This window comes from Leiobunum rupestre, chromosome 7 (assembly GCF_980474605.1).
Source record: "Leiobunum rupestre chromosome 7, qqLeiRupe1.1.hap1, whole genome shotgun sequence".
Classification (NCBI taxonomy): domain Eukaryota; kingdom Metazoa; phylum Arthropoda; class Arachnida; order Opiliones; family Sclerosomatidae; genus Leiobunum; species Leiobunum rupestre.
In genome coordinates, this window is record NC_143390.1 from 11,588,062 (window position 1) to 11,732,240 (window position 144,179).

Here is a 144,179-nt window from a genome sequence, read left to right on the forward strand (position 1 = left end):
AGAACTATATTTGGGTGATACGGGTAATGGCGTTATGCGAAAATGCGCGTTTTATAACATCAATTAAAACATTTTACTAACGATTTTAGCATATTTTTTAAAGCGTGTTCGAATGTTTTGTATTAACAAAGGTGTATATACGACATTTATTTATTAATTTTGAACTGTCAATAGGTATTGAATTCGTAAATATAAGTATAAATATTCGAGTTTAATAACAGTATGAGTAGGCCTTGGAGAATTCATACACGGGATCAGTTTGAAAGTTTTAAAGGTATGTAGGAAATTTATTATTATCTTCACATTAGAACAAGCCCAGATTGTTCTAATTTCATAGACTAGTAGCTTCAGCATTTTGTATAATGTATAATGTATTTTAAATAATTTTATTTGGTATATTAGTGAATCGCTCCATGCTTGAAATTTTGAAGTATATTGGAGAGTAGTCTACTCTTGATCCATAGAATAAGGTGTGCGGATGCTTAAAACAAAAGTTAAAATTTGAAGTTGGTGATGGAAAACACAGCATTGAAAGTGTCCATTGTTCATGCAATAGTGGGTAAAAATATTTTTTATTAAAACCCAATTCTTTAATGTAACCTGTTTTACTTATTATTCTAGAAATTCAGGCTTTTGCAAACATGCAGTAAATTGCTGGTCTATTTTATATATAAAGATACTGAGAGCTATCCCAACTTTCTGACTTTAGAAGTGAGGTAAAATGAAGGAAAAGAACTAACTGTGCCTTTGGTATTGTACGGTAATAAAATGGTTAGAGTTGCGAGGGTTAAATTTGGCTGGCTCAAAAAGGTTTATGTACTCTTATTTGGTCACTTAGCTAGTCTCAAAAATTTATTTCTAGCTTTTAGTCGGGATGAAATATTTGTGGAGAGTCCATTTGTAGCGAAGATAATATCAATTGAAGAGGCAGTGGCACAAAATAACTAAGTTGGAACGGAAGAAATCTACTGGCTAACGACTGTAGAGGCTACTATGGAAAAATTCAGCTAGGCCTTTTCATTTTTTTGTCTATTCTCTCAAGGGCTATTTTTAATTGATATTAAGAGAGACTGACAATATTTGAAGAAAACGTTGTCCAAATATATAATTTTTATTTTAGATTTTAGTTAAAGAAAAGTTATAATTAAATTTACACTTCTAGTCAAGGAAAGTTATATTTTTAATATGTTAAATTAGTTCCTATTTTAAATTTTGGCGAATTAGTATTTGTAGATAACGAATGAACTGAACTATTTATGTTATGAATTTTCTACTCAAAGCCATGTTAATTAAAAAGGCAAAAACAAATGTATTATAGAATTAATTCAAAGTTAAAAGCAATTAAATTCATTGAAGAAACCACTTAATTAGAAATTACAATAGAAGTGAATAAAATATTAACATATGCAAATAAGTATTAAAAATAAAAACCATTTGAATTTACAGTATTATTTTTAATCATATTGGGATCTGCGGCAATAGCTCGAAATGTTATTAATCAACTCGAAAACTCATACCGAACCATCAGGGTGGCAAAGATAGGAAAATTGGGGTCCAATACAAAATAGAAAAATATGCCCTTTTAACGCATAATTTTGTGGGCCTCAATGTAATAGTTTCCAGCGATAATGACAATCGAACGGCTTGACCTAAAATTAATTTAATTCATTAGCATTTCCTTATTTTGCAGTATATAATAAAACAGATCACCTTTAAAACGATTCACAAAACGTAGGGTCCTCTCTTTTTATTTAGTTACATTGGATTTGTAATAAGTCTACATGGTAAATTATTGCTTGGAATGGCACTGCATTTCATGCGTCTCTTGAATTCTCTTCATCTAAATGACAGTTATTATGATATATTTTTAATAATATTAACTTTAAAATCAGTAATAACAAGTAAAATTTGTGTCTCAACCTTTCTTTCTAAAAAGTCTTTATCTTTAAAATGGGCGCTGCAAATCTGTGCCCACTAACTAGGCATCTTCCCTGATTTTATATTAGTTAACCACACATTAAAAAGATTTTTGCATTTCGGAAAATTGTGAAACGATAACTCCAACGTTCTTTTCTCACCATTTACTCGAATTGTAATATTTTTAAAGGCAGTAATACTACAAAAAGGCAATTTATGCCACCTCGGCGCCTACAATCCGCCATATTAATCGTTTGTTTTGATCAACAAAGTACGCAGACAAACCAAGCTGCAGGGGTAGCGACTGTGGCGCCGCCTATACCCGTTTCGCTAGCGAATAGAGAACTTTCAGGTTTGTAGTCGTGTAAAATATTTCGTACGACAAGTCGACAATCAACATTGAGAAAAGTTGATTGAACATAATTCCTAAGGTCAAGTTCGTTCTCAAGGTTTTCTATTTTATAATTTAAAAGTAGGATATCTTCCTAATGGTTACAGTTTAATTTGCTTAGTAGCCTCTTTAAGCTCATAGGTTAACTGTTCAATTTTTTGTAAAGATTCTACAGATTTAACTTAGTCGCTTACAATAGTTGATTTTATAAAAATATACAGTGGTCTTGCCCAACTTCGTAAAATGTTTCTCTTGCGTCACAAGACACGGCTTTATTACTATAATTCTCCGCACCAGCCATTTGCTGCATATCTTATAGCTTTGTCAGTGTTTTAAGATCCTAAATTACCGAAAAAACTACGAAGAAATATCATAAAACACCGTCAACCAGGGGCGTAGGAACGTTCTAGAAGTTGGAGGGGGCAAAGAGGAACCAAAAGGGGTCTGGAGAATGGTTTTGAATATTTAATGGACTGTAGCTTCTCCGAATGCATTTGTAAATTTTACTACTATATACATTGGCGGGAAAAGACTAAAATTTAAACACAGTTGAGGTTCTATAAGCTTTATATGCTTTTAAAATGATAGTTTGAGCCTGGCGAAGATTTCAACTGACCAAAAAGTTGGAGGGGGCAATAACATTAGTTGCCCCTCCCAGTAAAATCCTAGGGAGGGGCATTGCCCCCCTTGCCCCCCCTTCAACAACTCAAAATAGTCGTTTACCGCGGCGTCGGCCAATTCCTCGCTGCCAACTAAAGCTGACTTAAATTTTAAATTAATTTCGATTAGGCTTAAAAAGCTCGATTTTTGGTTATGGTTTTTCTTCAATATTATCGGAACCACATGTCCCATTTTGAAGCCGGATCCGGTTTTGGAAAGGAAACAATTCCGTGCGTCGATCGGTGTTCGTCACGTGCAAGAGTGTCACAAATTTCTATTGGTTGAAAAGGCGATGTTTCGGTTTATTAGGCCTCGGTCGAATACTTATTCAATATTTAAAAATTTAAAATAGCAGAAGGTTTCTCCGTTTTTTAAACTTTCCAAAAAGGTATTAATAGACTTTCTACTGTGAACGGTTTTTGAAACATTTGAAAAACAAAGTGTCCAGAAACTTTTGTCCGGGACTGTACCTCGCGGGCGTGGCGCGCGCTCGTAGACTTGTAAAAGTAAGAGCCTGTGACGTAAGAGCATCATTAAAACAAGAATGGCGCGTTACTTTATAAAGATAACTATTCAAACAGAGATGTTTCACCCGGAAGAGGGTTGGGCCCGTTTGGGTTTCTTATTCAGTAACGTTTATTGCATCGTTTTGAGTCATAGCTAACACTCTTTTTACAATGGAAATCTGAACACTAAAAGTTTTCTTTCTAAGTAAATTTTGAAAGCGGGTGTTACAAAATCAGAAGATTTCTTAACAAGGGACGTTAATATTTGATACAATTGTTTATGTACATTTTCATTAACAGTGCTATTTAAAGGAGTATCATGTACTTCAAGAGTGTTTTGACTGGACGAGAAAATACAGCTATCTAATAATAATCAGCTAGGCTAATACCCAAGGCACCACCTTAGGCCTAATTCATCAAGCGACTTTTAAAGCCATTAATTCAGGTGGCCGGGTTACAATGCGTTGGAGGGTGGTGGCCAGGGGTAGATTTAGGCATGGTCTTTATGGGCTGCAGCCCGGGGCCCCGTTCAATCAAAGGGCCCCCATCGTGGTCAAAAAATAAAAGCATTTTTAATTTAAAACTTAAGAAAAAAATATTTCCATTGACCCTGCAAAATGCATCTGATACACCCAAACTTGGGCTTATTGGATAGGCCGCAAACAGTGTTGTAGTCCATGGCCCCCAAATTTAACGGTCCGCCCCTGGTGGTGGCAAGCTTTTCATGCCACGCGAGCCAACACTAACTATTACCGTTAACCTCAACAAGTGTTTATGGAAGGGGAAACAGAAAGACTCGGGGGGGAACCCTTAAACCAGTGGGGAGAGAACTTGCAAACTCAACGCGGAAGGAGTTGCTCCGACTTTTCACTCAGTGCCACAAGCTGGGATCGAACCCGGCTCCTCCTGCGAAAGTGCTAACCACTCGAAGGTCGATCACGAAAACAATAACAGAACGCTTAGAAACCAGGTCGCGAGATAGAAACCGTTTCTACAGCCTTCCCTTATACAAACCCAGATACACGGGGTCCATGAAATATATTCCGCTTGTGATCCAAAGACCAGAGAGAAAAGAGGGACTACAAAGCCCGATAGAGAGTCTTTTCCACCTCGAATGACTCGAGATCATCAACAACGAATCACGAACTTGGTTTTAGTTTCACGTCACCCAAACCGAAACCACAACTAACTAACGCACCTAAGCTTTTACTTCCGGAACACGACTTTACACGCTACCCAAACCAGGTGACCACTGACCGAGGGGTCGGACACTTACCAAAATTGTGTACGAGATTTCGAATTCGCGGAGATTTCGTGATTTTGAACTGATTTCGGAATTCTTGAAATCGCTAGAGTTCTTGAAAGTGATTTCACGATTTCGGGCGTGACAAAAATTTACTACAGTGTATTATCAGGAATGTATTTATTTATACTCAGGGAGAATGAATATGTCGAGATTATTTTTAGCGTTTCTCCAATTCCAAAAAATAAGACCGCCTTCTTCCCCCCTCTCCCCCTCCCCCCTTAGCGTGATGGGGTTAGGGCCTCAACGTGTCCGTCGATAGGCTCGACATATTCATTCTCCCTTCAGAAGTATAAATAAATACATTCTTGGTATTATATTGCTATTTTTTAAATAATGCGTTTTGTAATATAGAACGCTAAGCAAAGCTAGGCCCCGCGACCACATACGGAAACTATTACAAAGAGATATCGCTGAACGGGTCTAGGTTCCAAGGGGCTATAACAATGACATACGCTACAACTCGCCCTATATGGAAGGCTAATTGATACAAAGATATAGGTGGGGTGGCGGAGCAGTGGCGCCGATCGATTTTTTTACCAATGGGGGCCGAAGCTCACTAATAAACTTGGAATGGGGCTGCTGGCAACACTTTCTTGCTACGGATGCTTAAAAGTAAACGGCCTTTCCATTGATTTTTCCCAATGGGGACTTCGGCCCCGCCGACCTCTGGGATCGGCGCCACTGTGGCGGAGTGGTTAGCACTTACCGAGGGGCTAACCACTCTTAGAAAGTCTGTACACCGGATTACGCTTAGATTAGCACTGCCAAAGGCAGGGACTTCAAAGATTAAGCGTAATCCCATTAGTACAGTCAAAGGTACGGCTCTGTACACCGATTACGCGGAGGTATGATCAGTGATCAGCCCCTCGGCACTTACGCCTCGCAGCAAGAGGAGACGGGTTCAATCCCAGCTTGTGGCACTGGGTGAAAACTAGTAACAACTCCTTCTGCGTTGAGTTTGCAAGTTCTCACCCCACTGATTCCCCCCCTGAGCTCTTCAGTTTCCCTTTCCGTAAAAACTTGTTGAGATTAACGGTAATAGTGAGTGTAGGGAGCTGTTGACTCGCGTGGCATGAAGGGCTTGCCACCACCCTCCTACGAATTGTAACCCGGCCACCTTAATTAATGGCTTTAAAAGTCGCTTGATGACTTAGGCCTAAGGTGGTGCCTTGGGTATTAGCCTAGCTAATTATTATTAAATGACTTTATAGCCGACATAAGCTTGGAGTGAGTGACAACTTGTTTTGCCACATCCCAATCTACCCTTTTAGTTACCTTGACCCGAAGAGGAAATTCATAATAGTCATTTATATTAATGACTTTAGAGTCTGGAAAGTGAAACTCTGGCATATGCGATAGTGTCCTATTTCCAGAACTGGAGTAACTACCATTCTTCAACTTATTAGTATCCAGATGTTTCGTATTGCCATGTGCTATAATTTTCATTCGTTTTGTCCGTACTGGGAATATCAGAGATACTCTCACAGAAATCCCTACAGGAAGCCTGTTTGTCTTCCCGGATGGCCTTATGATCGGCAGTAAGGATCTGTTAAAAGTCTGACCAATCACCCGACCTCTTAGCTCTATTACAAATCTTGCTCAGTCTACCAATCTCATTATTCCAACAACGAACTATCCTTGGTCTTGGTGGTAGTAGTCGATTATGGCCTGTTGCATGTATTCAACAGTCATTTCGAGGTCGAGCACCGGGGAGAGTTGAGAAGCACATCCTCGTAAATGAAGATCAAGTTCTTCCCTATACCTAGAGTACTAGACCAGTTAGTTGTTCTTGGATTGAGAATTTTGGTAATTACTTGAGCAGGTTTAACCAAAACATAAAAGCATGTGTGTCTATGATTTGAGAGTGACGGTTCATTAGACACATGTATGCCATTGTGGGACTGTGTCACATAGGGTATTGTTAAATGAATAACCTCATTCCTGTTACTTGAAACAAAATTTGGTATATTATGTTTGTTAGGAATATGCAGTTTAGTACTGACCAAATATTCCATTAAGTCATCTCCACGTTGGTTGCAGTCACTGCTGCCCCGTGCCAGATATGGTGTGCATTGTCCTCACATCCAATAACCAGATTCTGGCCTAGACTTTCGCAATGGTTCCCCAGATTGGCAACCCCCTGACGGGGACAAGGCATCATAATGAAAGTAACCCGAAGCCAGCGTTAATTCCTCTTCTCCATCAGCAGACGAGATGATTTTTACAGTGGTGGTGTAACTACATTGGACCGACTGCATTTTTGGGCCCTAGGATTCTACCATTGTGGATCCAAGGCTCCGGAATGAGGGCCACATCTAGTTTCTGCATAGCATACCTTCTACAGAGAACTGCCGAGGCCGCCTTACAGTGATGCAGATAATTCTAAATCACCATCATAACCAGCCACAGTTGCCGCTGTTGATGCCCCGTTACTCGATAAGGAGGTAGATACAATGAGATCTCGCAACCCCTGAAAAACTTGCTGGGGTAGCTTCTGGTACAGAGCTAACCCTACCCCTAAAGGGACGTTTTGGCTCCCCAAAAACTCAGAAACGCTAATTCCCGTCCCTCTACGGGATAAAAAAGCATTTGTTTTAAATTGAAATAGTAATATCGTTGAATGTTGGGTCATAGAGGCACGATCAAGACTAGAGAGCAAAAGTGTTGCCGACCTATGCGCGATTAAAATACGGTTTCAGCCGATCTACCGATATGATGCCAGTTTTCTTGCCAGGAGAGTCGGAAACGTCGAAGTCATTGGGAGCTGTCTACGGTTCTGAAAATTGACGCGGAAGTTTTCCCAATCGACCACGGACACGGCGGGGGGCGCTTATAATCCTCCCCTGCTTGAGAGACCCCCTCGAGGGGACTCTTTAATAAGGGTCCACTCTCCGAAGGCGGACCAGAGAAACTTTAAATCGTCAACGGGTAAAGACCCAAAAATAAAGAAACCAATTTGAGGTAGAAATCTAGAAAAAAATTTTGTAGTCAATAATAGAAATAGTAGTTATAGTTATAGATAGAACGCGACCTGATATTCAACTTAAGTCTCATTAAATATAGCGGGTCTTGTTAGATACCCTGGAAAAAACCCCTAAAATTCTTCAAACCCTAACTCCGACTTTCGTTCAGTCGCGCACTGTGACACGCGCTCTTTTTAAAAACCAATTTTAAACCAAACCAAACAAATAATTACCAACAATCCATCTAAGCCTAACGGAAAATGGCCTTCCTAACGCCCACCTTCCCAGCATTTTCTATCCAGGAAAATCGAGAAAACGTCGCAACTCGATGGGAGAAGTGGCTACGCCGTTTCACTACTTTCTTGGAAGCTTTCGGAGTCTTTAATGATCCGACAAGAAAAAAATCCATGCTGTTACACTATGCAGGAGACGAGGTCCAGGACGTATTCAACACTCTAACCATTATACCTCCACAGGCGCCAGCCGGTGTACAAGCCCCAGACGTGTGTGATCTTACTATTCAAGCACTTACCACACATTTCCTACGACATCGACACACCACCTACGAAGTTTTCAACTTTCATCAAGCCAAACAAGGTGCGTCTGAAACTATTGACGAATTTCAAACCCACCTACGCACTCTATCAGAAACGTGTGATTTCCACGTGGAAATAATATGGAAGCACTCATTGATACTGGTGCTTCAGTTAATATTATAAATTATCCGACATACCTAAAACTGAATCTACCACCAACTCTTGAAGAACCAACTTTAAACGTTTACCCTTTCGCATCAATGGAACCCTTACCACTACTTGGGTCTTTCAAGTCCATCATCACGTACAACAATCAACCAACTAAAGCTATCTTCCATGTTTTGGATCCTTCGAAAACCGCCTTCAACATAATTGGAGCTTCTACTCTTCGACTCCTTAACCTTTTGCGGTACAATACCCTGACGACCTGTCTGTCGTGAAGGAGTATCACCATTTGTTGTCGGGGCTTGGAAAAATGAAACACTACAAAGCTCACTTTCACATCGACCCTACCATACCACCGACCGCTATCCGACAGCAACGCATCCCGTTCAGAGGCAGGCGCGCTCTAAGCTCCAAAGAGTCCAAGAGCTATTTTTGAGCGCGAGCTGCACTATCAGTGATAATCAGTCAAAAAAGAGAAGAGAAGAGCGCGAGCTCCCCCTACGGCAAAAAAAAAGAGAGGAGCGCCATGCAGCGCAATATTAAAGAGCTTGAGCTCGAAAAATTCGGTTTTTGCCCATCTCTGATCCCGTTTCACCTACGAGAACTCAGCAAAAAAAGATCGACGACCTACATCAATCTGACATTATCGAACCCGCTAGTGGCACTACTTCATGGCTGTCTCCAATTGCTCTAGTGCCAAAGAAAACAACGCCGAATTTAGGATTTGTGTTGACACGCGTTTGCCGAATCACGCCATCATTCGGGAACGACATATACCTCCGAAGATGGATGACATCATACTCGCTATGAATGGCATGACAATCTTTACCCACATAGATCGCAATAAGGGCTATTACCAAATTGAGCTCGATGACGCATCCCGTGATTTAACCACTTTTTCTACACACATGGGACCATTTCGTTACAATTTTTGGAGCAAACTCCGTGGCAGCAATCTTCCAAAAAGCCATTGAAGAAACTATTACCGGAATAAGCAATACAATCAACACAAGTGATGACATCCTAATTGGAGGCAGTAGTTCAGCCGACCATGTTACCAAATTACAACCGGTCTTAAAGCGACTTTTAGACGCGGGGCTAACTCTTAAAAAGGTCAAATGCGAATTCTCCAAAACTAATTTAGATTTCTTTGGGCACGTATTTGGAAGTGGCGGTATCAAACCCGACCCAAGAAAAATTGAAGCCCTAGCGTGTCTTCCAGCTCCCCGAAATACTAGCGAACTTCGAAGTTTCTTTTGCCTAGTCAACTACTGTGCCAGATTTCTACCCAACTATGCGACTTTAACTGAACCACTGAGAAAAAAGATTCGGATTGGATATGGACCTCCACACATCAAACAACACTGGACAACATCAAGACGAATCTTAAGAACTGTACCACACTCAAATACTTCGATCCAGCAAAACGCACATCTGCCATTGTTAATGGCAGCCCGGTTGTCCTAGGGGAAATCTTGGTCCAACATGACCACGAGGGTCACGAGTACATTGTAGCATTCGCGAGCCACTCCCTCATCACTGAAACGGAAAAACTTTACCCTCAAATCGAACGCGAAGCTCTCGCCTTTGATTTCGGATGCGAGCATTTCGACCTTTATCTTAACGGATCAGATTTCCACGTACTTACTGACCACAACCCCCTAGTTTCAACCCAAGAACCCTTACCTCGTCCCGCATTCAACGATGGATTCTACGGCTACAACACTATACATTCGCAACTTCGTACCAAACATGCAAAGCAAACCCAGCAGAATACTTATCGTGCCACCCACAACCTTCAACCACGAACGACAAACATTCTTCACTAATTGCGTCAGCTCAAATAAATTCGCTTGGTGCTATCAATCTCCATATAGTACAAGAAGAAACCTCGCGCGATGTGGTATTGCCAAAAATCATTGAAGCTCTGCGTAATAACAAGTTATGGCACACAATAACAATACAACTTAATTACGGGAGATAACCTAAAAATTTGGAACGCGTACAAAACGATTCGCCAGGAACTAACCGAAGAAGACGGACTGATTTTTCAAAGTGACCTTGTTATCTTACCACGTAGCTTAATCGAGCAAGTCATAACAATTGCTCATGAAGGTCACCCAGGAATCGTACGAACGAAACAGACACTTCGAGACAAATTGTGGTTTCCTAACATGAATGACAGAGTAGAAACACGTCTGTACGCTTGTATCGCTTGTCAAGCCACAGTTCCCCATCACCAACATCAGCCTGTATCTATGATACCGCTTCCGGAACATCCATGGTACTCTGTAGCAATCGATGACTTAGGCCTAGGGTGGTGCCTTGGGTATTAGCCTTGCTGATTATTATTATTATTATTGTTATTTATTTGGGCCATCACCCTTCGGTAATACAAATACAGTAGATATCCGGTTCCAATAAGCCTTTCGACCACATCCTTAGCGCCCACTATTAAATCGCTACGAAACATATCCTCAATGTTTGGCATTCCAAAGCAAGTCAAAAGTGACAATGGACCACTTTTAACGGAGATGATTTCAAACGCTTTTCCGAGGAACTAGGATTCACCCACCAGCGAATAACACCACGCTGGCCTCAGGCGAACCGGCTCATTGGATGGCATATGCCTATGTTGGCAAAAGGTATCCGGACTGCCATCATCGATCAAACTAATTGGCAAAACATACTCCCAGATTTCCTAATGAATTTTAGAGCTACAACACACCCGACGACCAGGAAAGCACCGGCTACTCTTTTCTTCAACCGCGACATCAATACCAAGTTACCTGGTGTAAGAAAGGCCTCGCCAACGTTCGATAAAATCGTCAGAGTCAACGATGAGATTAACAAAAGCCCAATGAAGGAGAAAACGAATACAAAACGGCATGCATCTAAACATTCATTAAATCTCGGAGATCAAGTCCTTCCGAAACTAATTCAAAGAAACAAATTCGACCCGTTTTATGATACGAAACCATGGATAATCGTAAAAATCAAGGGCTCGAGCGTAACAATTGACAACGAAAGAAAACGTCTAATTAGAAATTGTTCCCTATTAAAACCTTTCAAGTCCCTTCCTATCGTACAAACTGAGACGCTGTTCGACGACATATATCAAAATGCTTTCAATCAAAGTATTACTGCGAGATTACGCCACAGACCTCCAGTGCCTCATCCAATTCAAAACCGACACGTTCGAGGTGCATATATATATATATTATTATTATTATTATTATTCGCCCAATGGTAAATTGGTAAATGAACTTACACTATATAAATTGGATTTAGTGAAAATTAATAGACTGCAAACAAAATTATGTTAATTGCACAATATTATTGGAATTTTCTCAATATATTCAAATATACACAATATTATTTAAATTTACCAATGTTATATAAATATACACAATACTATTATTTCAATTAACCAAATATTATTGGAATTTACTCAAAATTGTTCCAATGTTATCAAAATTATTTGAAGTTACTCAATATTATTAAAAACACCAAATATAGATTGTATTTCTCCCAATTTATATGAATGTCGAAAATGTAATTTGAACTAATTTAATGTAATTCCATTTTACCCAAATAATAAGTATATACCTAAATGTATTCCTTTCCAAATTTAATGTAAAATTAACCTTAATTATTTCAGTTAACTAAGTGGCTTATTTATTCGGTCAGATAATGTAATGAAGAAAATTTTACGTAAATCGACAAATTATTTCGGCAGTTATCGCATCATAAGTTATATTTATATCCACCATATTTCAAAATGGCGTCGTATTATTATTGGAAAACCCATAGGTCTAATTAGCTCGGGCAGATAATGAAACGTAGAAAATTGATGATTAATCGACGAATATTTACGGAACTTATCGCACGATGAGTTTTATTGATATCCGCCATTTTACGAAATGGTGTCGGATTTCTATTAAAATCTATAGTACGAATTCATTCGGACAGATAATGTAACGTAGAAAATCTCAGGTTAATCGGATACAAATTACCTAACTTATTGCACCATGATTTATATTTGTATCCGCCATTTTATAAAATGGCGTCGTTTTTCTATCGAATTCTAAAAATCTGTTTACCTCGTTCAGATTATGTAACGTAGAAAATCTCAGGTTAATCGGATACAAATTACCTAACTTATTGCACCATGATTTATATTTGTATCCGCCATTTTATAAAATGGCGTAGTTTTTCTATTGAAATCTAAAAATCTGTTTACATCGTTCAGATAATGTAATGTAGAAATTTTAAGATTTATCGGCGAAAATATATGGCAGTTATCACGACATAAGTTTTACAAATATTTTGTATTATACCTAAAATTTCGACCTATTTATTCAAATTAGCTCGAGTTCACCCAAAATGGTTTTTATTCCCCCTATTTGTTTAAAGTAATCCAAAAATGTAAAATTTACTATTTTTTAAATGTTTTTAAAATAATTGTTTTTTTGATTTATTGAAATTTTGCACAGGGGGGACCTTTAGAATTTATCATTTTATGTTGTCAAAAACATTTTTGGTTGCCATGGCAAAACGGAAGCCCAGCGTAACTTTTCCCTTTAACTGGTTTCATGTTACATCTAGGTCTAACTATCCCCCAACTTTGAACAAAATCGGTGAGAACCACCTCGGGTCGTCTCCTCGTTAGTCGTTCGGGAACTCGGAGATGTAAAAAACCGCGATAAAAATTCAGTCTCTCTAACTTGTGTACTAGTTACTCAACGCCACACTCAACTCAACTTCCAAAGACATCAAAGGGGGGAGGTTTCACGGCAACGAGGTCTCCTTCCTTAAACAATATTCCCCCGGCGAAGAAGGTCGAAGTGGGCTTTATTTTGAGCATGGCTAATAGCCTGACGTCTAGCGGCCAGTCTGCTTTATACCCGTGCATTAAAGTCAAGGTTCACCCTCTATTGTAGCGACGGTCGACCCGTTCCTCGGACTTCACGGTTTGAAAGGATTATCTCCAGGGTTTTATTTATTGCCTTGAGAAGAAGAGAAAATGGTCACTTTCACGCGTAACCTGGCAACCAATTCCCGTTTCTTCGCGTACTGCTGTATTGTGGCGACTAGGAGCCACAAACACAACACCCCACACAAGGAGAACGCAACTCGTCAAAAGTCGTGGATTTTCTTGCGTACGTTTTTCATTGGCTAGACGCTTTAGCGCCTGCTGCCGTCGGAAGGGGAAAATTCGGATATTGTCTTCCCCCCGCCCGTAAAACGTTCAGCGTAAAGGCTTGTGACGCTCGTCCAATGAAATTCGTACACAACCCTTCGTTAGCGTGTTTAAAGGCTAGGTGCGTTCTCCTTGTGTTTGTTGGTCCTAGGCGGCGAAAACACAATGGGTTAAGAAACGGTCCCAATCACGGTGATCTTGGAACATACTGCGCGAGTATGTCCGCGAGTGTCTTGTTGAAGCGTTCCGTGAGGCCATTGGTCCGGGGATGGTACGCCGATGGGTGACGCTGTAGAGGATGGTTATTTCAGCGACCAGCTTATTCGGAAACTCAGATCCTCTATCACTTACGCGTTCTTTCGGAGCTCCAAACCGAAGGATAATTTGATTCGGAATAAATCTGTCCACCTCGTCAGCTGTGCCACGGGCAACGAACGTCTTCGTACCTTGGAGTAGAGAAGTTGACTGGAGGGGAAAAGAGGATGGGAAGTCTGTCAGGGTCAACGTTACCCAGAATCCTTTGCTCCGCAGTAGGGGCGCCTTAAGTATCTCCCTCAATCGGGTTTTTATTGAAACTAAATTTTACACATTCGGTCGTCTTGAATTTGATTTCCGTTTGTATTAGTTTTTTTTATAATGGATTGTTTAAAACATATTGGATATCAACATGATATTAAAAAATTATTCAAAAAAAGAAGGTAAGTCTGGTTACATTATCTAATATTGGACCTAAAAACCAAGTTCTAACAAGTTATTTTTCTCTTTTATAAATAAAAATTATTAATAGAAGGTTACAATGTTGAGATAAAATCTGTAACAAAAAGGAAATCATCAAACACAACGGTTCCCATTGCTAAGAAATATTTAAATAAAGCCATGCAATTAACTCTCTTTTTCGTTGCTAGAGTTCAGGTAAAACGTTGGCCCCTACCAAAAACGCAGTGCATGCCGGGATGGCTTAGGCAGCGTTGATGGGGGAAGAGGCTCAATGCTACAGATATGGGCATTTCCACTCCAGGCAACTTCTCTACTCCAAGTTCGTAAAGTAATCGGTGTAGACGATAACATGATTATTACCGTCATGGGATTGCGGGAACGGGCCTAGTTTATCATGCCCACTCATTGAAACGGCTTGGTTATCGGACCACGCATCAAAGAATGTAAAATCGTTAACCTCAGAATTTACCACGAGTCCTCTATACGTGGTGTAGTTTCCACGGGAGCGCGAGAAAGTGCATCAGCATCCAAATGTGTCTTGCCGTTTTTGTATTTGATCATTTAGTCAAATTCTTGAAGCGTTAACGACCAACGCGCGAGCCTACCATTTGGATTTTTCACGCTAGTCAGCCTTGTTGATCGGTAACAATCGTAACTCGCTGACCGTAGATTTAGGGTCTAAATTTCTGGACGGAGAAGAAGATTGCTAAACACTCTCTCAGTAGGGCTAGGTAGTGCTAAGCCCTAGGGCGCCGCGCTTAGGAGGTGCACCATCTGGAAAATTATTTATATTTTTTTATAATTTAATGGTAAAGTATTCAAAAAAGAAAAGGTGCCTGATATTATTAGCCCAGAGGCGCCTGAAAGTTAAAGACGGCCCTGGGGCTGTAGTTTGCTTTCGTGCGAATTCAGAAAACGACTGAAATACATCGCTATCACGTGATAATGACCATCGATGCGATTGCTTAAAAATTCCAGCGATACCATAAGATGACCCGTCCGTAAAAATTTCAAACGGTTGATCCCATTGATGTGAAGGGTTCTAAAAGCACTGTCCGCTTTGGTTGACCACTGAAATGGAGCGTGTCTTTTGTTAAATCGGTCAGGGATTTAACAATTTTAGCAAACCCTTTAACAAAACAGCGGTAGTAGTCCAGTGCGAGGAATTGTTGGTCCGGACGTTGATTCGTCGGAGTTAGATTGCTACAAGATTTTTCGGATCCGCAGTTAAGCCATGACCGTCGATAACGTGTCCCAAGTAACGAATAGAATGCGCATTTGCTTGGTTTGGTTTTCAAGTTGGCATTCCATAAACATGTAAGTGCGAGGTTTAGATGACGAAAGTGGCTGTCAAACTTCGAAGTCGGTTGAAAAGATAATAATGTCCTCGAGATAAGCAATGACGACTTGCCACATGAAACCAACATCAAACATTGAAATGTACTGGGTGAATTGCGAAAGTCCATCCCATATACCACAGACAGACAATATAATTTTAATGTATTTGCAAATACATTAAAATTATATTGTCTGTCTGTGGTATACACAGTTAGAAAAAAGGGTTTCCATGGGTTTTATTAGGGTTTGCTTTGGGTTTAAAAAAGGTTTAGGAAAAAATTATAAATCCTTAAGGTTTGTTTTGGCAACTTGCAGGGTTTGAAAAGGGTTTAAATGTTTAAAGGAAACCCCTATAGGTCAATGGAAAACCCTTAGGATTCCCATTTAAGAACCTATAGCAAAAAAAATAATAATTTATCACTTTTTAAAACCCTTTTCAAACCCTGCACGTTTTAAACTATCTCACGCGATCTACGCCGAAATTTGATATAAAGCCGTATAATAATTTCATAAAACGTAAAGGAAGACGGACTTTCCCCAAAATGGTTTCTCTATAAACATCGTTGCAATTATCCATCTTTCGGTGGTTCTGTGGTAAAACACCCGCCTGTCGTGCTAGCGGGCTTGGTTCGAAACGCGCCCGTTGCAATCGCCGAAATTTGTTATAAAGTCGTAAATTAAATTAATTAATTTTAATTTAATCTATAAATACAAACCCTAGGAAGTGTTTAAAGGGTTTGAAGAGAGTTTAAATATAAAACGTGTTGTGTCGATTGTCTGTATATACGGGGTTTTGTTGCAAACCCTAGGAAGTTTTTAAAGGGTTTCTAATGGTTCAATTTATAATCATAAAAGTGCTCATTTTTAAGCCTAGTGGGTTTGAAAATTTCCGTTAAAGGGTTTTGGAGGGTTTGAATTTGTGGAATTATTTTTAAGAACCTTGGGGGTTTATAATCAAACCCTTTTTTCTAACAGTGTACATAAAACCATTTTCTCCTTATCGCTTTCCACGATTTTGACTTGGAAATAACCAGAAGGCATGTCCAATGTAGTGCGAGGTTAGAGTCGGCAAGGACGTGGTCAAGCATCGTCATCAATGCGAAGTATAAGGTACGCGTCTTTCTTGGTAAGCTCATTCAACTTTCACCAGTCTACGAAGAAGCGCCATGAGACATCTTTCTTTTTCATCACAGGGGCTACAAGGCTCTCGTATGAAGTTAGCCTCTAAAAGTTTGTTGACCTCGTGCTTTTGGATTTCGCGTTCCTTCAACGATTTGCCATACGGATACGAACGTGCGCGAGCGGCGTCACCGATGTTAATTTGGTGCGTTATCAGTGAAGTATGGCCCAGGTGGGTCTCGTGCCTTATCCGATTCTTCCTTCGAAAGTTGTTGTCCGGCGACTAACCCAGGAGGTAAGTCCGCACAAGGACAGTAGATACAGGGACGAGAAAGCAGGGGAAAAAAATTCGATTTTAAACGTCTTCATATTCACGGGGAGTTAGATGTAAACAAATTATTTAAGACGTGGTTCACCATGGACAGTATTATTGTAGTTAGTTTTTACCATTTTGATGTTAAATTAAAAATAAAACTACGAGCGTAAATAATAAAATGCCCATTTGTTTTGAGCACTTAAACCTCGTTAAGAACCGCTAAAATTAGGTGACCGCCATTTTTTTTGTTTACAACTAACTCTCCTCGCGTTTAGGTCGTTTTAGGTGATATATTCCATCAGAGGCCGCCAATACACTTTCTCGTCCCTGTATCTACTGTCCTTGGTCCGTAGGAGTGTCATCCGCGGTCGGAATATCCAAAAGGTGAAGCTCAACTCTTCGTGGGCTGTGACAACGTGCGTATTGCGGGACAGTGCAATAGGAGAATGAGAGTGATAGTCCAAGAGCCCATGACAAAATAAGCTAGTGATAAGGTACACGATGGGTCAAAGTATTTTTTAATTAGGTTAGTGATTTGTAACAAAGAACTGTTTGTCTTACGGGTCAAAGTGGGGGCTTTCCGGAAATACGAGCCACGTGACGTCACTTCCGGTAACCTTGAAAATTGATATGACCTGATATTGGTATCATTCGATTGGTCTCAACGCGCTCTTACCAAATATCGCTAATTTAACGATCAAATCTGAACCAAGAGGCGTATAAGACTATAAAACTAATTTCGAGCCCCTCCCAAATTTACATGTATAAGACAAAATTACTTTTTTAGTCTTATACGCCGTTTGGTTCAGATTTGAAGGTTAATTTTGCGATATTTGGTAAGAGCGCGTTGAGACCAATCGAATGATACCAATATCAGGTCATATCAATTTTCAAGGTTACCGGAAGTGACGTCACGTGGCTCGTATTTCCGGAAAGCCCCCACTTTGACCCGTAAGACAAACAGTTCTTTGTTACAAATCACTAACCTAATTAAAAAATACTTTGACCCATCGTGTACCTTATCACATGCTTATTTTGTCATGGGCTCTTGGACTATGAGGAGAGTGGTGAGAGCGAAAGACAGCGTGGCCGTTTGAAAATGCGACGATTGTCCAAACCCGTAAAGCGGCAAAACCAGCCCCAAACCAGCGATACCATTGACGGAACAATTGGCGGCGGTAAGTAGATTCTCTTTCCCGTCAAATCGGTTTGAAATAATTCCTTGCCATCCACAGTTGCTAATAATCGACAGATTCCTCCAAACGAAAACCACGTGGCAAATGAAGATTAGCGTGACTAAGGACATCGATGGCCTAAAAGAAACGGAAATGCGTGAAAGGAAAACGGGTGAGATGATGGGAGCTATAGAGTGCTTTCGTTTGCTACGTTTTTGAAAACGTGTGACGTCACAGCTGTAGTGTTCACCGTGGTCGCCATGACAGTTACCGGTTTTTCTCAATAGGCCAATTACATTTGTGACGTCATGAGTTTCAAATTGAAAGCACTATCTAGCCGAATCACTCGCGAATGATCGAGTTCTTCGGTTTCCCCTTCCCATAAAAACTGTTGGCTCGCGTGGCACGAAGGGCTTTCCACCACCCTCCGACGCATTGTAACCAGCCACCTGATTGAAGACATTAAAAGTCACTGATTGACTTGGGCCTAAGGTGGTGCCTTGGGTATTAGCCTAGCTGATTATTTTTATTATTATTAATATAATGTTGGCTGTTAGAAAACGGCTAGAAATTAATACTGAATCTTTATTCAGTCGAAAAGCAGAGGTCCGGCGCCCTAGTCCACCAGGGCCAAAGAGAGGATGGACAAAGCCTTCAAGAAGTCCATCGCCAATTGTCGTTCGTCGCCGAAGACATTGAAAAGACACGGTTAAGTGGTACGAGGGAGGAGCGAACAGTGGCATAACTAGGGACCCGCGAGGGGGGGGGGCATGACATTTCACCCAAAATAGGGGGCCCTTTCGTCTTAAGAATAATTTTTTGCTACGAAAATTGTACTAATGCTTGATAACCAATAAAAAAGTTTTTTTTTATCCTGCGGGGGGCCCAAACCTTGCCGTTACGCCACTGGAAGCGAACTCGTTTTCTTTCAAAACGGACAAGAGGTGTTGTAAGTCGGAAAATTTTCCGGAAAATTACCGAGGCCTTTTTTCCGGAAAATTTTCCGTATTTTTCCGAAAAATATTAAAACCGTTTTCATTCCCTGATTTGTCTAATATATTGTTTGCAAATTTAAATAAAGCGGCAATTTCACCTCATTTTTTCTAATCTAAAAGTAAAACTAAACCAATAGACTAGTTTAAACTGGTTGAAATGTAACACTATTAATGTTTTGTAGTATGTTTACTGATATTAGTCATTTTAAATCGATAAAAAGTTTAAAACATTAAGAACCCTTGAAAAGTAATTTATGTTTAAATTTTTTATTTTTCCGATTTGCGGAAAATTTTCCGGAAAATTTTCTGGAAATTTTTCTGCATTTTATTTTTCCGGAAAATTAACAACCCTAGACCGTCATTGTTAATACTTTCACAGCGATAAAACTGGCTCCCGAAACCGCGGAACCTGAAGACGCCGGGGATAGTGGCGACAAGCCAAAGGATAATATTGTAGGGCTGTGCGAGTACTCGAACATCATCGAGTACTCGGCCTTTTCTGTGGTCGAGCACTCGAACTCGACCTCGAATAAGTAATTAAAGAATACTCGTCAATTACCGAGGACCAAAAAATTGCATATTCGGGTACCCGATTACTCGAATAAGCTGCTCTCTGAACTCGTCGAGTATTAGTTTTTTCTATCCTAGTTGCTTCAAAGTTCAAAGAGGGATTTTTACAACTTTTTGGGGGGTAATAAACGGTACCTACCAAGTTGTGGAAATTGTGGTTCATTTAAATTAAAGGAATATTTTTCAGCATTGAAAGTTATTTTATACTCCTTTTAAATTTAATTTAATAATTTCTTGAATAAAACCAGCTTCTAATCAAGTATACTCGATAATCCAACTCGTTAAAACTATTACTCGAGGCTTTTTTTAGTTACTCGACTCGAATAAGAGAAAGTTTCCCGAAGTTTCCCCATAATCAAGTACTCGATTACTCGACTCGATTTCAATATTACCAAAAGTAAATAGGGGGAGAAAGTCTGGCACTTGGGTCCAACCGCACGACGTCTTATTTGAGGGGTAAAATTTTTGGGCTTCGGAAATGACTTCCCCCTCGCCTCTTTACAGGGACACAAAGGTATCGGTTGTACTCCGCCACGATGAAAAATAGTTCTCTATAAAACACGTGAATATTAAACTTTTGCTTTCGGTAATTTGGTTAATTTAGTTCCTAAATAAAGTAAATATATCATAGAAACTAAAATGCGACATTTTAAAAATAATAATATGACTTTTGAAAAGAAATAAACCGTAACTAGAATAACACTCGCTTAAATCGTGGAGAGCGTGGCGCCATCTAAGAGCAGAGATCCGGACTAATTGGTAAATCTACGATGTTAAGGCCTAACAATTTGCAAGTTTAACTGAAATAATAGCTATAGCTACGAGCTTTTTTTGTTTATTTTACAATTGATATAGTAATTATTAATTAAAATCAACCGTTTTCGAAGGAAATAATAGTCAGCATTTGACAGAGAGACTATTTGAAATCGCGAGGCGGTGACATGGTTGCCAGGGAATAAAATTAAAAATTTTCATCTTGAGCGCGGACCGGAATACCACAAATGCACGGGAGAGTTTCGTTTGGCCGACTTCTCATTTGGCCGACCACAAAATACACGTTACGCCGACTGTCCATTTGACCGACTGCACATTTGTCCGACTCAGAAGTCGGTCATATGGACAGTCGGCCAAATGGACTGCTCATTTGTCCGACTGTCCATTTGGCCGACTGAGAATTCGGACAAATGGGCAGTGCATTAGACCGACTGCTCATTTTTCCGACTACTCATTTGACCGACTGCTCATTTGGCTGACTGCTCATTTGAACGACTGCTCATTTGAACGACTGCTCATTTGTCCGACTACTCATTTGACCGACTGCTCGTTTGGCCGACTGCTCATTTGAACGACTACTCATTTCGCCGACTGTTTTAAAATTTCGCGGTTAAAAAGGAAATAAATTACAAATTTCGAAATAAATTCAAACTTGGCGACTCTATCTACCGACAAAAACAGAAGCGCAAAAGGCTTATCAGAAGGTATTAATTAATTGATAATCAGGAGGAACTGATAATAGTTATACGCGGTAAGAGGTTTCCTGATTTTTCCTCAGCAAGGGGTTTGAGAACGGGAGGTTCCATTTGGAGGGCAGGTCGAAAAGAAGCGTTTGAAAAAAGAAGCGGTTCTCTTTGATCTTATCCGGGGAAGGGGGGGGGGCGGCCTTTCGTTGTTTCGATAACCCTAAAACGGCAAAATTAGGATAACATTCGAGTCGATCGTGGGATCTAGGAGCAACAAACACAGCACCCCCACAAGGACCACGCAACCCGTCAAAAGTACATTTTTCGTAGGTTAGACTCTTTAGCGCTGGTACCGTCGGAAGGGGAAAATTCGGAAATTGTCTTCCCCCTTTTCGTAAAACATTCAGCGTAAAGGTTCGTACAATGAAATTTGTACACAACACTGCCTTACAGCGTTGAAATACGTACTATAATTATGGTACAAATACAATAATTTTGCATCATATTATAAATGGTACTATTATTTGGAGAGCGTACTCTATAGTACCAAAATGCACCATATTTACAATCAATTGTACTATAATGGTACTATTTTTATATTTACATTATTTACATTATTTCTACTACTAAAATAATAAGAATTTCTTATTAACTATACATAAAATCGTCGCCTGAAAGCAAAAACCACGTATCTTTATACTAATTAAAAGTATAGTTAAAGTTATGTAGTTTTTGCTTTCAGGCGACGAAATATTAAGCCCACGTTCAAGTGTTGCCAGATCACTCGATAGTTAATAGAATAGAAATCGGAATTTCTAATCGGCGAGCGCCGCAAAATTTCAAAAATCGTTCTAGTTATTTATTCCGTTTTCTATGGTCGATACTGACTACATCCACTCCGTATAAAGAAACACACGAGAACAGTTATCTGCATGTTTGGAAACAAACACTATTTATGTTGGTACCATAATTTATATCAGGAAACTATATAGATATACACTTGGAATGTCTAAGGAAGATTTTTACGGCCGTGATGAAGCTCGTAGAAACAGGCGTGTCTTAAAGCGGGAAAACTCACGACAAAAACTCTCGCGCCTCGCTACCCTCATTCGACGAAAACTCGCCATTAAGCCTAGTCATGGTTATTATATTATTAGCTTACCTGATTATCTCTTTTAAAATACCTGAAATTAGGTATCACTACACTTCTTTCGCGATGAACATTATAATTACTTCAAAATATTAAGTACGATAACAAATTGAGGTTTTTAAATCCATTGTTTTATAAGCCTTTTTTTGCGCGGGAAGATCGCCCATATGTTACCATGACGACGCATTCTTTTCGCGTCAAACCTCGAGCCAATGAATTTGAAATGTCGCGTTACGTCTTACAGTTGACGTGGTTTAGCCCCGCCTTTTTCTTGACGCGCTTTCGTATCACCGTCCCAATTTAACCTTAGACATTCCAAGTGTATACCTCTATAGTTTCCTGTTTATATTGTTGTACTGTAATGTTTTGCCCTTTGTACAATAATTCGGTCAGAAAAATCTGGCAACGCTGCTGCGTTAGTGTGTTTAAAGGGTAGCTGCGTTCTCCTTGTGTTTGTTTCTCCTAGGTGGGATAGACCACAGCCAACTTTGATATCTCGCGCTACAGCGGCCATCTCATTCGTTGACGTTTCTGTGTTAACCTATGAGCAAAAGATGTGTATGACAGTATGACGTGAGTGCCCCTAGCGGATGATTATTTTTAGAATAGCTTTTACATTGAAGCCAATATAAAAACCGAGCGTGGTGCTGAACTCCTACACGTTATAGTACAGTCTATAGGGGAAAAATCTTTGCTAGCGGAATTTCGACGAAGGTGTTAGTCGCTGTAGCGCGAACAGCGCGTGATCAAAGTTGGCCGTGGATAGACCAAGAAAATCAACGATGAATTTTCAATCATTTCGCGTCCCGAAAACAACCGGCGCCAAGGCTTAATATTTAGAGTTGAGACGCGTGTCTGGATGGGGTGTTTTGTTCCAATTTCCGCGCCAGTTAATTTGCATACGTTACTAAGCCTAACGCGCTTCAATGCATGGGGGCGAAAAGGACGCGATAATTCGGAGGCAAACGTTGATTGAAGCCTATAAAAAGGAGGCTCAAGCAAAAACATTTCGTAAGCACTGAGAGATAAGACGATGTCTAATGTTTATCAGCTGAACTGGCTACCGAAACATTTTCAAGAGCTTCCAAGCACTCGAGAGTGGGGTATATTATAGTAACAGACGTGGAAACTCAATTTTTGAAAAAGTAAGGGCCTTGGAACTACGCAGTTCGAATTAAAGGGAGTGTAAAGTCGCCATAATGAGTATGTTGATACACGGCCACGGGAGGGGAGCCAGAACGTCACCCACTTGTCGCGAGACGTGAGCTATAGGGAACCAATGAGATACCGTGCCGTTTTGATTAAAATCCCCTAAATTAATCATTCTCACTAAGTATAAATATGTTCATTCTTGGTTTGAAGTTAATAAAAATTCGTAGGGTGTGTTAGCTTCTCTCTGTTTATTTATTGCGCACGCAAGCTCACAAAGAAAAATTTACTTAGAAATCTCCAAATGTTAAGTCTAGTGTGATTGATGTATATTTTTGACGTGGAATAAATATTTTCCAATGAAAACCGCTTGGCAGCTCTGTTAAATTAGGCTCAATAGCGTCTGCTTTACCAATGTGAGCTTCAAAACCACTGAAATAGAGCTTTTCAGTTACCACAGAGCTGCCAAGTGGCCAACTCTAGATGTTCGTTTAGCTAAACGTGTATAATTAGTTCGATTTCATTCTTAATTTAGTTCGTGCATATTTCATAAAGGCCGAATTTAACGTTTTCTTGAAATTATTTAATCAAAAGTCACCGTCAGATGGCGTTTCGGTTAGTACAGTCAAAGCTATAGGTTTGTACGTCGATTGCGTCCAGTTATCAGCGCCATCTACGGCTGTGTAACCAAATCGTCTCGTATTTAAGATAAGGAAATAAAATATTTGATAGTAGATAGCTGAAGTAGCTTTCTGAATAGCTTTCCTCCAGCGCTTAAATTAAATTATTTTAAATTATTAACGAAATATTAAAATTTCAAATAATTTCGGAAAAACTTCCATTAAATTTTTCACTATTTTATTCCAATTTTAGATTTGTTTCGCAGGCGACAAGTATTTCGGTGGACGGGGAAAAAGGTCGTTGTAGGCAAGAATGGTTTTCGCTAGGGTCAAAACGTCACGACGATGAGTGCCAACCCCAAAAAATGTAGTTGCGACCGAAAACTATCGCTACGCCCCCTTTGGTTCGCCATTGAAACCTAAAGCAGACGCTATTAGTTTTTCCTCCTATCCTAATTTATTTTAGTAGTCACTGACTAGTGGGGGTAGAAATGGGGGTATAAAAACCAGAAGGACAGCCAACTTTAGCTTTATCCGTTAGAATTAAAATTGGAATTTATTATCAGTCGAGTTACATGACTTTGGCCGATCACAATTTTGTTTAAATAAAATGGGATTGATGAATGCTGAATTTATGATACGCCATATTCGACATTATTCATGAATATTTAGGTAAATTTTTCAATAGTTAAATTAAATATTTAGCCCCCAGATTTCGATTTATTTTAGTAGTCAAATGCCGTGACCAGTGACCATCGCGCCGTTTTGGGCCTAACGGAGATTTTGGGCGCCAACGCTCGCTTTGGAATTGTAGCCCAAATGAAAACTAAACTTTAAACTCCCTTTAACCAAGTGTAATTTCTCTGGCAATTTATTAAGTCGAAGACGGGATAAATGCACTTATTTTTCACACATTTTTGTTGTTATCGAAATATCCGTATTGGTAGAAAATGCCGCGGTGGATCTGAGATGGGAACTCGACGATATAGAAGTTTTTTTTTCGGCGTTTGGGGGGGAGGAATTTGATTCGGAGGTGGGGGGGTCTCTTGGTTTGGAGAAAATTGATAAGAGCCGTTATAGCAAACGTTCCGAGGGTAGACTTTTGACTGCGCGCTTTCTCGGCTCGGCTGAGGTTTGACATCGCTTGTAGGAGGGCCGGCAGACACTGGATTAAAAGCGATTTCGTCCGCAATCGTGAAGCTCTCGCGACGGAAAGATCATAAAACTGTCGAGGTAAGTGCCATAAAAAGAAGGGAAAGGCGGTTTCCCTTTTCCCCGCCTCCATTAATCGAGGGTAATTTGGCAGTCACCACCGCCAATATAGTTTCAATGGCCCGAGGATAATGTTGATTTATTGTTTTCAACACTCCTTCATTCGCAGCCCCGTTCGTGCTCAAAGCTTTGCTACAAACGAAAGGCGACGTACACGAACAATAGATTTTATTAGCCGCGATAAATTGAGCCGCCAAGATTGGGCCCGGGCCCCGGTAATGTAAAATCGGACTACAAGTGAGACGTTATTGTACAAGAACAATAATTTTATTAGCCGCCATACTTACAATGAAAATGATTAAGTATCAAACAAAAAGCCGGCAAGATTGGGCCCGGGCCCCGGTAATGTAAAATCGGACTACAAGTGAGGCGTTATTACTTAAAATTAGTATACCTTTTCAGGTAAAAACCTAGAAAAATTATTCCGGGCAGTGGCGTAGCTAGCATGAGCGGCACCCGGTCAGGGGCGGATTAACCCTTTCGGCGCCTTTAGGCACAGAAAAATTTGGCGCCCCTTGGCATTGGTCAGCTAAGGAGGGGCGTATCGGTTTTTAATAAATAAATAAATATATTTTAGTTTCCCCAAACCTTTTCAGCGTTATGTTAAGTAGGGGAAAGCCAAGTACATGCACCGTAGGGCTTTATCAGAGTTTTAGCGCCCCTAGAAAAATGGCGCCCTAGGCACGTGCCTACTTTGCCTTATGGTTAATACGCCCCTGCACCCGGTGCGGATATCATGGTGTGCTACTTACTAGTCAAAATGTGTAAAAACGTTTTTTCGAATTTCTCTAGTTTAAGTTTTTATTTTTTTTTACGGTCGGGTGTCACCCCCAAAACGGCCCCAAACGGGTGAAATACGGTGCGTCCCCTCCCTCAACCCCCAGCTACACCACTGAATTCCGGGTCACAATAGAGGCGTTATTACTTTAAACAGGTATAGCGCGGTATAGCGTCAAAACCCAGGCCCAGGTAAAACAATAATTTGGGCGCTAACGGAGCTAGTGTTATAACCGGAAATAGCTTTACTTCTTCGGTAAGAAACTAGGCGAGATGGGCCCCAGTTAAACAATAATTCCAGGGCCCCCAATAGAAACGTCATAACTGGAAGTAACTATACGTTTTCAAGAAGAAACGCGCGATAAGTTTAAAACCCGGGCTTCACAAAGTGCTTGTGTGCCAGTTAAACAATTCGGGCCTTAAGAAATCCGTTATTACTGGAAATATGGGTTCCTTAGACTTCATGGGCCACAGTTAATCAGTAATTCCGGGCCAAATGACAGGCTTTATTACCGGAAATAGCCATAATACGTTTCCCATGAGAAAGCATCAAACCTGGGCCACGCAGGCGGCACGAGCCTTTTATAGAAGCAAATCGTACAATAATACAACTTATCAACAAGAAGATAAAACAGAAAAAGTTTCCATTTATGAATGATTTATATTTTATTTGAATCAAATGATTTGTGAAATTATGGGCTTGAAAATTAGCTATCTTCATAATAAAATCCTGCGCGGTGATTATTAATCCGGTGAATATGTTTCAAATAATGAGCTTCAAATCTACGGTGTAAATTTACGAATTAATTCCTAATTAAATTAAATTTTATCCGGAAGTGATTCGATAACAGAGTTTCTAATCGTTCAAAAGGGCGGAAGTGATTTGCTACTCTCGGTAATATATAATAAGTATATAATGTTTCACTTCGCGGCTAACGCTATCAAGACGTGTACAATCAAATTTAAACAAATTACACACCTTTCGCTAACCCAGGGTACACGAATTATTAGCTGAAAACTATTCGTGAGTTCTGAACTGTTAAGAGAACGGCTTAGGACTAAGCTGTTACGTCATGCAAAAGTTCTGGATAGTTCAGAACTTTTGGACGAATAGTTGTGATTCGTACGATTTGACGTACGCAGCCCGATGTGCAGACGAATTTTAGAGATTTCAACCTTGAGTTCCGGCCAGTACTTGATCTTGAGCAGGTACCATTTAGAACGGTTCCGAACGGTTCAACAAGAGGTTCTTGTCTGCGAATAGTTTGCATTTGGGTCGTTCTAGAATTTTTTTTTGCCGAATAGTGCGCATGGGGACTGGTTGAACGGTTCAGAACTCACGAATAGTTTTCAGCTATTAAAAACGTCGTTTGAACTAGGAGCAACAAATACAACATCCCACACAACTAGAACGCAACCCGTCAAAAGTCGTGCATTTTCTTGCGTACGTTTTTCATTGGCTAGACGCTTTAGCGCCAGCTGCCGTCGGAAGGGGAAAATTCGGAAATTGTAAAACGTTCAGCGTAAAGGCTCGTGACGCTCGTCCAATGAAATTCGTACACAACCCTTCGTTAGCGTGTTTAAAGGCTAGCTGCGTTCTCCTTGTGTTTGTTGCTCCTAGGTTTGAACAATACTAAAATAGTCGTTAAGTATGGGTATGAGCAAAGATAATTTAAACTCGTACCCTAGATTCGAATACTGAGAGCTTTCCTATTGACGGTTTTGTTACGAAGCGTTTACCCTTTTCCGGCACGTGACCTCAGAAAAATCGGGCTCCATCGGTTGTGGCACGGCCAACTTCGATCACGGGCTGCCGCGATATAGCGCGGTAGCGCGTGATCGAAGTTGGCCGTGGTTGCGGTAAGGCGCAAACCATGGAGCGAATTTTTTCTGAGTTCCGGCGGGAAGTGGGTAAACGCTATCGGCAACGCGCGAGAGAGTGATTTCGAATCTAGGGTACGAGTTTAAATTATCTTTGGTATGAGTGTAGTCGAAATGCAATTATTTGTTTCTTCGTATGCCCGGGTGTACCGCAAATGTTTCTCTTGGTAAACTCGAACTTATTTCGCCAAATTCGTCTTAATTGTACAAGGCCTAGGCGTATTTAAATTCAAACCAGTTTTTACGCTTTTATGCTGCTTTATAAATAATAAGTTGTCATAACTCTGTCTCGATTTGTTGAGTTGGGAAATTATAATGATCAGTATTTGTATTTAAACACTAGGAATATATTACAGAAATATGGCGTCGTCTTGAAGTTGTTAAATATTCGACTCCGAAGTTACCAACGAGAAAAGTAAACCGTATTAAATGTTCACGTTATTCCCGACGTTGTTGCTCAGCTTAACCTCTCTCCTATACAGGGCCGTGCAGAGGTATCCTGGGGCCCGGGGTCAAACTTACCCGCGGACTCTCCCCCCCCCAACGTTTCCCAAGTTATCTTGATTTGCACCCCTCCCTTGAACTTCTTCGATGGGCCCTACACCTACGGGCCCCGGGGATTTTGGCCCCCTCTGCACGGCCATGCTCCTATACTAAGTATCTAAAAATTAAATTTTAAGGAGCTGTTGGCTCGCGTGGCATGCAGGGCTTGCCACCACGCTCCTACGCGTTGAAACCGGCCACCTGAATTCATGGCTTCAAAAGTCGCTTGATGACTTGGGCCTAAGGTGGTACCTTGGGTATTAGCCTAGCTGATTATTATTATTATTATTATTTATTATTATATTTAATTATTTATATTTTTCAGGTGTAATAATTTTGGAAACTTCGGCATTTTTGTTTTTGAAAAATTAGCGGGAGCCAGTGAAATTACATATTTCAAACGAATAGAGATACGCGTCATTCTCTCTAAGAAATATATAATATACTTCTGATATCACTTAAAATAACTGCGATTGCTTATATCGTAAAATAGACGATGGATAATCGTACTGCAATTCATTGATCCGGTAAGTTAGTGGGTCAAAATGTCGTTCGTCCTATCTCGTGAAGACTCACTTCCCCTACGTCATAACGTCTTTAAGCTGGCGAGACTAGGGAAGAGACGACGTTATGACGTAGCGGAAATGACACTTTATAAAATTGGCAAACGAAATTTTCAACTATTGACTTTAATAATAATAATAATAATCAGCTAGGCTAATACCCAAGGCACCACCCTCGGCCCAAGTCATCTTGAGACTTTTAATGCAAACGACCTTTCCAAGGTACACCGTGTACTTCAAACATTGTGCGCTTAATGGCGTTGTGCGCTTAATGGCGTTGTGCGCTCAATGGCGTTGTGCGGTTAATGGCGTTGTGCGCTCAATGGCGTTGTGCGCTTAATGGCGTTGTGCGCTTAATGGCGTTGTGCGCTTAATGGCGTTGTGCGCTTAATGACGTTGTGCGGTTAATGGCGTTGTGCGCTTAATGGCGTTGTGCGCTCAATGGCGTTGTGCGGTTAATGGCGTTGTGCGCTCAATGGCGTTGTGCGCTTAATGGCGTTGTGCGCTTAATGGCGTTGTGCGCTTAATGGCGTTGTGCGCTTAATGGCGTTGTGCGCTTAATGGCGTTGTGCGGTTAATGGCGTTGTGCGGTTAATGGCGTTGTGCGCTTAATGGCGTTGTGCGCTTAATGGCGTTGTGCGCTTAATGGCGTTGTGCGCTTAATGGCGTTGTGCGCTTAATGGCGTTGTGCGCTTAATGGCGTTGTGCGGTTAATGGCGTTGTGCGCTTAATGACGTTGTGCGCTTAATGGCGTTGTGCGGTTAATGGCGTTGTGCGCTTAATGGCGTTGTGCGCTTAATGGCGTTGTGCGCTTAATGGCGTTGTGCGCTTAATGGCGTTGTGCGCTTAATGGCGTTGTGCGCTTAATGACGTTGTGCGCTTAATGGCGTTGTGCGCTTAATGGCGTTGTGCGCTTAATGGCGTTGTGCGCTTAATGGCGTTGTGCGCTTAATGGCGTTGTGCGCTTAATGGCGTTGTGCGGTTAATGGCGTTGTGCGGTTAATGGCGTTGTGCGCTTAATGGCGTTGTGCGCTTAATGGCGTTGTGCGGTTAATGGCGTTGTGCGGTTAATGGCGTTGTGCGCTTAATGGCGTTGTGCGGTTAATGGCGTTGTGCGGTTAATGGCGTTGTGCGCTTAATGGCGTTGTGCGCTTAATGGCGTTGTGCGGTTAATGGCGTTGTGCGGTTAATGGCGTTGTGCGGTTAATGGCGTTGTGCGCTTAATGGCGTTGTGCGCTTAATGGCGTTGTGCGCTTAATGACGTTGTGCGCTTAATGACGTTGTGCGGTTAATGGCGTTGTGCGCTTAATGACGTTGTGCGGTTAATGGCGTTGTGCGCTTAATGGCGTTGTGCGCTTAATGGCGTTGTGCGCTTAATGGCGTTGTGCGCTTAATGGCGTTGTGCGGTTAATGGCGTTGTGCGCTTAATGGCGTTGTGCGCTTAATGGCGTTGTGCGCTTAATGGCGTTGTGCGCTTAATGGCGTTGTGCGCTTAATGGCGTTGTGCGCTTACTGGCGTTGTGCGCTTAATGGCGTTGTGCGCTTAATGGCGTTGTGCGCTTAATGGCGTTGTGCGCTTAATGGCGTTGTGCGCTTACTGGCGTTGTGCGCTTAATGGCGTTGTGCGCTTAATGGCGTTGTGCGGTTAATGGCGTTGTGCGCTTAATGGCGTTGTGCGCTTAATGGCGTTGTGCGCTTAATGGCGTTGTGCGCTTAATGGCGTTGTGCGCTTAATGGCGTTGTGCGGTTAATGGCATTGTGCGGTTAATGGCATTGTGCGCTTAATGGCGTTGTGCGCTTAATGGCGTTGTGCGCTTAATGGCGTTGTGCGCTTAATGGCGTTGTGCGCTTAATGGCGTTGTGCGCTTAATGGCGTTGTGCGCTTACTGGCGTTGTGCGCTTAATGGCGTTGTGCGCTTAATGGCGTTGTGCGGTTAATGGCGTTGTGCGCTTAATGGCGTTGTGCGCTTAATGGCGTTGTGCGCTTAATGGCGTTGTGCGCTTAATGGCGTTGTGCGCTTAATGGCGTTGTGCGGTTAATGGCGTTGTGCGGTTAATGGCGTTGTGCGCTTAATGGCGTTGTGCGCTTAATGACGTTGTGCGGTTAATGGCGTTGTGCGCTTAATGGCGTTGTGCGCTTAATGGCGTTGTGCGCTTAATGGCGTTGTGCGGTTAATGGCGTTGTGCGCTTAATGGCGTTGTGCGCTTAATGGCGTTGTGCGCTTAATGGCGTTGTGCGCTTAATGGCGTTGTGCGCTTAGTGGCGTTGTGCGGTTAATGGCGTTGTGCGGTTAATGGCGTTGTGCGCTTAATGGCGTTGTGCGCTTAATGGCGTTGTGCGGTTAATGGCGTTGTGCGCTTAATGGCGTTGTGCGCTTAATGGCGTTGTGCGCTTAATGGCGTTGTGCGCTTAATGGCGTTGGGCGGTTAATGGCGTTGGGCGGTTAATGGCGTTGTGCGCTTAATGGCGTTGTGCGCTTAATGGCGTTGTGCGGTTAATGGCGTTGTGCGGTTAATGGCGTTGTGCGCTTAATGGCGTTGTGCGCTTAATGGCGTTGTGCGCTTAATGGCGTTGTGCGCTTAATGGCGTTGTGCGCTTAATGACGTTGTGCGGTTAATGGCGTTGTGCGCTTAATGGCGTTGTGCGCTTAATGGCGTTGTGCGCTTAATGGCGTTGTGCGCTTAATGGCGTTGTGCGCTTAATGGCGTTGTGCGCTTAATGGCGTTGTGCGCTTAATGGCGTTGTGCGCTTAATGGCGTTGTGCGGTTAATGGCGTTGTGCGCTTAATGGCGTTGTGCGCTTAATGGCGTTGTGCGCTTAATGGCGTTGTGCGCTTAATGGCGTTGTGCGCTTAATGGCGTTGTGCGCTTAATGGCGTTGTGCGCTTAATGGCGTTGTGCGCTTAATGGCGTTGTGCGCTTAATGGCGTTGTGCGCTTAATGACGTTGTGCGCTTAATGACGTTGTGCGCTTAATGGCGTTGTGCGCTTAATGGCGTTGTGCGCTTAATGGCGTTGTGCGCTTAATGGCGTTGTGCGCTTAATGGCGTTGTGCGCTTAATGGCGTTGTGCGCTTAATGGCGTTGTGCGCTTAATGGCGTTGTGCGCTTAATGGCGTTGTGCGCTTAATGGCGTTGTGCGGTTAATGGCGTTGTGCGCTTAATGGCGTTGTGCGCTTAATGGCGTTGTGCGCTTAATGGCGTTGTGCGGTTAATGGCGTTGTGCGGTTAATGGCGTTGTGCGCTTAATGGCGTTGTGCGCTTAATGGCGTTGTGCGGTTAATGGCGTTGTGCGCTTAATGGCGTTGTGCGCTTAATGGCGTTGTGCGCTTAATGGCGTTGTGCGCTTAATGACGTTGTGCGGTTAATGGCGTTGTGCGGTTAATGGCGTTGTGCGCTTAATGGCGTTGTGCGCTTAATGGCGTTGTGCGGTTAATGGCGTTGTGCGGTTAATGGCGTTGTGCGGTTAATGGCGTTGTGCGCTTAATGGCGTTGTGCGCTTAATGGCGTTGTGCGCTTAATGGCGTTGTGCGCTTAATGGCGTTGTGCGCTTAATGGCGTTGTGCGCTTAATGGCGTTGTGCGCTTAATGGCGTTGTGCGCTTAATGGCGTTGTGCGGTTAATGGCGTTGTGCGGTTAATGGCGTTGTGCGCTTAATGGCGTTGTGCGCTTAATGGCGTTGTGCGGTTAATGGCGTTGTGCGGTTAATGGCGTTGTGCGCTTAATGGCGTTGTGCGGTTAATGGCGTTGTGCGGTTAATGGCGTTGTGCGGTTAATGGCGTTGTGCGCTTAATGGCGTTGTGCGGTTAATGGCGTTGTGCGGTTAATGGCGTTGTGCGGTTAATGGCGTTGTGCGCTTAATGGCGTTGTGCGCTTAATGGCGTTGTGCGCTTAATGACGTTGTGCGCTTAATGACGTTGTGCGGTTAATGGCGTTGTGCGCTTAATGACGTTGTGCGCTTAATGGCGTTGTGCGCTTAATGGCGTTGTGCGCTTAATGGCGTTGTGCGCTTAATGGCGTTGTGCGGTTAATGGCATTGTGCGGTTAATGGCATTGTGCGCTTAATGGCGTTGTGCGCTTAATGGCGTTGTGCGCTTAATGGCGTTGTGCGCTTAATGGCGTTGTGCGCTTAATGGCGTTGTGCGCTTACTGGCGTTGTGCGCTTAATGGCGTTGTGCGCTTAATGGCGTTGTGCGGTTAATGGCGTTGTGCGCTTAATGGCGTTGTGCGCTTAATGGCGTTGTGCGCTTAATGGCGTTGTGCGCTTAATGGCGTTGTGCGCTTAATGGCGTTGTGCGGTTAATGGCGTTGTGCGGTTAATGGCGTTGTGCGCTTAATGGCGTTGTGCGCTTAATGACGTTGTGCGGTTAATGGCGTTGTGCGCTTAATGGCGTTGTGCGCTTAATGGCGTTGTGCGCTTAATGGCGTTGTGCGGTTAATGGCGTTGTGCGCTTAATGGCGTTGTGCGCTTAATGGCGTTGTGCGCTTAATGGCGTTGTGCGCTTAATGGCGTTGTGCGCTTAGTGGCGTTGTGCGGTTAATGGCGTTGTGCGGTTAATGGCGTTGTGCGCTTAATGGCGTTGTGCGCTTAATGGCGTTGTGCGGTTAATGGCGTTGTGCGCTTAATGGCGTTGTGCGCTTAATGGCGTTGTGCGCTTAATGGCGTTGTGCGCTTAATGGCGTTGGGCGGTTAATGGCGTTGGGCGGTTAATGGCGTTGTGCGCTTAATGGCGTTGTGCGCTTAATGGCGTTGTGCGGTTAATGGCGTTGTGCGGTTAATGGCGTTGTGCGCTTAATGGCGTTGTGCGCTTAATGGCGTTGTGCGCTTAATGGCGTTGTGCGCTTAATGGCGTTGTGCGCTTAATGACGTTGTGCGGTTAATGGCGTTGTGCGCTTAATGGCGTTGTGCGCTTAATGGCGTTGTGCGCTTAATGGCGTTGTGCGCTTAATGGCGTTGTGCGCTTAATGGCGTTGTGCGCTTAATGGCGTTGTGCGCTTAATGGCGTTGTGCGCTTAATGGCGTTGTGCGGTTAATGGCGTTGTGCGCTTAATGGCGTTGTGCGCTTAATGGCGTTGTGCGCTTAATGGCGTTGTGCGCTTAATGGCGTTGTGCGCTTAATGGCGTTGTGCGCTTAATGGCGTTGTGCGCTTAATGGCGTTGTGCGCTTAATGGCGTTGTGCGCTTAATGGCGTTGTGCGCTTAATGACGTTGTGCGCTTAATGACGTTGTGCGCTTAATGGCGTTGTGCGCTTAATGGCGTTGTGCGCTTAATGGCGTTGTGCGCTTAATGGCGTTGTGCGCTTAATGGCGTTGTGCGCTTAATGGCGTTGTGCGCTTAATGGCGTTGTGCGCTTAATGGCGTTGTGCGCTTAATGGCGTTGTGCGCTTAATGGCGTTGTGCGGTTAATGGCGTTGTGCGCTTAATGGCGTTGTGCGCTTAATGGCGTTGTGCGCTTAATGGCGTTGTGCGGTTAATGGCGTTGTGCGGTTAATGGCGTTGTGCGCTTAATGGCGTTGTGCGCTTAATGGCGTTGTGCGGTTAATGGCGTTGTGCGCTTAATGGCGTTGTGCGCTTAATGGCGTTGTGCGCTTAATGGCGTTGTGCGCTTAATGACGTTGTGCGGTTAATGGCGTTGTGCGGTTAATGGCGTTGTGCGCTTAATGGCGTTGTGCGCTTAATGGCGTTGTGCGGTTAATGGCGTTGTGCGGTTAATGGCGTTGTGCGGTTAATGGCGTTGTGCGCTTAATGGCGTTGTGCGCTTAATGGCGTTGTGCGCTTAATGGCGTTGTGCGCTTAATGGCGTTGTGCGCTTAATGGCGTTGTGCGCTTAATGGCGTTGTGCGCTTAATGGCGTTGTGCGCTTAATGGCGTTGTGCGCTTAATGGCGTTGTGCGCTTAATGGCGTTGTGCGCTTAATGGCGTTGTGCGCTTAATGGCGTTGTGCGCTTAATGGCGTTGTGCGCTTAATGACGTTGTGCTCTTCGCGACGTTGTGCTCGTTGTGCGCTCCTGACATTAAGCTCTTCTGACGGTATGCGCGTTTGGTATTATCGAAGTAAGAATATATATTACTATAATCCCGCATTTATCCTTAAACGCAATTCGAACGACAAAAAGGGCAGATTAGCGACGTTGTCGAGTGGGCCAATAATTCTAGCAACACTTAAATTTCTCGAATATAAATCAATCTTTATCGGGCCATTTTAGAGGCGACTCCGATTTCGCCTGGAAACTGTACGGACAAAAATTGTCGTCCGCGATAATACAAGAAACATGTCCGTTTTTTATCTCCGCTTATCAGGCGGCAGAGGGCGCTGTTGAGGAAATATTTACGCGGGTTTTATTTGACGTTCTTCTTTATTCCCTAAATTAGTCGTTCTAATTGTACGCTAAAACCACTTTAATACACTCTTTTAAAAATAGAGATCTAACTCCACATACGTTATATAATACTCGTTTTTATGGATACACCGATATATCGGCCTATTTTTCCAATATCGGTATCGGCCAATATCGGCTTAAGGGAAACCGCTATTGGCCGGTACCGGTATTAGAAAAATGTTTTCAGAAAATCATTTAAAAATAAGAAAATTCTCGATTAACTAACTAATGATAATATTTGATTTGATTGGCCACGCCACGTACGCCAGACTTGTGAAGCTAGATCATGCCTTTTTTTAGACAGCGGGTTAAAAGTGTGAACAAATAAAAAACAACGATATTGGATTTGCGATAGAAAATATGTATAATGAAAAGAAACATATTCGGATATGCTCTTGCAAACTTTTTTTCATAAAAAAATTAGAATAAAATGGTATGACAGTGTACTCATAGAGGAACTATCTACATGTATGGTGTACTGAACCGTCTTTTACAATGATTTTATCATATACACTACTGTTATGATGGATAACTTTGTTAATATCGGCCAATATTATCGGCCACGAATAGCCGATACATCGGCTGTACCCATGTCGGTGCATCATCATTAGTTCACTACTCGTTTTATCACCGAGTAAAATCTGATAACCGAAAAAATGTTTAAAACAATAGGTCAAAAGCATTGTTTATTCATTATCCACCAAATTTCCGATTTATTTAACAAAAGCAGGGTTGTTTTGATTAAAATTAAGTTGATTTAAATCAGCGATTTAAATCGCGATTTTAATCAAATGATTTTTTTTAAATCGTTGATTTAAATCTGTTCCTATAAAAGATTGTTTAAAAGGTATTAACTTTCCATAAATGAGAGATTTACTATTGAATTATTATATTTTAGACCGGTTTTGTCATTATATTACACTATTACCTATCACTACCACGTTCCCTTCCCCACCCCATTTTTTGTTTTTTGAAAATAATGGACTCTCCCAGGCTGAGAAATAAGGAATTGTTTTAAACTGGACCTGTGGCCAGTAGAGCCTAGGTAGTTTAATTAAAAAACTGGCCACTGGCCACTTACCATTTTTAACCTTCAAAATCAGGCTTTCATCATTTATGGTCAAATTATCTACTCTTGACAATATGTGCTAGGGCATAGGCTTAATAGGTTAGTTATTATGGGTATTTTAAAATTTTGGAGTGTTAAATAAAGAACTATAAATCTTGAAGGGAAAAACTTTGAATTAATTAAGTGGTCACCAGTGCCACTAACACCCCAGGCATTTAATTTTTAAACTGGCGATTGGCCTGTGATAGTGCCTTATTTCTCACACTGTTTAGTTTTACTTCAAGGTTACTCCTGTGATACAAATATACTTATTTCTTGGAATACATATTTTTTGACATGATAAAACTGTCTACTATTGAATATTATTTATACAAAAATAATAATTATATCAATAAGCTTATATATTGCTTTTAATAAGTGACAAAAACCAAAAATTAATAAAAAAATAAAAAAATCGATTAAAATAAAAAAATCTGATTCAAATAAAAAAATCGATGTTTTTGATTTTTTTTAATAAATCCAAAAAATCAACAATCCTGAACAAAAGTTGGTAAAAAGAATATCATTTTAACTTATTTAATTATGTTTTTTACGCAACCAAGCATTTTTTTGAATTAAAATGGCATTTATTTAAATAATTGTTTGTTTTGTTTAAATAATAGGCTTATCCACTTTCGATTTTTTAAACATTTTACAATTATTATTCAAATATTGGTTTTTTAAATAAATATTATTTAAATATCGCCGAACTTATTTTACTCATGGATAAAAGTTAATCGAACCCCGACCTCTAATTCTAAGTGTCGATGTGGATAAATGTTCAATTATTTAAAAAAAAATTAAAAATAGTTATTGAATTATGGTTTAGAAAACTACTTTTTGTAATTAACGCATGCTCTACATTGAAAATAATGTTTAATTGATAAGAAAATTAACAATTCATTAGATAATACTGTCTCTTGGAATTAAAGTGACTTAATTATATCCGCACCACGCGCAAAATTATTTTTAACTTATGTGGATTGGGGAGGTGTAGTATAGCTTATTTATATCGGTAAAACCTAGAAAATGCACCAATAAACGAATAAGTAATTGGAGAATACTCGTCGATTAATAAACGGAACCTACAAAGTTGTGGAAACTGTGGTTCATTTAAAATAATGGAATATTTTTCAGCATTGAAAGTTACTTTATACTCCTTTTTAAATTTAATTTCATAATTTCTTGAATAAAACCAGCTCCTAATCAAGTACTCGATAACCCGACTCGTTAAAAATATTACTCGAGGTTTTTTTTAGTTACTCGACTCGAATAAGAGAAAGTTTCCCCTTAATCAAGTACTCGATTACTCGACTCGACTTCAATATTACTCGACTCGAATACTCGATGAAAAAATCCTTAGAATCTTGATCCAAATATTGAAAATCTCAGGTGACTGTTCCTAACAGGGAAACCAAAGCTTAGCTTAGCAGTTTTACCTAACTTGTTCATTTTCGTCCTTGTAATGTTATTTAAACCATCCAACGTTCTGAATCAGACGCTAGTAATCAGAGCTAACAATATGCCAAATTTTTGTAGTTGAACAACTCGTTTAAATTTAGACTCCACCTACATCGAGGCCCACCATCTAACGGTGTAAATAGGCCCTAAAGGGAACAGATAACGTTGCTTTTGGAGCTATTAAGAGAGCCATTTTAGAGTGTTTACAAGGAAGAGGGAAGTCGTAGTAAAGAACGTATTTAGGTTACTGAGAACGTACGAGTCTTAACTTGCAAGATCGACTACCTAATTTTATCTCACGAAACCCTCCATTTTAACAATTATATGCGCCATCTTGAATTGATTTTAGGAACGTTTTCTTCCAAGAAAATGCTTATAATTAGGTACGAAAAATTTAGATTTAAGCTTTTTATCACTTCGTGCATTTTTAAGAAAATTGGAATTTAACAATTTAATTAATTTAATATGGCATTCTAACATGATCTTCTCGTTTTAAGGTAGCACTGACGTCACTGTCCCTTACGTTGACAAATTTACGAGCGCGTGCTAAAGTCGACAGAATACATTTGGGCTTTCCGGCGCGCTTTCGAATCGGGCTAATCTTGTTGCATCTTGTGACGTAAGAGCAACATTTTACATTACTACGTTTATTCGTAATATTGTACTGAAACGTCTAATAAATTTCATTAATTAAAATTAATTATTTTTAATTAAATATTAATTAAAATATTTGGTGTCAAGAATAACGTGTCAAAACAAATCCCCGATAGATGGCGTTATTGTTTCAATTTGGATTGCTATTTTCATTTACGTATCTTGCTTTCTGTAAACGGTCGACTCGTACGTTCTCAGTCACCTAAATAGGTTCTTGTTCGTAGCTCGAAGAAAGTCCGTTTATGTATTTAACGGCAAATGGCCGCCTTATAAACAAACCGAGGGTGATTTATTTTTCCAAACACACACTTGGCCGCGAACATAAAGAGTCAATGACGACTGAAACGAAACACCAATTCCTTTTTTTTTGCGTCACTTCCGCTTTTCGCGCGATTTCCTTTCCAACTTCCGACAAGATAAACACCTCAATAACGCCATTATAAAAGGGGTTTTAAAATCGACAATTTAGATACGGTTGGGACAAAATTGAGGTTACTAAAAGGTGTCGCCAATAGGCGAAACTATAAAGTCCAGGGGGGCTGAAAGGATGGTAGTCATGTGACTTTTTGAAGAACTGCAGCGCCATTTATCCTAAGAAATACGAATTATTATTCATTTTATTTTGCTAATGGCGGTTTAAATTTTAATCGTTTCAGCTAAATTAGCTAATTATTATTATTATTTAAAACACTTTGTAAAAAGAAAGGTGTAAGTTAATTAGCTGTCTGCAGCATCTGGAAGGAATAAATTTTTCTTTACCGTCGCACGGCCAACTATGAGCACAAGTTACCGAATCGAAGTTGGCTGTGAAATGGTAGTCACGTGATTTTGTTTTCCCATTTTAACAACTTAGTTAAGACCATATTTTCTTTATAGTTTCGCCAATTATACCAAATACTGGCGTAGACAACAACGACATTCATGTTCGTAGCTAGCTTGCATCCTCAAAAATAATTTGTAAGTAATAATAATAATAATAATAATCAGCTAGGCTAATACCCTTGGCACCACCTTAGGTCTAAGTCATCGAGCGACTTATTATGCCTTTAAACAAGTGGCCGGGTTACAACGCGTAGGAGGGTGGTGGCAAGCCCTTCATGCCACACGAGCCAACAGCTCCCTACACTAACTATTACCGTTAACCTCTACAAGTTTTTATGGAACAAAATCAATACAAAATATCCTATTCACATATTATATTATATTAAATTAAGTCAAACAGTCCAAACTATTGTTATTTACTTTTGTGTACCTTGCTTTATTATATTAGTAAAATATGCGAATAAGTAGATTAGTCCATAATGAAAAAGGATAAAAATGCTAAACCCTAAACAAATTTGAAGAAATTTAAAAACTTGCAAATAGTTCGTACCAAGAGGTCTTCGAGCAAACATAAAGACGCGAAACTCGGACCAAATAGATCTTCGAGTGAAAAACTACATAAAAACTAAATAAAATAGCCAGCATTTCCAACGGTAGACCGGTTTCGTCCTTCTTGGGACTCGTCAGTACCGTGCGGGAAATCTGGCTCGCGACTAAGACACCGAAACGAGAAACTAAGCCTAAACATTAAAAATTTCAAAACGCGTTGCGTAGCAACGGAAAGCCGAATAGGGTAAGAGTGGTGGAGAATAGTATATGCGAAATGTTAAGTTTAAAGGAGCCACCTATGGACTGCATATTAGTATAACTTCCACCATTTTAAGTTGAAAGTTTTAGCTGTAGCAGAAACAGTAATATGGCACTTAATCAGGTAGAAATATTGATTGGACTATACTAACTAAGGTTAATTTCCCATAGTACTGTAGTCTTTATGCTATTATGCGGTGTCGTCATTTATTCAGCTTTACCCAAGTATACTAACTGTGGCTTATTTAACTTTATTCCCTCTGTGTAGTGACGCAACATTAGAACGTTCTCAATTTGTTCTCAGCATTTTAGTTTCGCTATTAGCTCGCGTGAGATTAATCAAGTCATTGTAAGTCAAAATATGGATAAATGCGTGGTAAAAAACTTATCGGATTGGAAATTCAACTTACCTTTTATATAAATTTAATTTATATCTATTTAAATCACGTGTTCCAATGTCAAACGCCAATGTGGCCTGTGTAGACCTATAAGCTCATTTTAAAGTAGTCATCATCAACGCAAAATTTAACCATGGTTAATTTAAACTAGTAAATAGTAAGTAATGTACTATAGAGACAGATACTTCATGGTTTAAAATAAACTTTTATTAAAAATAATATTGGGGAAGCTTTTCGAGCCCACTCGCTCCTTTTCAACCCAGATAGTACATTACTTACTATTTACTAGTTTAAAGTAGTCATAGCCTTATAGGTCTTAGGAGGGAAATTGATTTTTAATGGTGCCCACTTCGGAATTTGCAGGGCTCCCTCAACTGAAAAATCCGGTATCTTCCCATTGCGCCGAATCCCATTTGACCGAATTCCCATTAGACCGATTTCCGCCAATGTTTTTGATGAAATTAGCCCAAAGGCGGGTTTTGTATTTTTATAATCGACCGACGCAATATTCACAATTGGTTAGGTTAGGCGAGGTTAGGTGAGGTTAGGTTAGGTGAGGTTAGTTAACACTGCATGCTGTTCTGACAGATGCTGAAACGGATAAAACCGAATCCTAAACCCGGAGAAGTGCGGGTTTTCCGGTCGAATGGGATTGGGTTCGGTCGAATGGGATTCGGCGCAATGGAACAGATTCAAAAATCCTGGTTACGGGCCTGACGAAATTACTGGTCTATATGGCAAATAGTGGACAATATATTTTTACTCAAAGAATTTAATTAAATATTCGTAACTTACTTGTTAGTCTTAGCTTTCTCCCGTATTGTTGGAATGTTTTTTTTTTTAATTCTTTGGGTTTCATATCCCTAGAATAGGAATGACCAAGTTTGCAATCTTAAAGATCGCCTTTTTGAAGGTTGATATCGACGTTATAATAAAATTATTATTATAATATTTTAGTATAATTTGCGAGTTAAACATTTGGAAAGTCAAGATCACAATTTTCAAGGTTGCCAATAAATAAAGATTGCCTATTATTTGGGCATCTTCTTTGAGAAAAGTGTACGTGTTAATTTTGGATTTAGAATTTTCCAACTTAAATGGCGTTTATCATTTTATAAATTAATTTTAAGAAAATACAATTAAATTTTATTTTAGCCTTTTTAAATGCTAAATTACTTAAGTTGATATATCAGCGGGGAAAATAAGGGAAATATCATCGGAGGAAATGTGGGAAATATTAGCGGGGGAAATGTGGGAAATATTAGCGGGAGTAATGTGGGAAATATTAGCGGGGGAAATGAGGGAAATATTAGCGGGATAAATGTGGGGGAAATGTGGGAAATATCAGTGGAAAAACCGTTTGCCAATAAATTGCCACCACCCTCCTATACATTGTAACCCGGCTTCCTGTTTAAAGGCCGACTAAATATTTATTCGGTTTACTTTGTTTTTCACTGGTAGTTGGCTGCATATATGTGTCTTGCAGCGAGCCCGCTTTCAGTGAAAGACAGAGTAAACCGAATAACTATGTGGTCGGCCTTTAAGGCATTAAAAGTCGCTAGATGACCTGGGCCTAAGGGGGGTGCCTTGGGTATTAGCCTAGCTGATTATTCTTACATTAGTTGTATGAACTCTGTTTAAAAATTTATAGTTTCAACCAATATTTAAAGAAACACTGAAAAGTTACCTCTACTCTCAGGAGTAAAGTTATGTTAGTGGGGCCCACGTGCTGGTCGTTTCGAATTACCGACCAAGTTTTTGGAAAAGATAATACGGTTGATTGATGGTAGTAACCGAATCACAATTTTCAACAGGTAACCAGATAGGAGAGCTAGTATCAAGCGTAACCCAATCCTCCTAGATTTCATTTCATATTAGCTTTTATAAAGTTAGATTTTTTTTTGAGGGAATCGAAGAATCAAATTCGTCATAAACAACGTTATACCGTCGTTACGAGCCAATAGTCGATATTTTATTTAAAAACACTAGACTTAGAACGACACCTGGCGAGGAAAGTGGAAACCTTTTAAGTGGACATTGGATCTCGACGCCTCTTCGATCTCGATAACGTCTGTCAAAATCAGTTTACGTCGAACGTTAAATTACCTGTTGAAGCGAAAATATTCCGTAGGTTTATCGTCTTTACTGACGCCATAAGTATATAATGCCTTTAGAAGTTTCTTCTTCGTATACGTTTATTGTTATTCGCCTGAATTTTTCCGCAATTCGATTTTGAAATTGATATTTATTACTTCACAGTTCATAATTCTATATCGGAAACTAAACTATCATTTTTTTTAATAACCGCACCGCCATCTATCGGCTTTAAACTTAACTATGATGGTACCTTTTCATAACAAAGGGATGCCTAAACTGACGTCATAGGTCACCGTGGGGTCGCTGAGGCATGACTTTTTGCCTTACAGCGCATGCGTCAGATATTATTAATACCAAAAGTAAATAGGGGGAGAAAGTCTGGCACTTGGGTCCAACCGCACGACGTCTTATTTGAGGGGTAAAATTTTTGGGCTTCGGAAATGACTTCCCCCTCGCCTCTTTACAGGGACACAAAGGTATCGGTTGTACTCCGCCACGATGAAAAATAGTTCTCTATAAAATACGTGAATATTAAACTTTTGCTTTCGATAATTTTGTTAATTTAGTTCCTTAATAAAGTAGATATATGATATAAACTAAAATGCCACATTTTAAAAATAATAACACGACTTTTGAAAAGTAATAAACCGTAACTAGAATAACGCTCACTTAAATCGTGGAGAGCGTGGCGCCATCTAAGAGCGGAGATCGGGACTAATTGGCAAATCTACGATGTTTAGGCCTAACAATTTGCAAGTTTAACTGAAATAATAGCTATAGCTACGAGCTTTTTTTGTTTATTTTACAATTGATATAGTAATTATTAATTAAAATCAACCGTTTTCGAAGGAAATAATGGTCAGCATTGGTCAGAGAGACTATTTGAAATCGCGAGGCGGTGACATGGTTGCCAGGGAATAAAATTCAAAATTTTCATCTTTAGCGCGGACCGGAATACCAAAAATGCACTACTTCGCGCGTAATGCGCTATCCTTATTGGTTAGAAATATCACGTGATCACTAGCTCTTCAAAAAGGGTGTCAAGCATGGTGGAAAGTAAAATCTGAAGGCAGTGATAGACTTTCTCCCCTATTTACTTTTGTTGATACTCGCTTATTTAGTACTGATTTTTCTAGAGTCGTTAATTATCCGGAAAAATTCCGCAAATTGGAAAAATAAAAAATTGAAACATATATTACTTTTTAAGGGATTTTATTCTAGACTAGTCGAGATGCTTAGTTTTTTTTTATTCGAAAAAATGAGGTGAAAATGCCCCGAAATTTATAATTGGAGAACAATATTATGCTAATCATGGAATAGGCGATATTATAAAGTCAGATATGCTTGCTCAACTTGTTAAAATGGGATAACGAAATAGTACAGTTAAAGCCTACGGATGAATTCATAGGCTCTTTGGTGGGAAAGCTAATGGAAGCATAGTGGAAGGTGGCCTTTCCCATCAAAACAAGGAGGCCACGTTACTTTATTATATCGCCTATTAAAACCTTTTTTTGTTTTCGGAAAAATCCGAAATTTTCCGGAAAAAAGGGCCTCGTTTTTTTTCCGGAAAATTTTCCAACTTACAAATCTAGATTTTTCTAAATAAAAAAATAATAATAAAAAAGAGTTGGTTAAATTTTCATTTTTATAGATAATTTGCGGCGCTTTCGATTGGGGGCTACCATTTGTATTATTTTCCCCGTTACGACCCCCACCTTCACTATGGGTAACCCCCCCAATATCACCTTTAGTAGGATCTTTCAGTATGATGAAAAAAGAATATTTCTTCTTTCCAGGGTAATCCCAGCTGATTACATTGTAGTAGAGACAGAGACCACGTGAGCGATTGTAGATTTTAAGCCTTGCCATTTTAGCCCGTGTACTTTTCCTAATTTTGATCCTTTTAACTCATAAAACAAGAAATAAATAGGCTTAATTTCGAAAGAAATATAATAATTTTGAGGTTTATCGCATTTGAGGGTGTGTTTGACTATTTGTTGAGTAATTTAGTAGGTTGAGGGCACCATGGTAGATGTTTAATTTTTATGTCTTAGATGGATACTTATTTCGTAAGAATAGTTTAATATACTTCTAATCGTATGTATAGATAATAAATACGTTTTAGACTGTCAGTCTGTCACTAAGTCCGAAGAGCCCAATTTTAGAATACATCCCCTAAAGAAAATGTTACGGAATGCATAAAGATAAAAAGGATATTAATTTATTTCGTTTTATACATTTTGTAACATTCCGTACTAAACTATGTGCTCGCTGGAACATAATGTCCATTTCGGGACCTTCGTATCTTCACGACGGTTTTCTCGCGATTTCACGCGGTACGTATTGGAAAAATCATGCCCTCGCCGGCATTGGTAACTTTTGGGACATTGGAGCCCCGGAAGTGGGGCATTTGCCCATTTTAGTGATTTTGGGCGATTTTCGACTTAAAATCTACATCCGTTTTTTAAATTAAGAGCGATTTGATTGAATATTATACTTTTAGTTTGTACTGATTATTTCTGAACTTCATTTTCGGTTGCATTAAGGAATTTTAATTTTAAGTGAGATTTCGTACCAATTGATACAGGCGCTATCTTATTTCCAAAACCAGGTAACTCGAAAAATTCGGTTTGTCTAAAAATTAATTTATATTAACGTTTTCGCGTTTCGCTACCTTATTTCCAAAACCAGTTAACTCAAAAAATGCAATTGGTCTAAAAGTTTATTTATATTAACGTGTTCACTACTTTGATAAAATTACTCTTGGGTTTATTAAGTCAATGATTATTGGATATTTGTTCAAATTTATATTTAATATTTAATATTTAAATAGTTAATACATCGGGGGGAGTGTGTGACATCTTGTTACCTTTAACTTGTTGAGGGTAACGGTAATAATGAGTGTAGGGAGCTGTTGACTCGCGTGGCACCAAGGGCTTACCATCACCTTGCGTAATGTAACCCTGCCTGCCGCCTTTAATACTGCCTAGCTGACTTTGGCCTAGGATGATGTCTTGGGTATTAGACTAAAGAAATATTTCTGAGTTATTAAAAATCTCTATACATTGCTTATTTACTTTTGTAATTATATTTGGAAAAAGTTGCTACACAATAAATATAATTATTTACAAATTAAATGGAAATTACCGAAATTAATATAAGAAAATCGCAGAAAGAAATCAAAACATCAATGAGAATCGAATCACAAAACAATTGCTTGGAAATGTTGGTTAGGCCTAACACAATTTTTGCGTCAACGAAATCTAGCTCTTATGTCTGGCGCCGTTTTAAGCCTACGCGGCAAGGACTATATAAAGAGTACCTTGCACGTCCAGCATCTGCATATTAATACTTACTAGCGAATTGAACAGCCTATAGGCGCTTAAATAAAACATCTTCCCAGAAATTGCCAAGAAGTAATATTTCCGACAGCCAGGACTCTTTTATATAGTGCTTGTTGAAATATTAGAAAGCTGGAAACTTTTCTCGAACATAACATCGGTTTTTTTTATAAGCCTTAACATGCCAACAAAAGTTACCTGGTTAAAAGGAAACACTTGTTGCATACCGTACTGCAAAAGTAATACGTTTAGTTCTAAAGGAATTAGTTTTCATCTTTTTTCGAAAGATAATTTTATACGAAATGAATTAACTCTGCCTCCACGAGAAGCCTTAAAATTGCCCGGTAATATAAAAATATTCCGTATAATTTTAATTATTTATACCATAAGAGGATGATAATAATAATAATATTATCTTCTTATACTTAGTTTTAGTAACATAATATATTTTACCTTAAAATATATTATCGAAAATTAACATTAGTATGTTCCTTATACACGTGAGCCGACGCGTTTCTTATCTGACGCAAAATTCTCATGAGGGCAAAAACGCGGCTCCAGCGTTGCCAGATCGAAAATCTGAAATTATCGTATCTAGGCCAAAAAATTATCGATTTTCCTGGAAAATTATCGTACATTTCTTTTTGGCGATAAATTTTAATTCATACATAAATGCGTTGAATTTAGATGATTTTTAAAGCACTACAGGAATTTTAATTCAGGGAAATAAACAAAATGTCTATTATCATTATTAACTGAACTTAATATGTTTAAAAATGTTTTAAAAAATGCGGTAATAGCTAGGAGTAATAAACTCACACTCTGGACTACGCGTACAGAAAATGTATATCATTCATTTTAAGTAGAAAAGTTATATAAATTTATAATAAAATATAAATCGTTCGTAGGTTTTTAAAAAAATCTAAAGATTATCGTACATTATAGTACGTTGAGGCAGAATTATCGAAATAATGGTACGATATCGTACGCCATGAAAATTATAGTACGCCCTAAAATTTTTTATTAAATTATCGCACTGTGCGATAATTATCGTACGTCTGGCAACGCTGCGCGGCTCCAATTGGCTTAAATTTGACTTTTTAACCGCGTAAATCATAACGTAGCTAAATGATTGACCGACAACCCTTTACTAGCCTTTGCTAACGACGACTGGAAAATCTCTGCCACAACAAAGGACGTTATTCCTATTTCCCTCAAGCGGTGGTTTTCGGAAGTTTGCGTGTCGAAATGGTGAAGATGACGCTATTTTAACCGGGTTGCCATACATTGTTTCGCCCTAAATTATTTATTTCACATCGAAAATGTATGGCAACCCTGTTTTCCAGTGACTGATTAACAGGGTTGCCATACATTTGGGATATGAAATAAATAGTTTAGAACAAAAAATGCGTCTTATTCACCATTTATTTGGACCATAAATTATGTAATCACTCAAAGGTATGCCATTAATTGCATTGCATTTTTTTAATGTAATCTTGTTCACGGGATATGACGTAAATTACGTCACTTCCAAATTCGAGCTGAAAAACGCGTCATCAACTTTATAGAAGGAAAACGGAACTTAAATGGAGATTTGGAAAAACGCGCCGAATTCCTTGGACGTTTCCCGGCTTTGACAATCTATAGCTCGTGATTTTGTTTCCATGATAACCTATTCAATAGCTCAAGGATTATAAGAATTTTCCATTACGTTTTTGCGCGTGATAGTAACTTTACATTCTGAGATATAGCAGGTTAATTTACCTGCTTTTATACCCTAACATGGCGTCGTATTTTCACTGCAAAATGAATTTTAAGATCTACCAATTGTATATTCCGTGTGAAACGAGATCTCGTTGAATTTTTTTCTACAGAAATGTTATTCAGAAGTATACGAGTGAATAGATTACATATATTTGAAGGACAAATTACCAAGGCTTAGCGAAAATTCAAATGCTTTGAGACCTGAACGTAATTTGGCTCGAAATTATTATTTATCGCCATGAAACTAACTTGACAGTCAAATTTAGGGAGCAGGAAATAACGAAGCGAGTAGGATGAAACGAACTTCCTGCTCCGGAACTTCCGGTTACGTAATCGCTCGGCGACAGACTATCGCTAAAGAAACTATAACAATGTCGTACTTTATTGGGGTGGCGGAGTGGTTAGCACTTTCGTCTCGCAGCAAGAGGAACCGGGTTCAATCCCAGTTTGTGGCACCGGGTGAAAACTCTGAAAGTCTACTAATCCTGCGTAGAGTTTGCAAGTTATCTCCCCACTGGTTAAAAGGGTTTTCCCCCGAGCTCTTCGGTTTCCCCGTCCATAAAAACTTGTTAAAGGCCGACTACATAAATCTTCGGTTTACTCTGTCTTTTACTGGAAGTAGGCTTACTGCAAGACACGTGTGCGATGCAGTCAGCCTACTTCCAGTAAAAATCAGAGTAAACCGAAGATTTATGTAGTCGGCCTTTAAGGTTCACGGTAATAGTTAGTGTGGCATGAAGGGCTTGCCACCACCTTCCTACGCATTGTAACCCGGCCACCTGAATTAATGGCTTTAAAAGTCACTAATTGACTTGGGCCATAAGTAAATAATATTTTTACATAAGTGTGACACTTCCTATTCGTCACATGCAAAAGTTTTACTGAGAGCTATTCACAAGACAGACTGCATTACGGGCTTCGTCGCCGTTTTGCGTCCGCTCTTGCGATGACTACTAGCTCCCAGTAAAATATTTCGCAGAGTGACAAACTTATGGAACAATATTATAGACTTATGCTTAGGCCTAAGGTGGTGCCTTGGGTATTAGCCTAGCTGATTATTTTTATTATTATTATTACTTATGTTAATATAAAACATATCCAACTATTTGTTGGTTCCGATGAACCACCCATGAGTCAAAGGCGCGAATTTTCCAAAGGGATATTTTCGGAAGCGAAAAGCCGATAATTGATGTCGATGTGAACCACTTTGAACGCGCGAAGATTTAGTTTAAGAGCGTCCCAAAAGGCCACGTCGAAAGGAGTGGGTCGTGGAAGACTAACTGTCTGTCGTCGCACCACCGCCGCCGCGTATTAAAAACATACATACGGTTTGGGGTGAAGGTACACCCGAGCGTTTTGTTTCTCTCAAAAAGTGACGAGTTGCGAGGAACAGACGCCGCGCGAATTCCAAAAGAGAGGAACAGAAGAGATACCGCCGTTTAGTTTACTCCTAAATCAAAGCTTCCAAACAAAAATAGAGACCGTTTTTCTCAGAGAAATGGTTTAAATCCTCGGATTTTCAACGCGCGGCCCACTTGTACTTGTACCAGATAGAGCCAACGCGGCTCCATCTGTCTCGGTTTTCATTTCGCGGCAATCTTCGTTCGGCGTGGACGCGATTTTCTCACACTAGAGGAATGACTCTGAAATCGCGGGATACTCACTATAACGATGGGAATGGATGGGCTCACCGGTTTCATACTTAACGCAAGTACGTAGTCGAGTTTTGCTCTCTGAGACTGCTTATCTTATTGTCCTTAGTGGAAGGGGTAGGATGACCAAAATCCGGTCCCTGAGATAATAGAGTATCCAATGAGGATAAGTATTTGAAATAATTAAACTTCCGGCCACTCCAAAAACCGACTTAAGATCTAAATTACTTGGATACTTGTTAACCTCCAAAAGCCGACTTAAGATCTAAAATAATTAGATACTTGTTAACCTCCAAAAACCGACTTAAGATCTAAATTACTTAGATACTTGTTAACCCCCAAAAGCCGACTTAAGATCTAAATTACTTAGATACTTGTTAACCCCCAAAAGCCGACTTAAGATCTAAATTACTTAGATACTTGTTAACCCCCAAAAGCCGACTTAAGATCTAAATTACTTAGATACTTGTTAACCTCCAAAAGCCGACTTAAGATCTAAAATAATTAGATACTTGTTAACCTCCAAAAGCCGACTTAAGATCTAAATTACTTAGATACTTGTTAACCCCCAAAAGCCGACTTAAGATCTAAATTACTTAGATACTTGTTAACCTCCAAAAGCCGACTTAAGATCTAAAATAATTAGATACTTGTTAACCTCCAAAAGCCGACTTAAGATCTAAATTACTTAGATACTTGTTAACCCCCAAAAGCCGACTTAAGATCTAATTTACTTAGATACTTGTTAACCTCCAAAAGCCGACTTAAGATCTAAAATAATTAGATACTTGTTAACCTCCAAAAGCCGACTTAAGATCTAAAATAATTAGATACTTGTTAACCCCCAAAAGCCGACTTAAGATCTAAATTACTTAGATACTTGTTAACCTCCAAAAGCCGACTTAAGATCTAAATTACTGAGATACTTGTTAACCTCCAAAAGCCGACTTAAGATCTAAAATAATTAGATACTTGTTAACCTCCAAAAGCCGACTTAAGATCTAAATTACTTAGATACTTGTTAACCCCCAAAAGCCGACTTAAGATCTAATTTACTTAGATACTTGTTAACCTCCAAAAGCCAACTTAAGATCTAAAATAATTAGATACTTGTTAACCTCCAAAAGCCAACTTAAGATCTAAAATAATTAGATACTTGTTAACCTCCAAAAGCCGACTTAAGATCTAAATTACTTAGATACTTGTTAACCTCCAAAAGCCGACTTAAGATCCAAAATAATTAGATACTTGTTAACCTCCAAAAGCCGACTTAAGATCTAAAATAATTAGATACTTGTTAACCTCCAAAAGCCGACTTAAGATCTAAATTACTGAGATACTTGTTAACCCCAAAAGCCGACTTAAGATCTAAATTACTTGGATACTTGTTAACCTCCAAAAGCCGACTTAAGATCTAAAATAATTAGATACTTGTTAACCTCCAAAAACCGACTTAAGATCTAAATTACTTAGATACTTGTTAACCTCCAAAAGCCGACTTAAGATCTAAATTACTGAGATACTTGTTAACCTCCAAAAGCCGACTTAAGATCTAAATTACTTAGATACTAGTTAACCCCCAAAAGCCGACTTAAGATCTAAATTACTTAGATACTTGTTAACCTCCAAAAGCCGACTTAAGATCTAAATTACTGAGATACTTGTTAACCTCCAAAAGCCGACTTAAGATCTAAAATAATTAGATACTTGTTAACCTCCAAAAGCCGACTTAAGATCTAAATTACTTAGATACTTGTTAACCCCCAAAAGCCGACTTAAGATCTAAATTACTGAGATACTTGTTAACCTCCAAAAGCCGACTTAAGATCTAAATTACTTAGTAAACTTTCTAACCCCCCAAAAAAACTGGTAGAATTTGAAATAATTAAACCTACACCCACCCAAAGCCGGCTTAAAATCTAAAATAGTTGCACACCTATCCACAACAAAAGTTATCGTAGAATTTTAAATAAATGAACCTTCGCCCATAACAAATAGTTAGAACTTCGTCCACCCCAAAATAGCTGGATCCAAAGCCGGCGTAAAATAGGGAATAATTGAACCACTCCAATACGTTGTTGTAAAAAAATTAATTAGCCTAGCTGGTACTCAGCCCACCAAAAAAAAGTCGTAGAATTTTAAATAAGCATTTGGGCCCTCCCGAAGTTACCTTAAAATTTTAAATTAATAGAGTTGTAAGTTGGAAAATTTTCCGTATTTTGACGAAAAAAATTAAAAACGTTTTCATTCCATGATTAGTGTAATATTGTTTGCAAATTTAAATAAAGCGGAATTTTCGCCTTATTAACAATGTAACACTATTAATGTTTTGTAGTTATATTTACTGTTATTAGACATTTTATATCGATAAAAACCCTTATAAAGTAATTTATTTCAATTTTTTTATTTTTCCGATTTGTGGAAAATGTTCTGGAAATTTTTCCGGAAAATTAACAACTATAAATTAATTGGTCGTTGTAGAATCTGAAATAGTCTTTGATGCGTGGTTCGTGTACGCGTCAGGTTTGTGTAAAACGGATGAAAATACGAAAACACCTTTGGACGCTCTAGTAAACATTCCCACTGAATTAAACTCAATATTATGATTATATAAATATATACACTAATGACGTTAGACCCACCGGAAATGAGATGTTTCCAAACCTTGGATATAAATGAAAATAGCGTGGGATAATTCCACGATCTAGGGATTCCTACTTCAACTATAGACGAATTGTTTTGAAAACAATTACTTTTTTAGTAAACACTGGAAACTGTCACACGGAGAAAATTCCAAACGGAAATCAAAAGGCGAGAGATAGTGGGCTCGGAAAACTTGTATTCCAGATTGAGCAATATATCACATGGTCTCCGGAATAGCGGGGATGTCTTTTCCTCTATCACGCGACTTCTCGCGTGGGTCTACAACGCTTCCCTCGCCGTCACTGTACGCGCGACTTGAGCTATTAAGAGCCGCTAACTTAGCACCCCTGCTATAAAGGCACCTTAGTCGACGGGGAGGACCGCGGCGCTCCAGTTGGGGAGTGTTAAATAACACCTTTATCGACTCAAAGTTCATCGGCGATTTTCCAGGTTGAATTTTAGTTTGGGATAGTTTCTTCCTAAATTTGTCTCGACATCTAGACTCGCGCGTATAGAATCCGTGGTATTATGAATGTATGACAATCGCGGTTGAAATGTGGTGGGATGGAGACTAAACCTTGTATTTGTCCTTGCAGGAGTCTGACAGATCCATCGCTGCTCCATCATGTCCTGGATCGTGTTCCTCATTACCGCCAATTTGGCTTTCGCTGCCCGTAAGTTTCTCATTTCGTAATAAACATTTCTAAGGAAAACACGCTTACGAGGAGACTACCCGAAGTGATAATCACCGATTTTGTTGAAACTAGGTGGGTATGTAGACCTTATGGTAACATGAAATTTCACCAAGGGAAAAATTGCAATGGGCATTAGTTTTACCATGGCAACCGAAAATGTTTTTGACAACACAGTATGTATATTTTCCCATTGGAAATAACATGGGAATCTGAGCACTTCTAAGGGCCCCCTGTGAAAAATTTCAAAACCAAAAAAAAAATAGATCAAAATTGACAAATGAAATTAATTTTATGATATTTTGATGAATTTTAGTCAATTTGATCAAAATATGTAAAATTGATCAGGTTGTTATTTTCAATGGGAAAATATACATACTGTGTTGTCAAAAACATTTTCGGTTGCCATGGCAAAACTAATGCCCATTGCAACTTTTCCCTTGGTGAAATTTCATGTTACCATAAGGTCTACATAACCACATAGTTTCAACAAAATCGGTGATAATCACCTCGGGTAGTCTCCTCGTTAGTGGTTTCTATAGGAAATCTCTATCATTATTCTATACACGAATAACCATAGAATACCTAAGATCAGATTGTTTTTATCTAAACCTGTTTGCTTAATAATTAAGGAATTTTAGGGTTTAAAAATAATTGGGCATTATCAAAAGCATAAACAACTTAAATATAATACTTCCGATTGTTTTAACTGAAAGTAAAAATTTTCGGTAAAAATAATTAGCGTTAAGGGGGAGGACTACTGTGGCCATTGTCTACTTTCGCGCTATTTCAAGCTGAACTCTTTTAATTTCGTATTTTAACTTATAATATTAATATTTAAGAGTAGAACAGCGTCTTAAAATAATTAAAATAATTTTGACAATTTTAAATTTAAAAGTAATTAAGTTATTACGTTTTAATTCGGACCCTCGGAGGTAAACAAGTTGGGCAAGCACCAAAACTACCCTTTAGTTAGGATCTTATATCTCGTTAACTATTCATATTAGAATTATCAAAATTATTTTAAGCACTAGAGGAAGGTTCAGCCTAATAAGAAAAATATAATTCAATTATGTTATTGTTAAAACAGAAACGTTCAGCTTGAACGAAAAAGAGGCTTTCACTGTATTCTTCCCCCTTAAAACAATAATTAAAAATTTTAAAACTACTTATTGTATAATAAATAGTTCTTTATTGTTCAAAAACTAGTCATTAAACAATAAAAACCATTTATTGTATAATAAGTAGTTTTTAATTTTTAATTGTTCTATTTAAAATTTTCTCACCATCGTGCTTCAACTTGGACTCGCAACTGAGTTGTATATTATCGTCTTTGGTAATAGTATATTTCCTATATTTCGTCTTAGGAATATTTAGACACCAGGGGGCTTTGTGCTGAACTAAACCCTAATTACTCAATCACTCTTAAAATCAGATCGACGATTATAATTGCAATCCTTATTGTTATTAATTATCATGTTACTTATGATAATACCAAATAAGAAAATATTGTATTTCGATTAGTTTAAATTAAAATTGAAATACCTGCTGCATTAAAAAATATAGTATGTAATTTTCTGAACATTTACAAGTTTAATTATAAATAGGGACTTGGCAGTGCTACGTCACAGTTTTTTCAATAGTTTTTATCGTGGGGAGAAAAATATGACAACAATGGCGGCCATGGTCAAAGCTACGGAGTGCCAAGTCTCTATAATTAATATATATATTAATTTCCATACAGTAGCAGAACGTTTATCAAATTTTCACCTCAATTTACAAGTTTGGTTTTGCTTTATTAAAGCCTTAAAAGGAATATGAACTTCCATATTTAAGATGGATCCACTTAGTTAACATTTTCACCACCAGGATTCACAGAGGGTAGGGTTTATTAGCGCTAGTTACTTTAAAAATAAATTGTAGTGTGTGTTCTTTTTATAAGAAGCAAAACTACTTTTCACCGCGATGGAAAAAGCCCTACCAACATTTTACAGAGCTAGCAGGCAAATTTCGGTTGAGTTGGCCTAACCAATCCAAGTTTAAGACTTCTTATTTCTATTTACTTTCGCCTCGCAGCAAGATTAGGCGAAGGGTTCGAGCCCAGCTTTTGGCATTGAGTTTACAAGCTCTCTCCTCCCTGGTTAAAGAGGTTTTTCCCCGAGTTCTTCGGTTTTCCCTTTCAATAAAAGCTTGTTGAGGTGGACGGTTATAGTTAATGTAGGGAGCTGTTGGCACTCGTGGCATGAAGGGATTGCCACCACCCTCCTACGCAATGTAACCCGGTCACCTGAATTAATGGCTTTAAAAGTCGCTAGATGACTCGGGTCTAAGCTGGTGCATTGGGTAATATCCTAGCTGATTGTTATTGTCATTACTATCACCCTAAGTAACATATCACCGAACTGATTTTCACAGTTATTGCGCAATCCAGGTTTCGTTCAGCACAGAGCCCTTTAGTATCTAAAATATACCTAAACATAAATATACTAATGTCAAGGACGATAATATACTACTCATTTCAGTCGCTAGTCCAAGTCGGCAAATCCCCCCCCCCCCCCAAAATGCTGATGACTGAGGGGGGGGGGGGGGGTGCCTAATAAAAATCAATGAAACTTCCGTCAGCACCCCCCCTTGAAATTTTGCAAGTCGGAACTGGGAAAATAGCTTCGCTTAGAAAATTAGCATAGAAACTTATGATTCTTAAAGGTTTTCCTATACAGGGTGTTTCAAAAGGTTATGCAAAATTTTAAGGAGTTGTAAGGGGTGAGTTGAGAAGTATGCCTGTTTTTTCCCCATTTTCCTACGATGAGTTAAAAGAGCGCCAGAGAGCTTCAAAGTGTGGCCTACTAGCCGCAGGAAGCAGGCTGCAACAAGCTCAAAACTAAGCAGCAGGGAAATGCGATTTCAGGGGTACGATGAATTTGCGAATGCCTGGGAATAGTTGATTTTATAAAATAAAAAGTGGTCTTGCCCAACTTGTTAACATGTTGCTCTTACGTCACAAGACACAGCTTTATTAGTATATTTTGCGCACGAGCGATTTGCACGCGCGCTAAAGAAACCTATATTCCTCGCGACTGTAGCGCGTGCTAGTAGGCTTGTCAAAGTAAGAGACTGTGACGTAAGAGCAACATTTCAACAAGAAGGCCACGTTAGTTTATAAAAAGAACTATTGAGATAAATAACAAAAAACAAATGAACATCCGCCAATTCTTCCGAAGTGAACTCCATTGTTGCAGTTTGAAAGTGATGAGAAATCGCGGTCCATCCCGACTTTAAATACTGTTTCAGTTTACTTTTTTACGCTGGTTACCTCGATTTGTTTACAAAGTCCGTTTTCACCTATCACACGAACCCCAACCTTAATGTTCGCATTTCCCTGCTGCTTGGTTTTGCGCTTGTTGCAGCCTACTTCCAGGGGCTAGTAGGCCACACTTTGAAGCTCTCTGGCGCTCTTTTAAAGGGGAACGGTCAAGCTTTAACCAGTTAGATAGCCCTATAGCCCGTTAAAAAATAATAAACCGCATCAAAAAATATTGAGTGGTTAATTTTTAATAAAATAAAGAAATTTGAAATTGAAAAGCGCGCGTCCGCCGCGACACCTGGTGAGAAATCGGTGAGACAGAAAAACAACGTAAAAGCGCGCACTGCTGAAGACGTGAAAGATTGGTTTTGGTTTTAGTTAGGATAGTTCGCAAATCGCTCACTATGGTGGTGCTGGCGCTGGCGATACACCTTAAAGGCCGACTACATAAATCTTCGGTTTACTCTGTATTTAACTGGAAGTAGGCTTACTGCATGGCAAACGTGTATTGCAGTAAGCCTACTTCCAGTGAAAGACAGAGTAAACCGAAGATTTATGTAGTCGGCATTTAAGATGGCGGCGAAAATTCAAACCCAAATACTTGGGGTTATTTTGCGTTTCAACTTTTTCGGCCGAAAACTATTTTTTCAAGACAAAATAAGTAATTCCAAATCATGTTGTCAAAAACGTTTTCGGTTGCCATGGCAAAACGAAAGCCCGTCGCAACTTTTCCCTTGCAGGTTTTTCAAGTTACATGGCGATGTACATTATACCCGACTTTGGACAAAATCGGTGATTATCACCTCGGGTCGTCTCCTTGTAAGTTAATTTAAAGGGAGACAGGCAGAAAAAAATCTAGCCCTTTAAGAACATTTAGTGACGTTACCAGAGGAGTTTTTCTATAGAACCTTTCCTTTGATAATCCTCAGAGCCTCCCGATCTCCGCAAAGGAACGGGCGAGCCCCGCATCCACGCCATAGCGGGGGAAAACACGTCCTTGTATTGCCCCGTCCGAGAAAACGTCGACTTCGTGCGTTGGTCCAAAGGAGACAAGAACCTGGAAGAGACTAATTCGAGGTTAAAGTTCACCAACAAGGGTACCCTGAAGATTCAGAAGGTCACGGAAAGAGACGCTGGTCGTTACAGATGCACCGCCATCAACGGTTTCGGCAAAGCGTCGGCCAATATCACCCTCATCGTACTTGGTAAACTTTATTGTAAGGAACTTTTCACGGAGAGGTCCGCGAACTACCCAATCTCTCAACTTTTCAAAACTTAGTCACTACAAGTCACTTTTTCAAAACTTAGTCACTACAAGTCACTGTTTCAAAACTTAGTCACTGAAAGTCACTTTTTCAAAACTTAGTCCCTAAAAGTCACTTTCAAAACTTAGTCACTACAAGTCACTGTTTCAAAACTTAGTCACTACAAGTCACTGTTTCAAAACTTAGTCACTGAAAGTCACTTTTTCAAAACTTAGTCCCTAAAAGTCACTTTCAAAACTTAGTCACTACAAGTCACTGTTTCAAAACTTAGTCACTACAAGTCACTGTTTCAAAACTTAGTCACTGAAAGTCACTTTTTCAAAACTTAGTCCCTAAAAGCAAAAGTAAATATGGGGAGAAAGTCTATCACTGCCTTCAGATTTTACCTTCCACCATGCTTGACACCCTTTTTGAAGAACTAGTGATCACGTGATATTTCTAACCAATAAGGATAGCACATTACGCGCGAAGTAGTGCATTTGTGGTATTCCGGTCCGCGCTCAAGATGAAAATTTTGAATTTTATTCCCTGGCAACCATGTCACCGCCTCGCGATTTCAAATAGTCTCTCTGACAAATGCTGACCATTATTTCCCTCGAGAACGGTTGATTTTAATTAATAATTACTATATCAATTGTAAAATAAACAAAAAAAGCTCGTAGCTATAGCTATTATTTCAGTTAAACTTGCCAATTGTTAGGCCTTAACATCGTAGATTTACCAATTAGTCCCGATCTCTGCTCTTAGATGGCGCCACGCTCTCCACGATTTAAGCGAGTGTTATTCTAGTTACGGTTTATTTCTTTTCAAAAGTCATGTTATTATTTTTTAAATGTCGCATTTTAGTTTCTATGATATATTTACTTTATTTAGGAACTAAATTAACCAAATTATCGAAAGCAAAAGTTTAATATTCACATATTTTATAGAGAACTATTTTTCATCGTGGCGGAGTACAACCGATACCTTTGTGTCCCTGTAAAGAGGCGAGGGGGGAAGTCATTTCCGAAGCCCAAAACTTTTACCCCTCAAATAAGACGTCGTGCGGCTGGACCCAAGTGCCAGACTATCTCCCCCTATTTATTTTTGCTAAAAGTCACTTTTTCAAAACTTAGTCACTACAAGTCACTTTTTCAAAACTTAGTCACTGAAAGTCACTTTTTCAAAACTTAGTCCCTAAATGTCACTTTCAAAACTTAGTCACTACAAGTCACTTTTTCCAAACTTAGTCACTACAAGTCACTTTTTCAAAACTTAGTCACTACAAGTCACTTTTTCAAAACTTAGTCACTACAAGTCACTTTTTCAAAACTTAGTCACTGAAAGTTACTTTTTCATAAATTAGTCACTACAAGTCACTTTGTCAAAACGTAGTCACTAAAAGTCACTTTTTCATAAATTAGTCACTATTTATCACTTGTTTACGGTTTGTTGCGTTTTTAATATAATTGGTCTTTAAAAAAATATCCTCTAAACTATTTAAAAACCAAACTGAAATGAACTCCATGCGATTTTGCGGGAAAAATATTTTTTAAAAATCCCTCCAATTACTAATTCTGTAGTGTATTCATTTTGGCGCTGCAGCTGCGCTTGGAAGGAACATCAACATTTGAATTCGTCTACTTGTGTGTTTTCGAGCGCCAAAGCATTTTTTAAACTTTTAAAACCTTGGTTTTTCTTGTTTTTTAGTCACTTTTTTTTTTTAATTGTTAGTCACTTAAATCACTAAATTTTGCCGTGTAATTTGGCAACAGGCGTGGTTTTTCCACCGGGGGTCTATTGAAATTTACAAAATAAACTGCTAGATCTAGTTTTTCGAAGTCTTTCGCTTGGAAAAATTGTTATATTATTTGAACAATAGCTGCTACGTTTAATACCTAGTGAGAAAATATCCCCGTATCTTACCACGCCATCTATCGGCAGCTAGTTGAAATAACATTATTTTTGGCTCTACAATTATAGCAGGGTTATTTAACTTTAAATAGGAGGCTAAAATTACGAATGCTTTTGGATGGCACCCATAAGTCAGATATGCATTCATCAAATTTATCTTCTTTTATCGTTATTGCACGGGAACGCCATCTACGTTAATTACATTGAGTAAAAATAGCCACAATTCTAAATAAATAAAATATTTATTTCCTATATTATAAAAGTAAGTATATTTTATTAAATTATTTTCGTAATTAATCCACTTATTTTTTCATGAGCTTCAATTTATCCGAAATTAAGGACGCTGTTGATTAATCAACATAAAATCACAAGTATCGCCGCCTACCGACCGCGTTTTAAATTGAATATATGAAAGCTGTCTGCTCGTTCAAAATTATCTATGCACAACAGCTAAAAGTTTCAACCAAAAACATTGAAATTCAAAAGTCGTCTATTTCTTCACATATTTAGTTGACGGATGTTCAGGCAGATGGCGCTATATTTCCTAAGCTAGAAGGCTATATTTGCTGCTTTAATATTAGGATATTACCACAACTAATACTTATATTGGTGTCATTAAATAATTCCTTTTGCATATTTTCTTGTATGTAATTTTCGGTACCAATATAGATTGCGCCAAACAGCACAGTAAAATATTTTCCCGACCCAAAACTGACCAACGCTATACGCAAAAAACCCGGTAATTCGTGAACCTCTCTATGAAAAGACCTTGCTTATACCATAATCTTTCTGTATATCAGATTTTTTAATTGCCGTAATTATTAACTAACACAAAATTCGTAATACGAACAGGGCCTCTTTTGGAATACGACAACGGCGTGGAACGACACAACGATTTTCCCGATTCTGGTAACCTACCGGCCACTTCCGTTTCCGGTGAGTCGTCATTTGGTAGTTGTTTGTATTGCGCGTTTAACGTGAAAATCGAACGAGACGCGAAAAATTGAGAACGACCCAAATGCCGCCTTTTATTGTTAACAATCGTTAACGATTACATTATGCCCTTTGGTTGCTATAGCTACCGAATACCGTTGTCACGTGTAATGGTTTGTACAAACAATTACCACCTCCCCCACCCTGAAAAAATCAATGTAGTTGACCAAAGTCTGGGTTTTTATTTAGACCGACTGGATTATTAGGAAAATCGAAATACGTTAACCTTAAGTATGGAATCGGGGAGCTTAAATTTTTGGAGAATTAATCTTTAAAACGACCACTCTCATTAAACCAGTGTTTCTCAAACTGCGGAACTATTTGTGGGTAAAAAATATAAATTTGTAGCACGTAAAACTTGTGCTGTTTATTTAGGCCATATTTCAATGCTATTTATTTGATGTAGATAAAAGTAGCTTGATAACTTAGGCCTAAGGTGGTGCCTTGGGTATTAGCCTAGCTGACTATTTTGATTATTAAACATACTATCTTGGGTATAAATTCCGTTTTCGTGGGAGCTTATGCATTTTTAGTTTAGTCTCAAATTTTATTACATTTTTTGCGAGTCCTGTTGTACAAGACAGATTGCTTTACGAGCTTCGTCACCGTTTTGGGGGACATGTAGCCTTTGACAGCGCCTCGCTAGGGGGAGATTTTCATATCGTTACTAGTTCTCAGTAAAATATTTCCCAAAGTGACAAACTTATGGAACAATGTTATAGACTTATGCGCCTACGTATATAAAATATAGCAAATTCACTATATAGGCGTATTTAATTATTTATAACCCTTATTGATCCGATTTAATAGCTTTAGTAGCAAGTAAATTTAATGATATATTTTCGTGCATCATTTTTACATACAATCCTAAGGGCTCACATACAGTGTGGCCGATGCCGTCGGTTTCTACATATATCTCCAAGAATTAGGCTTAGAAGGGCCTGGGATATCTTAATCGAAAGGAAATATCATGCCCTCGGTAGCCCGTTATAAATGTTTGAATCGGAGCCCAAAAAGTTTCATTTAAGTGGTTTTTCGCGATTTTCGACTTTAAGTCTACTTACTTTTTTTTATTAATTAAGACCGACTCGGTTGAAAATTACATTTTTAGTTAGTACTGATCATTTCTGAACTGCGTTTTCGGTCGCATTAAGAAATTTTAATTTTAAGTGAAATTTCTGGCCAGTTCGCGGGACCTCATAACCCGCGTACGCGCTATTGTGATATTTGAATTTCGTACCAATTGATACACGGCTACTTTATTTCCAAAACCAGGTAACTCGAAAAATTCGGTTTGTCTAAAAATTAATTTAAGTTAACGCGTTCGTTTTTGGCTACCTTATTTCCAAAACCAGGTAACTCTAAAAATTCGCTTTATCTAAAAATTAATTTAAATTACAATATTTGTGTTTCGCTACCTAATTTCCAAAACCAGGTAACTCGAAAAATTCGCTTTATCTAAAAATTAATTTAAATTACAATATTTGTGTTTCGCTACCTAATTTCCAAAACCAGGTAACTCGAAAAATTCGCTTTATCTAAAAATTAATTTAAATTACAATATTTGTGTTTCGCTACCTAATTTCCAAAACCAGGTAACTCGAAAAATTCAATTTCGATCAAATTCCTCTTTGGTTTATTAAAGGGAATATAACCTCAAATATGTTTTAAAGTTTTTTTATGATTTTTATGTTAAACGTTTTGCCGGGAAATCACTAACCAGCGCCAAAAATATCTGAAGCCATAGGAGGGAGCGGGAAATGGTCGAAGTGTTGATGTTCCACACCGAAAAAACTGAGGTTATATACCCTTTAAGTACAAGATGATTGAAAATTGGTTCAAATTTAAATTTAATATTTAAAATATATTTAATACATCGGGGGATTGTGTGTATTTAAATGTCTGTTGAGTACTGCTTCCCCAATGTTGAGTTTTTAACATTTCCGGTTTTGAGTTGCTCATGTGTTACTCAACGAAATTATCATTTCTGGCACCAGGACTAATTGGCGCTAGTTATGTTATGAAGGGCTTGCCACCACCCTCCAACGCATTGTAACCCGGCCACCTGAATTAATGGCTTTAAAAGTCGCTTGATGACTTAGGCCTAAGGTGGTGTCTTGGGTATTAGCCTAGCTAATTATTATTATTATTATTATAGTGAGGTCACCACAAGTTATGAATTGCGCGGACACTAACAATTGAATTGTTATACCCCAAAACGAACCGTTGTTGGGTACATCACTTGATAGAAGGCAGTGGTCAAACACAACACTAAATACTAGGCCTGGTGATACAAAAATAGATAGATTAAAAAAAATCCCTAGATGTTGGTCAAACGAACCCTTGAATTTCGAATTTTTTAATAAAGAGATATGGTAGTGTACAGCAAAATAGAATTAGATCTATATCATCTATGGCCGACCATTGTGTCTAGACTACAATTCTTAAGGAATCTTCGGTTGATTGCCAATAATGAGTAATGCTGCTGTTACAAGTATTTAGCTTTCACATTATTCCCCAAATTTATACTAAATTATTTTGAAATATAATTCTTAAAGGGAATATAACCCGCAAAGCAATCTTTATGGAAGACCCCTTCAATTTTTCAAATTTCCCTGTACAGTGGCGCCAAACATTTTTAAAGCCAAAGGCAAAAGCGGCCAGAGCTGCAAACGTTGGTGTTCCACATCAAATACTCCAGGTTATATTTCCTTTAAATTCCTGATAATTTATTAGGCAATAATTTCGTGCCCCAACTCCGCCATATAGGAGATTCTATGTTAGTGTTATCAAGGATCCTATATGTTAGAAGGATAGGTAGCCCTCCGGCCAGCCCGTGTTTTCAAAACGCCGGCAGCGCCGTCGATATTAAGAGAGCTTCTAAACGTGGGACGTCTTGTTTCTATTCCCTCAAGGACCAATTTTGGCGGTGCTTCCTCCATGTTTTGTCCTTGACGGAATCTAAAGACGGATTCTCTATCGCGCATGACCCACCGACGGCGCTGCCATTTTTCGTCCCTCGCCTCAAATCCTTCTAACATATAGGATCCTTGGTTTTATGGTACTGTTGTTAAAGATAAGAGCGCGTGATATTTTTTTATTTAAGAGATCGCGTGCGAGGTTGAGCGAGTCAGTTTATATTAAAGAATTGAACAGCGCGTGCCAACAAAAATACCACTGCGCGATATTATTTTAACCACGTGATCGCTAAAAAACCGCGAGAGACAGACACTAACCTTATTGTAAGTGCAATTGATAATTTTACTGTTTACTTAGTTATGCTATGGACCAAGAATTTAAGATGACTCACTGTTCTCGATATTTTGACACGGTAAGCACGGCCGAAATCGGAAGGCTTACTGGGGTACATCAGTCGCTTTGAAGCGCCTCAAGAATTCTGTTCAACTATCACTGTGAGTTGGGGCTTAGGAGACAGTAATGTACGTGCGAGAAAGTGAGGTTAGGCTTAGTTCATTAAATTTTTTAAGTTTAGAAAGGAAATGGATTCCAGTGAATTTGATTAAAAAACCTCAGCCATATGCGGCTTACTGGTTATTTTTACTTAACACAATGGTTAATTACCATTACTTAAACTTTTAAAGGCCCAATTTCATAAATAAATAAATCTTACTAAGCCTAATCCGACAACGGCGCCATTTGGTCAAAATTGAACGTGAACGCTCCAGGGTTGGCAAGAGCCAGCTAGACTAGTTTAAACCACTCTGGTTTAAGCCAGATTTAACCACCAAATAAAACCCATGGTTAAAACCACTTTTTTTTATTAAAAAAATATTGAGAAATTAATTAGAAACATTGACAAAACTTAACCTTCACTTTTTGTCGCGAGTAATGAGAGCTAACATATAAGCAATTAGGGTATCTTAAAATTAATTTTGCGCGTGAAAATACGCTGCCATGTTAGGGTAAAAAAGCGGGTAAATAAGTCTGCTATACCTCACAATGTAAAGGTACTGTCACGCGCAAAAACGTAATTTTTAAATCGGGAAATTTGAGCAATGAGGGCTTGATATAAGCAATTTGATCATTTTTTATTAATAGTTTTAACCGGCTTAAACCACCGGTTACAGCCGGATTTAACCATACTGGATTTTTCAATTTAAAAAAAAGCCGGTTTTTTGGTAACCCTGGAACGCTCCAGCTTCTCTACGAAACTACGCCGGAAATCGACTTCAGCGACGCCAAGTTTGTCCACATTGAACTAAAATTAACCGTGATTTTCCTATTTCCAGTATTAATGCGTGCTTTTTAAAGCCTAAACAATGAGTCCCTTTAGAATCTTGGTCCATGGTTATGCCTTTGCACACACGAGGTAGGCGCCATTTCCCATTATCCCAAGCAGACGATTGGTTATCATAAAACACAAGTCGTCCGCTTAGCAGAAAAAAAGTTTGAGCTAGGAGCCACAAACACAGCACTCCACACAAGGAGAACGCAACCCGTCAAAAGTCGTGGATTTTCTCGCGTACAGTTTTCATTGGTTAGACGCTTTAGCGCCTGCTGCCGTCGGAAGGGGGAAATTCGGAAATTGTCTTACCCCTTTCCGTAAAATGTTCATAGTAAGGCTCGTCCGATGAAATTTGTACACAACACTGCGTTAGCGTGTTTAAAGGCTAGCTGCGTTCTCCTTGTGTTTGTTGCTCTTAGGTTTGAGCATCTTGCGTTGACCATCGAAACCGTTCAGCAAGAATTTTTCTTGTCCATTGAGTATTACTGGAATCAGCAATTATATCGTATTTAGAAGGTTTATTCGCGATCGAAGACTATCACAACGCCCCCTGCGGTTCGCCATTGAAACCTAGGTAGGTAGTGGCTAACGCAGACACTATTAGTTTTTCCTCATCGTTATTCGGAAATTTGACTAAATGTTTTGCATCGTTTGCTTATATTTTGATAAGTTTATTTAAGAAAAAACGTTCTTTTAGTATGCTAGATCATATGCGCTACCTCGGAGAAGCTAGCACCGTTATAATAAATAATGATACTGGCATTTTAATATAATTTTTTGCATCGTTTGCTTATATTTTGATAAGTTTTGTTTAAGATAAGATGGGACAGCCTCAATAGTAGCCTCTTCCTCCTAGCACTCTTGATTTTGCCACTTTGATTAAAAACCGCGGCTCAGCACTGGCATTAGTAGATAGAAAGAACTAATACCAATCGAATGACGCCTGAATTAAATGCCTATCGTGTGTCGTTGAAGAGCATTCGTCGACTCCCGGGGACCTATACGGATCTATAGACTATTCGGACCTATAGCTTGCACTGTATTATTCACCTTCACCACCGCATACATCAGGAGCGAAAATAACAGCTTATCTCCTCTATATTTGAGGATGAGGCAAAAAAATCGTTCTTATGACGTTTGAATTTGACTGTAGCAGACGCTAGATCATAGAGGCTCTTTCCATGAGCGCACCCAGAGCGACCTTTCGGTGTCGACGCATCTGAACGGTCATGGAAACGGGTTAGAGCGATAAAAGTGGTCGACCTTCTTGGCACGACAAAAGAGGTGTTCCGGGGAGAAAATATCGCTCCTTTTTGTTTCTTGGAAACGGTCATCGCATCGTTCTCACTACATTTTGGGTGTTTCTCTCCTTATTCCTTCTATACTCGGTGTGCCTCTTAGCCAATTTCCGAATTGAAAAACAACTGGTAAATCTAGCGCTTCTAATTTCTATCTGAACATATCAATCCGTTATCTTTTTCTCACATGATCAGGTACAATCTGAATTATATATCCAAACTGCTTCACTAATTTCACCGTCAAATTTACATTTATATGAACGTATAAATTTGTGGCGTAAGCGTAAGTCAAATTAGTTTGGGTGAAAGTCGAGTTTGACTTAATCCACCGCATTGGGCTAGAAAGAAAATATTAGGATAAATGCTTCAAAGTGCCAGTTAGTAGCACTACAAATGGAGCGATCTACTCATCAGCGGGGGTTCGATTCGACAATGGAAACAGGCGGCGATATCGCGTCGCGTAATTTTCATGACCGTTCAGATGCGTCGACACCGAAAGGTCGCTCTGGGTGCGCTCATGGAAAGAGCCTCATTGTCACTACCTCCGTTACGCCTTCAGTCGCGTTAGAACCAATGAAATACATTATCGATAAAACATTTAAGGTTTCAGAGGTACATCCAGCAATAAAGGATAATTTTTGTCTGACTTAGGAAAACCGAAGTTCAAGGACGGTAATCCCAAAGATTCTAGTCGTCAAATCGGACAGACCACCGAGAGGAGTGTGGTCTTCCGTTGTCACCCTCAGGGTGTCCCTGTCCCCATCGTGGACTGGTTCAAGGACGGAGTTCCGCTGAGGGAAGCGGAAGATCGGAGGATCAAAATCTTCCGCTGGAAGATCGAACTCAACTATCTCAAATTGACCGATTCCGGGATCTACAGCTGCGTGGCCCGAAACGAACACGGTTCAGCCACCCTCAACTACACCCTGAAAGTCACCAGTAAGTTCCTTCTCATACTGAAACCGGTAAACAATATATGTACGCTTGGAATGTCGAAGGAACCCTTAGCACGGATTTAGATGGTTGGAAATGAGGGCGAAAGGTTCGAGACAAGGCTTAAGGTCGACCAGGAGCTGAGTCTATCTTAGCACGTTGCGAGCGAAAATCTCAGCCGTAAACCACGCCCTTTTCTATGATAATCATCAGCGCCATCATAGTTTTCCTTAGACATTTTAAGCAGGGTTAGCTGATTTAAATCACCTTGATTTTAATCACGATTTAAATGGGGATTACACCGAATTTTTTTGTAAAGTACCAAAATAGATTTAAAAAAATAAAAACTTCTATATGATTATTAGCTTAAATTTAATAAATTCATTATACATTTTAGTCTTTAAAAATTAAAACATATTTGTTTTAGGTAAAATTATGATATTAAATTATATAAAACTTTGAAATTTTAATTAAAATAAAAAAAATCAATATAAATCCGATTTAAATAAAAAAAAGGCAAGTGTCGGCTCCTATTTTAAGGTTAGTATCATTGGCGAGCGAGAGATGTCACTAACGTAGAGTTTAGTCGAAATTGAAACAAGTTGAGCAAGCAAATTATTCCCTCAAAAGTAGGTGCCTCGACGTACCCCTTACTTTGATTGGCTTTGCGTAATCACGTGCGCAGTCAACTTAGCTTGGATTGGCTTTTCCGCAATCACGTGTTTCAATCACGTAATCGTCGACTTTCAAATAAATGACAATACGTTTTTGAAAGTTGATAATAGATGGAAGCACCTTCTCGGCGATCTAAGCAACCATAGCCATCTTCGTTGCATAGACCCAATCAAAAATACAGAGGGCAACGATAGAGCCGACACTTTCTTTAAAGGCCGACTACATAGATCTTCGGTTTACTCTGTTTTTCGCTGGAAGTAGGCTTACTGCAATACAAGTGTGCCATGCAGTCAGCCTACTTCCACTGAAAGACAGAGTAAACCGAAGATTTATGTAGTCGGCCTTTAAGGCACTTAGGGACAAATCAGCTAGCTAATATTAATGCGCATTCCAAGTGCATATATAGTTTCCTGCTGAAACCTCAAACCAACCAATAAGGAACGACTCAATATTAAAAACCCGCAAATCGTCGCGTGTAGTCCCTGGTGGCGGAAGTTGGAAATATATCTACTCTTAAAGGAGACTACCCAAGGTGGTTATCTCCGATTTGGTTCAAACTCGGGTGGTAAGTACCAAATCGGACCTTCATGTAACTTGAAAATCCCTAAAAGGGTGGACAAGAATGGGCTTTCGTTTTGAAATGGCAACCAAAAATGTTTTTCACAACTTAAAAACTGATTTTCTCTATGGAAATTAACATGGGAAAATCGAATAACAATATTTTTCAAAAAATTAAAAAAGGTTCATCAATTAGATACATATATCAATGATATTGGAAAATTAAATCTGGATGATGGAAATCTAACAGCGAAACTATGGGGGCGTTTGATAAAAAACTGTTGTATCCAGTAAAAAAGACTACTTGATTGTGTCGTGGTTCCTTTTTTATTTACTCTGTATTGTGAATGTATATAACTCTAGATAAGGGATGTTTTCCTTTAGTTTGACAAAGACCCACGGGTCGAAAGCTCACCTGTTAATTATTTAATTATTTTTAATTTTTGAATTAAAATAATTATGATTTTAGTTATATCCATGTGTTTTCTCCGTTAATAAAAAAGTTTTATTTATATTTTTCGCCATGGATCCAAATAAAGTTTTTAATATTTAATTAGATACATAATTCAGATCATGGCTAAATCAAAGATAATTTAAACTCGTACCCTAGATTCGAATACTGAGAGCTTTCCCATTGACGGTTTTGTTACGAAGCGTTTACCCTTTTCCGGCACGTGACCTCAGAAAAATCGGGCTCCATCGGTTGTGGCACGGCCAACTTCGATCACTCGCTGCCGCCCTATATACCGCGTGATCGAAGTTGGCCGTGGTTGCGGTAAGGCGCAAACCATGGAGCGAATTTTTTCTGAGTTCCGGCGGGAAGTGGGTAAACGCTATCGGCAACGCGCGAGAGAGTGATTTCGAATCTAGGGTACGAGTTTAAATTATCTTTGGCTAAATCTGGTACATTTGGACCAATATAATATGAGAAAATATACATATATTGGGTAAATACGAGTAATCAGTTTTTAAGTTGTTAAAAACATTTGTGGTTGCCATGGCAAAACTAAAGCCCATTCTTGTCCACCCTTTTAGCGATTTTCAAGTTACATGAAGGTCTACTTACCACCCGAGTTTGAACCAAATCGGAGATAAACACCTCGGGTAGTCTCCTTGTTAGTGATGTATCAGAAGTAAATGAACCGAAGCTATCTAAATAGCGCTCAGAATACGAGGGCGTTTTCCTTATGAAAATGATGAGAAAATCAAGTCAAATAAAAGTTAATTTCCATCCCCGTCTTTTGACGCGATAAATTGCACTTGGGAATTGTGGGTATAGCTATTTCTATGTATAAAAAATGGCTTCATAAAAGCAAAAAGGTTTTTTTTTTTCGAATTCAAATTCGAGGTCAAAATGTAACTTCATAAGGAAAACGCCTCCAACATGGGGAGTATAGCAGTCTGATAACTTCGGTTCATTTACTTTTGATGTAATTGTACAAATTGAATTAGATGTCCATGGTCAAAATGATAACAATATTTAAAAAACACTACTGTTGTTTTCAAAACCATGAAGTATCAGTCGTGTTATTTAAATATTGTTTTAGTAATTCATATTTAAAATTTTGATTTCTGTGCTTCCTGTAAAATTTTTTTTTGTAGAGGTTTAAAGAATTTTAAAACTTAACCTTCAAAAGTGTTTGCAAATTTTTAAATTTTTGGGCCACCATGGTAGAATTATTGATGGCTTGCTTACCACCTGGCGCCGCCACGGTCCTATCTTGCGTCATATGATCATCTATAAGCTCTTGGAAGATTTATCACGTAGTTTTGTTTGAGTAGACAAGTTGCAAAAAGTCCCCACCACAGCGCTGGCGTTGCTCTAAGCTTACATTACTACTTATTGAGTGTACCGTCCCTTATTCGTTGGTCTAAATTGAAATTAGTACGTAAAAAAATAACCGTAAGCCCCTTAATGCGTAGGACCAATATTGAGCAAACCAGAGTTCGTAGGTCACGATCCAGTGAACACCACGGTTGTTGAAGGTGGAATGGCCAACTTTCAATGTAGAGTCAGAAGTACAGTCAAACCCCATATTCACGTAAGCGTATCTCAATGGCAGAAGTAAATTAACTGAAGTAAACCGAACATTTTAAAATCGATAAGAGTGTAGCCTTCTAGGCCTACTTTCGAAGAATCGCGGTGTTTATTTCTTGACATATCCTACCGCAAGATGTCGCCAGAGACCCGAAAACATTCCTTTTTCCCAGTATTCAACTCTATCAAAGCGCCGCTATAGATCCTAATAGATGGCAGTGGCGTGAAAATACCCATAATTCGACTTATTTATAGTGTAATGAAGGGCTTGCCACCACCCTCCTACGCATTGTAACCCGGTCACCTGTTTAAGGCATTAAAAGTCGCTAGATGACTTGAGCCTAGGGTGGTGACTTGGGTATTAGCCTAGTTGATTATTATGATTATTAATCCCAAATGCTTCCACATATTTAAGTCCCATTACAATAGATGTTTAAGGTTTCGATTTCGCGTCAAAATAATTGACGAATTTTTAATAGTATAAAATTATGAAATATTTTCTCCGATTTGGGTACATTTGTTCGAATTTCATTCGTCCGAACGGTGGTACAAATGTCCGAATGATCATTTGTCCGAATGCCGGAAAACAGGATCGTATGTCCGAAAACGTATTTCATTTGCCCGAAATATTTATCACAACTTTTGTTGGTGATTTAGTCGTTCAATTTATGTTAACTTTACTGGCGAATTTCATTTGTTCGAATAATCGTTTGTCCGTTTTTTCGAACATTAGGAATTGTTTTTTTTTTAATATTGTTAATATAATAAAATAGTAACATTAACGTGAACCTAACCTAACCTAACCTAAAATATCCACAACATTCAACGCAATTCTCACAAAAAACAGCAATAAGAAATACTAATTTAGCGACAGAATTCGGACAAGTGATGCTACCGATTCGGACGAATGAAACAAACAAGTTGTCCAATTCGAACAATTGAAACATTTGTTATTTCGGCGGTTCGGACGAATAAAATTCGAACATTTGTTCCACCGTTCGGACGATTGAAACTTGGACCAAAAGATTGAAATTCGAACAAATGTACCTACCCCTTTCCTCCATCTACTGGTTTTTTTACGAAATAATTTAAGATAATATCAACAATAATTAAAAATAATTTCCGATTTCCAAAACGTCACTAACTTGATGTTAATTTACTTCTGGACATTGTTAAATCGATTTGAGTAACGCGTATTCTTACGATTGATTTTAATCGTCACAGTGGTTGAAGTTAGTTCCAGAGTACGCCGAACTAGATGGACCAACTCGGCTAATCCGCTTCGATGAGCATTTCTACCAAGTACTCAATTCCAGCGAAGTCTTGGACCACCCCGACGGCTCATTCTTGAGCAAGCTGAACATCGCCAGGACCTTTTTGGCGGACACGGGCAAATACGTGTGTTGGGCCGGCAACACCCAGGGCTTCATACACAGCGTCGCCCACTTGCAAGTTTTAACAAGTACGATCATTATAGATGGAACTCGCTTATATCTTAAAGTACAATACTTATATCAGAAGTATACACAGTCTTTCAATAGGATGAGAAGTATGCCTGTTTATTCCCCATTTTCCTTCGTTGAATTAAAAGAGCGCCAGAGAGCTTTTCAAAGTGTGGCCTACTAGCCAATGGAAGTAGGCTGCAACAAGCGCAAAACCAAGCAGCGGGGAAACGCGAACATTCAGGTTTGGGTTCGTGTGATAGCTAAAAAAGGACTTTGTAAACAAATCGAGGTAAACCGCGTGAAAAGGTAACTTAAACAGTATTTAAAGTCTTGATGGACCGCGATTTGTCGCAAATTCATCGTACCCCTGAAATCGCATTTCCCTGCTGCTTTAGTTGGCGCTTGTTGCAGCCTACTTCCAGGGGCTAGTAGGCCACACTTTGAAGCTCTCTGGCGCTCTTTTCACTCATCGTAGGAAAATGGGGGAAAACAGGCATACTTCTCCACTCGCCCCCTACAACTCCTTAACCTTTTGAAACACCACGTATAATAACTATTATTGTTTGTCAGAACCCTTGACCGAATCGGCGTCCGGCATAGTATCGGGCAATCCTATAACGGTGGTCATCGCGAGTAGCTTGACCGTGCTGATGCTGCTAGCGTGCGCCATCGGGATGCTGCGATGCATCCGCAACCCGGTCACCGAAGACGCGGCCGTCACAGTGCCCAAGCACCTGGGACAAAGTCCAAGAAGGAAGTTGATCCGCGGCGCCGACCAACATTCGTCCAACACGAACAGTTCGCGGGTCAAAGTTCATCACCATCCCAAAACTCAACATCATCATTATCACGAACATTCGCATCGATTGGGTGAAATTCAATATTGAAATTCACCCCCTCTTATTAACAATAACCCATCATCATCATCATAAGTCACGAAACTGTGCCTTTCAATATACATTATCACCGCCAGTCGCGTATGACCATATAAAAGAGATTATTATTTGTGCCAAAGTTTCATTTTATATTTTTCAGTTTCTGTGATCTGCCCCACCAAATCCCCCAAAAAATGCCTTATTGTGTTCAAAATCGCGCGTAGAGTCGCAGCCTTTGACTCTACTGACAACAGAGAACGCTTTTACGTTCATATTTACCTTCTTAAGAAAGATAAATTTACGTTTTATAGTGTAAATAATATTTCATACATAAATGTAAATACAAGTGTAAATAAAAAAAAGGTTTTTTGTATGTTAAGATTTATTAAATTTATTATCGAAAAATTCGATAGGAAAAATAATCTTGTTTTTTAATTTTATTTAAAATAGTTTTGCCTTTTTTAAGTCGTGAACCCCGTGCCAAACATTTTTTCAGGAACAATTGATAAGGGGCAAGTAAAAAATAAATAATATTTTTTGGGAGGTCCAGGACCCACCCTATCACCGTTTTATAAACAATAAATGTCCGGGGGTCGAGAAAGACTTTTACAATTTCGATGACCCCCACAAACCGTTACCTTCATAGGAAGTTTTTAAAATGTTCAAAGCCCTGAGCAAGGTCACGCGAGTGTTTTTTAAGTCATGGGTTTCTTTTTAATGGTCAGATGGTTCAGTGGGCTTATATCGACGTAGTATAATTGGACCATTTCTCCGATAAAGGGGCACGGGTGATATCAACAGAAACTTTCGCCACTGAATTCAACTTGCGTCGATTTCTTGGCGGTAGTGGTAGGGGTCACAACGGGCATTTCAATCTGGCAAGGTGACCCTTGTCCGGAGCAGTCGGACGGTGGTGAGTTCTTCTTCTCGGGACATTTGCCGGCTTCCAGGAGGTCTGCGTGATTTTCAGACGGTATTTCCTTCCGGGAAAAGGTAGAATGTCCGCACAGACCAACCCTGGGCGAGAACGGGCTGAAAACGCACGAGAAGGTCAACACCAGATGGCTGCCGATGTCGATGTACGCCGCGCCGCTGCTGCCTTCTGTGGGCGAACCCCATTGCAAGTACAGGGCGTGAAGAACGGCCAGTGGTCTCAACGCCAACAACCATATCAGGTTGTAGTACAAGGTCATGTCCACCAGAGTGTCTCGAGTGCAGCTACGAGAACAGGTGTTCGTGTTGAGATCGGAGTTGCTGGATTTCACGTACGGATAGCCTGTTTTAAACACGTTAAAATTAAATTAAATACATTTATTTGGTAAATTTTTATACTCAGTTGAATCTTTTTAAAGGCAAAAATAATTAGAAGTGTATAATAAACTTTAAAACGATCCAGTGCTTACAAGTCAAAATTTAATTTATATACGGATTTGAAATATTCAAGTAACGTAGCTGACATTTGAAACGGAAAATTTTCAAAGTCATTTAAAATTTACACAGAGAACCATTAGAGATACAAAGGTGGTTTCAATTAGAAAAGTGTTTCCCGTCAAATTTTAGGTCTAAATAGCTTTCATCATACAAGTCGAGGGATTTTAGACAGAAAAAGAAGGTTGTGATGAAATTTAACTCGAAATGTACACATTCTAGAGTATCAAAATTTGCTAGTCATTCTCATCTGGCAGGGGTCTTTAGAATTAGCAAACTCGGATGACCTTGAACTCATCGTTCAAGGTCTTTCAAAGCCTTTCTCGAGAACGAATGATTTAGAGAAATGGTTCCAATTTAAAAAGGGTGTAAATTAATTTTTTAAGTCTAAATGTCTTTAAGCCGATGCAAACCACTATGGACCCATTTCTTAATCTATTGGATAACGAGAATGACCTTGAACCGTGAGTTGAAAGTCATCGGAGCTTGCAAATTCTAAAGACACTAAACCAAATTTTGATATTCTAGCATCTTCAACCGGGTCTCTGGTAACATTATTTAATCACAGCCTTTTTCGTTTGTCTAAAATCCCTTATTATTGGTCAAATTAGGTATGATGAAAGCTATTTAGACCTAAAATTTGACGGGGAACACTTTTCTAAATGAAACCAACTTTGTTTCCTTAATGGTTCTGGGTATAAATAAAGAATGACCTTGAAGACATGGTTCAAGGTCATGTAAGTTCTATATGTCTTGAAAATTTAAAATTGCTAGCTAAAACACATTTTGATTTATTAGCACTAGATCGTTTTTTTGTCTACACCCTTTATATACATTAAAAAATAGTTCATATATCTATCTATCTATCTTGTAGGCTCCCCTTGATCAAAAATGTATTTATTTATACAAAAAGTGACATAATGACCAAAAGTGTGTCAATCGGACCTATTTCGTAATGAATGTTACGAGCGAAATACAAGTTGGGAGGGGAGAAGGGAAAGTATGCCTTGGGGAGGGAAGGAAGTTAAAACCAACAAATAATGCCTCGTAGTGATTAACGGAGGAACTAAGTAGCACTGGTCAGAGTTAGTGTATTTTTTATTTTTCTGTGGAGATGCTATCTACCTACGATATAATACTAAAAAAAGATCCAGAAAGGCGACAATAAATAGTCTTTTATGTGGTCGATCTCGAGTCGAGCATTCATTAAACCTTTAGCATACGAAAGTACAGGGATTGTCACACTTTTGGTAATTATGTCACTTTTGTTTATACTCAGGGAGAATGAATAAGCGTAGCCTCCGTTATTAATAACGGAGGCTACGGAATAAGTCGAGACTATCGACGGCCACGTTGAGGCCCTAACCCCGTCACGTTAAGGGGGGGGGGGGGAGAAAAAAGGAGGCGGTCTTATTTTTTGCGTAACTCGCGCCCGCGTTAATCGCGTCAAAAAACGCAATCCGAGTATATTTTAATAAATTCTTAGAGTATAAGCCTGAATAAACTAGTTTAATTCAACAAACAAACAAAATTTTAAAACCGATAAAAAACTAAAAAAAAATATTTGGGTTCAAAAATGATTCAGCAGATGGCGCCAGTGTCTCCACGAACGAAGTTTTTATCTCCTTGTCAGAACAGGATTCCAAAGCTCTTGTAACGGCTTTACGGGCAACTCGAGAGGGATTTATTTTGTAAATACGATATTTGGCAGCATCCTCATTTCCCAGGATTTATTTTTCTTTCGGTTCTCTACTCTAAATATTTGATATTCTCGAAAATAAACAAATTTCTTGGCCAAAATGGAAACTAACAAAAAATATCTAATTTCCGGCTTCTATTCATAGAATATGCATATTATGAAAGTGTTCGAAATTTTGCCGAAGAAAAGGAAACGAAATTCGATTATTTTGAATAACAAAATTACCACCTGGGACCTCGGCTATATAGAAATTTTTCACGCATCCGCTATTTCTCATTACCAAGATAAATTGGCTGCCATCTCGTGGGATAAATGTTTACTATAACAACATTTTAACAAGCATACAGTTATTTAAATTTTTAAAAATTATTGTAAACAAATTTCGCCTTATTTCTACACTATTTTCCAATTTGAAAAGGCGCATTTGGTATTTCTAGAAGTAAATAACAATTATGACTAAAATAAGTGTTCATCTTCCTAAACTGTAGAAACCATCAGATTTTCGGGGGGGGGGGGGGTACTTTGTAGAAATACTGAATAGATTAATAAGTAAATATTCTTCCTCAGTGTAATTTTTCATATTTTACAACATTATACACGCGGTATATTTTGAGTCGTGATACGGTGTACACTTCAGCGGAAAATTAGCGCCTATTGAAAACAGTAAAGGTTTAATTTCTACCGCTTACGTGGATACTTGTCTCATACATTCTTCTGTTAGTAAATGTTAAAAGATCGAGGGCTCAATTTGTGACGTAATTAAGGGGGCGAAGGGGTTCATCGACGGTTCATTTTGTGACGTAATTAAGGGGGCGAGGGGGTTCATCGACGGTTCATTTTGTGACGTAATAAAGGGGGCGAGGGGGTTCATCGACGGTTCAATTTGTGACGTAATTAAGGGGGCGAGGGGGTCATCGACGGTTCATTTTGTGACGTAATTAAGGGGGTGAGGGGGGTCATCGACGGTTCATTTTGTGACGTAATTAAGGGGCGAGGGGGGGTCATCGACGGTTCATTTTGTGACGTAATTAAGGGGGTGAGGGGGGGTTCATCGATGGTTCAATTTATGACGTAATTAAGGGGGCGAGGCAGTTGATCGAGGGTTCAATTTGTGCCGTAATTAAGGGGCGAGGGGGGGGTCATCGACGGTTCATTTTGTGACGTAATTAAGAATGTGAGAGGTCATCAAGGGTTCAATATGTGACGTTATTAATTCCAAACGTTATTCTTTGTTACAAGGGAGTGTTAAAAAAATTCTTCGCGTTACGCAATTAGCGAACGACCCCTTCAAATTCCAATCCTTCCATCACGGAAAACTACTCAAGGAAGTTTTAGTTTTGGACGCTCGCGTGTACCGTGTACGATCATTTTTGAAAGCCCTCAATTATGTAGAAAATCCTAGTGTTGACGTAAACAGGGTATTTTCTAAGACGACAACAATAACCCTATTGGACCAGTTACCAGAAAACCGGGTCACGAAATAATACCAACAAGAAAATTATCTCGGGTGTATACGATCCAGTTTCATCGATAATTTTAAGTGCTAAAAATACCGCTGTATTCAAAAAGGCGACAAACTGTACCCTAACGTAAGATAATGAATGTTAAAAGGCATTCAGTTCCGTCGTCCGCCAACAGGAAGTAGTTGGACCGGTTTCTCTAGCCATTTCTAACGGGCATAATAAAAAATATATAACCAAGACCCTGACCTGACACAATCAAAACAGAACTTTTTTTTTAAAGTTAAAATATTCCTCCTTACTAACGCGCTCTCTGGCGACGGACTGGGGCACTACTTCGCCATTTCCGGATGCACGTTTAAAAGGTAAAGAATATAATATTTTTTATTAGGCGTTTGTACGGAGACTTAGAAAGGGGGGTAAGTCCTGTAACGGTTCACCTTTTAAGAGACCAAAAAAATCTACGCTGAGTACTGAACCGAATGGTTCGATGACCGCTATTTCGTTTATGCCACAAAATGGAGAAAAAAAGCTTTTTTTTGCGTCTTCTTTTTGAGAAATAAAAGTCGATTTCTTAAATAGATTATTACTTAGCTGCAATCTTAGAAAGGTGCTAAAATTCTAATAGAGAAATAGCTTTAAATTCATTGCCCTACGTTTCAGAAACGCATTATTGCAAAATAACAATACTACAGTATTTAGATAACTGAAAACTAGTTGTTATGTGTTTCTTTTAGTCCAAAATCTAAATATGACACCGACTATCGCCAAAATTAAGTAAATCTCAGAGTAATTTGACATAATGCGTTTTGTACGTTTATATTTGGCTAAAACTCTTGGCAGGAACGCATTTTACGGTATAATAATACTGAGTAACGGCAATTGTGACTGTTAACCTGGGAATTCGGTTGAAGAAATTAGAGCAGACGAAATTATACGAATTGAAGACTCTTAATGGGTAATAACGACATAATGCATTTCTGCAAATTTCCAACGGTCGTTAATGCGTTTTTGCCGAGTTTTTTCGAAACTTTTCGATTTTAATGCGTTTTTGCATTTTCGCATCTCGGAAACTTGACCAGATAGAAAAAAAAACTCAAAAATGGTCGATAATGCGTTTCTGAAACGTAGGCCAGTTCAGTCGGACTTAAATTCAGTGGACTTTTATTTAGTATTTATTATTTAGAAATTAAAATCTTGAACCTTAGATCGACAAATTTGGTTAATCTTGGATTCAATCAGCTAAATTTAAAATTCTTCTTGATGTCTTGGCCTAAATAGTACCAGAATCATTTCCTTTCTAAGATAGCAAACGGGTATTACACGTAAAAACTAGATATACCGGTAAACGGATTTATTTGTCCTATTGAACTGGATGGAAATTTAGAGAGTAAAAAGACTCGTATGGCTTACCGGACATGTCGGTGAAAAGGACAACCTCGGGTTGACCAGCGCTCTTGGAGGGCAGTAGTGATTGGCGGGAGACGGCGCCGTTTCCGCCTCCGCGCTTGGAACCGACCAGCAGATGTCCGCCGCAAAACAGGATGAGGACGCTGAGGGGTAGAACCACCACCGCGTATTGCCAACCGAAGGAACTAAGCACGTTAGGGTTGAGACATTGCAGACACACCATGAACCCCACTCGGTAACCCCGGGTGTAATTGGCGCTCCTGCTGGGAAGTTCCATCACGTCGTCCAGAAATCTACAAAACGGAAGATGCTTAAATAAAGCGTTCCATACTAAAAAACCTATCATTAGGGGCTGTTCACAAATTACGTAACGCAGAAAAACCACTTTTTAGACTCCCCCATCCCCCTCGTAACAAAGAGTAACAAATGAAAAGACCCCTCTTCTCAAATTACGTAACAAATATCGACCCCCCCCCTTAAATTATAGTACGTAACAACTAATATGCTGGTAATAAAGTACAATAAGATCAGGTACTAAATTTTATTGTTTGTAATTTAAACTTGAAATGACAACTGTATTTTTATGCAACACTTTATCGGGGAACGCTTTTCCGTAAGCAGATATGAGGGACGTAAATAGAGCGCTTTTGTCCATTTTTAACAATGAAAAATCAATCTAAACTGAGGAAAAAATTTTAAACTTTAAAATTCACGTGGTAGATCCAGACTAATCGTTCTCGTACTTTTGTCCATCCCGAGCGGGGGAAAATAGGCGAAACTGTAGATCAAGGTCATATGAAATTCTTTTAAACGTGAGTAAACCAATGAAAATGCTTATGTTTTGAATAATTACGACTGTTTCTGAAAGTTACGAAAATTTTATTCTACGATATTAAAAATAATGTGTTACGTAACATTTTAGTGAACCCCTCCCCGTAACAATTAGTAACGCTTTCACAAACCCCCTCTCCCCTCCTACCGCGTTACGTAATTTGTGAACAGCCCCTTAAAAAGATGTAAATAATTAAATTCATAAATCACTCGATTTTTAGGGAAATCGAGAGTTTGAAGTTACCTATAGGGAACTAACACTCCGTAGCTTTGGCTGTGGTCGCCATATTGGGTAAAAATAAATTATTCAATAGGAAAAAGCATGGGTGACGTAGAACTGTTTGCTCCCTATACTTATCAAAAAGCGATGTCAAACTTTTTAATCTACTGGTAAATTGTCAATATAAATTGAAATTACAGAATGTTTTGGCTAAAACATGAAGGATACCCAAATGAATAATCTTTTGTAAATGTTGACCTTGAAAATGGCGAAAAATATTAACTACTAAAACGGGACGATTTCGACCTTGAACAAGGTGATGTTGACCTTATAAATTGGTAATTTGGGCACTGATGGTTAGAAAATAATAAAAGAAACGATTTTAGGATAAGACAATGGGCTAACAACTTCTGTAAATTCTGTACAGCCTTTGGTAGAACAGAGCCGACAGTTGCTTTAAATAGAAATTATTTTAGAATTATCAAGAATTTAATAATTTATACTGTAGGGAGAATGACCGTCAGTTTCAGGGAACCAATGAGAATGAGGAGGGGGGATTGGGAGCAACTAAAACTCGTTTAACATTGTCATTCTCCCAAAGTGTAAATAAATTAATTCTTGGAATTATAAACGAAACAAAAATGATTAAAGTTTTGGGGAAGAAATTTATGAAAAAAAATCCAAACCAAACTGACCGGTAGGAAGACTCTTTGGGTGGGCCCATACCACCGGCTTGACCATCGATGGCCACTGTCATGGCATCGTAGACCAGCTGCGGTCCCAGCCACGCTAAACAGACGGCTAAGCTAGCCGCTCTGGCTGTAGGTGCTGGTTTTTTCAATACTTTCACCAGATAACTGTAACAAAGATAATTTATATTAATTAAGATTTTTAGGTGATTTTTGTGGTACGAACTCTCGAAAATCTCAATTCCACTAACAAGGACACTACCCGAGGTGTAACATACCGATTTTGTTCAAACTCGGGGGTTAATTAGGTCTTAATGAATCAAGAAAATTCCCAACAGGAAAAGTTTCAACGGGCATTAGTTTTGCCATGGCAACCGAAAATGTTTTTGACAACACAAAATGGAAAATTCCTTACCGAAAATACACTGGGATTACGCAAATATTACAACGACTACGTTGAGAATTCGTGGAGTACACCAAGATTAAAAAACGTTATGCGGAGTACGCCGGGGTTACCCAAAGATAATCAAAGGGTTTCGAGGAGTACGCTTAGATTATCAAAGGGTTTCGAGGAGTACGCGTAGATTATCAAAGGGTTTCAAGGAGCACGCCTAGATTATCAAAGGGTTTCGAGGAGTACTCCGATATTACCCAAGGGTTTCAAGGAGTACGCGAATATTACCCCCGAGTTTGAACAAAATCGGTGTATTACACCTCGGGTAGTCTCCTTGTAAGTATTTAATAAATCTCTTAAAGTATTCAGCATGAAATTAGCCAAAGAAAATTACTTTTAATACGATCTTGTAATTGGTTGATTTGAAGAGCTATTTAAAGTTTATTTCACACCCACGGAAATATTAGAATTTGTGTGGTACTTGTCAGAAAGTCAAATGGGAAAGTTCAACAACCTTTCGCTTCATGCCCGAATATGTGTCAGAAAAACCGTAACAGCTGTCGAATAATTTTTGTTACTTCCGGTTATTGCGTCACAATATCTATCGGAAGGGTATCAAACGGCATCAAATTACCCCGTGCAACGTGAATGTTTTTCGGATAAGTTTAATAAACGTATGGTTGCGAAGGGCGCACGTATGACATTTTAGTTAGCCGCCATTTTAATTAATTTCAAACGGTTTTTGAATAACATCGTTTACATCACGATAAGCAATCGAAACGAATGGTAAATCAGAACTATCTGGTTATTTTACGATTTTGGTTGTTGAGCTATTTAACTGAATCAGCTCGGCTAGTTGACCATCGAAGTTGCCATTAACAAAAATTGAACGACGAGTGGCACAACGAAAGTTGAGTTGTGTTAATGTGCATTACGTTTGAGGGGATGATCACTTAGATTTTTTACACCGATTATGTAATCTGGGAATACGCCAAGAGTACGCGGAGTATACCACGAGTAAGATAAGATTATGCCAATATTACAATGAGTACGTCGAAACAACACTGGGATTACGCAAAGATTACAACGACTACGTTGAGAATTCGTGGAGTAGACCAAGATTAAAAAACGTTATGCGGATTTTCAAAGGGTTTCGAGGAGCACGCCTAGATTATCAAAGGGTTTCGAGGAGCACGCCTAGATTATCAAAGGGTTTCGAGGAGTACGCGAATATTACCCAAGAGTTTCGAGGAGTACTCCGATATTACCCAATAGTTTCAAGGAGTACGCGAATATTACCCAAGAGTTTCGAGGAGTACTCCGATATTACCCAAGGGTTTCAAGGAGTACGCCAATATTACCCAAGCTAGGGTTTCAAGGAGTACTCCGATATTACCCAAGGGTTTCAAGCAGTACGCCAATATTACCCAAGAGTTTCGAGGAGTACTCCGATATTACCCAATGGTTTCAAGGAGTACGCGAATATTACCCAAGAGTTTCGAGGAGTACTCCGATATTACCCAAGGGTTTCAAGGAGTACGCGAATATTACCAAAGAGTTTCGAGGAGTACTCCGATATTACCCAATGGTTTCAAGGAGTACGCGAATATTACCCAAGAGTTTCGAGGAGTACTCCGATATTACCCAAGGGTTTCAAGGAGTACGCCAATATTACCCAAGCTAGGGTTTCAAGGAGTACTCCGATATTACCCAATGGTTTCAAGGAGTACGCGAATATTACCCAAGAGTTTCGAGGAGTACTCCGATATTACCCAAGGGTTTCAAGGAGTACGCCAATATTACCCAAGCTAGGGTTTCAAGGAGTACTCCGATATTACCCAAGGGTTTCAAGGAGTACGCCAATATTACCCAAGCTAGGGTTTCAAGGAGTACTCCGATATTACCCAAGGGTTTCAAGCAGTACGCCAATATTACCCAAGAGTTTCGAGGAGTACTCCGATATTACCCAAGGGTTTCAAGGAGTACTCCGATATTACCCAAGGGTTTCAAGGAGTACGCGAATATTACCCAAGAGTTTCGAGGAGTACTCCGATATTACCCAAGGGTTTCAAGGAGTACTCCGATATTACCCAAGGGTTTCAAGGAGTACTCCGATATTACCCAAGGGTTTCAAGGAGTACTCCGATATTACCCAATGGTTTCAAGGAGTACGCGAATATTACCCAAGAGTTTCGAGGAGTACTCCGATATTACCCAAGGGTTTCAAGGAGTACGCCAATATTACCCAAGCTAGGGTTTCAAGGAGTACTCCGATATTACCCAAGGGTTTCAAGCAGTACGCCAATATTACCCAAGAGTTTCGAGGAGTACTCCGATATTACCCAAGGGTTTCAAGGAGTACTCCGATATTACCCAAGGGTTTCAAGGAGTACTCCGATATTACCCAATGGTTTCAAGGAGTACGCGAATATTACCCAAGAGTTTCGAGGAGTACTCCGATATTACCCAAGGGTTTCAAGGAGTACTCCGATATTACCCAAGGGATTCAAGGAGTACTCCGATATTACCCAATGGTTTCAAGGAGTACGCGAATATTACCCAAGAGTTTCGAGGAGTACTCCGATATTACCCAAGGGTTTCAAGGAGTACGCCAATATTACCCAAGCTAGGGTTTCAAGGAGTACGCGAATATTACCCAAGAGTTTCGAGGAGTACTCCGATATTACCCAAGGGTTTCAAGGAGTACGCCAATATTACCCAAGCTAGGGTTTCAAGGAGTACTCCGATATTACCCAAGGGTTTCAAGGAGTACTCCGATATTACCCAATGGTTTCAAGGAGTACGCGAATATTACCCAAGAGTTTCGAGGAGTACTCCGATATTACCCAAGGGTTTCAAGGAGTACTCCGATATTACCCAAGGGTTTCAAGGAGTACTCCGATATTACCCAAGGAATATGTAAGATTAGGTCGAGAGTACGCGGATTACGCTGAAATGACGTACAGCGATGACGTGTTTAGTGATCAGCCCGTCGCTTAAAATACCCCCTTACCTGTAAAGTATTCGAACGGCGAGCAGGGCGAGTAGCACCGCGCTAATTTCGGACGTGACGAAATGTTGCAAGAGGCAATGGCGATTGGCGCCTAACAAGAGCCACTTGCCGTCGGTCAAGCTGTAGACCAAATACGGGGCCCAACTGCTCAAGTAGAGAAGGCCGGTCAGTAAGACGGTGGCCGAAGTCAGGACGTGGACGCAAGCGCCAGTCGACGGCGTCTTGGACACGAGCTTGACCAGGGCGGTGGCGTTCAAACAATACACGGCGGCCACCAGCAACAGTCGGAGAGTACTGGTCAGAACCACGACGGGCTCCATCGTCGCTATTTCAATTTCACCGGACTTGACTAAATAGCGGATTTATTTCCAATAGAATTTATTCGCTGTAGAGATTGAACAATTCTGTAATAAATAAAAACTTGTTTGGAAATTTAACTATGTTAAAATAACACCGGATGTAAGTATGGATCGTTCGTTCATTTCTTAAAATATATTTTAATTTATTTCTTAAAATTTATTTTAATTTATTTCTCAAAATTTATTTTAATTTATTTCTTAAAATTTATTTTAATTTACTTCTTAAAATTTATTTCAATTTATTTCTTAAAATTTATTTTAATTTACTTCTTAAAATTTATTTCAATTTATTTATTAAATTATTTTTTAAATTTATTTTATAATTTTATAAAATTAAATTAATGTAAGTTTCTCGAGGTTGATTTTCAGTTGTAAATTATTTATTAAAATTTATTTCAATTTATTTCTTAAAATATACTTTAATCTATTTCTTAAAATTTATTTTAATCTATTTTAAATTATTTTTTAAATTTATTTTAATCTATTTTAAATTATTTTTTTAATTTATTTTAATATATTTTAATTTTTTTTAAATTTATTTTAAATTATTTTTTTTAATTTATTTTCTAATTTTATAAAATTAATATTATTAAATTAAAGTAAGTTTCTGTAGGTTAAGTTTCAGATGTAATGCCGTTTTATACCCTAAATACTCATCCTGTAAGACATGTTATATACTGCTGATAATAATGAAAAATCGAAAGCTTTAGAGGAAAAATAATACAACTTAAATTAAAGCAACAATCCAAATATTGTTTTATTCAGGATTACTTTAAGTTTCAACAAACAAATGGTTCTAACTTTACATCTACGAACTACAAGCGCAACCTCTACAGATTTCTCCCTCACCTCCGCATAGAAGTCCAAAATAATCACCTTCATTAATAATAACAAGAATGTATTTATTTATACTCAGGGAGAATGAATATGTCGAGACTATCGACGGACACGTTGAGCCCCTAACCCCGTCACGCTAAGGGGGGGGGGGGAGGAAAAAAGGAGGCGGTCTTATTTTTTGCGTCCTCGCAGCAGCGTTAATCGCGTCGAAAAACGTAATTTTTAAGAACCACTGAGATTGCAGTATTATTTGATTTTATTAAAGCGGAGGAGCATACCGGGGGCCCAACGGGTGGAATTGGAGAAACGCTAAAAATAATCTCGACATATTCATTCTCCCTGAGTATAAATAAATACATTCTTGATAATAATCAGCTAGGCTAATACCCAAGGCACCACCCTAGGCCTAAGTCATCGAGCGACTTTTAAAGCCTTTTAATTCAAGTGGCCGGGTTACAATGCGTAGGAGGGTGGTGGCAAGCCCTGCAAGCCACGCGAGCCAACAGCTCCCTACACTAACTATTACCGTTAACCTCAACAAGTTTTTAAGGGAGGGGAAACCGAAGATCTCGGGGGAAAACCCCTACAATAGTATATAGAAAGTCTATAGAAGGACCTAGAATAGTACATAGAAAGTCTATAGAAGGACCTAGAAGAGTTTATAAAAAGTCTTTAGAAGGACCTAAAAGAGTTTTTAAAAAGTCTATAGAAGGACCTAGAAGAGTTTATAAAAAGTCTATAGAAGGACCTAGAAGAGTTTATAAAAAGTGTATAGAAGGACCTAGAAGAGTTTATAAAAAGTCTATAGAAGGTCCTAGAATAGTATATAGAAAGTCTATAGAGGGCTCTAGAAGAGTTTATAAAAAGTCTATAGAAGGACCTAGAAGAGTTTATAAAAAGTCTATAGAATATTTTGAATTTGAATACAAAAATTATATTCAGAAATTCTAAAAAGATCTTAATAGGGCTCTATAGGCCTTTAAACAGATATTATCTATAGATACCTAAAATATACAATACTTTTCTTACAAAAGAAGTATTCATCATAGCTATATAAAACCAAACACAAAAAACATGTTTAATTATGTTTAAATGTTTTTTTTTAAATGCAGGTTTTACGATGTTTGCTTAAAATGTATTTTAAAATTTTGTTTCAAACATTGTTTAAAATTTGTCTGCTACATTAGATATCCAAAGCGAATAATATGAGTATAAGATGTATATACTTCTTCCTAAGAGTCGTATTATTTACTTCTGTTAATACCTACGTTATTCTAAAAACTATTTGTAATTCTTAGAATTAATGTAAAAGAATTCCATATATTATAAAAACGTAAACACCAGGTATACAAAAAAGAGAAACTTACCGGGAAAATATAAAGTTGATTTATTCATAAGCGTTCGTATTCCTAATCAAATCATAAAATGTTATTTGTTGTCTTCTACGTAACACATAACTAAATCGAATACAATTTTCGCTTCACCGTAGTAGTTGTCTTTTCCGTTAGAACTCTTATTCGCGAATTCGCGAGACGCAAAAATTTCAACCTGGAAAAAAATCACTAGCTTTCAGCTTCCCATCCAACGGTCGACTGAATTATGGGGATCACGGATCACCTCAAACCCGGCTATGCCCGCGTTATTAAAAACCGATGCACTCACAGCGCCGCGCGGTGGCCATATCGCGAAACACGCAATCTGAATGCTTCGACACATGCAAGTTGAATGCGTAGAAAAATTCGTTTGATAGAATGATAGATAACCAGGTGGGTATTAGCCTAGCTGATTTATTTATTTTAACTACATATAATATATAACACATAAATTACTGTTCATTCAATTTAATTCTAACTAAATTACAAGCATTAATTAAATTTAATTACCAATAATTTATGTTTGATGAAAACTATTAAATATTTTGTCATGGAAAAGAGATACCATAAAATATTTAAAAATCAAAAAGATAAAAAAAAAATAAATAAAACGGAAAATTAAAATAAAACAAAAATTAAAATAAAAAAAAATTAAAATTAAACAAAAATTAAAATTAAATCAAAAATTAAGATAAAACAAAAAATTAAAATTAAACAAAGATTAAAATAAAACGAAAAATTAAAATAAAACCCAAAATTAAAATAAAACCCAAAATTAAAATAAAACCCAAAATTAAAAATACACCCAAAATTAAAATAAAACAAAAAATTAAAATAAACAAAAATTAAAATTAAAACAAAATTAAAATAAAACAAAAAATTAAAATTAAACGAAAATTAAAATAAACCAAAAAATTAAAATTAAATAAAAATTAAAATAAACCCAAAATTTAAATAAAACAAAAATTAAAATTAAATCAAAAATTAAAATAAATCAAAAAATTAAAATTAAACGAATAATTAAAATAAAACCAAAAATAATTAAAATAAAACCAATAAATTATTAAAATAAAAACACATTTAAATCAAATAAACCAATTTAAAAAAAAATAACTAAATAAGCAAATATATATAACATATATAAGTAAAAAATCAACAACTCTGGCACCAATTTATTAAGAAGCACTTTCCAAATTGTTTTCCTCCCTCGGTGAAATTCTAGTAGGCGGCAACTTAAAATTTTAAACTTTAATTTCGGGCATTAGGTGCAGGGCTAACAATAGGGCGATCTCACGAAAATAGCCACGCTTGGAAATCCGCTATAATTACGAGCGGGGTGGGGCCAACACTTTTGGGGACCGAACGCGGGCGAATTTTAAGCAGATTGAATCAGGGAGCGCTTATCACGCTCGGCTAATTTTAATAACGCGTCGCCGTTTTAATGTAATTAAACTTTATAACGGTCTGCGTGTGAAAAGTGAACGTAAGTTCCTAAACAATAACGGCCGGGTAAAGGTGTAATGTTAGATCGATATTTTTACAGGTGTTTCTAATCACGGGCTAGAACGAACAGCGCCAGGCTGCACTAGCGCCTCTTCGCAACAAGTTTTAATTGATGACACTGCAATAAAATAACTATGGTTCTTTTCACGATTATTAAAATACCGCCTGTACGGAAAATTCTGATTGCTTTGACAATTTCGCCCAGGGTTACGACGTACCAAGAACGTATGAAGGTTACTGAGAACGTACGAATCTACCTTAAAGCTAGGAGCAACAAACACAGCACCCCACAACAGGATAACGCAACCCGTTAAAAGTCGTGCATTTTATTGCGTACAGTTTTCATTGGTTTTCCATAAAAACTTGTAGAGGTTAAAGGCCGACTACATGTACATAAATCTTCGGTTTACTCTGTCTTTCACTGGAAGTAGGCTTACGGCAATACACGTGTGCCACGCAGGCAGCCTACTTCCAGTGAAAGACAGAGTAAACCGAAGATTTATGTAGTCGGCCTTTAACGGTAATAGTTAGTGTAGGGAGTTGTTGGCTCGCGTGGCGTGTAGGGCTTGCTACCACCCTCCTACGCATTGTAACCCGGCCACCTGTTTAAAGGCATAATAAGTCGCTAGATGACTTGGGCCTAAAGTGGTGCCTTGGGTATTAGCCTAGCTGATTATTTAGTGCCTGCTTCCGTCGGAAGGGGAAAATTCGTAAATTGTCTTCCCCCTTTCCGTAAAACGCTCAGATTATTAATTATTATTATTATTTCGATTGGTAAAATCGAACATCAAATGAGCTTAATTCTGTCAAAATCGGAAGCGAAGAGAGCGCATTCTGCAAAGCTTCTATATCACCGAACACCGACTCAAATTGAAGGTACAACTATGCACTGATATACTAAGAATTCGCCTGTTCACTGATATATTAAGAATTCGCCTTTTCATTTTACATAGAGCCACGCTATTAGTTCGTCCAATGAAATTTGTACACAACATGGTGATAGCGTGTTTAAAGGCTAGCTGCGTTCTCCTTGTGTTTGTTACTCCTAGCTTCCAGGCTATTATCGGTATTAGTATGAAATTTCCTTTCCATAAAATTTAAATACACTCTAAAGATGAATTTTACGATTTAAATAATTAATAACTAATAAGTAGCAAAATAGTTAATGTATTCTCCATCATTGTTTAAAGGATTAAATAATTTAATAACTAGCAAAATAGTTAATGGATTCTTAATCATTGTTTAAAGGAAAATATTTTCAAACTAGTTTCTCCCAGTAATTGTTACTCTCGTAAATGAGTTAATTCTTACGTTCTCGGTACCATAAATAAGTTATTTAGTCTTACCTACAAAACAAGGATAGATGAAGAAGATTTTAAAGAAAATAAAAGGGACAAGGGTTGACGACCTCTAAGGTACCAGAAAATTGAAGGTTTAAAATCAATCGAATCAGTGCTGTGTATAAAAACACAACCTTATTTGATAATTTTTTACCGCGTCTCCCAAAATTGAAAAAATAAATAAATATAATAATAAAACATTTTGACAAATAGAGCGTGCAGTTCAAGAAGTGAACTACGCGCTGCGGTACTTCGACTCGAGACAAAATAAAAATGAATTAACTGAACCTTGTAATTATAACACAGCAAGTTTGAAACAACCCATCCGAACACTTGGTTTTATTTGAAAACCGATACGGGCGACACAACGACATTGACAATGACTCTATATACGGTTTAGATTGACAGCGCATTCGAAGGCGGGAAAGGAGGTAAAGTTATACCGGGTCGTTCACATTCGATTTCTTTTATATGACATATTTTTTTTAATTAAAATCCACAAAATCTAAAAAACTGAATGAAATAATACTGAGTCAAATCTGGTAGCAAAAATGTCGTTAGTTGAAAAACCCAAGTTTAGTTTCAAGTCCTGGCGTTTTTAATTAACCCTCTAGTTATGGTTTTAATCAATGTTAAAATCCATTTTTGATGAGAATGACGTAAGATGTTTGTTTTATTTTGTTAAATACGTACAAATTTTAAATCCGTTCAGAACACATTTCCAAAATAGATCCTTAATTAGTTGATTTGGGTACATTTGTTCGAATTTCATTCGTCCGAACGGTGGTACAAATGTCCGAATGATCCTTTTTCCGAATGCCGGAAAACAGGATCGTTTGTCCGAAAACATATTTCATTTTTCCGAAAAATTTATCACAACTTTTGTTGGTGATTTAGTGCTTTGGTCCCATTCGACCGAAATCCCATTCGTTCGAAAACGATTTAACATTCAGTCCCAATCGATCGAAAATACCCCAATTGCGCGGTTTACAGCCCAATTTTGCACGTTTATATTATTTTTTATAGTACATCAAATTTCGTTTTTATGAGACGTGTTTTAAATAGGTTTACTTCTTATATAAATAAGTGTTGATAGTCTTATTGGAGCCAGTTAGCTAAAATGGAGAAAATAGCTCACAAAGGAGGGTTCAAATGAAGAAGTCGCGTTAGCCTGACTCGACGCAATTGGTACAAACTTAACCATTCACATTAAAAAATGAAATTGTTCGAATTATTGTATTCTTGATATAAATAAAACGTTCAAAGCATAAATATATTTATAAAAGCGCGCCACCCTAGGGAAGTGAGAGACTAACCTAACCTAACCTTACCGTTAGTACACCTGTAGCAATTTTGTTTAGGTATAACGTTTTTTGGGTACCCTGCTATATCTCGGGGCAGAAGTAAAAAACAAAACAAAAGGTCCCAATGAACCGAATCCGCCTTTTGGGCTATATTTCGGAAACATATTGAATTCGGTCGAATGGGATTTCGATCGAATGGGAATATACCGATTTAGTCGTTCAATTTATGTTAACTTTACTGGCGAATTTCATTTGTTCGAATAATTGTTTGTCCGTTTTTTCGAACATTAGGAATTGGTTGGTTTTTTTTTAAATATTGTTAATATAAGAAAATAGTAACATTAACGTGAACCTAACCTAACCTAAAATATCCACAACAGTCAACGCAATTCCCACTTACTAGGCCTATATCGGCCAAAGGAAAAATGGACATAATAGGATAAAATGATTAGACATTATAATAAAAATCCGGATAAAAAAAACAGCAATAAGAAATACTAATTTAGCGACAGAATTCGGACAAGTGATTCTACCGATTCGGACGAATGAAACAAACTAGTTGTCCAATTTGAAAAATTGAAACATTTGTTATTTCGGCGGTTCGGACGAATGAAATTCGAACATTTGTTTCACCGTTCGGACGATGGAAATTCGAGAAAATGTACCTACCCCAATTAGTTATACATTAAAATTAAAGTTCATAAAAATTATTTACACTAGTCACTCTTTATTCATATAGATTATGTTTATATATAATTTAATACATTTTAATTTTTTAAATTGCTTATTTTGAGCCTGAGATATGAATAATTTCCATAAGTTCGCTAAGACTGACTAAGCTGGTTCTTGAAATTGCGCAGTCAAACCTATGGACGAATTCACTAGCTCTCTTTCATGGGAGAGCTGGAGAAGCGTTGTAGAATAGTAAACAAGAAAGCCACGTTAATTTATAGAAAGGCCTATTAACTAAAATACTTTATATTTTAGCCTTCCTCTAGTCAATACAGCGCGACACCGAGGAAATGTTTACCCCATCTGGTGGCAGAAAGGAGTACTAAGCATTCACAGGGTTTCTTAAGGAAATCTACTTTCTTATTTTGGTGCAATTGAAAGATTAAACCAGGCAATGAAACGCATAAAAATTCAGTTCTAATCTTAAATCGAGGTCATGAATGTAAAACAATGGAATAATGGTAAATAATCAACTACAAAGTGGGGTTTTTTTCTTATTTTATTTACAGGCAATAAAATATATTTCAATTGAATTAAATCGAAAAAAAAATATTCGTGTGGCGAAATTGATCGACTTATCCGAGCGTAGTATCGAGGTTAAACTGGCTCTAGAAACGCGTGTAGAGTGAATGTACATCTAGCTTCTTCGCGTACAGACTATACTCCTACAAGTCATCCCTACACGTTTTCGAATTTTATCTGGCTAAAACCTCTAATATCATAAAATCTATGGTCCGTCTATGATAAAAAGCGCATATAATAATTCCGGAACAATCGCGTACCCGAAACTGTCGGGTTCACTTTTAAATATATCGTTGTTTTTTCTTCTATCTCGTAAGTAATGGGAATCACAAAAAAAGTTATAAATCACAACTTAGAAGAATTGAGAATTCAATGGAAATCACAGTCAAAAATTATACTAGTGGAAATCTCAGCTAGAAAATGTTGTGTGGGAAAAGGAAATCACAGAAAATAATGTAATAAATAAATGATACATCATTGGAAATAATGTGATAAATAAATTGGAAATCACAGAAAATAATGTGATAAATAAATTGGAAATCACAGAAAATAATGTGATAAATAAATTGGAAATCACAGAAAATAATGTTAGACAAAAGTCGAAATCACAGAAATGTCTGTGAGCAAAAAGTGTATATCACAGAAAATATTCTGATTAAGAAGTGAAAATCACAGATAATATTCTGATAAAGCGAAAATCACAGAAAATATTCTGATAAAGAAGTGAAAATCACAGAAAATATTCTGATAAAGAAGTAAAAATCACAGAAAATATTGTGAGACAAAGGTATAAATCACAGAAAATATTGTGATAAAGTGAAAATCACATAAAATAGTGTGAGAAAAAATGAAAATCACAGAAAATATTAAGAGAAAGAAGTGAAAATCACATAAAATAGTGTGAGAAAAAAATGAAAATCACAAAAATGTTATGAGAAACAAGCGCAAATCACAGAAAAATGTTATGAGAAACAAGAGTAAATCACAGAAAATCGTGAACCGAAAATATGTGAAAAATCAATAAATCTAATAACCAAAACAATTAGAAAACGTTGAAAATAGAGTTACGACGTTGCTATTCTCAGTTTCAAAGAAAAATATTCGAAGTTAATCAAACCACAGGTGCCTTTTTTGTTATTGTTATTGTTGAGTGGGTGCAGCCGGTTAGCCAAAATGGCCAACGATGCGTCATATATGCGCATAAAGGGTACCATCGTTTTGATATCAAATGAATGAATTCAAAGGATGACACCGTAGAAGGGGAGAGGCCTAATTACGGGGTCTTATTAAAATTACGGAGACGCGACCGGTCGTACAATCATTAACAACTCCCCTAATGTCGGTTCTTGATGGAAAAGTGCCACTTTTAACTTCCTGGTACAATTTTGGTCTCCCCGTCGATCGGACACGGGCCAGTTCCTCCCGCGGCTGTTACGCCGGACTTGGCGTCCGTAATAGCGTCTCGTCTCAACCCTCCAACTCTGATCACGTATTCTCGCTTCCAGTCCCCTTATTAATAGAAATTCCGTTATTTGAGCCCAACGTGGAATTACGTGCCTAATTTTGTACAAGGTTGCCGCGATAGCGAACCAATTTGAAGCGAAGCGAGCTCTCTGCGATGTTCTTGTACAAAATGAGGGCGCCGCCATTGCCGCCATTTTTGCTGGGGACCATGGCAAAACGTAATAAATGGAATTGTGCGTTTAATTTTGGAGCGATGCGAGCTCTCTGCGATGTTCTTGTACAAAATGAGGGCGCCGCCATTGCCGCCATTTTGGCTGGGGACCATGGCAAAACGTAATAAATGGAATTGTGCATTTAATTTTGGAGCGATGCGAGCTCTCTGCGATGTTCTTGTACAAATGAGGGCGCCGCCATTGCCGCCATTTTAACTGGGGACCATGGCAAAAGGTAATAAATGGAATTGTGCGTTTAATTTTGGAGCGATGCGAGCTCTCTGCGATGTTCTTGTACAAAATGAGGGCGCCGCCATTGCCGCCATTTTGGCTGGGGACCATGGCAAAAGGTAATAAATGGAATTGTGCGTTTAATTTTGGAGCGATGCGAGCTCTCTGCGATGTTCTTGTACAAAATGAGGGCGCCGCCATTGCCGCCATTTGGCTGGGGACCATGGTAAAAGGTAATAAATGGAATTGTGCGTTTAATTTTGGAGCGATGCGAGCTCTCTGCGATGTTCTTGTACAAAATGAGGGCGCCGCCATTGTCGCCATTTTGGCTGGGGACCATGGCAAAACGTAATAAATGGAATTGTGCATTTAATTTTGGAGCGATGCGAGCTCTCTGCGATGTTCTTGTACAAATGAGGGCGCCGCCATTGCCGCCATTTTAACTGGGGACCATGGCAAAAGGTAATAAATGGAATTGTGCGTTTAATTTTGGAGCGATGCGAGCTCTCTGCGATGTTCTTGTACAAAATGAGGGCGCCGCCATTGCCGCCATTTTGGCTGGGGACCATGGCAAAAGGTAATAAATGGAATTGTGCGTTTAATTTTGGAGCGATGCGAGCTCTCTGCGATGTTCTTGTACAAAATGAGGGCGCCGCCATTGCCGCCATTTTGGCTGGGGACCATGGCAAAACGTAATAAATGGAATTGTGCGTTTAATTTTGGAGCGATGCGAGCTCTCTGCGATGTTCTTGTACAAAATTTGGGCGCCGCCATTGCCGCCATTTTGGCTGGGGACCATGGCAAAACGTAATAAATGGAATTGTGCATTTAATTTTGGAGCGATGCGAGCTCTCTGCGATGTTCTTGTACAAAATGTGGGCGCCGCCATTGCCGCCATTTTGGCTGGGGACCATGGCAAAACGTAATAAATGGAATTGTGAGTTTAATTTTTGAGCGATGCGAGCTCTCTGCGATGTTCTTGTACAAAATGAGGGCGCCGCCATTGCCACCATTTTGGCTGGGGACCATGGCAAAAGGTAATAAATGGAATTGTGCGTTTAATTTTGGAGCGATGCGAGCTCTCTGCGATGTTCTTGTACAAAATGAGGGCGCCGCCATTGCCGCCATTTTGGCTGGGGACCATGGCAAAACGTAATAAATGGAATTGTGCATTTAATTTTGGAGCGATGCGAGCTCTCTGCGATGTTCTTGTACAAAATGTGGGCGCCGCCATTGCCGCCATTTTGGCTGGGGACCATGGCAAAACGTAATAAATGGAATTGTGCGTTTAATTTTGGAGCGATGCGAGCTCTCTGCGATGTTCTTGTACAAAATGAGGGCGCCGCCATTGCCACCATTTTGGCTGGGGACCATGGCAAAAGGTAATAAATGGAATTGTGCGTTTAATTTTGGAGCGATGCGAGCTCTCTGCGATGTTCTTGTACAAAATGAGGGCGCCGCCATTGCCGCCATTTTGGCTGGGGACCATGGCAAAACGTAATAAATGGAATTGTGCGTTTAATTTTGGAGCGATGCGAGCTCTCTGCGATGTTCTTGTACAAAATGAGGGCGCCGCCATTGCCACCATTTTGGCTGGGGACCATGGCAAAAGGTAATAAATGGAATTGTGCGTTTAATTTTGGAGCGATGCGAGCTCTCTGCGATGTTCTTGTACAAAATGAGGGCGCCGCCATTGCCGCCATTTTGGCTGGGGACCATGGCAAAAGGTAATAAATGGAATTGTGCGTTTAATTTTGGAGCGATGCGAGCTCTCTGCGATGTTCTTGTACAAAATGTGGGCGCCGCCATTGCCGCCATTTTGGCTGGGGACCATGGCAAAACGTAATAAATGGAATTGTGCATTTAATTTTGGAGCGATGCGAGCTCTCTGCGATGTTCTTGTACAAATGAGGGCGCCGCCATTGCCGCCATTTTAACTGGGGACCATGGCAAAACGTAATAAATGGAATTGTGCGTTTAATTTTGGAGCGATGCGAGCTCTCTGCGATGTTCTTGTACAAAATGAGGGCGCCGCCATTGCCACCATTTTGGTTGGGGACCATGGCAAAAGGTAATAAATGGAATTGTGCGTTTAATTTTGGAGCAAAGCGAGCTCTCTGTGTTGTTCTTGTAAAATAGACTTAGTTCCGCTACAAAACCTAGTGAGTGGAATCTAGGAGCAACAAACACAAGGAGAACGCAGCTAGCCTTTAAACACGCTAACGAAGGGTTGTGTACGAATTTCATTGGACGAGCGTCACGAGCCTTTACGCTGAACGTTTTACGGGAGGGGGGAAGACAATTTTCGAATTTTCCCCTTCCGACGGCAGCTGGCGCTAAAGCGTCTAGCCAATGAAAAACGTACACAAGAAAATCCACGACTTTTGACGGGTTAAGTTCTCTTTGTGTGGGGTGTTGTGTTTGTTGCTCCTAGGTGGAATTGTGTGGCTAATTTTGTACAAGGTTGTCACTAAAGGGACCCGATACTGAAGCGAAGCGAGCTCGCTGCGTTGTTTTCCGCTGCACCGAAACAAAACCTAATAAACGCCATTTTTTCATTTCGAGATATTTATATTTTAATCTGTATTATTTCTCATGGTAATCTAAGTCGTACTTACTTGAATGTTTTGGAGGATTAATATTATTACAGTAGCTTAACAATTCGCATTTCTAATTTTGTCTTCGCGTACTCTGCTTTACCAAAAATAATTAAAAATCGCATTAAAGAATGATACGTAGCTTAGGCCCATTTCAAACTAAACACTCTTTAAATTGTATGCTGAAAATGGTAAAATTCAGTATTTTTATTTAAATACCCTAAGTATCGCTCCCAATCTTACCCATGCACTACCTACGTAATTAATCAAAGCCCGTGCATGCTCGGGGGGGAAAAAATGGTCTTTCAAATTCGCCGCAAATTCCCGCTAGGTACGCATGTACGTCGAATCTACTGCTCAGGTCTGGTCTATAGGGGCTGTTCACAAATTACGTAACGTGGTAGGGGGGGGAGGGGGGGTTTTGGCAAGCGCTACGAATTGTTACGTGGGGGGGAGGGAGGATTCACTAAAATGTTACGTAACACATCTTATTTTTAATATCGTAGAATAAAATTTTCATCACTTTCAGAAACAGTCGCAATTATTAAAAACACAAGCATTTTCATTGGTTTACTCACGTTTAAAAGAATTTCATACCCATGGGTATAAAGTGTTGCATACAAATACAGTTGTAATTTCAAATGTAAATTACAAACAACAAAATTTAGTACCTGATCTTTTTGTACTTTATTACCAGCATATTAGTTGTTACGTAATATAATAATTTAAGGGGGGGGTTCAATATTAGTTACGTAATTTAAGAAGAGGGGTCTTTCCATTTGTTACTCTTTGTTACGAGGGGGAGGGGGGAGTCCAAAAACTGGTTTTTCTGCGTTACGTAATTTGTGAACAGCCCCCTACGTGATTTATCACCATGGCCTATGCTATAGACCTAGTGGGAATTTGCGGCGAATTAGAAGGACCAGTAAATTTATTTTCTGGGCCTTGATTAATTACGTAGGTAGTGCTCGAAGAGTAATCTAGTTCCCCCTAACAAAAATTAAATCAACCAGGTATCACATTGGTTTCCTTAAAGTGGCGTAACTAAGGACCCGCAGACCCCGCGACCACGTGGGGAGCATGACATTTTGACCAAATAGGGGGCCCTTTCGTTTTAAGTATTGACTTTTAATTTATTTAATTTTTTAAATAATTAAACAAATTATGCTTTAACTATTGGTAGATATGTAGAAATCTGGCACATATCCCCAATATTTTCAGATAACTTGTAAAAATGGGGAAAATAAAAAAATAAAATTTTTGTAAAGGGACCTTTTGATATCCTGCGAGGGAGCCCAAATTTTGTCGTTACGCCACTGAGGGTAAGTGATTTACCGTAGGCGATTAGCCCTTGGACGAAAAATTACTGGACCCGAAACCAAATGGCGCGCTTGGTGTCAATTATTGGAAATATTTCTATCCAAATACTAAACACGTGCCCAATATTAGCGGACGACGTTAGGCCTAGCGTTCTTAGCTCGTCATTGTCGTCAAAGTTTACACCTTTATTTCCATTTTGACTAGACATTTTTTCACACAACCTATATATGCAAAAACCTTAAAGCGATTTTCCTATTTAAATTAATCAAATCATAACCCTTTAATTTTTATTCCAATACAATTATTACTGAATAATCTAAAGCCTATTAAAATTCCGAAAGCCTCACTTCTTTTAAAAGCAGAGCAGACTACGGAATGCGGGTCATCTGACCTTTTTTCGCACGTGTTTTGTACTTGGATATCTAGGACCAACAAACACACTTGAGGAGAATGCAGCTAGCCTTTAAACACGCTATCACCATGTTGTGAACAGGCGAATTCTTAGTATATCAGTGCATAGTTGTACCTTCAATTTGAGTCGGTGTTCGGTGATATAGAAGCTTCGCAGAATACGCTCTCTTCGCTTCCGATTTTGACAGAATTAAGCTCATTTGATGTTCGATTTTACCAATCGAAATAATAATTTACCAAAATAGACCTAAAGACTGGTTTGGAATTGATAGGAACCCGTTGCGTGAGTGTTTTAAAGCCTTAAAGGTATCTACAGAAACGTTGAATTTTTTTCATTTATTTTAGTAATTTAATTTAAAAAAATAATCCGCTAGGCTAATACCCAAGGCACCATTTAGGCCTAAGTCATCGAGCGATTTTTAAAGCCATTAATTAATTAATTAATCAGTGGGGAGAGAACTTGCAAACTCAACGCAGAAGGAGTTGTTCTGAGTTTTCACCCAGTGCCACAAGCTGATATCGAACCCGGCTCCTCTCGCTGCGAGGAAACTAATTACTAAGGGGAAGTGTCCATTTATCGGAGTCCAATTTCCGTTGGAATGCGTCACAGAGAAATACCTAACCAGAACATTTTTAACTCAATATCACAATTGATTCACTCAAGCTCGTAAGAAAAACATAACTACTTTTAATACCGGATTTAATGAAGGTGGGGCCCTAATCAGATTTTTTGGGGGGCCTATATAAGGAAAGCATAAAAACGCAAAACTCGGATATCTCGAAGAAAAATCCAATCAGTCAGTGGTGGGGGCTTACTGTGGATGGGGGCCAATAGGCCTAGTCCTTAATTTAGCACTAGCTACGTTAATTTACGTGTTAAATGACGCGTTTCCGGTCCAGTTTGAATAGTCGTTGCAACTAGAGATCAGGATTGCTAATCTATACATTGCACCAAAGACGTCAATAGAATAGGGATTTGCAGAAACTGACTAAATGTCAATAGGCGAAACTATAAATTAAAGGGGGGGGGGGCTGAAAAGATGGTAGTCACGTGACTTTGTGGAGAACTGCAGCGCCATATATCCTAAGAAATACGAACTATTATTTATCTTATTTTGCTAATGGTGGTTTAAATTTTGATCAATTCATCTAAATTATCTAATTATTATTATTATTATTTAAAACATCTTGGAAGTTAATTATCTGTCTGAAGTATCTTGTATGAATAATTTTTTTCTTTACCGTCGCACGGCCAACTATGAACACGAGTTACCGAATCGAAGTTGGCTGTGATATGGTAGCCAGGTGATTTGGTTTTCCCATTTTAACAAGTTTTTTTAATTTCCAGCTATTTACCCTGGACTTCTATACTGGAAATCAATGTTACCTGAGACAACTAAACTGTTCGGCCTCCGAGTAACTTCATTATCTAATTGTAAAGGTGCAATTTTCAAAAAGGAGCACCGACAGATTCAAATTATTTAGCAGCTTACGGATTTGTTACTCAAGCTCTCGCAGAAAAAATCATCGTGTTAATTTACATAGAAAAATTAGCCGTTTTCTGTCCTATCGTTAGTCCTTACAAGGAGACTACCCGAGGTGATTAACACGGATTTTGTTGAAACTCGGGGGGTTAGGTGAACCTTAAAGTAGTATGAAAATTACCAAAGGGAAAAGTTGCAATGGGCTTTAGTTTTCCCATGGCAATCGAAAATGTTTTTAATATCAAAAAACGAAAAAATCTCCATTTAAAAAAGCATGGGATTTTCTCGGTTTCCCAGGGTACTTACTTACCCTAAAAAGATGAATTTGACCTATTTTGGGTAAAATTGATCAAGAACTTTGTGTAAAATTCATCAATTTTGGTTAAATTTTAACAAAATTTGGGTAACCGAGAAAATATCATGCTTTTTTAAATGGAGAGGTCAAAAACATTTTCGGTTGCCATGGGAAATCTAAAGCCCATTGCAACTTTTCCCTTTGGCTATTTTCATACTACCATAAGGTCTACCGAACCCTCGAGTTTCAACAAAATCAGTAATAATTACCTCGGGTAGTCTCCTTGTTAGTTGAAAAATCTTTTAAAACAGGGTTTCCATTATCTTTTTAACGTAGAAGCGGATGCTATTACAGGAGCTAGCAGCTGTTGACCCACGCTGGTAGCAAACCGAATAGGCCTTTCTATAAAATAAGCTACGCTTGCTGAACTTGTTTTAACGTAGCTCATCCGTCAACAAAATACGTAGAAGTTCAGTTCAGTTCAGTTCGTGCTTAAAAACAGGGTGTCTCGTCTAATTTACTCCTATGTCCAGGGCTTATCGTAGTAAGTAGTCATCGATACGTCACCCGTGACGCAGCAGCAACAACAAAACAATAAGGCCAATGTTACTTTATAGAAAGGCCTATTGTTGGCCAAGTTTTGAAAAACGGTTGTTTTTAATGGCCGTGGCTTAACTGTCAATATTTAAATCGAATAACTTTCGTACACCACCTTTTGACAGAACAAAACTAAATGAAAATATTGATCTAAGCAACCTTTGTTGAAATTGATATATTTTGTAGCAGTAAAAGTATTAATTTAAGCAACTTTATTGCTGAAAGAATTTGCAACGCGTTTGGCACAGTGGCGTCACCAGGATTTCAAAACTAGAGGCGCTTAAGCCATAAGCCCTGCATGGTCAGGGGCGTCCCATTGAGTGATATGGGAGAGGGGGCCCTCTCCAAACGGTTTGGAAGTTGAAACATCGAGGCCGACTAGGAAAAATAAAGTTTTGATGAGCTTTTTTAAGGGAGCATTTCGAAGAAACTTTTCTCCAAGTGAATTGGAATATTTCGGAATTTTAGGAGGCGCTTTTCGGAAATTTTAGGTGGCGCTTCAAAAATGTTACAGGTGGCTCAAGCGCCGCCTAAAACACCCTAGCGACGCCACTGGTTTGGCGATCTAAAGTCAAAAACTGTGCTCACCAACAATATGGTTACCTGTGAAAAATAGACCTTAGCAATTGGAAGGATCCAACACTCCCCAAAAAAAACTATAAGACCGCGCAACAAAAATTTAAATTTAAAAATTACATTACAAATTAAGCGTATTTATTTACCATTTTACATCGAGATAAACATAAGAGATATTTTTTGAAATTACTTTAAAAAGCCAAATACATTTTATTACATTTCATAAATGTTCTAAAATAATTGCCATCAATTTTCCTCTCCTTTTCACAAATTGATATTCGTATTTATCAGATGGAAAGGTATATATTTTAAAACCCTTTCCTTAAATTTGAGCCTTGAAACTGTAACAGATAACTGATAAAATATTAAAATGCAAAGGAGTACGCGTGTACGTCCAGGGTTTTCTATTCGGGGGGGGGGGGGACTATATTGGAAATCACTCACTTTTAATAAGTTTCTGGCCTTTTTCTATGTTAAAATGGTGAAAAGAGACGCAGCAAAATACACGTAACAAAACCTTCATAGGAAGGAGATGTTTACTTTAATAGACGAGTAAAGAAATTGTTTGCCAGTTTTTCTTTAATTTTCACGGGGAAGGTATTTTGAAACAGAGGGAAGAAAATGTGGGTTATCCAGTAATATTTGTGATGGTAGCGGCATCTTACGGCTGATTTTTACAACTATAAACCTATTTTCATTGGTCTATGAACGTCGGCTGCTTATGTTGTTATTTTTGGATTACGATATACATGAAGGATCTCTTATCGTTTTACTATTACTAAATATAATTAGTTTAAATTAGCTTTGTTTAATGAGTTTCCAGGGTGGTTCCAAGTGTTGCCTTAAAGGTTGTAAAAGCTTTCCTTTTGGTAAACTGAAATCTTCATTTAAAATCACTTTCAAAGCAAACCTACATTGAAAAATGCATTAAGCCTTGTCCGAAAAATATTTTTAAATTTAGATTTTAATATTATCATACCATGTTTTTTTTAGTTGTTAAGTTCATCTCCAGAAACTACGTTTTTCTTTTTTCGAAACCTTTTTAATCATTAACACTCAATATTTAAATAAATTAGTTTAAGATGTGGAACACTGAACCGCCACTTCGCCGGAACATTTTGTAAAAGTGTACAAGTAGTATAATTTACGTTCTGCGCAGACTCCCGTAATAGCCAATCAGGTTCTCCTTGCCTACCCACAATTCCCTCGGAAGTTCGTTAAAAATATTTCAAATGGTTTTATTTACTCGTCTATAAACTTATATCTGGCCCTGTGTTTTAAAATAGTCGTCTGCTACGGTGTCGTCACTAGTTTCAATAAATAAATAAGTACATAGTTATTGTAAAGCCGGGAGTAGTGGCTCACTCCTGTAATCCCAGGCGTCCGGGAGGCAGAGTTTGTGGAAGGCCGTGTGAGGACGACCACTAATCCCCCAACGGGTGGTTGTCATACTTCCGCCACGGGTGTCCCAACCCTATCCCCAAGTATCCCCCCGTTGGCCAGTGGCCGTAACACATATCTCGCACCTGATTAATCAAATGGACGAGCGGATTGTATTGTCCCACCCGTCACAATGGCTCATAACGAGCTTCTAAAAAAAAAAAAAAAAGTTATTGTAAAGTAATTATCATGCGTTTCTATTTGTATTTAATATGTATGCGAGTTTTACTTTCATTTCATTTATAAATTCTGTCTGTTAGTTTGCATTTTAAAATGAAGTGGCACTTGGTTTTTGTTATTTTTAGGGCTTGATATTGCTTAAAACTTGTTGTACTATGCTACCCAATAAATTTACTCCAGTTAACTATTATACTGAAAACTATGTATATTAAATTTATAATATATTCACATTAAATTAGAATGTTTGAATCATGACTAACAAGTTGCTAGATGACTTAGGCCTGTGGTTTGTGACTTGGGTATTAGCTTAGCTGATTATTATTTTTATTATTATTAGAAAAAAATCCTTATCAGTTCTTATCTTTTTCTGGATATTACTGGAAAACATATCACTCCCCTTATATAGTTGCACATCTCAATGAGTGGAGATCAATAATAAATTAATCATCAAATTAGGGGCTATGTAGTTGATAATATTATTGATTAGGTAGATTACAAAACATTTATACTGATTTAATAGTGTATTTTCTTTAATGAGTTGCAACAAATTAAATGGTCAACTTACACGTAATCCTTTGCAAATTAATATTTTATCAGTACAGTTCTATACTTCTGAACCCGAGATAGAGTATGACACACGAAAACAAAATTTCATTTTGGTCTATACTAATTGAACACCAATTAATTATTTGGGCCCAGCAGCGGCCCCAGCGAGATCTCATTACGAGGTCGGGCGTTTCGGTCTTGCGGTCAAAAGTTATTGGTCCCGTCATCCCGATCCCGTTTCGGCGCCCCTACCTATGACGGCACCCGGTGCGGTCGCACCGTTCACACCGCCCTAGGGCCGGCGCTGTTTGGGCCAATGTGAAGAATTGAACATCAATTAATTATTTTCGTTTTCCGCGTATTGAGCACTTGAAAAAGTTATCGGGAACTTTTCGTTTTTCGCGTATTGAGCACTTGAAAACGTTATCGGGAATTTGGACAATACTTGATGCGTTATGGCTAGGTACTGTCCTCTAGGTCGCGTTATAGACGGCCCATCGGGATAGCAAGAAGGGTTGGGGTGGAGCCGCGCGCCCCCAGCGCTCGAGCGAAGTGAGTGCGCGGCGCCGTCAGTCGCCAATATTCTGTTTTCGATTGCACAAGTTGAGATGTTTTTTTCTCACTTCATCACTGTTGTGCATAAATTCTTTCGCCAAAAAATTTCTTTCAATAAAAAAATACTTTTCTTCCCCTCGCAAATGCTTTGAAATTGTAGATTTTCAACACGCGTTAACTTCACTAATAACCGTTAGCGGATTTAAAAACAAATTCCAGCTAAATGTCGATGCTCAAAAAACGGCACGTGCATAGCGTGTTCCAAGTGATCAAAACGCGGAAAAAGAAGTACTTTGAGGTACATATCATTTACATATTCAGTTAACACCCAAATCCCTTATTTGTAAGAGTTAAGTATAGTCTACACACTTATTTCTACGTCATGTAACCTACTACCACTACAAATTTTATTTTCAGTATTACTACTTAGTACACACCAAACATACACGTTGATTTCACGTGTCCTGCTCTATCTCGGGGGGAAAAGTATAGAACTAGTTACAAAACGCGTTCACTCGCGTTCACTTCACTAATTCTCATTTGCAGTAACTAAAATAAAAACCATCGTACTCCTTACACCAGCATGGGAAATAAGGCGGTGGCAGTGGGCAAATGACCAGTTTAAAAATTGCTCGGACCAGTTTATTAATTAAATCGGAGGGCGGTTAGTGGTCCACTGGACCACTTAATAATTCGAAGCCTTTTAATTTTTTTAAGTGATTCTGCTTGAATATTTTGCAATTGGTAGGTTCAAACGCTCGGGTTCAAATGTTATATTATTAGTCTTTGGATTTGAAGGTCTATGCAACGGCAGCTGTGGCATTATGTACACTCGAATTTGAATTAACTAGGACGGTGGGAGTAGTGGTTTTAGGCAATCGAATCGGGTATCGAGTACGAAATTTTTTTTCATCGAGTATTCAAGTCGAGTCGGGTAATCAAGTACTTGATTAGGGGAAAATTTTCTTATTCGAGTCAGTTAATTAAAAAAAAACCTCGAGTAATATTTTTAACGAGTATACTTGATTAGGAGCTGGTCTTATTCGAGTAATTATTAAATTAAATTTAAAATTAGTATAAACTATCTTTCAATGCTGAAAAATATTCCTTTAATGAAATGAACCACAATTTTCAGAACTTTAGTAACCTTACAATGACTAGTGGGATATAAAAAGACTAGTATACTAGGCTAATAGCGTAATCATAGTAATTAATAGTAAAATAACCACAGAATAACTTTTTTGAAATTATTAATGTACCGTCTGTCCGTATTTTGCTTAGGAAGTTAAGACTCCTAAGTTCTAACGCCGGCCGACATCCTAATTCGTGAAGTGACACTCCAAACCAAAACAAAAAATTTATAATATTTTTGAAGAAAAACCACGCAAGCGCACTACGAATTAAAAACCGTCATCCATCCCCAAGGTCATTCAAAGCATTTGCTGTTTGTACGCCTTGTAGGTACCGTTTATTATTTCCACCCCAAAAAATTTACAAAAACCCGTCCTTGAACTTTCAGCAGCTTATTCGAGTAATCAGATAACTGACTATTCAACGTTTTGGTCTCGATAATCGACGAGTGTTTTCCAATTACTTATTCGATGTCCAGTTCAAGTACTCGATTTAAAAAAATACCGAGTAATCGATGATGTTCGAGTACTCGCACCATAGAAAAAAAAATGAGACTAGAAGCAAGATTAAATTGTAGCTTGGATTAAAAACGTGTTACTGGATATTGCACTCTACCTTCGGCAATGCATTCTCGGGCGCCTTACGAATGGCCCAAAAAAAAACGGGGCGGGGTGGGGTTGTCATGGAAATGGTGATACAAGTAAATCTGGGCGCATGCGCGTAACGTACAGTGATTTGAAAAAGTTACTGGTTTTTTCGCCATTAAGATCCTTCTTGTTATGATTATTTTGTGGTAAATAGAGATTTATAATATTTGCGCTAACTTCTAATGAAGCAAATACTATTGAAATTGAATATTATGGGAAGAACTAAGCACTGTGCTTATCCCAAATGTAACAGCGACTTCAGGTATGATAGGAAACCACATGTTAGGGGTATCCTTTTTCGCTTTCCCATTGAAACTCATACCTAAAATTATTAAGACTATATAAAATCTTACAGTGCGTTATAAATACAAAAGAATAGAAGTTTGATTACGTTTTAACGTACCTGAAAACTGATATAACGTTTTTGATCCAAGCTGTGTATAATTCCCGAGGGGCAGCTCACTCCAATGATTATTAGGACACCCCTCGTATGATTAAATCATGATAAGATTAGATTAAAATTAAATCTGTAGCTTTGGCTGTACAAAGATTAAAAATGATTAAATCATGACTAACTTTTTAATCATGATTATTAGGACATCTTGTAACAAAGTGATCTGCCCCTCGGTAATTCCTTAAACCTAAAACGCCGTCTTGTTTGTATCACCAAAACGCGAAAATTCAATAGATGGCGCGAGCGGTATCTCAGACTTTTGAAAATCACTAAATTCCCGGAGTGCAATATCCAGTAACACGTTTTTAATCCAAGATTGTAGTGAGATGTACGAGTAAGAAGGCTGCCATGAGAGTAGAATCGCCAGAATTCTATGTGGGAGCACTCCATCTATTTTAAAAAATTTAAAGTTAAAATTTTTTTTTAATAGATGGCGCACTCCTGCGTGGATTAGTAGCGATCCCACTCTCATGGAAGCCTTCTAGCTTGCCCGTTTCCCTTGAGATTACTGGATAGCGCAGTGGTTCTAGTCTCATTTCTATTTCTATGACTCGCACAGCCCTAGAATTCACCCTATTAAAAACCGTTAATAGTTAAAACACGCTATTATAATGTAGCAGACGACGTGCACTGGTCATGGTTAAGTTTATTTAGTCTAGGCCAGGGGTCACTGGTCACCTGTCCACTATCAAAAAAAATTATTATTTCCCACCCTGCCCTACACACTGGGCTTTCATCTAAAAAAAAAGGGGGGGGGGTGTTCTTCACTTTTGCCAAAAAAGGACTTGATTATTTCCAGTTGGAAAAAAACACAATTTAATCAAGTAATTTTTTCAGTCTCTAAATTAGTTAATGAAGGAACGGGTGGAATTTTTTTGAAAAAATGAAGCATTTTGTGGGCCACAGTGTACATGTACTTTGCTTCCTTAGCAATGGTACTATCCATTAGTATCACTCGTTCACTAAATAACTTCATTTCTACTATAAAATCAATTTTAACTGAAGAAAATTTCTCGGCTCATTGATTTTTCTACTGTAAATTTACCAGAAATCCTGAAATTAGAAACAAACTTCTGAGATTTCATAAATTTCACCTCACAGTGTTAACAAAAGTTAGATCAAATTGATCAGTGTCTACTATAATTTTAACTATTGCTGTCACTCCTTCATTTCCAGTCTAAAATATTAAAACTGAACTGCAAATTTAACAGAATTATTTTCACAAAATACCTTAACATTTATCTTCACTTATAGTCACAGTTTTATATTCTAAATTTGGAACTCAGAGTTTTTATTTTTCAATAGAGACGAGTCGGGCCCACTTTTATTCCGGCCCGATCCGACCCGCCCCGAAAAACGTAAACATAAATTTTGCCCGATCCGACCCGACCCGAAATAATGAAAATAAAATTTTTCAGTACGCAGTCGCGGGTAAGGGTCGGGTCGGGTCGGACCTTTTTTTAAAAGCCCGGCCCTTAAGAAAATTTGCCCGACCCGAAATTTTCAAAAATGAAATTTGCCCGACCCGAAACGGGCTCGGGCCGGGTCGGGCATAAAAAGCCCGATTCAATCGGGGGCCCGACTCGTGTCTACTTTTCAATAAATTCCAAGACCCCTGAGCTGAAATAATGTATATCATACTACATCTTAGGAAGCCATCTAATGGCGTATAATTAGCCTTTTCAGTTTACATAGAGCCACGTAGTGGCAAATGCGAGAAGCTCATAAACTGCTGGATTTTCGTCTGCTAAGCAGACAATTTTTAATAAAGCGTCTACTTAGCAGACGAAAATCCAGCAGTTTATGAGCTTCTCGCATTTGCCACTACGTGGCTCTATGTAAACTGAAAAGGCTTATTCTACAATCTTTGTTGCGCGAATTTCAAATTATTATTAAAACTTACCCTAAAGTTCTAAATACTAGTTAAAATTTTAAATAATTAACGTTAATATAATTGTTTAGTAATAACAATTTTCAATTGAATAAATACATCTCAACCAAATTTCTTTATTTTAAAAACTGAAAAGATTTAACACAAGTTTAAGGCGACGTCACAGTCCGCCATTTTATTTTGGAATTTTGTAACAGGGTTGCTAGCTCAGGAACTTCCCAGCCAATGAAAGCAGACTTATGTCAGAAATGAGTCTATGTCTCTATGAAGGAAAGCCATTGGTATACTCTTATTTACTGCCGAGTAAACCTTGTAAAGTATTGCAATTTTAATGTGTTAATAAATTATTATTGACAATAAGAATAATGTCACTAGCCTCCCTAATGCTGAATCTTGGGCATGAAAAACCTTTAAAATAATTGTCTTTTTTCAAAAAGTGAACAAAAAGTTATATTTTTTCCTGCCTTCCAGTGTACTGTCGATTCCCATAGGAAAGCATGTTCGACCCATAATTAATTGATAATTGTTGTTTCATTATAAAATTAAGTATAGTAAAATTTGTGCAAACCCCACTGTAACGTGTAGTAACAACATAAGTGTAAGATATTGTAACATAAGTGTAACACTTCCTATTCTTCACATGCAAAAGTTTTACTGAGAGCTACTTTGCGTCCGCTTGCTCCCGCGTCACACGTAGCCTTTGACAGCGCCTCGCTAGGGGGAGATTTTCTTCTTGAGATGACGTCACTCCGTTACTAGCTCTCAGTAAAATATTCCCCAAAGTGACAAAGTTATGGAACATTATTATAGACTTATGGTAACACTAATACAGACCAACCTCCACCAGTGGCGACGCCAGGAATTTTCGCGAGGGTAGGCAAACCAAATAAATGGGCCCCCGACCCGGGACCCCCCTTTTCTCAACGAAATGCTTCAATAAAATAAAGTAGTGATGTACATGACGAACCAAAAAGTTCTAACAACAGTAAAACGAGTCCCAATATAACAGAACTAGTTTTATTTACTAGGAGATACCTCAAAAATTTCTAAATACATTATCGACAATTGTTTCATTGTTATTTATAAATAATTTTATCTCTTGGGACAATTTTGAGACCCTTTCTAGATCAATTTGGGGCCCCTTATAGGAGGATTTTGGGGCCCCTCAAAATTTTAAGGTAGGCAGTGGCCTACCTGGCCTACCCCCTAGCGCCGCCACTGACCTCAACCTTAACGCATTACGTAATTTATGAAGGGCTACTAACCACTAGGTTATTATTTTTTAGCATTATATTCCTAAGCCTAACACATCTCCAAAACAGATGCGAATCAACTAGTGGTATAAAGCAGCGAATGTTTCACTGTCGATCGTAAAAAGTACAAGTTCAACATGCAATTCTGTACTGCGTTACTCAAAATTCAGATGCGGCTGATTTTAACCTTGAGTTTCGTCAATCCTTGGAATGGCCCATATGTTGCTAGAAAGCGGGGTAAACGTTGACAACGTTGACTCAAAAGCAATGTAATATGGACTATGTCGACTCAAAAGCAATGTAATATAATAATTTTGACAGGAAACTGGTCATTTCAAACTTTTAAGGCTGGTTTTCGCCTGGGCAAAACGTCACCACGGGGAGCGTAGACGCAAACATTTACAGTTAGGCTTAGTTGATACATGGGCCAAATAATGATAAATCCAGGACATGACTCTATGCGAAAAACCCGTCCAACAGCGCTAACACCCGACCACTATTGCCCCCTATTGGGAAAAATGCGCGATCGCGGACCTACGTCATTTTGGGGGAAAATTTTTTAGGGGCAGTTTTCAAAAATAATACACGTGGTCGTCGTAGTAAATATCCTGGAATATTTATTCACGGTTATCATATCTACGTGTGGTTATTAATGTAAGTACTTTTTTCTTACGTACTAGGTTCATAATTAGTATAATATATATAATTATATAATATTAAACATATACTTTCCTAGAATCGTTAACATTAATCTAAAAATGAGGGGCCAATATGGCAGGATTTTCGAATTACAACCGCCACTTATTTCCGAATTTCGACTTAGTCAACACAAGATGGCGTTCAGGAAACCGGAAATTTCTGCTTGATTTTGCTCCCAATTTTTTTTATTTGCACCGTTTCCCCGCCTACTAAAATGGCCGCCCGTTACTTTTGGTGGACGACCGATTTAGTACGTATGAAGGTACCAGAGTCATGTCCTGGATTTATCATTATTTGGCCCATGGTTGATAATTCAAAATATCGATCGAAAAAGCCGCCGATCAGTTTAAGAAATTATTTCGGTGGCGCCACGGGCGGCGAAAACGTCTGCAGCTTTCGGTGTGAAGAAACAGCGCTGCCAGCAAACTGAATCAAGGAAAAATATAAGTGTTGCCAGATTCAAATTATTTTGTTTGAAATACACCAAAAATGGCCATCTTTCGTTTTCCCGCCAAAATGTTAAGGAATTAAATACATATTTTGCGAGCTAGTATCGAATAGGACTATATTTTGAGTCGACGCAAAAAGTTCGTTAGGCCTAGCTGATACAATATTTTGCGTTGACGCCAAAAATTCCCATTAACCCTAATACAATATTTTTGCGTCGACGCAATTTTAACTAAAGCTTGGTTGAGTGACGCGTCTTTAGGCGGGCTCATGGAAATAGAAATGGGACTAGAAGCACGATTAGATTGTGGTGAGATGTACGAGATAGAAGGCTGCCATGAGAGTGGAATCGCTAGTATTCTTTGTGGGAGCACGCCATCTATTTTAAAATATTTAAAGTTTCAATTTATTTTAATAGATGGCGCACTCCCGCGTGGATAAGTAGCGATTCCACTCTCACTAAAGCCTAGTTCCCACTTAGCGAAAAAACCAATTTTCGCGCTGAAAATTGACGCTCGCGAATAAAATTTGCGATTTTATTCGCCGCTAAAGTCGCGTCTCCGCGGTATCTAGCGAATGTTCTATTTTTTGACGTCCACACCTTGGCGATAAAAAGCTTCAGCCAATCAGAAAACGCGTTTCCTCGATCTATTCCGCTACCGTCCGTCACTTATTAAGCCTAGGTCTTTAGAAAAGCGGCTCGGCCAACTTGACCAAGATCCTGAAGTAAAGGTAATTATCTCACGAATAGAATCGTTTATTTATTGAAATTATCAACAGGAACATCCAATTGGTTCATTTTGAACTGATACATGTATTTTATGTTAGGCCTATAACATTACTAAAAACCCGCACGAGTTGTTTTCAGCGTTTTTAAAGTTTCGCGCTAAAGTGAGAACCGCTTCCCTAGCGACCGAAAAAATGCGTCTTTTTTCATTGCGCGAAAATTTTATTCGTCTCGAAAATTCGCCAAGTGGGAACTAGCCTTAAACCAAGGTTTACTCTGGTTTATGCGTCAAAACGCCGGTGGTGTTAAATTTTCGGGCATTGTTACCAAGTAGTTCCAAAACCACGTAATCATTAATATGGTAAATTCCGAATCAGACTGCCCATACACAAATTAAGCCTTGGTAGGGAAAAGAAGCGTCATACTTACGGCTATTAAGTTGCTTATGGTCGAACGGATATTTTTACAAGGACGCGCGAGAAAAATACCAAATTTGTGACTCCTAAGGTTTTGTTCATCAGCTGCCAGCCGTAAAATCCGCTTGCAATGGAGAAATATCGCCTAAATCAACAATTTAGAACGTTTCCTTACGCCGAGCGCAGGGACATTATAACAATTTATTCAATTTATGGTCGCACCCATCAAGGGAAAACGGTTAATATGAACATAAAGAGGCGTTTACCATCTTGAAAACCACAAACCCATATCAAATCCGAGTTACATTTTCCTCACGGATCAAGAGTTTTAGCCCGTTTTGCGTTTTCCGCTTTCTGCAGTGCTGTTATAAACGGAGATAAACCTGCAAAAAATCTCTAGTGGTTTTACAAGACCTTACGTAGATCCTACAGAAACAAAATAAAACCAATGAATTATACCATAAGTGTATAATATTACAACATAAGTGTGACACTTCATATTCAAGGTTTTACTGAGAGCTATTCACAAGACAGACTGAATTACCTGCAGTAAAATATTCCCCAAAATGACCAACTTATGAAACAATATTATAGACTTATGATTATACATATTACAATTTTGTTCCATGGTATTTTTTAAATGATTAAAGGTTTCAAACCAAATTTGGTTTTGAACTTTTCTAGTTGACTAGTTCTAGTTATCCTATAATCCTACTCACATTAAATGCGATTTTTAAACTCCACGAAGTAGCAGTTTTTTTTCCAAACTTTTAAACAATTAATTAATGTTATAATTAAATAGTGTTGTAAGTCGGAAAATTTCCCGCTCGGAAAATTTTCCGGAAAATGAGCGAGGTCTTTTTTCCGGAAATTTTCCGTACTTTTCCGAAAAAAATAAAAAAAAGTTTTCATTCCATGATTAGTCTATATTGTTTGCAAATTGAAATAAAGCGGTATTTTCGCCTCATTTTTTTCGAATCTGAAAGTAAAACTAAACCTCTAGACTAGTTTAAACTGATTAACAATGTAACGCTATTAATGTTTTGTAGTATGTTTACTGATATTAGACATTTTATATCGATAAAAAGTTAAAAACATTAAAAACCCTTAAAAGGTAATTTATGTTTCAAATTTTTATTTTTCCGATTTGCGGAAAAGTTTCCGCAATTCGGAAAATTTTCCGGAAACTTTTCTGGAAAATTTTCCGCATTTTATTTTTCTGGAAAATTAACAGCACTATAATTAAAGCTACATTATTAAAGTTGGGTATACCTTCTTCAATTCCCGAATCCGAACCAAACCATCCAGGTATTTCTATACGGTGACATATTTAAATTTTAATGACTTTTAGCGTGGGTGGAGTATTCCAACGAATGCAGCGAGCGATAAAATTCAAAACCTGGCTGTTTTGAAGCAATTAGAGAAGATTTGAGATACGAGCAAATTCCGGTTAACAATTCCGCGATAAAACTGCCGCGTATTTCGAAAAGTAATTAAGGTCAAGGAAAAACTCATTCCGCTTTTATAATATTCAAATTGTGTGAAAGATGAGACTTGACGTTATTTTACGAAGGGATTAAACTCTATTGTGTTGCTGGAATACTGGTATTATGTTTAAATGGAAGTGATAAAAGAGGTAACACTTCGCGGTAATAGATCATTATTACCAGTTGCGCTAACTATAAAGGTCCAGTGTATGTTTTCCTTATACAATCCATTCCTTTTGTAATCGCCGCCATAATTAGTTACAGACCGATTCACAAAGTACTTACCGGTAAACAAACACACCGAGCGAAGCCTATTTCCATTTTAAGCTATTTTTACGTGGAAACTAAATAGTCAGGGCGCAATTGTCAATATTTAGTTGTTTCCTCGCATATTTGGCCGAAAGCGATTTTATGGTCTCAAAAAAATAGATAAAAATACGAAGGATCTGATTTTGCTTGTTGTCCAATTGTCAAACCACTACAACATGTCTAAAAATGGCCGCCATTTTGTCTATTTTTGGTTTTTGGCGTCTGGAGCCCTAACGGTTAGCGATACGCCGTTTTGGTCGATTAGACGAAATATTCCTTGGACTATTTCCTATAAAACGATATATAACATTTATTAATGCACTAAGCGCCACCTAGTGAAAATACAGAAAAACATTTTTGTAATGGGGCGCAATTGAGGAATTTCATGGACTTCAACAATCAGTGATACACCTTATATAGATATATTTAAATATAATTTCACCGATAAGTGCATATTTGCCGAAGTACCAGCGATAGTTCAAATTATTACGTTATTAAAAAAATATTTTTTAATTTTTATTATTTTATATTATTTCTAATTGTCGACAGACCGACCTGTACATAAACGTAATAATCTGAATTGAAGAAACCACTATTGTAAGTTAAAAAGGTGTTTTTATTTTAAAACACCACTACATCCGTTTCGACGCACTAACCAGCGTCATCGTCAGGTGGGTACGAGAATGAACAAAAATAAGAGAATTATGTGCGCGAGTAACAATTTCATTTTTTTATTATCTATATTATAAGGAGCGCTTGGTACGTTGGTCGTCGTCGTCGTCGTCCGAGCTATCAGGAATGTTTGCTTATAGCGTTTTCCATTGGGAACCTCCGAGTGTGATCCGGATTTGTTGAATGACGTCACTGCTCTCTGTAGGAGGCGCTCGGAGGATGGGCCCTGGTAACTCCCAATGAAATACTAAACGTTTTCGGAGCACTCTTTTGTTTCCCTCCGACTCTTGAGATGGGGCAGCTGGGAGCACTCCGGGAGCACTCCGGGAGGGAGTAACTTGGTCAATGGAAGACGATCCTCCCTCTCGGAGTTGCCCCATTTTTCCCAATGGAATACGATTTTGATTTTGGAGCACTCCGGGAGTGCTCGGAGGTTCCCAATGGAAAACGCTATTAGTCTGTCACGAAGCCAAAGGCGGGGCAGCGAGAAAGCGCCAGCGCGGGACGGCGAGAGAAGCTGCTGCCCTTCGCTTCGTTACTGAGGTGGTTAGACTATCTATTTTATCAAAATCTGTCGCCCCTGAGAGTTGGGCCGTGTTTGTCCCAACCCGCAATACACCCGAAATTTTATCTCTGTTTCCGCTGCAAATTTCGGAGGGGGTGGGGGCGAGGGGGGGGGTCGTATGGGGACTTTCAGAAGGCCTGTGAGTTTCGGAAACGGGGGGTGGGGGTGGGGGGGATCGTATGGGGACTTTCAGAAGGCTTGTGAGTTTCGGAAACGGGGGGTGGGAGGCGGGGGGATCGTATGGGGACTTTCAGAAGGCCTGTGAGTTTCGGAAACGGGGGGTGGGGCGGGGGGGATCGTATGGGGACTTTCAGAAGGCCTGTGAGTTTCGGAAACGGGGGGTGGGAGGCGGGGGGGATCGTATGGGGACTTTCAGAAGGCCTGTGAGTTTCGGAAACGGGGGGTGGGGGCGGGGGGGATCGTATGGGGACTTTCAGAAGGCCTGTGAGTTTCGGAAACGGGGGGTGGGAGGCGGGGGGATCGTATGGGGACTTTCAGAAGGCCTGTGAGTTTCGGAAACGGGGGGTGGGGGCGGGGGGGGATCGTATGGGGACTTTCAGAAGGCCTGTGAGTTTCGGAAACGGGGGGTGGGGGCGGGGGGGGGATCGTATGGGGACTTTCAGAAGGCCTGTGAGTTTCGGAAACGGGGGGTGGGGGCGGGGGGGATCGTATGGGGACTTTCAGAAGGCTTGTGAGTTTCGGAAACGGGGGGTGGGGGCGGGGGGGATCGTATGGGAACTTTCAGAAGGCCTGTGAGTTTCGGAAACGGGGGGTGGGGGCGGGGGGGGGGGATCGTATGGGGACTTTCAGAAGGCCTGTGAGTTTCGGAAACGGGGGGTGAGGCGGGGGGGATCGTATGGGGACTTTCAGAAGGCCTGTGAGTTTCGGAAACGGGGCGGTGGGAGGCGGAGGCGGGGGTTTTCGGAGTCGTTCTGATTTGAAAGTCCCGTGGCTGGCCCTCTCGGCGTACGTTAGTTCCGTGGCCTTTATGCATCAGCCATTGGATACAGGGGGTTTCAAGGGGTACAAGGGGGTTTGGTAAGACTGCGAGTTTGAGTTATTTTTGCGGGGAAAGGGTACCACGGAAATTCTCGCATTGGAAAGGGGGAGGTCGGTACCACGGTAATTATTACATGAGAAAAAAGGGGAGGAACGGTAATTATCACATGGGGAAAAGGGGGAGGTGGGTTCCACGGTAATTATTACATGAGAAAAAAGGGGAGGAACGGTAATTATCACATGGGGAAAATGGGGAGGTGGGTTCCACGGTAATTATTACATGAGAAAAAAGGGGAGGAACGGTAATTATCACATGGGGAAAAGGGGGAGGTGGGTTCCACGGTAATTATTACATGAGAAAAACGGGGAGGAACGGTAATTATCACATGGGGAAAAGGGGGAGGTGGGTTCCACGGTAATTATTACATGAGAAAAAAAGGGAGGAACGGTAATTATCACATGGGGAAAAGGGGGAGGTGGGTTCCACGGTAATTATTACATGAGAAAAAAGGGGAGGAACGGTAATTATCACATGGGGAAAAGGGGGAGGTGGGTTCCACGGTAATTATTACATGAGAAAAAAGGGGAGGAACGGTAATTATCACATGGGGAAAATGGGGAGGTGGGTTCCACGGTAATTATTACATGAGAAAAAAGGGAGGAACGGTAATTATCACATGGGGAAAAGGGGGAGGTGGGTTCCACGGTAATTATTACATGAGAAAAAAGGGGAGGAACGGTAATTATCACATGGGGAAAATGGGGAGGTGGGTTCCACGGTAATTATTACATGAGAAAAAAGGGGAGGAACGGTAATTATCACATGGGGAAAAGGGGGAGGTGGGTTCCACGGTAATTATTACATGAGAAAAAAAGGGAGGAACGGTAATTATCACATGGGGAAAAGGGGGAGGTGGGTTCCACGGTAATTATTACATGAGAAAAAAGGGGAGGAACGGTAATTATCACATGGGGAAAAGGGGGAGGTGGGTTCCACGGTAATTATTACATGAGAAAAAAGGGGAGGAACGGTAATTATCACATGGGGAAAATGGGGAGGTGGGTTCCACGGTAATTATTACATGAGAAAAAAAGGGAGGAACGGTAATTATCACATGGGGAAAAGGGGGAGGTGGGTTCCACGGTAATTATTACATGAGAAAAAAGGGGAGGAACGGTAATTATCACATGGGGAAAAGGGGAAGGTGGGTTCCACGGTAATTATTACATGAGAAAAACGGGGATGAACGGTAATTATCACATGGGGAAAAGGGGGAGGTGGGTTCCACGGTAATTATTACATGAGAAAAAAAGGGAGGAACGGTAATTATCACATGGGGAAAAGGGGGAGGTGGGTTCCACGGTAATTATTACATGAGAAAAAAGGGGAGGAACGGTAATTATCACATGGGGAAAAGGGGGAGGTGGGTTCCACGGTAATTATTACATGAGAAAAAAGGGGAGGAACGGTAATTATCACATGGGGAAAATGGGGAGGTGGGTTCCACGGTAATTATTACATGAGAAAAAAAGGGAGGAACGGTAATTATCACATGGGGAAAAGGGGGAGGTGGGTTCCACGGTAATTATTACATGAGAAAAAAGGGGAGGAACGGTAATTATCACATGGGGAAAAGGGGGAGGTGGGTTCCACGGTAATTATTACATGAGAAAAAAGGGGAGGAACGGTAAATATCACATGGGGAAAAGGGGGAGGTGGGTTCCACGGTAATTATTACATGAGAAAAAAGGGGAGGAACGGTAATTATCACATGGGGAAAAGGGGGAGGTGGGTTCCACGGTAATTATTACATGAGAAAAAAGGGGAGGAACGGTAATTATCACATGGGGAAAAGGGGGAGGAAGGGCCTTACTGGGGTTACCCCGGTAATTATCACATGCGGATATAATGACATATTCGGTACCATCCCAAAAATTGCGCATAACATAACTAACCGCGATCAGTTAGGAGAGGTCGCATTCCAAAGATTCCGGAATGAACGAGAAACCAAAAATAAAATTTTGGGATTCTCAAAAGAGAAACAATTTTGAATATTTTCGGGATTCAGGACCCTCAACCAAATCCAAAGTTCACGGGCAATTGAACAAGAACGCAGCCTTATATCTCGACTCTTGGTGGTTGCTAAAAACTGACCGCATATGTCAGCACCGAAAGCCATCGGCGAGTACGAGTTTCACGTCACTCCACCATCAAATTTCAATAATGATGGCTCGCTCGTGATGCTTAGTGGGAAACACCAACTTTTAATTCTTTTGAAAGGCATACCACTTGCTGAAGATAATGAATCGAGCTCAGAAGTAAATTGACTTAATCATTCCTTAAATGAATCAGTTATAATAATTGACGTTCTGTACTTAGTTCAAATGATCAAAAAAACACCTATTATGGTAAAGGCTGAACATTATCGTGTTACTAGTCGGGTTTTTTAAGTCTATTCCAAGATCAACAATTGCACATCGAAATGGAGAGAAGATATCTTTAAAAGATATATTTAACCGACTTGGAGAAGAACGTGCTAACGCTCTGATAGGGTGGTACGTGTTCAAAGGTACGGACAAGTGACAACACTGGTTCATTTGCTAATAAAGGGATAAAGCAACAGTTCCAAGCGTACATGGATGCCGATAAAGATATACTTGAGGCTTTTACAGCCTACGGAACAACATTTTATATCCCCGAAAACATTTTATTCCAAATGGAACGCTTCGTTTGTTCCTTGTACGGTACACCAGGAAGCCATATCGACTCGCTCGCCGAACTTATAGATGGACTCTATTTGCGCGTGGAGGAACAGAGGGTCGACAGCTCCCCCCAATAAAGGTACACTAGTTTCACATATTTCTAGGGCATATTTTATGGAACTTGTTTGGAAATTATCTTGCAAGCCATGCCCTACGATACCTTCTCCAACAAAGTATCACTTTGAAGATACTGTGGATGGTCTTAAGTCAGTAATGTGCTTAAATTTACCAGCGCCCAAAGCATTGCTTCAACTTCAAAAATGTGGATGCAGTGCTAGAATTAATCGATGTTCAAGGTTAACCTGTTCCTGTTTGAAGAACGGCCTGCAATGTACCGATATGTGCACATGCGAGGACCTTTGCCAAAACCGTCCCCTAGAAAGTTTTCAAGATTGTGATGTAGACTTTGTTTAAAAACCAAAATGATATATTAAAGAAAAGAATTTCCAATTATAAATGTTTCAAATAACACAAGCTATGTTAAAAAATTATACTTCAAATGTGTAAAATAAACCTATTTTTTTAATTTAAATTTTCTAAATTTGAAAATAATATAGATTTTTTAAAGAAAGAAATAAATTAAAGCTTTCTTCCTTTAGATGGCACTATTTGTATATTTAAACTAAAATATTATGTTATAACGAATGGGGATTTGCCTTGTTATAAGGTGTATCACTGATTGTTGAAGTCTATAGAGACGAAATTCCGCAATGGCGTCCCATTACAAATATTTCTTTCTGTATTTTCACTAGGTGGCACTTAGTGCATTAATAAGTGTTATATATAGTTTTATAGGAAATAGTCCAAGGAATATTTCGTCTACTCGATCAAAACGGCGTATCGCTAACCGTTAGGGCTCCAGACGCCAAAAACCAAAAATAGACAAAATGGTGGCCATTTTTAGACATTTTGTAGTAGTTTGACAATTGGACAACAAGCAAAATCAGATTCTCCGTATTTTTATCTATTTTTTGAGACCATAAAATCGCTTTCGGCCAAACATGCGAGCTTTTTGTTAATTGCGCCCTGACTAAAATATTCTACCAAGAATGTATTTATTTATACCTAGGGAGAATGTCTATGTCGAGACGGTTTTTAGCCTTTCTCTCAATCCACCCGTTGGTCCCCCCCAATACGCTCCTCCGCTTAAAATAAAACGAATGGTCCCGGTATTTGATTGGCTGCTTAAAATTTACGTCACATAACGCGATGGTAATCAAACGCCGGTGACGTTTTGTCTTTCCCCCCGCGCGAGACGGGGGAAAGGCGTTCAACGTGCCCGGCGACTGTCGCAACATAATCATTCTTCCTAAATACAAATAAATACATTCTTGATTCTACATAATGAGGAAATACTTACTTACTATACTGAAAACGTTGCTACACAATACCATAAGTTGATAATGTACAAGCGGCCTATAAGTTAGAATCCTTCATAAGCTGCGCGTTAACATCGATTTCTCCTAAGACGTCGAAGTCGCGGAGTGTCGCCATCTGATGGCGAAAAATCGAAATATGACGGGATCAAAGCTCGTTAAGCCTAACGCGAGTTCTCGCGAAGAGATAAGCTTTAAAATAGGAATATTTTACGACAATTCCGGTTCATATTGAAATGAATAAAATGTTCTTCCAAAACGTTGACATATTAGTGGTTTTGTTTAAATTTTATACAAATCCAGGATTTCACCAGCCAACACACTCATCGCCGCCCGTGTAAAATTTAAAACAACCGTCGTTAGGGCTAGCTCTAACGCAACCGGCTAACTTCGCGCGCTTCTGTTTGTCTCGTATCCATGGAGATAGCCGTTTCCGCTACCGACGGAAGTTGAAATTTAAGCTAAAAAGGTAGGGCCAAAAGGAGCCGCAGGGAGTCACGTATACCGGTTCTGATTTTTATGAGATAAATCGCTCTTAACGTTAGACACATGGCGGATTCTAACTTATAGGGAGCTATTATGTTATACACTTATGACAATACTAGGGGACTCTCCTCGTTATATTATATGTAACATAATTACTCATTACTATGCCATAAAACCATTTCTTTTACTGAAACCTTGTTCACTGTATATGACGCAAATTACGTCACTTCCAGGGTTGGAAAGCACAAGCCAGACTGGTTTAAACTACTTTTTTTATAAAAAAAATATTGAGAAATGAATTAGAAATATTTAAAATTTGAAATACTATTTATTTAAAATAAAAAATGCAGAATATAATACTCTGCATTTTTCATGTCAAAACGAAACTAAAACTTAACCTTCACTTTTTGTCGTCTGCTACGCCGCCATGTTAAGGTATAAATGCGGGTAAATAAGCCTGCTATATCTCATAATGTAAATTATGGTACTGTCAAGCGCAAAAACGCAATTTGGAAACCATTTTCGAAGTAATAAGCAATTTGATATTTTTTTTATTAGTGGTTACAACTAGTTTTAACCATTCTCCATTTTTTAATTTAAAAAAGCCGTTTTTTTTCAACCCTGGTCACTTCTAACTTCTTGACGAAAAACGCGTCATTAACTTTAAAAAAGCGCATAATTCCACTCGAGTTTCTGGCTTTGACATTTTTTAGCTTAGCTCGTGCCCCGCGATCACGAAATTGTGTTTCCATGGTAACCTTTTCAATAGCCCAAAGATTGTAACAATTTTGGTCCATTAATTGTATGTTTCGTGTGTAACAAGGTCTCATTACATTTTTATATGTAAATGCTATACAGAGGCATACCTTTGAGTGATTATGTTACACATGGTGTCACGTGTTAATTGGAACGAGCCACCGAGCACGCGCCACTTACCGTTATTCAATACAAGTGGAGAAGCCTCCTAGTGCTGTGTAGCGCCCTCTTCAGAATAGTCAGTTTTAAGTTAGTGGTGCCATGTAATAAGATTTTTAGTTAAATAATTTTATTTCTTGTTATATATGCAACATCTCTTACCTTACGACCAGGAATCCGTACCTCTACTTGGAATGCTTATCGCGGCAGATTTTCGTCTCGATGTGGCTGACGGTTTTTTTGACGTCACTATGTTAACAAACAACAACGTGAGAGTGGAGCGCGCGCAGAGGGGATTTTTTCTCTCGTAGGCAGGATAGGCATTCCAAGTAGAGGTATGGATTCCTGTTACGAATTATAACACGAAACTATTTATGGTACCACCGAGAGACGAAAGAAAAAGAGTCTGTAAATTCCCCCTTTGCGCATAATTACGTATGACGGGCGTAGCACTTTGAAAATGCGTTATTCGGCTGGGAAAAATAGGGCTACTAATCTACTGTATCTTGGGTCTTTGGATTTTTATTTATTGCAAGCACCAGTTTTGCCAAGGCTTAGTTGTTTATATACGTATTTAAATAGAAACTTGGTCATTCTCTTAGATGTAATAAACATTCAGAGTGCCCTAAAATTTTGACTTTTGATCTCTTAGATGTAGTTTGATTTTATCAACATATCAGCCAGTATTGAAAATTTTGAAACCAATTAAAATGCTTTGCTTTCAACATCAATAAAGCATTGAATACCAATTTCCTGAACATCTTTAAATTTTAAACTTTACATACGCATTGTACTGAGTTGACTGATTTTTAAACTTCTCCATACTTCTTTTCCTCGACATTTTAAGTTATTTAACGGGAAAATATTGTTAAATCTCCTAAAAATCTAAGCCTGGGTTTGGAAAGTTCCCAAAATAAAAATAAACGATTTTCCGTGCGTTTACCCGAATTCCTACTAGGGTCGCTAGTGCCGCGGGTACTATCTAAAAAAAATTAATTTGAATTAGGCGAAGTTCGAAGTTTTCAGGAAACCTATGGTAGAAGCTATAGGTAAGGGCTCTCGAGGCCTGGATTACCCAATAGGCCAACTAGGCCTTTGCCGCTAAGCCTAGTACAAGGGGCACCAAGAGGTTTCGGAATAAAAGTACGAAGATTTTATAATTTAATTTTCGCAAAATATTTTTTTCCTGGAGTATTTTAGTAAATGCGTCCACATTTTTCGATACCATGTAACGTCACTAAAATACCCGCAAAGTCTACATTGATATCGTATTTTCCACCCGTTTGTCAATTATAACTTGCGGGAGCGCCTCGCACTGAATGGGGGCACCAAAACTAGCTTAGGCCTAGGGCCCCACAAAGTCGTAATCCGGCCCTGCTTGAGGCAAACTCTTTCTTCTATGGCTCTTCGTACCATGATCTAGCATGATCTACAAACAAACAAATTTTGTCAATTTCATAGCGCCATCCATCGAAAATATCCGGAAAAGTCTCGAACTGACTGCTCGTCGTGGCTTCCACCGTGGCTGACATGTTTCCAAACGCGTTCCCGACTCATGCAATTAAATCAAAAAGCCAATAAAATTCTTCCCAACCCGATGGGCCGAAATTAACTTAGGGCGTAAAACCTTCCCAAGAACGCTAAATTAAAGGGTTCCATCAGCCTCGTAAGGGGAGAAACTTTCACCCCCCCTAGCCAGTGTGTCAGAATTTATAGCCCGGTGTACCTAGTAACAGAGACCATACGACCGGAGGCCTATCATCATAGTGCCCTACGCCAGCGTCCCCAAGCCCGGACAGGTGACAAATCCAGCATGGGTAGCAGTACCCCACTACTGATGGTCGCACCTTTGACGCAAGCCACTCAACCCAGCAGAAGGTGCAACAATGGGTGGACCAATCCCCACTTCGCACACAGCAGTGGGATTAAGAATGGATGCTGTAGCAACTCCAGCCGACACCCCACCTATGGAGGCAGGGAGTCAAGCCCTTTGGAGAGAGCTCTTAAAGGGGAACAACGAGCACACAGCAGTCCAAGTAACCCGGCACAGCTGGCACCGGAGATCCCGGTGTGAGTCCAAAAGGCCGGGAAACAGGACCGCCGTGCCCTCATACGGAGGCCCGCCGCCCCACAGCGGGCTACCCAATCCGCCGAGGCGGCCAGTTTGCACGGACCCACTCCGTTAGCTTGAGCCGAACTTCATTTTCAAGCCCAAACCTGACCGAAGTTGGAGGTGGAGATTGGACCATTTTGATCAGAGCTAACATCTCCCAGTGCGCCACCGCCCTTATGGGTTACAAGAGCCGGACCCCAACTCCCCGGTAAAGCCACCAGTTATTGCACATTCTGACCCATATAGAAAGTCGATTGAAGACGCTAGATTTATAATTCGGTTAAATATGACACTGAATATTAGAAGCAGGAGGGCTCCTTTTGTGCGGGTTAAAATGTCGAAAGAGTAGCGAAATCGACGGAGTACTGAAAGGAGCTTTTCGACGAAGCGTACATCCGTTTGAACATGACGCTAACTCGGCAAAAATATCGTCAACCGTGACAATGGGAACATTATACGCGTATTGAAAGCGAGCGCCATTTCATAATTGAACGTGAAAACAAATCCTTCGTCAGATATAGTTCAAGGTTTTATTTTCTAACTATTGACGGTTATTCAAGGCGCTACATTGAAGAGAAATAGGCCTTTCTATAAAATAATCTACGCTTGCTGAGTTAAAAGGAACCACGGCTATGGACTGCATTGCAAAGGATGATAAAATAAGCGAATAAGTAGATTAGTCCATAATGAAAAGGGATAAAAAAGCTAAACCCTAAACAAATTTGAAGATATTTAAAAACTTACTAATAGCTCGTACCAAGAGGTCTTTGAGCAAACAAAGACGCGAAACTCTGACCAAATTTAAATCTGCTTATTCGCGTATTTTATCATCCTTTACGCTTGCTGAACTGGTTTTTATGTAGCTCATTCGCCACGAAATGCGTAAAAGTTCAGTTCAGTTCAGTTCAGTTTTTGCTTAAAAACAGGGTGCCTCGTAGAATTTACCCTTATGTCCAGGGCTTTTCGTAGTAAAACGTCATCGAAACGTCACCCGTGACGGAGCAGCAACATCAAAACAAGAAACCCAATGATACTTTAGAGAAAAACCTAACTGTATTATTTTGAATTATTGAAACTTCGCGTGTTTCGAAATAGAGGTTTTCAAGCACATAAAATAACGCTGCCAAAACTAGGTAGGGTAATTGAGTTAGGAATATAGTATTTCTAGAGCCAAAATTTATATTTGATGGCTTGGGGCCCTTTCTTGAAATCACGTACGAACCGAAACAGTTATCATTATTCATCTACTGCATGCCAGCGGTGATAATAATTTAAGCTAGTGGCGTTATCTACCACTAGCGTGAACAGTCATCTACCGCAAGCCAGCGGTGATAATAATTTAAGCTAGTTGCGGTATCTACCACTAGCGTGAACAGTCATCTACCGCAAGCCAGCGGTGACAATAATTTGAGCTAGTGACGTTATCTAACACTAGCGTGAACAGTCATCTACCGCAAGTCAGCAGTGATAATAATTTAAGCTAGTGGCGTTATCTACCACTAGCGTGAACAGTCATCTACCGCAAGCCAGCGGTGATAATAATTTAAGCTAGTGGCGTTATCTACCACTAGCGTGAACAGTCATATACCGCAAGCCAGCGGTGATAATAATTTAAAGCTAGTGGCGGTATCTACCACTAGCGTGAACAGTCATCTACCGCAAGCCAGCGGTGACAATAATTTGAGCTAGTGGCGGTATATACCACTAGCGTGAACAGTCATCTACCGCAAGACAGCGGTGACAATAATTTGAGCTAGTGGCGGTATCTACCACTAGCGTGAACAGTCATCTACCGCAAGCCAGCGGTGACAATAATTTAAGCTAGTGGCGTTATCTACCACTAGCGTGAACAGTCATATACCGCAAGCCAGCGGTGATAATAATTTAAGCTAGTGGCGTTATCTACCACTAGCGTGAACAGTCATCTACCGCAAGCCAGCGGTGATAATAATTTAAGCTAGTGGCGGTATCTACCACTAGCGTGAACAGTCATCTACCGCAAGCCAGCGGTGACAATAATTTGAGCTAGTGGCGTTATCTAACACTAGCGCGAACAGTCATCTACCGCAAGTCAGCAGTGATAATAATTTAAGCTAGTGGCGTTATCTACCACTAGCGCGATCAGTCATCTACCGCAAGCCAGCGGTGACAATAATTTAAGCTAGTGGCGTTATCTACCACTAGCGCGATCAGTCATCTACCGCAAGCCAGCGGTGACAATAATTTAAGCTAGTGGCGTTATCTACCACTAGCGTAAACAGTCATCTACCGCAAGCCAGCGGTGACAATAATTTAAGCTAGTGGCGTTATCTACCACTAGCGTGAACAGTCATCTACCGCAAGCCAGCGGTGATAATAATTTAAGCTAGTGGCGTTATATACCATTAGCGTGAAAGTGTATAAACAGACGCTGTGTATAAGCAGTATACTGATTTTTATTGACATTAAAAAGCAATAATTCGGGCGATGCAGGAGCACTGCCGTTGTCGATATGTAAAAATACCTTTCAGAGCGATATCACGAAATTTTGGCACATAAAACATATTAACGTAAAAAAACCGTCGGGTTGTAAAAATATGTTCTATAATTGTCATTTCAGGAACTTTCTTTGGGTCGGTCGAGAGAATTATCATTCTTTAAATGACGCCTTTTTGGGCAAGTTTGTAAGTCCGTTCGGTACCGGAAGTCGAGACGAAGATGGCGCAGAGCATGAGCAGAAGGTGCGTCCCGACCCCGACGTCCAGCCACGAGCTTTGGGTCAGTTTGGTAAAGATAGCGTACAAGAGCGGATGTACCACGATGACCCAGAACGAAACCACCCACGGCAACGAGTTGGTCAACCATTCCAGAGGGTGTCTTGACTCGGAGCAAAGCAAATGACGATCTAGCGCAAAAAGTTCGAATTAAATTACATGGCTATAATAGACCCTCGTTAGAAAACGTGTAAGATTGTAGACGTGGCTTCATTGCTCAAAGAAACTGTTTACGCTACTGTCGCTACAAGTTCCACCTTACGAGTTTTCTAGCACGGGCTTCAACCATCAAGTAACGACAAAATTATAGTAACCAGTTTGGTTCTCGTCCAACTCCAGGAAAGACGGTGATAGGGAGATAGTGACCTCCAGAAACATGTACCGAACCACGATGGCCAATACGACAAGTCCCAAGACTAGGGCCACTTCGGTCAGTACCGGAATGGAGGTCAAGTGAAGACGGCTGGCGCGGACGAAGTTGACTCTCTGATCGCATAGCAACAGGTGAAGGTCAACCGAGACATTCTGACCAGTTAGGTCACGCGGTAACGACTCTGTCATGTCAACGTAGTTCCATTTGGAATCCAGAAGGGAGTGGCCGTATCGGAACCTAGACAAACAAGACCGTAAGTCTACCACGATCAATGTCCTACTTTAAGAACAAACTAGGAAACGCCAAAGCACGTTTTAGGATGATTCGACAACGCCAAACACGGACGCTATTCAGAGGCTACTAAGAAATCCCAAAAGAGAAATCGTGTTTGAACACCACTTGGGGAGCGGAAACCAAACCAGGAAATCAAAAAGGGAAAAGATTCCGGCAGAGGAAATGAGAAAGTGGAGAAACTATTCAATTGGCTGATGAAAAATTGGTTAATGGGAAGTCATACCAAGCTCTTATCTTCTTATTAAGCCCCCAAATTTACAATTTCTTAAAGGCTCTATAACTTCAGCTACTAGGACAAGCTATAATGTCGACAGAAATTTCAAAGTACCTAATTACCGAAACACGAGTGAATTTTATCAATTCAATAATTTGACCTTGATCAATTTGAGGTTAAAATACCATGTTATTTTCAATGGGAAAATTTATTATTTTGTGTTGTCAAAAACATTTTTCGTTGCCATGGCAAAACGGTTGCCTATTGAATAAATTCGATTTAGGATTTTTCATGATACATTAAGGTCTACCAATCCCCCGAGTTTGAACAAAATCGGTGGGTTACACTTCGGGATGTCTCTTTGTAAGCGTCAGTTTTCATGATGAAAGAGATTTAATTTTTTAATACGCGTTGGTCTAAAGCAAAAATTAGCTGACGAAGGAGATTTTTCGGCATCGTTACCTGGAAGTTACACAGCGCCAAGTTCGTTCGCCGATAACGTGTGAACTTCACAATCAGGTCGTTAATATTTGTAGGTGTCAACGAGGTTTATAGGGCCTTTAAGAATAGAGGGGAGAGTTACGCGAAGCTCAATAAGCCCTGATCTACGGCTTCCTAACACATACGTGTAAAGCTAATAATAACTTATGCCCACACCTACAACGTAAAGGGCTAAAAAACGACTAAACCATCAGAACTATTTATTATGGCAAATTACACACATTTCCTAATATTTCATTAGTAGGATCTATTCATGCTGTTCAGTGTATCGGAAAGTCCACGTTTTCTAGTGTCGTCACGCCACTTTGGCTAATTCTTGCTTCCCCCAAAATGTCAATAAAATTACGGCCAAGGCTTAACTTTTAAAACATTAAGGATTCTAAGGAATGAAAACTGAGTTTTTAATTAAGTCAATTAATTGGTATTTAAGTATTTTATGCTTCATTAACGGCCAAGGCTTACTGTTTAAATAGGTTAAAAATGAAACGCTAAAATTATCGTTTTTTTTAGTAGGGTGAGCAACAGCCCCGGACTTTGTTAAACTTTTCAAACACACTACCCAATAGTTTCCAGTGAAGGTATTTTTGTGAAAGTGTAGCCAATAATTCGCAATACAACTTAACAAACAATCCAATATTTGTAAACAAAGTTCAGTCCCTTTGCGATTCAAAGGTTTAGAAAATTGAAACGCAAAATAGTTTGAGCGTCCACCATTCACAAAAACACAAAGGGCACCTAGGGTTTTAACTCTTCCCTGTTTTATATCCTTGATTTCGGGAAACCATCTAAATTCCCTGCTACTCCAGGTTTGTATGAACCACTACATGGTAAAAACCGTACACTAGGTCTTTACGAATTAATTGTAACAAGCCAAAAAAAAAACACTAATCTGCGCGGAAAACGTCAAAAGACATAGGAGGGATTAGTCAATATTTGAATCCTTTTGTGAGAGACAAATCCTAGAGGTTATTGGACGAACCCCACCATCTTACCGAAACAGCGAAGTACAAAAACTGCTTACCTGCCGATAAGAACGGCTGCAATGGGTATGCCGACAAGCAGAGTGACCACAGTCAAGTTCCTCGACACTTTCCGCGACAATTTTCGGGCGATGGACGTATTGAGTAGCAGTTGAGAAAGGGCTAAAGCCATATGGGCGGCGACGGCCAGGGAACCGGTGGCGGCTTGGGCGTTACAGAAAAAGAGAGGCGCCTTGGACCATAACGAAAGGTCGGACAAGGTCAAACCGACTTCGAAACACAAATACGCCGCGTGGACCGTCCATCCTAGCGAATGTCCGAAAGAAGTAACCACGAAAGCGACTGTTCGGATAGACTGTCCGCAACATATCCTCCACCAATGTCCACGTAGGAACCGACAACATCGGACGGTTATCCAAAGCAAGACCAGCACTCGGATGGCCGACGAACCAATGGCCGCTAAATAGAACCATTCTCGAATGGCCAGCATACTTAAAGACGCAAAAACGCAAAGTCAAATTTCCGATACTCTAACCCGCCTAACTTCAAACCATCTTACATATCGCGCGGAAGCGTACAATACCGAAATTGGGTACAATTTGTCATGACAAAAGAAGCATCGTCGAGACCTACTGACGCGAGTAGACCAGGTAGTGGCTACGCGTATTTCGGACAATGAAGGCTTTTCAAAAAAGAATAAATAAAAATAATAAAAAACTGTCCCGCGTCGAAGGTCGACTTTAGGTATTTCGCGGGCCCTCAGACCACAGCAGGCCGCCTCGTCCGTTCGACGACGAAATGAAAAGTGATAGTATAATAATCAGGGTCTAATAATAGGAGCTTCTTAAAAAGCGCAATTTGCCGACGAGTAGACGGGTGGGGGGCAGCCAGCCAGGGAAAAGTGGAAGCGCGGAGGTCTTTTAGGTTAAAATAAGTTGATTTTTTTCCAGTTTGGCTGGCTAGTGTTGGGGAACAACTTGGTCCACGAAGTAGGTCAAATCGTCCGATATAAAAAATACCTGAAGTTTAATTTTGCGCCTCTTAACACGAGAGTTACATCTGCTTACACGCCGGCCTAAATTCTATTCAAATAACAAAAACCTATTTTTTTTATCAGATAAAAATATTTAAGTGTTCCTAATCGAATGATTTTTGGGGGGAAAATTATAATTAATTAATAATTTTTATTTGTATTTAGCTTTCTATTAAAAGAAAGTTATTTAAAAATTACAAAAAGTTTAATAACAAATTCTGTTTATTTTGAAAACCTTTTCCACAGCAAAGGAATAAGTGTACAAATAGGTTTTCACTTTCAGTCTAGAATTTGGACGAATTTCTTCATTTCCAAATTATGAAAGTTTTGTTTTTAAAAATATTTAATTTATTATTAAACTTTAGTGGTGGATTTTGATCTATTTCAATTTTCCAATTTTATTATTAGAATTTTGTGGTTATTAATTTCAGTTTTACAATCTTGATATTAAACTTTAGCAGTATAATTTTTTATCAATTTTAATTTTCAAATTAATTTTATTATTTGACTTTAGTGGTATAATTTTGATCAATTTTAATTTTCAAATTAATTTTATTATTTGACTTTAGAGGAATAATTTTGATTAATTTTCAAATTAGTACTATTTGACTTTATAGTGGTATAATTTTGATCAATTTTCAAATTAATTTTATTATTTGACTTAAGAAGTGTAATTTTGATTAATTTAGAAATTAATTTTATTATTTGACTTAGGAAGTATAATTTTGATCAATTTTTAAATTCATTTTATTATTTGAATATAGGAAAGGGTACCTATACTGTCTATGCTTCTACCGTAGAATCAGAGGAAAATTATTCGGAAGATAGTGGTGGGCTACAGTGGCGCCTCTAGCGGCCGTTATGGGCATAACCGAAAATGCGCAGGTGCGTGATTCTCCCTTGCTATTTTGACCCCCCTTCCATTTCATACTTATATTTCCGGTCATACGCGCTAAAAAGTAAATAATTTCAAGCATGGGTCAATAAAAGATTTCATCGGTTCAAGTACTACCTACGTGATTAATTACGCTTTCTCTCTGTGTTGCTTTTCAGTTTATTTTTTAAACACTATATAAATATTGATTATGGTTATATTTTCGCCAATTAACACATGGTGAAGTATCTAATTAGTATACAGGTATATATTTTTAAATTTTTTAGGTCTAATTTTCAAATGTGCATACCCTGCCTTTGGCATTATCGATAATTTATGAAAATACCTTTTCTTAGACAATACTTGCACAATGCCAAAAAATAAAAACTGCGTTTATCGAGGATGCAAAAGTGACAGTCGCTATAGCAAAAAAGACAATATGCAAAATGTATTCTTCATACCATTTCCAAAACCAAAAAGAGATTATAATAGATGCATTCGCTGGCTTCATTGGCTTAACCGCTCGGACTTTAGTGTTGAACGAGTCAGCTCTAGTACTTTTGTTTGCTCAAAGCATTTCGAAGGAGGTAATGGGCCCTCGGAAACTTTTCCAGATCCAATTTATGGTGTTGAAGAAGAATTTCGATTACAAAAGAGCAGACCAATGGTTCAGTTTAATAAAACCACAATCAAGCCACTTATTTCAGAACTAGATATTGGGTTATCTCTAGAAATTGCTACGTCTGCAGAAATTGAAGAATGTGATGTAAATTATAAACAGGTACTACCATCTTACCAGCTGGATCACAATTATATTAATAGAAGTTCCAAATCTCCTAATATTGGTAAATGGGAGTTGTTACTCGGCTTCAAACTAGGATTAACGTGGTGCCTAAGTTTTACCTCGAATGAAATTTTACTTTTTAAAGTTAATCCTGAAACGTACAAAATTGTTCTAAAATTAACTGGTTATGATACTCTTGCCTGGAAGTTAGATGTATTCAACGAGATTAGCACTTACCACGCTCTTATGAAGGATTTCCCATCTGAAGTTTCATCAAAAACCACCCTCTTGGAATGTTTGGAATATATAGATAAATTATATATTTGTCAAGGTAATGATAATGAGGAACGCAAAAACCATTTTGAACGAATGAATTCTAAAGCCATAAGATTGTGCCCATTTACATCATCCTTACGACACATTCAATGTCAACTGTTATCTAAAAAACCTTTGTGCACAAAATGTTTATCTTTAAAATATGAGATGGACATTCTTTTGCATAGAAAACGTATGCGGAACCAAATATTTTTAATAAAAAACCTAGGTTGATGAATATGAACAAAGAGGAACTAATATTTAATTTAAATGAATCCATTTTAATAAAGAAAAAACTTTTAAAAGAAAATGAAAAACTGAAACAAAAACTAAAATTAATTGAAACTAAAGGATACTATGATAAAAAATCTGGAAAACCATTTGGAAAAACTACCTGAAAAGAAGTGATCTGCAGATTTTTTTTGGAAACCCAATTGAAAATGTTAAAACAGAAACATCCAACGCAAAGATGCTGGCATCCTTTGGTGGATGGTGCCTTTTTATGTACAGAATATCCCTATCTCTTTATAAAGTGCTATGAGAAACTGAAGCTTTACAGCTCCCTGAAACTAATACATTATTCAGACACAATATTGAGTTTCAAAGTAAACCAGGTTTCCAAGAAAAAACATTTCAACAAATGGTTGAACAAATAAAAATTTTACTAATTTTTGAAATTCCCTGATTTTTAGACTAATAAATTCCCTGAATTTTAAAAATAAAAACCCTGATTTTTAAACTAATTTTTAGACCCAGGCATATTCAAATTCCCTGATTTTTCCCTGATTTTTTAGACCCATATTCAAACTCCCTGACTTTTCTAGGAATTCCAGGTTTTCCAGGTACTGAGGCAACCCTGTAATATTTAATTACTTGAGTGATAAATGGCTTTTTTAATTTAGTTTTGTAAATAATTGGATGGTAATTTATTATTATCTATATTTTTTTGCAATTTATAACATTATTAACCTTTATGTTGCCAGTTAACAGTTAAATAACATTTCACAATACTGGTGATGAGTGATAGACAGCTTAAGGTGCACAATCTAATAGCGTTTTCCATTGGGCTGCTCCATTGGGGAAAAAGGAGCCACTTCAAGACGGATTCACATTTTCCATTGACCCTGTTGCTCCCTCGCAGATTTATCCAAGCTACTCAGTTTCTCGAGACGGAGCCAAATTTTCAGATCGCTCGGATCGCCAATGGAATACTAACTTCATACACTTTTGCTTGACTTTCGGAAGATAGCAGAGGATATGCCGCTCTCTTCAATTTTTTTATTTAATTGGGAGCAATTTAGATTGGTTCTCCAAGCATCTCCAATCTAGAGCAATGACGTAGGAGACTAAATCTGGTCGCTCTCGGAGTGGTTTCAATGGAAAATGCTATTAATCTATTAATTATACAAATAAAAAAATTATAATAAACGCTGCACATTCCATTGAAAAAAGAGATGAGGGTATCTTTTTTTTCCCCCAAAACAAGCCAATCGATAATGAGATTCTTCGAGCCTTTTTAATCAGGAACTCGTATAGTTAATAAAAATGTTTGCAACTGATGAATCCTGGAATAGCTGACAATAGAGATGGATTAATCGTCTTTAGAATATGTTGTTTTTCCTGAAAATTTTTCATTGCGAGATAAATAATGATTAAAAGATTATTTTGAAAGACACTATCGATGAAATCTGCTCACTTTGGGGTAAACACTCACTGTAAGAGAAACGCAACTTGATAAGATTATCACTGATGTGTTTGATAACTGTGTCAGTCAGGTTTTCTCATCCTGTTTTTGTGGTAGTTTGCCTATCCACTCTTGACAATCAAACAAGAGTTTATGTGTAAATCTTGCTTGTCCCATCTAGATAAAATTATATATTTCAGTATTACAGATTCTACGATATCATGGGCTAATTTTTATGTACAAGTTGAATAAACTTAACAGATATAAAATCAATGCTAAATGAGAGGTCTATGTGAAGTACAATTACACAAAATAAAAGGGAAGTTATTACCTCAATAAAGGATTGGCTTCTTTCGAAACACTAAAGGCTAAGCCATGGGCTTGATTTAGTTTGGATCTTGACCAATTTTGATCTGAAAAGATTGGAATGTTTTAGATTTTAAGCTAAAGAACGCTGTTATGAATAAAATAGGTGTACCTCATCCACATGTCATATACATAGTAAAATAGGTGTACCTCATATACATTTTCAAGTGTTGAATACATTGTATGATTTGTTCATTATGTTACTAAAATGTTAATGGATTTGTTTGGTTATAGCATAATATATAATATTGGAATATAAGTAGGCGTACATTGGAAAGACGCTCGTTTGAAAAATTTAAACTGACTTTCTAGGATGAAGAACCACTTGAGTACAGAGTAGTATATTTCGTGAGAATGTAATGCCATTTTAGCCTACGGTTTCTTGTTAGTTACTTCCTTCTTTTGTTCGGGTGAAAGACTAATCTTGGATTAAAAACGTGTTATTGCATATTGCACTTCGAGAAACGGGATTGACAAGTCTGATATGCCGCTCGCGCCATCTATAGATTTTTCGTGTTTTGCTGATACAAACACAACGGCGTATTTGTTACATGTGCGTTTTAGGACGAAATTTTTTTGACCTTTTTTGGCTTTTAAAATTGAAAGTTTCAATAATCAGGTACGTAAAAACTTATTAAAATTTTTATTGATGCATTTTAATATTTTATACAGTCTTAATTGTTTTAGATATGAGATTCAATGGCTGGAACCAATTTTTAGGAGTAAAGCGTAATGATTCAATTTGTGAGCAATTTTTGTCAAACAAAATTTTCCATGGGATCCGCCTTTAGATAACCAGATCTTCTGCATCAATTCCACCGCATGTTGTTAAAGCATTGAAACTGCAAAAAAGCTCTTGCAATTGTGTAACATTACATATTTCCGTTGGTACTGAGATTAAATGGTGGTTCTTTAAATCTTTACCTAAGATTGAAACTTCTAATTTAAATTTAGCATTGACATTAAGAGATATTATAACACTGTTGGTCTGTTTATTGGTTTTGTGCAAATGTAGACCAGTATTATTTAATGAGAAAAACCAGTTAAAATTATCCTGTATTTGGAACCATTCTTGAGTGTTAAAAAATGGTCTAAAAGTATCCTCTATGGACATATTGGTGGTTGTGTTTAAATTTTCACAGAATCCTTCATTCCTAACAGCATTGTTAAAAGTTATCAATGGAATCTCTTTTGGAGTGTCAACATCAGCACTTTCTTCCATGTCCATTCTTGACTGTTCTTGAGTCATTACCAATTGATCTATCTGTTCTTCTGTGTCAACTTCAATACTCATAGTGATATTAGCTAAAATTTCAGCAACAGCAATCTCATCTGTTCTTTCAAATGAAATGGTTTCATTAGTTCCAGTTTGAATAGAATTGTTAGAAATACATGGAGTACTCAAATTTTCGTGGTTTTCTAGTTCTGTTAAAGTACTCTATAGAAACCCAACCAATTGTTATATTTATATTAATGATAAATTGTTGATATTAACTTATAGTTAATAAATTATGAGCTTACCTGTAAATGGACAGGATCAGGGTATTCCTTCGATGGTCCTTTACCCCCAACAAAGTGTTTAGAGCATATATATGTGTTACTCGTGATTTTTTCAGCTTGGAAATCTTTCCTAACTTCTCTCAACCAATGTAACCATTTTTTGGAATTTTCTGGTGTCCTTTTAGGTTTTGGGAAAGCCAAAAAGGATACCCCTAACATATGTGGTTTCCTATCATACCTTGAATCGCTATTACATTTGGGATAAGCACAGTGCTTAGTTCTTCCCATGATGTTAAATTTCAATAGTATTTACTTTATTAGAACTTATCAATAATATTCGGAAATCCACAACCAATATAATACTTTCTTAACTACGAAATAATCATAATAAAGAACTTAATAGTAAAAAACCAGTAACTTTTTCAAATTTCATTTATGGTTCCGTACATTCCGCGCCTGCGTCGCTATTTGTTTGTATCAGCTTTACCATGACAACACAATCCCGCCCCGTTTTATTTATGCTACTCGTAACCATAGAGATAGAAAAGAAATAGAGGCACTATAATTGTATCTGGCGAAGCTGACCGCGAGTGCCGACCCCTTTTTCGCCAATGTAGGAAGCCATGAGATGGGCAGATTACGTGGCGCCATCGACGCGCGGTGAAATGAAATACATTATGCCTTTTTGAAAATAAACTGTTATTTGATGTAAACAAAGGAAGGATAGATGGCGTTGCAAATACTGCCCATATCTGCTTTCATACATGCAGGGGGGGGGATGAATTTTCCCGGTCAAAAACGGGTGCCTTAACGCGGTAATCTTCCCTCTATTTCTTTTCTATCTCTATGCTCGTAACACGCCCGAAAATTCATTGGCGAACAGGGTGGGAAATAAGGATATTTTTGAAACTGGACATGTGACCACTAACCCGCCTGTCCTAGAATAAATAAACTGGACCATGACCAGTATTGGAAATAAGGTTTTTAAAAGTACTGGTCAATATGTCCACAATACCCCGTACTTAAAAAATAATTTACTGGTCATGACCACTCTTTTTTACCCCACTATTCTCCCTCCATCTTTTATTTTACTTTTGAAAGTGAATTGTTAATAGCGATTAGGAACTGGGAACTATAATGATATTTATTAATCACAAACCAAAGAGCTTTGATATTTATCACATTTCTTAAGGAACTTTAAAAAATATTTAATCATCTTCTTGTTCTTCGAAAAAAAACTTATCCGTATTTATAGTTTTACCTTGGATGAATGAAGTATATTCATCCATGGGCTAATTAATTAGTCCATGATTCATCCAAGGATTTACATAATCTTCTAGTCCTTCGAATAAAAACAGTTTTACTCCTTTCTGTTTCTAAAAGCTATAAAGAAATTACAGGATAGGCATCAATGTCTTCTATGCTTATGTTTCTTAAACATATTCTTAATTATTGTTCTAGATGTTTCGCATTTACCGAGGGGCAGTTCACTCCCATGATTAAATCTGCACTCTTGGTTGATTAAATTTGATGTCTGTAGCTTTGGCTGTATTGAATTTAATCCGATTAAATTTAATGTCTGTAGCTTTAGCTGTATTAAATTTAATCCAATTAAATGTTTAACCTTGATTACTTCTGCGCTCTACGAAGGAGTGAACTGCCCCTCGGCATTTACCGACGTCAATCTACCAGAATTCTAAAAGTTGGAAAAGTCTAAAAGATACAGCGTTGCCAGATATAAAATCTGAAATTATCGTATCTAGGCCAAAACATTATCGATTTCCCTGAAAAATTATCGCACATTTCTTTTTGGCGCTATATTTGAATTCATACATAAATGCGTTGAATTTAGATGATTTTTTGAAAACACTATAGGAGTTTCATTTCAGGGAATTAAATAAAATGCCTATTATCATTATTAACTAAACTTCATTGTTTTAAAAATGTATTAAAAAATGCGGTAACAACTAGGAGTAATAAACTCGCACTCGGACTACGCAGCACGTTCGGCAGAAAATTTATATCTTTAAGTAGAAGTTATATAAATTAATAATAAAATTTAAATCGTTCGTAGGTTTTTCAAAAAAAATCGAAAAATTATTGTACATTATCGTACGTTGAGGCCGAATTATCGAAATAATGGTACGATATCGTACGCCATGAAAAATATAGTACACCCTAAAAATTTCGATGAAATTATCGCGCTGTGCGATAATTATCGTACGTCTGGCAACGCTGAAAAGATAATATTTACGCTGCGGTGGGGTATGCGACGAAACCGAATAAAGCTATGGTCGTAACTACGGCGTAAAACATTAAAAACTGCTTTAAAACATTAATAACATTACGGAAAAATTACCTAACCCACTAAAAACTTTGTTCACTATTAATAATAACCAAAAAAGCCAAAGTTATCTAAAAATACGGAGAAAAACATAAATTACAAAAAAAAACTAAAACAGATGGCGATACCAGTGCCTTATATTTTTCGACCGCGTTTTTCGAAGTTTCCATTAATTTACTAAAATTTGACATAGGAAATGTGATTGAAATAATATTATTAATAATGAAATTAACGTCAATGATACTACTACTAAAAACTGCTTTAAAACATTAATAACATTACGGAAAAATTACCTAACCCACTAAAAACTTTGTTCACTATTAATAATAACCAAAAAAGCCAAAGTTATCTAAAAATACGGAGAAAAACATAAATTACAAAAAAAAACTAAAACAGATGGCGATACCAGTGCCTTATATTTTTCGACCGCGTTTTTCGAAGTTTCCATTAATTTACTAAAATTTGACATAGGAAATGTGATTGAAATAATATTATTAATAATGAAATTAACGTCAATGATACTACAATACGTGTTTAATCAAATATGAATAGAAAAAGTGATTGAAATTAATATTATTTGAATATTATAAGGGAAATGATCAATTAATTTGGGTGGAGGTGATTATAGCAGACCGAATATTACCGTTTACCAAATTTAAAGATAGGTAGATAAATACTAAACATATTTAATCTATTGGCTGGAATTTATTATGATAGTCAGTCTTTTACAAATTTAAAAATGCAACTCCTATTTAAACGAAATGTTTAAGGCGGACCACGTCTGACATTTTAATCACGATTAATTCAATTATGACGCGGTCAATCTGATTCAAATTACCGTCAACGATACAACAAGATGTGTTCCATCGATTGCTTTAAAATTTAGAAGTGCACCTCCTACAGCAGAAGGGATATAAAGGCTCAAACCAACGCTAAAATATCGGAATAACGGCGCGAGGGGCTAACCACTCTTAGAAAGTCTGTACACCGGATTACGCTTAGATTAGCACTGCCAAAGGCAGGGACTTCAAAGATTACGCGTAATCCCATTAGTACAGTCAAAGGTACGGCTCTGTACACCGATTACGCGGAGTGATCAGCCCCTCGTAACGGCGTTTATGGCGGACCGCGGTCGATCTTTTAATTTCGATTAATTAAATTATGACGCGGTCAATTTGATTCACATTAACGTCAATGAATATAGCGAAAGCGAGTTAAACGCGGATCGAGAAGAAGTTATGGATTTTGTAATATCCGATGACGCGTTGAAAAAGGTATCTGATCCGCGTGCATACAGAGAGGAGTTAGATAATATTCTCGAAATTCATAGCCCTATCTGTCATTGGTGCGTATCGTACAAATACAGGGCTCCCACCAAAATCTAAAAAAAAAAAATAGGGAAATAGGGGATTTTTCTGGCTAGAAATAGGGTGAAATAGGAACCAAATATTTTAAAGTAGGAACCAAATAGGGACCATTTTAATATACAACAAGTTGGCAAGCCAAAATATACCTCTCCTCGGAAGAATTGTCCCTATAGTGGTATCAAAAATAAATAGGGGGAGAAAGTCTGGCACTTGGGTCCAACCGCACGGCGTCTTATATGAGCGGTAAAATTTTTGGGCTTCGGAAATGACTTCCCCCCTCGCCTCTTTACAGGGACACAAAGGTATCGGTTGTACTCCGCCACGATGAAAAATAGTTCTCTATAAAATACGTGAATATTAAACTTTTGCTTTCGATAATTTGGTTAATTTAGTTCCTAAATAAAGTAAATATATCATAGAAACTAAAATGCGACATTTAAAAAATAATAACATGACTTTTGAAAAGAAATAAACCGTAACTAGAATAACACTCGCTTAAATCGTGGAGAGCGTGGCGCCATCTAAGAGCAGAGATCGGGACTAATTGGTAAATCTACGATGTTAAGGCCTAACAATTGGCAAGTTTAACTGAAATAATAGCTATAGCTACTAGCTTTTTTTGTTTATTTTACAATTTATATAGTAATTATTAATTAAAATCAACCGTTTTCGAAGGAAATAATGGTCAGCATTTGACAGAGAGACTATTTGAAATCGTGAGGCGGTGACCTGGTTGCCAGGGAATAAAATTCAAAATTTTCATCTTGAGCGCGGACCGGAATACCACAAATGCACTACTTCGCGCGTAATGTGCTATCCTTATTGGTTAGAAATATCACGTGATCACTAGCTCTTCAAAAAGGGTGTCAAGCATGGTGGAAGGTAAAATATGAAGGCATTGATAGACTTTCTCCCGATATTTACTTTTGGTGGTATTAATTTATCGAGATAACCCGTAAAGATATCTCCGCAATTTAGAGTTATTTTTAAAAAATGTTATCCCAGTTCTATCCCGCCCGGTATAAAATTTTAATTATAATTAAAATAATTGAGACGAAACGACCAATTTTAATTTATTCAGAATATCATAAGTTAAGTAGTTACAACAGTGAGTTAGACGTACTATAACAATGCACAATTGAATTAAACCCTTTTTACAGAACAAGTTTATCAGTTAAATATAATACGAAGTAAATTTTAATGAAAGAAACATCTACAGAGGGTATTATAACGACCGTTCGCTTTTTGGTTTATAATTTTAACGGAATAGGGTCGATTTTAATCAAACGATAGTTAATCAAAATTTTGTTAAAAGAATATTCCCTAAGGCCGCGCGATAAATTTACGAGAATAATTTCCCGTCACCGTTATATCGAAAATTTATTTGATTCGGGATTGCCAGAACTGTAATGTTGTGGGCGAGTGATTAGAAAATAAAATGGCAACCAGAATTATGCAAAATTATAAATGTTTATTTTTATTCAGAACAGTCTATGGAACGTTCTAGATTTAACTTTCATCAATAACCCAACAATATATATCCCTTCTACGTAATTGTACAGAACTGGTACTCAAGTGTCTAAGACTAGATTTGTCTTAGTTCATCGTGATTGAAAAATAAACCAAAACACACTTACACTTAAGTAAATATCATAAATTATACTGAGTAATTTTAACTAAATTCAAACTACCTAACTATAAACTGTCTTAATTAACAGCTGAGAGCTGTTCGCTACTAATTACTTCCAATCTATTTAATTACCCTCACAGGTTGAATTGATAATTTCAAGGGTATAATTAGGTTATTCCGATTCAAAAAATAATAACAATCAATTTTATCTTACAGCTGACTTGAGTTACTTCACAATTACTTTAACACTTTCAGTCTTAAACACGCACTGTTCATACACTGAAGTCAATTCACTCACGTTCCAAACGTGAAACACAATTTATCTCTTTTCTTGACCGAAGACCAAACATACTAATTAAATCCGCAAAGTTACCTCATAACTTTTGACCGACACCAGGACCCCGTCCTGTAGTAGTTCGTCTGACAGCCAAGAACTAAGAAAGACTAAATCTTCTATATTGACGGCAACGGCCTTATGTACTGTTATTTTGTGTTTTTTTACCCGTCGAGATTTGACTAAAGTTCGAAAAATTGAAGAGATTATATTTTTTACCCGGTTTGATTGATAGTTCTCCACACGGTGGCGCTATATTATTACTTTGATATAGTTTCCGCGGGAGTTTTGAATAATTATCCTTTTTCTAAGCGATATTAAAAGGTAACAATGAACTACTTTTTGTGTTTTAACGAAATTTTATTAAGAATTTAACAAAAATTTAAAACAAAACAAAAAACCGTACCAAAGAATAAACAAACAAAGTTCAATAAACAATATATACAGATATTGTATTAATCCGTTTAGTAAAAAAACCCGCCTTATCATAATTGTTCCTTTACTTTAATATTTTCCCTAAGGAAGTCAATGGCTCGGCGGTGAACTATCCGCATTGTTACAATGCGACCCGAGTTCAATTCCTGATCACGATCAAATTTTACATTAAAATACTAAAATATTTAATTAAATATAAGATTAATATAATCTATAAATATTTAATTAAATATAAGATTAATATAATCTATAAATATTTAATTAAATATAAGATTAATATAATCTATAAATATTTAATTAAATATAAGATTAATATAATCTATAAATATTTAATTAAATATAAGATTAATATAATCTATAAATATTTAATTAAATATAAGATTAATATAATTGATAAATATTTAATTAATATAATTGATAAATATTTAATTAATATAATTGATAAATATTTAATTAAATATAAGATTAATATAATTTATAAATATTTAATTAAATATAAGATTAAAATAATTGATAAATATTTAATTAAATATAAGATTAATATAATTTATAAATATTTAATTAAATATAAGATTAATATAATTTATAAATATTTAATTAAATATAAGATTAAAATAATTGATAAATATTTAATTAAATATAAGATTAAAATAATTGATAAATATTTAATTAAATATAAGATTAATATAATTTATAAATATTTAATTAAATATAAGATTAAAATAATTGATAAATATTTAATTAAATATAAGATTAATATAATTTATAAATATTTAATTAAATATAAGATTAATATAATTTATAAATATTTAATTAAATATAAGATTAATATAATTTATAAATATTTAATTAAATATAAGATTAATATAATTTATAAATATTTAATTAAATATAAGATTAATATAATTTATAAATATTTTATTAAATATAAGATTAATATAATTTATAAATATTTAATTAAATATAAGATTAATATAATTTATAAATATTTAATTAAATATGGCTGAGTGGTTAGAGTACATCTCTTGCACGAGGCAGACCCGGGTTCGATTCCCGGCCGGCGCCAAAAAATCGCAAAAGACGAATACCGCGTACAACTGGTGTAAACCCTATCATTGGACGTTGAGAGGTTGCATTACACTCAGCACTCGGTCCGTCCCAAAGTCATTAAGAAGAAGTTGGAGAGAAAATGCCCATACAAACACAACAAACTCCACACCCACGACATTCACAACACGAACTCAACATTCACAACAAACTTAACACCCACAACCATCACAACACGAACTCAACATTTACAACCTACACATAAACATAAGCATTACAATAACGAAATATCCAATCAAACTGAGTTAAAACTGTCGCGACGGTGAGCGTTGACGAAAAAAAACCAACCAAACCCTACCCAACCGCAAAGCTATCCGTTAACGCTCACCGTCACACGGTGGTTTTGGCAACCCTTCGAGAAACTGCGAACGCAGTGAGCCAAGAAACAGCGTACGCAATGATTACCCTTTGCCCCGAAAATGCGAACGCGTTCGCAGGCCTGACAGACAGACCCACAGACCGACAGACAGACACGGTGATTGTATAACCCCTCCTAGATCTTTATTTAAACTTTTACTAGGGCGTCACAAAACCCCAACGGGTATTTTTGACAAAAACCTGAGCGGAACGAGCTAGCGACAATATAAATAATTCAAATATTGAACACACATTTAAAGAAATTAAGGTAATAACTTTTATTTTTATGACATACATATCATAGTAGTTTCAGCCTCTCCAGTTCTTTTTTTTTGAAAGCTAGCCCGGTCTTACTATTGACTTTCAAAAGTCGTTCTACGTTAAATCCGGGATCGAAAATTATGCCGTCCAATGTTTTTACGCGCGAAACGGCAACGTATGCCATGCCTAGAGCGAATTCGTTGGGTCCGAGATCAACAACTGCTTGCTCAAGTGTTAAAGGGGCTGGAAAGTGGGGTTTCGAAAAACGTCATCCGTGACGTCATTAACGAAATTTGGCGCGTAGAACTACTTTTTCTTAAGTTCGCGAAGTCGTAAACAGGCACCGCTGTGTTGAGATTTTTGTATGACGAAATCCAGCGTGGCCTTGGTTAGTGTTATAGCTGAGCTCGTAGGAAGTTTTCAAATTTCATTAATCTTTATTGAGATTTAGTTTAGTGAACAACAAATGTTTAACGAAAAATTCATTTGAGTGATAAGGTCTTTTGGTAGTAGTGTGTTCGTAATTTTTTAAATAATTATTTACGAGTTTCATCGAATTTTGTAAAAAAACGCTAGATGAATCGAAGCCAATTTCTTAGGGCCTTGGTTTCACTGGAGCATTTTGATAAACCTTAGTACTACACCACAGTTTTTTCCCACTTATCTAATTCGCCAACAAGAGATATTTTCGTATCATCACGTTTCCGTTTTTTATTTGAATTAAACTCGTTCATTAACATCATTATAATTAAATAAATATTAAAATACTAGAACCAAAACCACGTCCACGAAGGCCCGAATATCTTAGTTCGCGTATGAATACCTGTCACTATAGTCTCTCTCGGGTCGCTCCTCACTATTTTCAAAACATCTCCGTCAGAGCCAAATTCCTCAAGCGGGGAAAAAAGGAAATAAAGCAGGGTCCGGATTTTTTTGGAGATACCACGTCACTAGACGATTTCAAAACCCCACTTTCCAGTCCCTTTAAGCCCTGGGAACGATGAATGCTGATTGCGTATTGGGTGTTGTGTTTGTTGCTCCTAGCTGGCACTATAGCGGCTCCCCAATTACGAGGTATCAGAAGGCGAAATATTAAGAATTTATTTTTAACAATTTAGCATTAAAACCTAAACAAATATTACATAATTAAAAGAAAAGTGTTCGGTTGAAGATTATGCAATGGAGACAGTAGCGGCGCTAAGGTTTTTTCACAGGTGGGCTAGTTATTTTGTGGCCCCTAAAAATTTCGTGGCCCTTACAACATTAGTGGCCCCTTATAATTTTGTGGCTTACCTTCCCAAATGTATCTTATAACGTATACATATTTTAAATTTTTAAAATTTAACTCAAAGTATAAATTGCACTCTTCTCTTTTTTTTACTAAACGAAATGGCGAGAAATATTTACAAAAATAGAGAAGAGCAAGGTGGTTTTGCCGCTATCGTCGCGTTTACTGGACCCCCTACTGATCTTGTATCCGACCTGGAGGGGACACGGGCATGTGCAGGGTATTTCCCTGAATTCCCTTAAGCCGCTTTCTTTTCTTTCTATTGGACATTCAACTTTCTCTCAATTTCCGCTCCCTTCCTCCCGAATCTATCTGTTTATGGTCTACTATCTTATTGAGTAAACAAATTGATTTTGAAAGGCAATAAAACAAATTTCTA

General features: G+C 38.4%; 5 protein-coding genes and 2 long non-coding RNA genes across 13 annotated transcripts; 3 read left to right on the forward strand and 4 right to left on the reverse strand.

Moving 5' to 3' along the window:
• Window positions 1-18,403: 18,403 nt before the first annotated feature.
• Window positions 18,404-19,088, forward strand: LOC149934430 (uncharacterized). Its single transcript, XR_016472175.1, has 2 exons — window positions 18,404-18,484; window positions 18,906-19,088. It is a non-coding gene; the product is annotated as an uncharacterized LOC149934430 (long non-coding RNA).
• Window positions 19,089-25,343: 6,255 nt separating this feature from the next.
• On the forward strand, window positions 25,344-73,016 carry LOC149934431 (fibroblast growth factor receptor-like 1). Of its 3 annotated transcripts, none has more exons than XM_090181629.1 (8): window positions 25,344-25,489; window positions 53,016-53,093; window positions 57,345-57,620; window positions 60,426-60,509; window positions 66,762-67,049; window positions 70,200-70,318; window positions 71,539-71,776; window positions 72,330-73,016. In XM_090181629.1, the coding sequence occupies exons 2-8, from the start codon at window positions 53,045-53,047 to the stop codon at window positions 72,644-72,646; spliced, it is 1,371 nt and encodes a 456-aa protein (XP_090037755.1). In that variant the 5' UTR covers window positions 25,344-25,489; window positions 53,016-53,044; the 3' UTR covers window positions 72,647-73,016. The 3 variants fall into 3 exon arrangements, with proteins under 3 accessions (XP_090037755.1, XP_090037757.1, XP_090037756.1); XM_090181631.1 differs by lacking the exon at window positions 25,344-25,489 and adding an exon at window positions 49,815-49,835; XM_090181630.1 differs by lacking the exon at window positions 25,344-25,489 and adding an exon at window positions 52,328-52,346.
• Window positions 73,013-86,598, reverse strand: LOC149934432 (uncharacterized). Of its 3 annotated transcripts, none has more exons than XM_090181634.1 (5): window positions 86,342-86,598; window positions 83,779-84,163; window positions 80,378-80,539; window positions 78,635-78,924; window positions 73,013-73,910 (listed from the first exon to the last, which is right to left on the reverse strand). In XM_090181634.1, the coding sequence occupies exons 2-5, from the start codon at window positions 84,096-84,098 to the stop codon at window positions 73,429-73,431; spliced, it is 1,254 nt and encodes a 417-aa protein (XP_090037760.1). In that variant the 5' UTR covers window positions 84,099-84,163; window positions 86,342-86,598; the 3' UTR covers window positions 73,013-73,428. The 3 variants fall into 3 exon arrangements, with proteins under 3 accessions (XP_090037760.1, XP_090037758.1, XP_090037759.1); XM_090181632.1 differs by having other exon boundaries at window positions 83,779-84,182; XM_090181633.1 differs by having other exon boundaries at window positions 83,779-84,198.
• A 38,823-nt stretch (window positions 86,599-125,421) lies between these two features.
• On the reverse strand, window positions 125,422-128,941 carry LOC149934433 (uncharacterized). Its single transcript, XM_090154117.1, has 3 exons — window positions 128,163-128,941; window positions 126,074-126,369; window positions 125,422-125,890 (listed from the first exon to the last, which is right to left on the reverse strand). The coding sequence occupies exons 1-3, from the start codon at window positions 128,609-128,611 to the stop codon at window positions 125,643-125,645; spliced, it is 993 nt and encodes a 330-aa protein (XP_090010243.1). The 5' UTR covers window positions 128,612-128,941; the 3' UTR covers window positions 125,422-125,642.
• A 1,202-nt stretch (window positions 128,942-130,143) lies between these two features.
• Window positions 130,144-131,375, forward strand: LOC149934434 (uncharacterized). Its single transcript, XM_090181471.1, has 2 exons — window positions 130,144-130,292; window positions 130,385-131,375. The coding sequence occupies exon 2, from the start codon at window positions 130,399-130,401 to the stop codon at window positions 131,359-131,361; it is 963 nt and encodes a 320-aa protein (XP_090037597.1). The 5' UTR covers window positions 130,144-130,292; window positions 130,385-130,398; the 3' UTR covers window positions 131,362-131,375.
• Window positions 131,376-131,811: 436 nt separating this feature from the next.
• On the reverse strand, window positions 131,812-133,599 carry LOC149934435 (uncharacterized). Of its 3 annotated transcripts, none has more exons than XR_016482352.1 (4): window positions 133,483-133,599; window positions 133,143-133,224; window positions 132,842-132,988; window positions 131,812-132,747 (listed from the first exon to the last, which is right to left on the reverse strand). It is a non-coding gene; the product is annotated as an uncharacterized LOC149934435 (long non-coding RNA). The 3 variants fall into 3 exon arrangements; XR_016482351.1 differs by having other exon boundaries at window positions 132,824-132,988; XR_016482353.1 differs by lacking the exon at window positions 133,483-133,599 and adding an exon at window positions 133,290-133,363 and having other exon boundaries at window positions 132,824-132,988.
• A 273-nt stretch (window positions 133,600-133,872) lies between these two features.
• Window positions 133,873-134,957, reverse strand: LOC149934436 (uncharacterized). Its single transcript, XM_090154219.1, has 2 exons — window positions 134,699-134,957; window positions 133,873-134,615 (listed from the first exon to the last, which is right to left on the reverse strand). The coding sequence occupies exons 1-2, from the start codon at window positions 134,894-134,896 to the stop codon at window positions 133,965-133,967; spliced, it is 849 nt and encodes a 282-aa protein (XP_090010345.1). The 5' UTR covers window positions 134,897-134,957; the 3' UTR covers window positions 133,873-133,964.
• Window positions 134,958-144,179: the final 9,222 nt, after the last annotated feature.

What these genes read in the sequence shown, in the direction of transcription:
- LOC149934431 (XM_090181629.1), top strand. Translation starts at nt 53,045, where the DNA reads ATGTCCTGGATCGTGTTCCTCATTACCGCCAATTTGGCTTTCGCTGCC. An exon ending in ACCGGCCACTTCCGTTTCCG is followed by an intron (nt 60,510 to 66,761) that starts GTGAGTCGTCAT and finishes TGTCTGACTTAG; the next exon opens with GAAAACCGAAGTTCAAGGAC. An exon ending in CCACTTGCAAGTTTTAACAA is followed by an intron (nt 71,777 to 72,329) that starts GTACGATCATTA and finishes ATTGTTTGTCAG; the next exon opens with AACCCTTGACCGAATCGGCG.
- LOC149934432 (XM_090181634.1), bottom strand. Translation starts at nt 84,098, where the DNA reads ATGGAGCCCGTCGTGGTTCTGACCAGTACTCTCCGACTGTTGCTGGTG. An exon ending in GCCGTTCGAATACTTTACAG is followed by an intron (nt 80,540 to 83,778) that starts GTAAGGGGGTAT and finishes TCTTTGTTACAG; the next exon opens with TTATCTGGTGAAAGTATTGA. An exon ending in CCCAAAGAGTCTTCCTACCG is followed by an intron (nt 78,925 to 80,377) that starts GTCAGTTTGGTT and finishes TCCGTTTTGTAG; the next exon opens with ATTTCTGGACGACGTGATGG.
- LOC149934433 (XM_090154117.1), bottom strand. Translation starts at nt 128,611, where the DNA reads ATGCTGGCCATTCGAGAATGGTTCTATTTAGCGGCCATTGGTTCGTCG. An exon ending in GCAGCCGTTCTTATCGGCAG is followed by an intron (nt 126,370 to 128,162) that starts GTAAGCAGTTTT and finishes TTGTTTGTCTAG; the next exon opens with GTTCCGATACGGCCACTCCC. An exon ending in GTTGGACGAGAACCAAACTG is followed by an intron (nt 125,891 to 126,073) that starts GTTACTATAATT and finishes TTTTTGCGCTAG; the next exon opens with ATCGTCATTTGCTTTGCTCC.
- LOC149934434 (XM_090181471.1), top strand. Translation starts at nt 130,399, where the DNA reads ATGCCAAAAAATAAAAACTGCGTTTATCGAGGATGCAAAAGTGACAGT.
- LOC149934436 (XM_090154219.1), bottom strand. Translation starts at nt 134,896, where the DNA reads ATGTTAGGGGTATCCTTTTTGGCTTTCCCAAAACCTAAAAGGACACCA. An exon ending in CTGATCCTGTCCATTTACAG is followed by an intron (nt 134,616 to 134,698) that starts GTAAGCTCATAA and finishes GGGTTTCTATAG; the next exon opens with AGTACTTTAACAGAACTAGA.